At 42.5% G+C, this 144,179-nt stretch overlaps 1 protein-coding gene across 1 annotated transcript; it reads right to left on the bottom strand.

Moving 5' to 3' along the window:
- Positions 1 to 93,973: 93,973 nt before the first annotated feature.
- Positions 93,974 to 143,921, bottom strand: LOC121289400 (cystathionine gamma-lyase-like). The gene is made up of 12 exons (XM_041208828.1): positions 143,627 to 143,921; positions 136,045 to 136,126; positions 131,738 to 131,833; positions 126,503 to 126,612; positions 125,381 to 125,512; positions 121,836 to 121,893; positions 118,971 to 119,048; positions 116,372 to 116,524; positions 107,115 to 107,236; positions 106,142 to 106,194; positions 96,797 to 96,935; positions 93,974 to 95,963 (listed from the first exon to the last, which is right to left on the bottom strand). The coding sequence occupies exons 1-12, from the start codon at positions 143,792 to 143,794 to the stop codon at positions 95,910 to 95,912; spliced, it is 1,245 nt and encodes a 414-aa protein (XP_041064762.1). The 5' UTR covers positions 143,795 to 143,921; the 3' UTR covers positions 93,974 to 95,909.
- Between the last annotated feature and the right edge of the window lie 258 nt (positions 143,922 to 144,179).

Here is a 144,179-nt window from a genome sequence, read left to right as displayed (position 1 = left end):
GGCCTGCCCCGCACGCGGAACATAAAATGCTGGCCAATGAGTGTAAAAGTTTCTTAACTCTTGTGAAGGCTTCCTCTTGCTGTGCCTTCCAGGACCATCTGTGATTCTTCTTCGATAATAAATGTAAAGAGGCTAACACGTGACCATGCCATGCCTAAAAAAGACTTGGGGCAGGATTTTACATCCCATGGGCAGGCGCGCACTCGGTGACATTGGACAAGTGTCCCAACATCATCATGCAATCACGTGATATTTTGGTCAGCGGGTGCTGGAGTCACTCCCGCCATTAATTAAGAGGCCACTTAAGGCCATTAAAAAGCCAATTGACAGAAATTTTTCTTTGCCCACACAGGCAAAATGGGCAGGCGGCCAGCCAACAATTTCAAAAACATCATTCACAGGTGGGATAAAAAAGGTCAGAAGCATTGCTAGTGTCAGTATTGGGGAGTTGGGTACATAGTTTGGTGCTGATGAATTATTGGTACTTGGCAGCGTCATCTCTGTTTGGGGCTTCATTGTTAGCATTTCCAGGCTTCTTTCAGGACTCATTGGTGTCTCCAAAGGCCCCTAGAGGATTCAGACCATATGGACCTTGACAGGTATCAGAAAGCCTTCTGTTATCCTTGTAAAGGCGACTGTGGTCTCCACTGGTGGCACCTCGTCTGAGGAGGAAGAGAGCGGGAGAAGAGGGAGGAGGTCAGGTGTCCCAATGCAACTTCCAGGGGAGGAACATGTGAGAGGAGAGGTGCAGACACAAAGGGCGCAGGGCCAACAGGATGTCCAAGGTGGAAGGGTCCGCAGGAGACACCACTATCCTGCTGCCAAGGTTTAGAGGCAACGATGCAGCTACCTCAATATGTCCAGGGTGCAATGCCAAAGGAGGCTCTGCCTCTCAAGGGAGATATTGACCTCCATTTCTCAGATGATTGGGCCTGAGATCACTTCCAACTGTGTGGTGGACACCCCATGCCAGTGGCTCTGAATGTCACAGCAGCCTTCAACTTCTACGCCTCCGGCTCTTTTTCAGGGCTCAATGGGGGATCTTTGTGGAGTCTTCCAATCAACTGTCCATATTTGCGTCAAGCTGGTGACAGAAGCTCTGTTCAGGTGGGTACTGACCTTCATTCTTTACCGTACAGATGAGGCCAGCTAGGCTGAGCCAGCCAGAGGCTTAGCAGCAATTGCTGGATTCCCCCGCATCCAGGGTGCCATCAACTACACACGTCGCCATCAAGGCGCCAGCGGGTCAGCCTAGTGCCTTCATCAACAGGAAGGGATTCTGCTCCATGAACGTGCAGAAAGTGAGTGACCACAGGATGCAAGTCTGTGCAAGGTATCCTGGCAGCTCCCATGACGCATACATCCTGAGACACTCCCAGATGCTGAGGCTCTTCAGTGCTCCAGCCTGACTGGATAAATGGCTGCTGGATGACAAGGGCTATCCGTTGCAAAAGTGGCTCATGACACCTCTCTGCCACCCAAGAACAGAAGCAGAGAAGTGTTACAATTGGAGCCATGCCCCCACAAGGGCGATGGTAGAGAGGACCATAGGTCTTCTCAAGATGCGCTTCCGATGCCTGGACCATTCAGGGGGCGCACTGCAATACTCCCCAGAGTGGCTATCACTGATAGTGGTTTCATGCTGCGCTCTCCACAATCTGCCACTGGCAAGGGGGGACGCACTGGAGAAAGAGGATCTTGACGCAGCTCCACAGGCCACATAGAATGAGTCCAGTAGTGAGTCAGAAGAGGAGCACAGAGAAGAGAATGCTGAGGGCAAGGAGGCAGACCTCGGTAACTTCCAGGGAGGCAAGGACGCCTTGATCCAACGCTCCTTCAGTCAGGCTACCAAAGACCAGCTTCAACTACATGCCAGGGCTGCCGCCTCCATCCTGGATGTCTGAAATGACCTTTCGTTCGCACCCAAAGTCCACTCAGTGCCTGTGCAATAAAGTTTCGAGCCACCCACATCCAGCATTACACACTGACGTACCCTACACCACATAAAATAAAAAAGGCAAAACATACTCAGGCCATTACGGCAAAATAAATTTTTTCTCATGTTGACACCCATAACAAATTAACAGAACCTTCTCTGGTCTTCAACCTCAGACCAGTTAAAATCAACAAAACATTGCACAATGGAAGATCGCCCGTGATCAGTCCCTCTTGTGCTCATGGTGCCTTAAACTTAGGCTTGCAAGTGCTATGTCTAGGTGCTCCCCCTCACTGGCACCAGCATTGGAGACAGCCTGCTGATTCTACTGTCCTGTTGGCTTTGATGACCTTGGCAGTTGTCAACTGGCCATTGGAGCCTGTGCTGGCCCCGCCTGGAAGGGAGTGGCCAGTGCCATGGCTGGCATCTCCCCAGTCATCGCAGCCTCATCAGATGCTGTGGTCACTTGCGGAAGGGCAGAGGAGCTGCTGTCGTCATCCGGAGCGCCCTGAGAGGAGCCCACAGAGGTGACAGGCAGCTTGTGCACCAACATGAGGTCGCTCTGGATCTCCCTGCTCACCATTGATGGATGGGCACAGGTGGGTACTGGGTGCCTCATCCATCTCCCACACTGGCACTGACAACCTGAGGTCAGTGCCTCTGCGAGGGCTTGCAGGCCCAAGCGCAAACTCAGGAACCCCTGATTCTGTCCCTGGAGCTGCCTCTCCATGAGAGTCGCCACTCTCTCAATGGAGGAGGCAGACCACTCGGCCATGAGGATCAAGGCAATGCTCACGCTCCGCATTGACTACTTCACAACGGAGACGATGGCACATATACCTTCATGGATCTCCACCAGATCCTCCCGCTGGACATCCAACATCTGCCACCTAGTGGACAACTCCAGAGGCTCATCATCAGCCTTCGATTGAGCATCATCCTGGTCCCCAGCAGTCCTCTGACTGCCGGCACCCTGGGCACCTTCTGCTTGTACTTCATGCGAGTGTAAAGTGCCCTCACCACTGTGCATCGACATTCTAGCTGAAGATCTAATGCCCACCAAGGTGCTGACATCTGCGCTGGTACCTGGATCAGGTGCATCTGGAGCCTGGTGGGCCTCGGGTGTCATGGTTGGCTCTTCGGGGTCCTGTGATTGAGTGTGTGGTGGCAAACCTAAAGGAGAGTAACAACATGTCATTAGTTTAAGTCATCACACTGTCACTGTGCATGCTAGGCACCCTGGTGAGACCGTGGAGATCTGCATCATGGTGCCCTAGTCTTTCAATGATCAATGGGGAATGCAGCTTTGAGGATCCCATCAATGATGAGTCTACACAAGAATGTTTGCAGTATCTGAAACTCTCATCTCTGTGCACTGCACTCTCACCTTCGTCTGACACCCCAGCCTCTCCACAGTCAGTTGAACGAGATGCGTGGTGCCTCTCCAGGTGCAAGGGGTCCTGCTTGTATCTGGTAAGGGTTAGGAGGTTTTGGGGGCCTCCGCCTGTCTGCGACTTTCCAATATTGCTTCGGGTCATCTTCTCCTGAAAGAGGAGCATTGATTAGTCCACTCTCTACCTGCAGTGTCACTGCAGCCTGGCCAACCCCAGCTGAGGAACACCTTGCAGGGCACATCCGATACATGGCCCTCAAGCTGCAAGGCACTCAGTGCAAGCAGCCAGGGCTCACCCCCTTGGCCAGCTCCATTGACATCATTGACAATTGGCACTCAGTCTCTAACACCCCACTCGCTGCCTGCTGACCATTGGAAAGCCTTAATTAGCCCACCAGCGTGGAATTATGGTCAGGGGCCAATTGTGGGTGGTAGCCCATTTCCCAGCCACTCCCAGGCCCGCCAACTGTGCCCACCTGCTGATCTCAAACTTCTGCCCTTGAGCTCTGTGACATTAGTAGGAGGGCACTTATTTGATTGTCCTGACTTTCTCCTCTAATAGATGCAACTCTTGGGCATCCATTCGATGACCCAGATATGTTACTTCCTTTACTTGGAAGGAGCATTTTTCTTCTTTTAAATAAATGCCACCGCCTAAAAATCTCTCCAGAAGCTCTTCCAGGTTTGCCTCATGCTCTGCTTCTGTGGATCCTGTGATTAGGATGTCAGCCAGGTAAAATTGCATAGGCCGATGTCACACTGAAGGGTAGGCATGTGTATTGGTACAGGCCCTTGTGCAAGTTTATGGTGACATAAACTCTTGATGTGTTGGCCAGCTCAAGTTGCTGATACGCATGACCTAAGTCCAGTTTAGTGTAGAATCTTCCTCCTGTGAGTTTAACATACAGATCTTCAATCTTTGGTATTGCATATTTGTCTAATTTTGCAGCCTTGTTCACAGTTAATTGATAATCCCTGCAGATGCGAATGGTTTGGTCTGGTTTCAGGACAAGGCTATAGGTGCTGCCCATTCTGAAAATTGGGCTGTCTGTATTAATCCTAACTTCTCCAAATGACATAATTCCGCATCTACCTTTTCTTTTAGAGTGTACGGCACAGGCCTTGCCTTAAAAAAACAGGATGTTGCTTCAGGTCCACCTATATTTTATCTTGTAGATCTTTATTTTCCCCAACTCTCAGAATACTGTGCTGTACTTTTTCAGCAATTCTAGAATTCCTCTTGTCCTGACCTGAAAATTTTCTGACCAATTTAGTTTGATTTTCTTCAACCAATCAAGGTCCAGAAGGCTAAGTCCTTCCCCTGCTACAACAATTATTAGCAGCTGAGCTGTCTGTTGTCTGTATGATACAGGTACAGAGGTGGTACCTTTCATCTGCATTGCTTCTCTTGTACATGTTTTTAACTGAGCAGTGGTTTTCGCTAAAACTCAATGGCTGCGTATCTTCTCTGAATTATTTAAAGTTGTTTTCTCCCACCACTGTGGTCGATCCTCCTGCGTCAACCTCCATGAGCAGAGGTTTTCCACTTACTTGATGCATAACAGTGATTGGTTCAGTTTTCCTGGACTTCAGATTGTGTAGGGAATAAATGTCAGCTTCAGTGACTTCTAGCTCATCTATATTATGCACTTCATTTAACTTGACCTGCTGTCTGAATGGCTGCCTTGATCTAGTCCTGCAGTGTTTAACAACATGCCCTTTTTTGTGGCAGTAGTGGCATTCTGCCTCTTTAAATCTACAGACTTTGGGTGCATGATTTCCCCAACAACGGTAACACTTTAACTTCTGGGTTGCTGTTGAGCTGCTTCCAGCATTTCTTTTTGTTTTGCGAGCATTAAAGACCATGTCCAGCAACGTGGTAGCCTCCCTGATCTTCACGCCATGTCCGGCGGCAGGCTCCCGCCCTAGCTGCAGAACAGCATCATGTTGCACACTGTGCAAAGGCTGTGAATCCCTCCCAGCACTCTCCATTGCTAGCGCTATCTCCATAGCGCACTTCAGGTCTATCTCAACTTCTGCAAACAAACGGCGGTGAATGGCATTATCGTTTATGCTGCAAACCATACGATCTCGCAACATGTCATTTAAAATATCACCAAAGTCACAATGCTCCATTAACTGTTTTAACTTCACAATGTATGTTGTGATTGACTCACCGGGGGCCATTATACGAGAGTTAAACTTGAATCTTTGCATGATCACTGAGTGTTTAGGCTGAAAATGTCCTTTCACAAGGTCTACTAGCTCAGTGAATGAAGTAATTATGGTTTTATTTAGTGCGGGTTACCTCAACAGTCAGCGTAGAGATAGAGTTGGAAGCACATGTGTAGTTGCTGCTGAGTATATTGTAAATAAACTTAATGCTTCTACCCAAGGAGTGTCTGAAGATCAACTATATCATTAAAAGCACAAATTGGCCATCCAACAACAAACTGGTGATAACAGAATTAAACAGAATAAATCAAGTTAAAAAGAAATCAGCACTGTACATCACCCAGCGATTGTAATTAGCAAGCTCCATTCGAATTGAAGAAGTTATCCCTTCTCAAAATTTCACAGTTTGGGAGAATTCATCCTTTTGAACCTGCTACAGATGATTGGTCTCAATACATAGAACACCTCCATGTTCTTTTTTCAAGCAAACGCCATTAAGGGGGAAGAGAAGAAGTGAGCAATCCTCTTGAGTACTTGTGGGAGCAAAACATACAGTCTGATTCAAAGTTTGATGGCCCCAGATTCGAAGAATTTCTATGGATTGCTGGACCTCATGAAGGGTCACTTTCAACCAAAGGCCTCAGTCATGATGCAGAGGTTCAGGTTTAACTCATGAAATAGAGCCCCAAGTGAGACAAGTGCATGCTACATGGCAAAATTTGAAGCAGTTAATGGAGCATTGTGAGTTCGGTACGACTCTGAACGACATGCTCAGAGGTCATTTAGAGTGTGGTGTGGAAGAGGACACTATTCAGAATAGATGATTGTCCAAAGTGAATCTGGATTTCAAGAAGGCAGTAGAGATAGCAATGGAAAGCGCAGTAAGAGATTCAAAAGCAATACAGGGTGCACAAAATGGTGTCGTCCTCCACATCGGGTGGGAAACCCCAACCGAGTGAGGCGTGAAAAAGCGAGACTCTGCCAAGAAGCGGGAAACAGAAAGTGGGATAGTCAAAGAATAAAGAAAAATAACTTAGCAGTGAAATCGAATAATAATTTTAATAGAGATGGAAACAGTCAGTCTTTTAACAATTGGCAGTTTTTTAAAAAATTGAATGCTATTATTGTCATAGAAATGGACAATGCAAGGAAAGATCCAAACAGGCTTGTAAACAAAAGAAGAAGCCCAATGAAATCCACAATGTAAAAGAGCCTGAAACAACAAATTCAGACATTTACTGGTTTAATCTGAAAGTTGGAAAGACAGAACCAATATTTGTCACAGTGAAAGTAAATGGCAAATCTGTTAGAATGGAAGTGGATACAGGAGCTTCCACTACAGTAATTGGGCAACAAACCTTCAGGCATTTGAACAATGGCGAACATCAATTAAGTTTAGAAGAAACAGCCGCTAAGCTAAAAACATATATGGTTGAAGACATTCAAGTAAAAGGCATAAGCAGAGTAATTGTCCATTATGGAAGCCAATTGGCAAAGCTACCCTTGATGGTAGTAGCAGGTGAAGGGCCAAGCCTCCTGAGATGAAATTGTTTAAAGGAGATTAAGTTAGAATGGTCTGAAATTTTCCAGTTGTGGGCTACCAGAGCTACTTAGAAAATACGCCTTTAAGGATGAACTGGGGGAAATCCAGGGGCTGCAGGCCAAGATTCATGTGGATCCAGAAGCAACCCCTCGCTTCATGAAGGCGAGACTGGTGCCATACGCCCTGAGAGAAAAAGTCGACATTGAACTAAACAGACTAGAGAAACTCGGTGTTGTAGAGCCTGTTCTGTTCTCAGAATGGGCAGCACCCATAGTTCCCGTTCTTAAACCTGACCAAAGCGTCTAAAATTGCGGAGCTACAAACTGATGGTTAATAAAGTAGCTAAGCTAAACAGGCACCCCATTCCAAAAATCGAAGACATGTGTGCCAAGCTGGCAGGAGGGATAACGTACACAAAGCTTAACATGAGTCATGCTTATCAACAATTACTGTTGGATAATGCCACCCAGGAATTTGTCACAATTAATACCCACAAAGGGTTGTACCAATACACACAATTGCCTTTTGGTGTCCCCTCCGCTTGTGCCATCTTTCGGAGGACAGTGGAAAGCTTACTGCAGGGGTTGTCTCTGGTTGTAGTCGATTTAGACAATGTATTGGTGTCAGGATTCATTGAAAAAGAGCATTTCGCAAACTTAGAAAAAGTCTTAAAATGTTTCTTGCAAGCTGGAGTGTGTTTAAAAAAAGAAAAATAGAACATTCCAAGCGAGGGAAGTAATCTATTTGAGTCACTGGCTCGATTCACAGGTCCTCCACCCGGTTGAGGAGAAAGTGAGAGGCACCTGCGCCAAAGAACACCTCAGAGCTCAAATCAGTTCAAGGAATGATCAACTATTATGGGCGATTCTTACCCAATTTGTCTACAGTGCTGGCCCCCTGCATTCTCTACTCAAAAAGAACCAGTGTTGATCTTGGGAAGCACCCCAGAAAGAAGCTTTAAGAAAGGTGAAGCAATTGTTGCACTCCAATCTATTAGTGCATTATGACCAGATGAAAGAATTGGTGCTGACATGTGACACATCTCCCTGTGGAGTGGGAGCAGTGCTCTCTCATCAGATGGGCAACGGCATGAAATGGCCAATAGGTTACATTACAAGAACACTCACCACAGTGGAAAAGGGATACTCATAGATGGAAAAAGAAGGCCTGTCCATCATCTTTGGTGTCAAGAAATTTCACCAATACATACACAGCCTCCATTTTACAATTGCTTCAGGCCACAAATCATTGCTAGGATTGTTTAGTGAGGACAAGGCTATACCACCCATTGCCTCGGCAAGAATACAACAATGGCCTTTAATCTGGGCAGCATACCAACACACTTTCATACACAGGCCTGCAATCAAATCACAAATGTCGATGCCCTTAGTCATTTGTCTTTACAAGAAAATGATGAGCACGTCCCCGTTCCACAGGAACTTGTTTTATTGTTAAATCACTTAGATTCATCGTCAGTATGTGCTCAACAGATCAGAGACTGGACAAGTCGGGACCCAGTCCAATTTCAAGTACGAGAATGAGTGCTACATGGTTGGTCACAGGAGCCCGTATCTGTTGAAATGAAACTGTACTTCAACAGAAGACATGAAATAACCAATCAGGATGGCATCTTGTTGTGGGGAGCACAAGTGATGATTCCTCCAAAGGGAAGGTAACCACTTTTAGTTGAACTACACAGTGCCCATCTAGGAATTTCCTAAATGAAGACCACAGCATGCAGCTATCTATAGTTGCCTGGAATGGATGGCGAAGTAAAGCACTGTATGCAATGTCAGCAACCACAAAAGTTGCCATCAACAGCTCCGTTACACCCATGGGAGCGGCCAGATAGACCCCAGATGCAGTTACACATTGATTATGTTGGACCTTTCCTGGGAACAATGTTTCTGCTCATTATCAGTGCTTATTCAAAATGATTGGATGTATATGAGGTGAAGTCACCAACGTCGGCTGCTACAATTGAGAAACTATGTCAGAGTTTTGCCATTCATGGACTACCAGAAGTAATTGCTTCCGATAGTGGCAAGACATTTACGAGTGCTGAGTTTCAACTGTTTATCAGCCTCAATGGTATCACTCATGTGAAAAATGCACTGTACCACTCTTCTTCAAACGCACTGGCCAAAAGGGCGGCTCAAACATTCAAGACAGGCATGGAAAAGCTAACTGGTGATTCATTGGCAACCAAGCTAGCACACTTTCTTTTTCATTACAAGACTACCCCTCATACAACAACAGGTGACACACCTGCGGAGTTATTGTTGAAACACTGTCTCAGGAAGAGATTGAGCTTAATAATGCCTAATTTAGAGGGGAAGGTGGAAAGGAGTCAGGGAAGCCAGAAAACTAGACATGACTGGCATAATTGCAAGACAAAATTTACCATGGGAAAGCCAGTATACGTGAAAAATTTCAGGGAAGGACCAAAGTGGTACAGGGAGGAATAAGTGCTGTGAATGCACCTCTATCTTACCACATGGAGGTGGAAAGGCTGGATCATTCATAAGCATGTGGAGCATTTAAGAAAGAGAGAGACAAATCATCAGGATGTGGTCCCACCAGTGATCATGAATGGGTCTGCGTTTCCTGTTGAGGATGCTCAACCCAGGACTGACATGTCTGATGTTGCTGTACAAGTTGAGGATACAGAACTGCAAGTGCCCACCGAAGCACCTGCTGTTCCAGCAACTACAGAAAAGGAGGTTCCTGACAAAGAATCTGAATTTATGGAGCTGTGACGTTCCACATGTACCAGGAACCCACCTGAAGGACTGAACTTGTAAATGCCATACCCACTGTAAATATTATGTTGTCTTGAAAAATATGTACTTGTAAATATAGTATGCATAGCCGAGTTAAAGGGGGAGGAATGTAATAATTATGGTTTTATTTAGTGAAGAATAGTACTTGTTAAGGAAGATCACATGATCTGTAGTAACCAATAGGAGAATAGCGTGGGCTACCTCAGGGATCAGTGTAGAGATAGAGTTGGAGTTGCAAGCAGACATATAGTTGCTGCTGAGTATATTGTAAATAAACTTAATGTTTCCACCCAAGAAATGTCTACAGATCAACTCAATCATTAATATTACAACTCAGCCACCCTTGCAACATTGAAGAATCTGGAATTTGGAGCAATCAGAGCCATCAAGCTACCGATGATAGGTCTTACTCCCACAGTCACTCAAGAGAATTGCCTTCTGTTTCTCCTCCGCTGTTATTTCATTAGTTACAAAATAGAACCCAATCGTTCAATGTATTGACTCCAGTCCTTGAAGATTGAGTCGTATGGGTCAATTTTGCGAAAGAGGGACATTGCTGGTGAGTATACTTCTTTTCTTTCTTCCCTTAAAATATCAGAATACTCACAGTTGCGAGGCGAGGAGTTGTGCCAATACCAGTTGTAATAAACTTGGGGTACAGGATTGTTTTCTTGTAAGAAACAGTAAACTTCATTTGCAGACTCCAGATGAGACTACATGTTTGTTCCAAGATCAAGGCTAAAAAGTTCCCTAAGATTCCCCACACTTAGGGATGATTTGTCCACACAGTCACATGATCCCCATAACAGTAAGGAATAGTTTAACTTACAATCATTATAGCCACATGACAGGGTTGTCAGCAAAGCTAGAGCTCATGTAATAAAAGGAACAGTAGCAGAATGGAATCAAAAGTTGCTGAGTGAGAGGAAACAGAGAATAGGATAAATGGTTGTTTTTCAGACTGCAGGAAGGTTCATAGGTGTTAAGACCCCTGCTTTTCTTGATGTATAGTAATGACTTATAGAAAGATTTTCCAGTCCCGGTGTGAAATTCCTGCCAGAAGTCAACGAACCGTCAAATTTTCCGTCCCACCCATGACAATTCCCACAGTGGGTGGGACCTTAAAATCCCATTGTTAGACTTGGGTGTAGAGGGCACAATTCTACAATTTTTCTCTTCGGATAATTAATTAAAGCACTTTTCAGTTTCAATGCTAGTTCACATTTGAATCCTATGCAGCAGGACTCATCTGCAACCTCATCCACCAGGGAGCTAACATACATACCATCTTTTAGCCCAAGTCTGCTTGTAGCCCACTTTTGCCAGGGGACTCACCATGTGTTGAAATTGCCTCTATACTATCCCCTAAGCTGTGCATAGTGCCAGTATTTGAGCTAGTGGCTGTGAGCATCAGCTCAAGTGACAATGGGTGGAAACCTGCCAGATTTGCACTAAGTGTGGTAACAGGCGGGAAAAAGAACATTTTACCCGCCAACTGCAATGGCAGCTTTTTATGTTGTATTGTCCCAATCTCACCTCATTAATCATGCATTCCCAGAAAAATGCCAAGTTGCTGGTGGGCGGCCTTTCATTCGCCTGCCTCACAGTCACCTCGCCGCTTCCTCAAGTCGGGTGCCATATTTAAAGTGCAGCCGTGTGCACACCTCTCAGTGCTTCCAGCCTAGGACTGCTGCACAGAAGACTTGGCCCCAAAAGGGAAGAAGACTGCAGCCCCCCAATTCAGTGATGAATCCCTGGAAAGCCTTTTGGACGCCGTGGAGGCCCACCATGAGGTCCTCTACCCCCCGCTTTGGCCGCAGGTGGGGAGCAGCAAAATCAATAATCCAGCTTGGTGGACGATGGCAGCGGTGGTCAGTGCTAATGCCCAGCAACAGAGGACAGCCACCCAGTGCCAAAAAAGGATTAATGATCTCTTCCGTTCCACCAAGGTAAGTCACTCATCTCATCACTCTTAACTCACAAACTCACAAACCCTTCACACATCCATAGGGTTCTCACTCACTGCCAGTTCAAGGGACATCACAATTCACTCTCACACACACACACCTTCATTGTTCTCATCCCGTCCATGGGGCAAATCACCACCCACATATGCCAGGCATACTTATCACCTGGCCCAGCAGGCATCCTGCTTACACTCTCTCCATCTCTATTCTTGCAGGACAAGCTGGCACGCAATACGAGGGAAAGGTCCCAGACTAGTGGAGGAATGGCCGACATCAAGGTCCTCACAGACTTTGAAAATAGCTAGCTAGCTGACAATGACCTGGACTGTTCCTATGTTGACAGTGAGCTTGGCGGTGCTCTATCAAGTGAGGATCCAGCTGTTCAACATCCATCAGACAGCCATGCTGTGAGTGATTTGTCCTGTTTCACAGGCCACTGCCATGCGCTAATTATCTCTCCTTGCTTTTGCAGGCACATCTGGGAAATAGCCGACAGAGTCCACGATCCATGGCCTCCAATCAAGCCCGGAAGAAACCTCAGAAGAGGAATCTGCTGAAACCCTAATTGAAAACCCATCACAGCGCTCACCCACACTCTCCACCAGCACAGAGACACACACCTCGGTGGAACCTAGCTTTAGAGTAGCCTCAGGGTCACAATCTGGTGAGCACTTTCTGATCTACAGTAGGCAGCGGCAGAGACTTCCCAGGTCCCTGGCACTCGGAGGACTGCTGGAGGCCAGAAATCTGCCGAGTCCAAGTCAGATGACCAGCCTCTGGACTCGGTAATACCTCAGTTGCTGGAGCTGAAAAGGCAAGCTGGGGAACATCAGTAGTAACACATCATTCACAGCATGGTTGTCTGGTGGATGTTGCACTGCTGGATCCTCACTTGGTTGAGCACCACCAACCTCACCATCAGCACAGGAATGGTCCAGGTCTTCACTGGCCAGCTGGATGGCTCTATTTTTGAAGCCTATGAGGATCTTGATGTCGGGCATTTCTCCACCAGTTTGCAACCGCTTCTCCTTGGTGTGTGTCAGCTTGTCCTGCATGAATAGAGATGGAGAGAATGTAAGCAGGATGCCTGCCAGGCCAGATGATAAGTATGCCTGGCATGTGTGGATGGTGAGTGGTCCCATGGACAGGATGAGGACAATGAAGGTATGCACTCCTCAGACTGCAAAGCATAATGAAGGAGCCCGTCCGCCTTCAGTCAAAGGTGACATTTCTGACATGCCAACGCACCAAGGTTAACACTGGTAGGATGGCAGCCACCCTGGATATCTTGTTCCAGGACATCGGTCCTGTACTGCTGCACGTGCTGAAGTCCATCGCTGATACCATAGTTGGCCCCCAACAGTGTCAACGCGAGAGGGGTGTGGGGCAGCTCAATCTCACTCCAACTTCCCCTTCTCCTCAAGGAGTCAGCCAGGGGCCCTAGGACTCCCATATGGAGGAGAGTCACCAGGTGCACACCCTGGGGCCACCCATCCAAGTGACTCCAAGAGTAGCCTCTTCTTGACACCCCGGCAAATCCAGCTCCACAGGCCAAGGATAGTGCCACTGCCACACAGCAGGACCCCGAAAGTCGGCCAGGGCCCTCCAGGTCTCAGCCCTCAAGAGGATGCCTGTCAGGTCATCACAGACAGGGTGTAGCAGTCAGCAGGCTGCCTCCACCTCCGCTGTGGATGTTGGGGGAGCACCAAGACGTAACGGCAGGGTTAGGAAAGTTAAAAAAATGTATTTGCACAGCCTGGACACAGGTGTTAATCCCTTGTACATAATGTTCACTTTTTAAATAAACTACTAAGAATGTCTCCTTGCCTATGGCTCCTTGTTCTGATGAGCAGTGTTCATGTCTCTCAGATATGAAACCTTGGTCCCTGCACAGGTTAAAGGCAGCTGTCTCAGTCCAGGACCTCTTCCCTGTGCTTTGTGCAACATTCCCAGAACACTGATGACGTGCCATCACTGTCACTGACACACCAGTAATGCCTGATCTCAATGGAACTTATCACTGCTGCCAGAATGTCCTGGGCTGGCAGCACAGGGTTCTTTCATTCTCTCTGTGTGCTCCTGGCACCTTTGAGGGGTGGCTGGCCCTGTCATCTCATCAGTGTCTGTATCTTGTGACAGTGTGGTCCTGAAGGGTTCATCTCATGAAGGATGCCATAGGACCAGAAGAAGTTAAAGTTTCCCTGCTGCATCTCCATGATATGACCCTGTTCACAGAGCGCAAGCGAGCTGCCATCAGCCAGACAGGAGTCAGACATTCATATAAGCCATGTGAGGATCTATGGAATGTCCCCACTGCATGTCGTCAAAATCCTCCTGGAATGTAGGGACTATGGGCATCCGCTGGTCTCAATCCCGAAGCCTTATCACAGAGGGTATTCACGCTGCCATCAGCCAGACAGGAGTCAGACATTCACATAAGCTATGTGAGGATCTATGGGGTGTCCCCATTGCAAGTCATTATCATCCTCCTGGAATGTAGGCGCTATGGGCATCCACTGCGTCTCCATGACAGGAGCCATATCACAGAGGATGTGTGTACTGCCATCAGCCAGATAAGTCAAACGTTCACAGATGCAATGTGAAGAGGATCTATACTGCTTCCACACTGAATGTTGTCATTATCCTCCATGAATCTAGTAACTATGAGGGCCTCCCGAGTGTGCCTGCCTCATCTGGCCAGTGTGAGAGCCTCATCGCTGGCATCCGTTGTCTTCAAGGGCTTCCTCACGTTCACCCCCATTGACGTCCTCTCATCAGAGGAGACCTCCAGCTCCTCCTTCTCACCCTCAGCCAACTCACCTCCCCATTGCAGTGCCAGGTTGTGAATGGCACAGTAGGTGACAATGATACATGACACCCTCTGTGGACTGTATTGCAGGGCTCCACCAGACCGGTCAAGGCACCGGAACCTCATTTTCAATAGTCCAATGGTTTGCTCAACCAAGATGCAAGTCGCAGCACTTTGAGGTCACTTTGCTGTATCTAAGTCTGCCTCACGCATGTCACCAGCCACGTCCTCTGTGGGTAGCCCTTTTCCCTGAGAAGCCACCCCTGCAGCCTCTGTGGACCCTGGAAGACGTCAGGGATCTGAGACCTACTGAGAATGTAAGAGTGGTGGACTCTCCCTGGCAATCATGTGCAGACCTGAAGGATGCATTTGCGATGGTCACACACCAGCTGAACATTCAGCAAGTGTTGATGCAGCTGACCGTGTGTTGCGATGGAGATCTGAACACCACGTGAGTGCAGTCAATGGCATCTTGTACCTGTGGGAAAACTGAGATCTGGGAAAATCCCAGTAATCTTGCTTCCTGGCTTTCCTGACCCCAGCTGAAATGCACAAAGTTGTGTGCCTTCACGAAGATGGCGCCCGTGACCTTATAAATGCATTTGTGCTTGGAGGCTTGTGATATCCCACAGAGGTCACCTGTGGATCTCTGAAAGGAGCCACTGGCGTAAGAATTGAGCACTGCTGTCACTTTCAAGGCCACCGGCAGTGGATGCCCTCCATGTCTCCGTGGCACCAAATCCTGCAGCAGATGGCAGATGTGACCAACCAGTTCCCTGGACATGTGCAGTCTCTAGTGACAATGGTTCTCGGTCATCTGCAGGAATGACAAGCACTGTCTATCGACCCTGGGTCTAGCGAGGCGCCGACCAGTGATGGCTCGCTTTGGCTCTTCAGCAGCATGCACAGGAGCCTCAACTGCCCCATCTTCCTGAGGGTTCTGCTCCTCCTTCTGCCCAGCCAACCATCTTTGTCATTCTCCTCCCTTTCATCTTCGCTTTTTGTAAGCCAAGAGACATACAGCTAGGTCACCAGACTCCATGCTCCTGGTGTACTCAGAAACTCTCTTGGTTAAGTCTGAAGGCTTCTTAATGCATCCCAAAGAGTGCTGGTCACCACTTGGATCACCAGAGTTTAGTGTGCTGCATGGCTGCCCAAAACCGCACCCACCTGACTGATTGGCAGCAGCTTTGCCCACTGGACTGCATGCTGTGCTCTCAGCTCAGACACAGGCATTCTCCTAACCCACACTGCAAGGATGCACTGTTAGCTTGAACCATGGGGGAGATTGGTCCAAACCTGAATGATGACATTGTAAGGGGCTGTTAATGCCTCCACCAGTGACTGCTACACAGCCAGCTTTCGTGAGGAGATTATACAACATACCCAGTCCTCCAACTGTTCTGCAGTCCACTGAAATGCTCATTAGTTTGCAGTCTGTGCTGGCGGGGGGGGAGGGGGGGTGGTGAAAAGCTCTGGAGTATTTAGTGGCACTTTCAGGCCTCTGAGTAGCTTAAGTGGGCGGATAAGCTAGAGGCCCAACTCCAAGCATTTCAATGTGGCTGCACCTGAACTGTCTCTCATCTGCGGAGGAATAGTCACTTTTTACAAGGCTTCCCTAATGTTTCCCTCCCCGCAGCCACACCCCCCCTCCTCCGTACATGCTTGTGCACTACCATCAACCGCAGTGCAGCCCTTGTCCTGGCACCGCACTGTCAGCCATCCAGGAAAATGCAGCTTTCCTGTGCCCTCGCCTGAATGTCGGCATCTCAACCTTGAGGTTCAACAGGCGATCCTTGTGAGCACTACGCAAAGTTACTGAGCATTCACCTCCGAGTTTCCCTCAAAGTGCAGCTCACCAGGTGCATGCCTTATAAAAACTGTTATGAAACATTTCAGTGTGCAATCACATTGATGTGCCTGAATGATCCAGTGGGGAGGGCGAGCAGGGCTTATAATGATATGCAGTTGTATTACAATGAAGGTACCAATGTGCAGCAGCGGGAAACACGGCCCGCCATTGGCAGGCAGAGCAGATGATTGCAAACATATTTCACGATGTCATGAAAGCGATTTTTGGCACTCCTACTTTGTTGTCCTCTCACGCCCACCATGATGCCAGCGCCAGTGAGCACAGAAAATTCTACCCTATGTGTTTCTATCGGAAGTGTGCACAATCATTGGAAGGCCACACTGACTGGCCAGGCAGCAGTTCATGGTTTCAGAAATGAAGTGTTGGAGTGAGGAGGCAGGTGTTGGGGTGGAAAGCAGGAGGTCAATGGTCACATCATCTGCAGTTTGCACTTCATGCTCGCTAGCAGGATGAGGGTGAAGTGAGATTTGAGATGTATAAGAGAGGTATTTACTGTCATACTCAATGTTCTCAGTGTTGCCATTATCAATGATCTCAGAAACTGCTGGCCCAATAATTCACTGCCCTACTTCCTCTAAGGGACTCAAGAGATAGAATACTGCCTGTCACCACCCTTTTATTACCTCCTCTTAATTACCCCCCAATCTGCTGCAAGAGAGAGTGAAGAGCATAAACACAAGATGTTTGTGTGATGTGCCTGCCGTAGCTGAATAGCAGAAGTAGGTGGAAGCTGTAAGATTTGGGTGTGAGGCTTACATCAATGGTAAATGTGTGAGGGTGAGCTGGAACATCTGAATATTAGGCATGGCTCCTGATTGCTAGAGATTGTTAAGGGTGTTGTGGGTTGGTGGAGAGGTGAGGTGTTGAAGTGGATTGAGCAGTGTGTGAAATTATTAATGCAGTTGGGAGGAAATGGCACTCAAAGATGCATCAATGACCTTGACCAGTCAATGTGAGGTCATTGAGCTTTGTTAGGCACAGCAGCTAGGTCCTCAGAGGCCTCATTCTTGATTTGAGCTCCAGGGCTACCTGCTCCCATTCTCTTCATAGCATGAGCCTGGAGGGTCTCCCTAGTGCCTTGTTCTTCATTCCTTTGTGGGATGTGGGCATCACTGGCTGGGCCAGCATTTATTGCCCACCCCCAAGTGCCCTTGAGAAGGTGGTGGCGAACTGTCTTCTTGAACCGCTGCAGTCCATGTGGTGTAGGTACACCTACAGTGCTGTTAGGGAGGGAGTTCCAGGATTTTGACCCAGTGACAGTTAGGGAATGCTGATATATTTCCAAGTCAGGATGGTGAGTGACTTGGAGAGGAACTTGAAGGTGGTGGTGCTCCCATGCTTCTGCTGCCTTTGTCCTTGTAGTTCGTAGAGGCCACAGGTTTGGAAAGTGCTGTTGAAGGAGACTTGGTGAGTTGCAGCAGTGCATCTTGTAGATGGTGCACACTGCTGCCACTATGAATCAGTGGTGGAGAGAGTGGATGTTGAAAGTGGTGGAAATATAACGTCTCTCCTGCTCTCCATTCCCTGGACAAAGGCCTCCAGTGCTGCAACAGAGAACCTGGGAGCCTGTTGCTCCATTCAGAATCTTATTCCTTCTCTGAAACACTTATTGTTACTGTTCCACCAGTTTGCAGCCTGAAAGCATATTTTCTTTAAGAGATGCAGACTGTCTTTAAGAAGTGTAGTCAAGCTGTAACGCGTGCTAGCAACACACATACTTGGACCACTTGCTAAGCATGGAGCCAGTCAGCAGGGCATTTAGCATTGGGCTGCATGTTACAATCATGGTGATCAGCAGGAAACATAAAGCTTGCAAGTTGTCTGCATCATCTGATCGGTGCAGCGTAATTGCAATCCCAACACATGAAAACCAGTGCTGTGCAATTATTAGTCCTCTGATTAAAATAGGCATAATAGCATAGCATGGACTAAAGCTCTGGAGGCATGGCAGCTGTGAGGATTTAACTTCAATGATTTAATAAATCTGCACAGTGTAGAAGACTGTAAATCAAGAGTTTCTTACAATGGGCTGCCTTTAAAGAAGGGATAGTTGAAGTACAGTCAAGGTATATTCCTACAAAGGGAAAAGATAGGACAAACAAACCCAGAGCTCCCTGGATGACGAAAGAGATAGAGATTAAGAAGAGTCAGAAAAAATGCACTTAGGACAGATGTCACATAGATAATAAAATTGAGAACCTAACTGATTATTTACCTTTCAGAGGGGAATTAGAGAGAAATAAGAGAATTCAGAGGGAAATAAGAGAAGCAATGAAATAGTATGAGAAGAACCTGGCAGCTAACATAATAGGGAATCCAAAATCCTTCTACTGGCATATAAATAGTCGAAAGGTGGTAAGAGGAAGAATGGAGCTGATTAGAGACTAAAAGGGGGATTTGCGCATGGAGGCATGAGGTATTAAATGAATGCTTTGCATCTGTCTTTGCCAAGGAAGAAGATGCTACCGAGGTCATGATGAAAGAGAAAGTAGCTCAGAAACTTGAAGGGCTTTAAATTATTGGATTGGCTGTCTGTACTTGAAGTTGTTAAGTCACCAGGACCAGATGAGATGCATTCAAGGCTACTGAAGAGTGTGGAAATTACAAAGGCACTGGCCATAGTTTTCCAATCTTTCTCAGAGGACTGAAGAATTGCAAATGTTACACCCTTGTTCAAAAAAGGGTATAAAGATAAGTCCAGCTATAGGCCAATCAGTTGGTGGGGAAGCTTTTAGAAACAATAATTCAAGACAAAATTAATAGTCACTGGGCAAATGGGAAGTAATTAAGGAAAGCCAGCATGGATTCGTTAAGGGTAAATTGTGTTTAACTAACTTGCTTGAGTTTTTTGATGAGGTAACAGAGACAGTTGATGAGGTAATGTTGCTGATGTGATGTACATGAACTTCCAACAGGCATTTTCAAAGGATAAAATGCCACCCAACAGATTTGTGAGCAAAGTTAAAACTCATGGAATAAAAGGGACAGTAACAGGATGGATACAATATTAAGATAAAAGCAAAATAACTGTAAATCTGAAATAAAAAGAGACAGTACTGGAAATACTCAGCATGTCTGGCAACATCTGTGGATAGAGAAATAGAGTGAACCTCTTGAGTCCATATGACTCTTCTTCAGAGCTGGATACAAAATTGGCTGAGTGACAGGAAATAAAGAGAAGTGATGAACGGTTGTTTTTTGGACTAGAGGAAGCTATTGACTAGAATTCCCCAGGTATCAATGTTAGGACCCCTGCTCTTCCTGATATATATTAATGACCTAGACTTTAGTATAAAGGACATAATTTCAAAATTTGCACATGATATGTAAGCATTGTGAACCATGAGGAGGATAGTGTAGAACTTCAAAAGGACATAGACAGGTTAGTGGAATGAGCAGGAAAGTGGCAGATGAAATTTAAGACAGAGAAATGTGAAGTAATTCATTTTGGTAGGAAGAATGCAGAGAGACAATATAAAATAAATGGTACAATTCTAAAGGGCGTGCAGAAGCAGAGGACCTAGGTGCATACGTGCATTAATTATTGAAGGTGGCAGGACAGGTTGAGAGTGCGGTTAAGAAAGGATATGGCATCCTGGGCTTTATCAATAGTGGCATAGAGTGCAAAACCAAGGAAGTTATGTTACATCTGTATAAAACACTAGTTCTGCCTCAACTGGATTATTGCGTCCAGGTCTGGGCACCACACTTTAGGAAGCATATGAAGACATTAGTGAGGGTGTAGAGAAAATTCGTGAGAATGGTTCTAAAGATGAGGAACATTAGTTATGTAGAAAGATTGGACAAGTTGGGACTGTTTTCCATGGAGAAGGGAGGCTGAGAAGAAATTTGATAGAGTTATTCAAAATCTTGAGGGATCTAGATTTCCAACTGTATGGGTTTGTTTAAATACACTGATGTTGCATATGGGAGAATAACTACATGGGGCTACAAAAGCTTTGTCACAATCTACTCCAGTGCATTTTTACTCTAATGTATTTTTAATTCCTTGATCTGATATATTTAAAGCAGATTTTACATTAAGATTATATAACTAATCTGTACAGGAATGAGATTCTCCTGTACTGCTCAGCCTAAATTAATAATGGTGCTGATCAAATCATCTTGTGATTGCAGGCTTCTGAATTATTCTACCCAGAAACCTATTACTCTGAGACACAATGGTCTGGAAATCTTTTGAGCACACCCAAGCAACTGGGAGCAGAAACATGGAATATGCTGTATTTGGAAAAGTAAAACAATTTTTATTACTGCTTTATGATGTTTTACCAGTGGGCAGAATCATCAATGAAGTTCAATGTCCTCACAAGTGCGGTAGCAGGCATGAAAAAAGACCATTCACCTCCCAGCCACAATGGTGGGTTTTCGCACCGTATCATCCCCTTCCTACCTCATAAATTATGCAGTCACAGGAAACATGCCAGATCACTGGCGGCCGGCCTCCAATTGGCCTGCCGTGCCGTTACCTTGCCACTTCCTCATGCTGGGCACCATATTTAAAATGCAGCTAAGCACACACTTCTCAATGCTTGCAGCCCAGGACAGCTCCAGTAAAGACATAGCCCTGAAAATCAGGAAGAGTGCCCTGATTCAGTGACACATCCCTGGGGCACCTTCTGGGTGCCATGGAAGCCTGCCATGCGCCTTGCTCATACTCTCTCCATCCATCTTTAGAAACATAGAAAATAAGAGCAGGAGTAAGCCATTTGGCCCCTCTAGCCATTCAGTGTGATCATGGCTGATCCACTATCTCAACACCATACTCCTACTCTCTCCCCATACCCCTTGATGCCTTTAGTTTCTAGAAATCTATCTATTTCCATCTTAAATATATTCAGTGACTTGGCCTCCACAATCTTCTGTGGTAGAGAATGCCACAGGTTCACCACCCTCTGAGTGAAGAGATTTCACCCCATCTCAGTCCCGAACGGCCTACCCCATATCCTGAGACTGTGGCCGGGATTTTCCGTGCCCACCAACATTGGACATGCTCGGTGGCGTGAGCAGACAATATGGCGAGAAGGCCAACAATCAGTTTCACAACATCGTGAAACCAGCTTGCAATTGTCCTCTCCGTCTGCCGATGGTGGCACGTACCTCCCTATCGGACTTTGAGAGCCTCATTGTATTACATCAGCATATCATTTATAAGGCCAGCCCACCGGACTCATCCGCCCTCTGCTGGATCATCCTCTCATGTCATCAGGAAAACACACCGACATATTTCACAACAGCATAAATAAGGTGTGCACTTGGCGGGCTGCACTTCACTCAGGATTTCAAGGTTTGTTTGCCTACCTTGCTTCGGTCAACACTCACAGTCATCAGCGCCAGGCTTCACAGAAAGAACCACATCACTTTGAGGGGGGTTCACAGGCAGGTCTCTACCTATCAGATCAGCCACATGTGGGTGGCTTTTCAATGGCTGCACGGCTACAGTTGGCTTAGCAAAGGGGGAGAAGTGGCCTCAGGCAAGGAAAGAGGCTGCAGGACGAGAGCTGTACTGGGGAAGGAGGGTACTCCAGGGTGTATTTGGGGGGCATATGTTGATTTGTGCAAGTGATTTCAAGATGGTGAGGGCTGAGGAGGCAATCTCCAGAGGAGATGGGGCAAGATGGACATATGAGGGTATGTGTGTGAGAATGGGTGGTGATGTCCCTTGAGCTGGCAGTGAGTGAGATGCTAGTGAATCGGCTTGAGTGTGTGAGTTTAGAGTGATAACCTGGCTGCATGAATGAGATCATTCATCCTCTATCTGCATTGGATGGCCAACCTCTCCTGTGCAACATTGGCATCGATCACCACTGTCATCGAGCCTGAGTGGTAATGTAGCTGCCCCACCTGCAGCCAGAGCGAGGGTAGAGGACATCGCAGTGGGCCTCCATGGCGTCCAAAAGATTCTCGAGGGCTGCAGCCTTCTTCCCTTTCGGGGCCATGTCTTTTTTGTTGCAGTCTTGGGCTGGAAGCACTAAGCACAGCTGTACTTTAAATGTAATGGCGGTTATGATGAAGCGGCGAGGTCACGGCGTAGCAAGCGAATTGGAGCTCACCCACCATTGAAATGGTGTGTATCCCAGAAATGCACAATTAATGCGGCAGGTTTGGGACAATTCGGCGTGAAAAGCCACCATTGCGGCCAGTGGGTAAAACATCGTTTTACCTGCCCACTACCATACTTAGTGCAAATCTGGGACGATTCCGCCCTGTGACCCTTTGTTCTAGAACCTCCAGACAGGGGAAACATCATCCCTGCATCTAGTCTGTCCAGGCCCTGTCAGAATTTTATATTTTCAATGAGATCCCCTGCATTCTTCTAAACTCCAGTGAATACAGGCCTAATCGACCCAATCTCTCCTCATACGACAATCCTGTCATCCCAGGAATCAGTCTGGTGAAACTTCACTGCCCTCCCTCAAAGAAGTATATTCTTTGTTAGGTAAAGAGAACAAAACTGCACAATACTGCAGGTGTGGTCTCACCAAGGCCCTGTACAGCTGCAGTAAGACATCCTTGCTCCTGTACTCAAGTCCTCTCGCAATGAAGGCCAACATACCATTTGCCCTCCTAACTGTTTGCTGCACCTGCATGCTTGATTTCAGTGACTGGTGTACAAGGACACCCAGGTCCCTTTGTACATCAACATTTCTGAAACTATCACCATTTAAATAAAGCTCTGCCGCTCTGTTTTCCCTACAGGAGTGAATATCTTCACACTTATCCACGTTATACTGCATCTACCATGTATTTGCCCATTTACTCAACTTGTCTAAATGGCCTTGAAGCCTCTTAACACCCTCCTCACCACTCACATTCCCACCAAGCTTCTTGTCGTCAGCAAACTTGGAAATATTACATTTGGTTCCCTCATCCAAATCATTGATATATATTGTGAATAAAAACAAAAAACTGCGGATGCTGGAAATCCAAAACAAAAACAGAAATACCTGGAAAAACTCAGCAGATCTGGCAGCATCAGTGGAGAACCAGACCTGCTGAGTTTTTCCAGGTATTTCTGTTTTTATATTGTGAATAGCTAGGGCCCAAGCATTGATCCCTGTGGTACCCCACTAGTCACCATCTGCCACTCCGAAAAAAGATACATTTATTCCTACTTTGTGTTTCCTGTCTGCTAACCAATTCTCAATCCATGCCAATATGTTACCCCCAATCTGATGTGCTTTAATTTTGCACCCTAACCTCTTATGTGGGACTTTATCAAAAGCTATCTGAAAATCCAAATACACCACATCCACTGATTCTCCCTTATCTATTTGACTAGTTATGTCCTCAAAAAACACCAGTAGGTTTGTCAAACATGATTTCCCTTTCATAAATCCATGTTGGCTTTGTCTAATCCTATTGATATTTTCTAAGTGTCCTGTTATCACATCCTTTATAATAGACTCTAGCATTTTCTCTACTCTTGATATTAGGCTAATCAGTCTATAATTCCCTGTTTAGTCCCTCCCTCCTTTTTTAAATACATTTGCCACCCTCCAATCTACTGGGAATGTTCCAGAATCTACAGAATTTTGGAAGATGATAACTAACGCATCCACTATTTCCATGGCCACCTCCTTTAGTACCTTGGGATGTAGATTATCAGGCCCTGGGGATTTATTAGCTTTCAGTCCCATTAATTTCTGCAGCACTATTTTTTCACCAGTACTAATTTCTTTTAATTCCTCTTTTTCACTAGACCTTTGGTTCCCTAATATTTCTGGGAAGTTATTTGTGTCTTCCTCTGTGAAGACAGAACTAAAGTAGTTGTTTAATTGCTCTGCCATTTCCTTATTCTCTATTATAAAATCTCTTGTTTCAGACTGTAAGGGATCTACTTTTGTCTTCACTAATCTTTCTCTTTTTACATACTTATTGAAGTTTTTCCTGTCCGCTTTAATTTTCCTTGCAAGGTTACTCTCATACTCTAATTTTCCCCTCAATCAATCTCTTGGTCCTCCTTTGCTGAATTCTAAACTGTTCCCAATCCTCAGGCTTGCTACTTTTTCTAGCAACATTATATGACTCCTCTTTGGATCTAATGCTATCCTTAATTTCTTTCATTAGCCGTGGTTGGGCTAATTTTCCTTTTGTGTTTTTTGCGCCAGAAAGGAATGTATAACTGTTGCAGTGCATACATTTATTCCTTAAATATTAGCCATTGCCGATCCGCCATCATGCCTTTTATCTATTGTAGCCAATTAACCCTTCATACCTTTGTAGTTTCCTTTGTTTATGTTTAGGATCCGAGTTTTGGATTGGACTACTTCACTTTCCATCCTAATGAAGAATTCCATCATGTTATGGTCACTGCTCCCTAAAGGACCCCACACAACAAGATTATTAATTAACCCCTTCTCCAGCCAGACCATCGCTTTGGTCTGAAGGTTAAACACTGCACAGGGAAGAGGCCCTGGAATGGGGCACCTGCCTTTAACTTGTGCAGGAACCAAGGTTTCACATCTGAGTGAGATGAACACTGCTTATCATAACAAGGAGCCATAGGCAAGAAAACATTCTTGGGAGTTTAATTACAATAGTAAATATTATGTACAAGTGATTAACACCCGTGCCCGGGCTGTGTAACTACATCTTCTTATCCTTCCTAACCCTGCTGCTATGTCTTGGTGCTTCCTGATATCCACAGTGGAGGTGGAGGCAGCTTTCTGACTGTGATGTCCTGCTTGTGATGACTTCAGCTTGCATCCTCTGGAAAACTGAGACCTGAAGGGCCCCAGCCTGCTTTGGGTGTCCTGCTATAGGCCAGCTGCACCCTCCTTGGCCTGTGGAGCTGGAGCTGTGGGATCACAGGAAGGGAGGATTTGGATTGGTCGGACATTTCCGGAGTCACCTGGGTGGATCTAAGCACCATGTCAGTGCAGTCAATGGCACCCTGCACCTGTGGTAAACCAGGGATCTTCACAAATCCCAATGCTCTTGCTTCCTGGCTTTCCTGATCCTGGTGAAATGCACAAAGCTCTGTCCCTTCACGAAGATGGCGTCCGTGACCTGTTGGATACATTTGTGCATGGAGGCTTGCAAGATCCCACACATGTCACCTGTGGAGCCCTGGAAGGAGACACTGGCATAAAAATTGAGTGCCGCGTTGCAGTCACTTTCACGTCCACAGGTAGTGGATGCTTTCTATGCCCCGTTGGGCCAAATCTTGCACCTGTGACCGACCAGTTCCCTAGACATGCACAGTCTTCAGCAACAATGGTGATCTGCAGGAATGATAAGTGCCATCTATAGACCCTGGTTCTAGAGCAATGGCTCACTGTGGATCTTCAGCTGCAGGCACAGCAGGTCTGATGCCCCTTCACCTTGATGGAGGCGCTCCTCCCTATGCTGCGCCAGGAGCCTCTGCCACTCTCTTCTTCTCTTTTTCCTGTAAGTCATGAGGCACATCGCTAAGTCACCTGGCTCCATGATCCTGATGTTCTCCTCCTGCAGAATCAAAGAGAAAGATGCATGGGTTGGGATATTTGTCCTAAGAATCTCTCTTGGTTAAGCCTGAAGATCCCTTCACGCATCTCAGAGGATGCTGGCCATCAGTTGGATGGCCAAAGTTTAGTGCACTTCATGGCTGTCCGAAACCCACCCACCTCCGCTGCACTCCACATGACCGTTTGGTGGCAGCTTCAACCATTGGATTGCATATTGCGCTCTCAGCTCAGGTGCAGGCATTCTCATAACCTGCACTGCAAGGCTGCGCTGTTAGCTTGAATCATGAGGGATGCTGGTCCAAACCTTAATAAAGACATTGCAAGGGGCTGTGAGCGCCTCCACCAGTGACTGCTCCACCTATCGCCAGGCAATTGTACAACTTAAAAACAAAAAAACTGCGGATGCTGGAAATCCAAAACAAAAACAGAATTACCTGGAAAAACTCAGCAGGTCTGGCAGCATCGGCGGAGAAGAAAAGAGTTGACATTTCGAGACCTCATGACCCTTCGACAGAACTTGAGTTTGAGTCCAAGAAAAAGTTGAAATATAAGCTGGTTTAAGGTGTGTGTGTGGGGGGCAGAGAGATAGAGAGACAGAGAGGTGGAAGGGAGGGGTGTGGTTGTAGGGACAAACAAGCAGTGATAGAAGCAGATCATCAAAAGATGTCAATGACAATAGTACAATAGAACACATAGGTGTTAAAGTTAAAGTTGGTGATATTATCTAAACGAATGTGCTAATTAAGAATGGATGGTAGGGCACTCAAGGTATAGCTCTAGTGGGGTTTTTTATTTTTTTTTATAATGGAAATAGGTGGGAAAAGGAAAATCTTTATAATTTATTGGAAAAAAAAAGGAAGGGGGAAACAGAAAGGGGGTGGGGATGGGGGAGGGAGCTCACGACCCAAAGTTGTTGAATTGTACAACTTGCCCAATCGGTCAATTGTTCTGTTGCCCCCTAAAACCAACATCAATTTGCAGTCTGTGCCCGAGGAGTGAAAAACTCTGGAGTATTTGGTGGCAATTTCATGTTTTTGCATTGTTTAAGTGGGCAGAAAAGCATAAGCCCGACTCCAGGCGTGTCAATGGAGCTGCTACTGAAAGGTCTCAGTTGCAGAAGAATGCTCACTTTTGAAAAGCTTTTCCAAATGCGTGGCCACTTCCCTCACCACCCTCCCTTCCTTCAGTCTGTGCTGCCTTGTCCCTTCCTCTCCTGGCCTGACCTGCACTGGAGCCCTTGCCCCGGCACCGCACTGAAAGCCAGCCAGGAAAAAGCGACTTGCCAGTGCCCTCATGCGCATGCGTGGCCCCTCTTCCTTGGTGTCCTACTGGCAATGTTCGTGAGTGCTGTACAAGGTTGTGTGCACTCACCTCCGAGTTCTCTTCAAAGTTCAGGTCGCCAGGTGCACACTATTTAAAGGCACTTGACTAGCACACTGTTCTGAAGTTACGACGACGTGGGCGGTAAATTTGATGCAGGGGAGATAATTTTGGGGAGCAGGGCTTTTAATGAGGTGCTGATTTATTGAAATTAGTCTCCTGAGATGCAACAGCAGGAAACACGGTCCACCATTGACGGATGAAGCGGGGATCGCAAACTGGTTTCACGACGACGTAAAACCGATTTTTTGCCTTCTTGCCATATTGTCCCTCCCCGCCTGCCATGCTGCCCACCACTAATGGGACCGGACTATTCCACCCAGTGTTTTATGGTTCAGGTAAATATTTACATCCACGGTGTTTCCAGTTCACGCATTTGCAGTTTGGCATTGTAATGTCATTTTCTAATCCAGGAAATTCTGAAACTTAGAAATGACTTGTGTTACAAATATGAAGTTTGTAAGATTGTTGTGTTTTGGGACTATCTCTTTAAATTAGGGTAAAATGGAGGAATGAAGAGGAACATGTGACTTGTTCTGATCTGTCCGACAATAAGCTTGCGTGGCTTGGTTGTTCAAGGTTTAAGGGGGGCCCAGGTAATTTTACTGAGAAGAAGGTCCAAGAAGTTCACACCAGTGGACATTGACAAAGGCGTCCATGATGACTATAGCACAGAATGACAGAGTTGTTAAAGCACAGAAGGCGGCTATTCAGCCCATCGTGTCTGCGCAGCTCTTTGAATGAACAATGCACCTCATGTCATTTGCTGTCTTCTCCCCATAACCCTGCACATTCTTCCTTTTCAGATAATAATCCAACTCCTTGAATGCCTCAACTGAACCTGTCTCCACCATTACTCTTAGGCAGTGCATTCCAGATATTAACCACTCGCTGCATGAAAAAGTTTCTCCCCATGTTTGTATTGCTTCTTTTGCCAATTACTTTAAATTTGTGCCCTCTCGATCCTTCCAACAATGGGAACAGTTTCTCCCTTTCTCTCTGCCCAGGCCCCTCATGATTTTGAACACCTCTATCATATCTGCTCTCAACCTTTCCTTCATCAAGGAAGAGAGTCCCAACTTCTCCAATCTATCTATGTAACTGAAGTTCCTATTCCCTGAAGCAATTGTCATAAATCTTTTCCGCATCCTCTTTAATACCTTCACATTTTTCCCAAAAATGTGGTACCAGAATTGGACGCAATACTCCAGTTGAGGTCAATCCAGTGTTTTATACAAGTTTATCATAATCTCCTTGCTCATGTACTCTATGCCCCTATTAATAAAGACTCAGATACTGTACACTTTATCAACCACTCTCTCAACCTGTCCTCCCACCTTCAATGGCTTATTCATATATACACCCAGGTCCCTCTGCTCCTGCACCCTTTTAGCATTGGACCCTTTGTTTTATATTTTCTTTGTGTTCTTCCCATCAATCACTTCACAATTCTCTGCATTGAATCTCATCTGCCACTTGAACGTCCATCCCACCCTGTTTAATGGATGTGGTAGGTAGTGTATCTTATGAAGAGGGACTGTAGCCTGACTCAGGTAGTTACTCAAAACAGATTTGTTTACACTATGCACAATATATACAAGGTGGGTTACTGAGTAAGCACATCTCCCCCGAGTGCTGTCTGTCTGCTGTGCAGAATTTTTAGCATCTCCCCCTAAGTATACTGTCTGCTTTTTCAATAACAGTGTTAACTATGACCAAACTATTTACATTATATTTGCTTTAAACTAGTTACATTACATTGGGTCTGCCACCTCCACCGCCTCCCCACCACCCCCCAACTCCCAGAGTTCCCCAGTTATAGGTCAAGTCTCTGTGCAGTTTTCACTACTCTTCAAGACTGTGTTGTTGTGACTGCCATGTGGGGTCAGTTGTCTGGAAGTGGTTCAGCATCTCACAAGACGCTCAATGTATTCTTGGGGTCTTCATCCCACAACGTGTGGTAACCAAAGACTTGTGTTCTCATGGGTGCCAATGAAATCAGGGCTCTCCTGTTGGTGTCCAGACCAGGTATGATCGTGGGTGCTCCATTCTGTAAGGACTGCACCTTCTGCCTTATGATCACAGATCCAAACTCTCTGGCCTGGAGCTAAGGGTGGTAGCGTCTTGTCCCTATGCCTGTACCACTGTTGTTGTTTCTCAAGGAGGCTTGTTTTCCTATTAATATTAGGTTTGAGGTTCCTTGGCAGTAGAGGAATGTGAGTCTTTAGTCATGGCCCATGAGCAATTCAGCTGAAGAGAATCCATTAGCTAGAGGCTTGTTAATACAACAGGGCTGAATGCCACTCATAATTCTTAAACATCAGTGTGTTGTTGATCCTGACCACTTGCTCAGCCTCCTTGTTAGATTGAGGGTGAAGGCAGGGAGCTAGTGATATGGGTGATCCCATTGTTGGCAATGAATTTACAGAAGTGACTATTCGCAAATTATGGATCATTATCCGAGATGATTTCATTGGGGATGTCATGAGTATAGAAAATGGACTGTAGAACCCTAATCACTGACTCAGCTGTAGTGGCGTGGAGTCTGACAACTTCCACCCATCTAGAATAATAATCGACAGCCTGTCTTGCCTTGATGATATAAGAGGTCAAGCCCCAATTTCTGCTAAGATCGGTGTAGAAAACTGGATGGGACCAGGAGTTTTGTGGATGTTTGGCTGTTGATGCAGCAGGTATGACAGGATAGGATGAAATCTTAAACAGTCTGTGTGATGCCCGGCCAGCGCAGATTGCAGTCTATGTGCTCTGCACTTGGTGATGCCTAGATGGCATCTCTTCTCACATGAACTTAGAGATGAACAAGCAGTGATCATAAACTAAGAGGTCATTCACCACAGTTAAGTGTCTGCGCTGCTCGTGGTATTTACGAATGTGCTGGTCATGCAGAAACCTTATGCTTGAGCCCATAGAGTCCTCTTTTGTGCTCCTCAGACATCTAGGAACTTCATGGCAGAGATGGGCTATAAGTTTGTTACAGTCAAAGAAAGTGCTTCGACTTCTGAGCCAAGTGTGAAATCTAAGGCAATAGCCTCGTCTACTGTAGCTCTGGAGAGAGCATCAGCCATGGATTGTGAGTTTCCTGGAACCTCCTGTAGAGTTTTTGTGATGTTGGCTAAGTTTGGGATAAACTTGCCCACCTGGTTTACCACTCCTAAGAACCACTAAACATTCGTCATACATTTCAGGTGGGGAAATTTTGTAATGGCCTTTGTTTTGTGAGGGTCCAGCATGATCCCCTGATTCTGGATGATGTGTCCTAGAAATTTGATCATGGTCTTGGCGAATTCACACTTGTCATCCAACATGAGACCTGCTTCCTGGAGGGCTTTAAGAACTTCTTGGACCTTGTGGTCATGCTCTTCGCTTGTGGATCCGTAGATAAGGACTGCATCTGTGTAGTAGATGATTGCTTGTTTGCCTTCTAGGATCATGGACATGGTGCGCTGGAATATCTCCATGGCTGATGAGATACCGAAGAGAAGGTGGTTAAAACAAAAATGGCCAAACAGAATGATAAAGATTGTAAGCAGCCTGGACTCCTGTTCAAGGGGTATTTGCCAAAATACACCATTAGCGTCAAGTTTGGTGTTGGCAAGTTTTGCCATGCTGTCGTCCACTGATGCCATTGGGTGGACTTCCGTCTCGATTGCCTTCTTTAATTGCGTGAGATCTATGCACAGCCTGAGTTGGCTGTTTGGTTTGAGAACTGTCACTGGCGCGGAACACCACCGAGTTGGTTGTGTGACTGGTGAAATTACACCTATGTCCAGTATGAGGTCAAGTTCCTCTTTGACCTTCAATAGTCGAGGATGTGGTACCCTCCTGAGGTGAACAGGCACACCAGCATGGAATCTGGAAGCAGTCAAATGTGATACTCATTTTTTAGGTTACCCAGCCCCTGGAAGAATTGTGGGAATTCCTAGCGGAATTCAGTCCTGATGTCCAGTAGAAGAACCTCATCTATTTTTTGCAGGATGCCCAGTTGTATACACACATTCCTGCTGAGTAAAGAGATGCTTTGATTTCACAAAGTATACAGGGTCTCTGTGATCTGTCACCCCTTGTGGCATAAAGTGGCTGTGATCTGACCCCTAACCTGCAGATTAGTTCCCCCCGGACCTTGGTATCTGATGGCTGGACAGGGACTGTTGAGAGACACTAAATGATCAGCCAGCACGGATATGAGAGCACCCATATCAAAGCAGGTTTGATACCCTTTAAATTGTAGTGACAGGTCAGAAGTCCTGGCAATGGTCTTGTACTTCTCCCAGGAAGTCTGAGATGGTCTTTGTCTGTTTGTGGTCCATATTCTGGGTGAGTTGTGTGCCACAGTTATTCTGCTGTTTTTTCTGCTTATTGAAGGTTTTAAATGAACAGAACTGCTGGAAGTGCCAGTCCTCTCGCATCAAAAGTACTCTGCGCCCCCTGCTGGGCAGTCTTGCCATCTGTGTTGTCTCTTTGAGCAGCAGCGTAAACACTTCAAAATGGTGGCGGTACGGGTTCCCACCTTTTTGGCCAGTTTGGCAGGCTTCTGCCTGGGCGAGGCTACTGCGATTGGGCCTGAATGATGAGTGGACCTTGCCAATGCCTCGGTGTTTGAAGGGCAACAGGCTGAATTCACATACTTGGGCTGGCTTGACTTAACCATGAAATAGTTGAGCAAGAACATGAGCATCTGTCGGAGACTCCTGTTCACGAGAATTAGCTAACGTGCATGAAGTGTTAAGAAGTGATTCGACTAATGCCCTTGTTTTGTGGGACCTGTAGCTGAAGCGTATTTGCCCAGCAGTGGTCTCCCGTGTTGAAGTAAAAAACGCATCAAAGCTTTTTAAAATCAATTCGAAGTCTGCAGAGGTCCTGTCAAGCCCCTGGCTGAAAAGGATGTGGTCACCAACGGGCTCTACAGCATAAAGGACCAAACTGACCTGGAGTTGATTCTCTTCGGTAAGGAGGCCCTAGGCTGCTTGGACCTCAGAAGGTTATCAGACTATGTCTTCCAACTTTGGCCTCTGTGCAGATCTTTGAGACTTTCCAATGGGCAGAGAAGGGGCAGTGACTGCTTGTCTGGTACCACCATCACTACCCTTTTCAGTTAGCCTCTTGCTTAGGCATGCTTGTGAGATGTTAGACCAACCAGGGTTCATTATTGTCCTGGGCTGTGGGTGTTCCATCAATGGCACCGATTCTTGCTTAGATTGGTGTCTCCCCCTCTGCTATTATGTTTAATGGACATGCTCGGTAGTGTATCTTATGAAGTGGGACTGTAACTCTTTCGAGTACAAACCCGTTTCCATCTGTTTCAGATGAAGTTGCATTGTTTCATAGTTTGCCATTGTGAGATTTAAACTCTTGATCTTGGGGTTACAAACCCAGTACCATAACCACTTGGCTATTTAGGCCAAGCATGAAGTGGGACTGTATCCTTACTCAGGAAGTCACTCCAAACAGGTTTATTTACACTATGTACAATGTATGCGAGGTGGGTTACTGAGTAGGCGCATCTCCCTTCAAACACTTCCCCTGGTGTATGTCCTTTTGAAGTTCTACACTATTCTCCTCACAGTTCACAATGCTTCCAAACTTTGTATCATTTGTAAATTTTGAGATTGTGCCCTATACACCAGTAATCGGTCTCTACAGGGATCGTAACATTTGGTCCCAAGCATTCTGGACTGCAGAGCTTACAGTATATTTGTTTTTCTCTGCAAATACACCTCCCTTCTTAAATAAATCACAGGACCATTCCCTGTCCCCCTGCATCATCTTGGTAAATGCAGCAGCTGGTGAGTTCTGGGTTAGCTGACCTCGACCAGGTCAAGACTAAAAATGCTACAATTTGCCTCACTAGGAATCTGGCTTCCCCAACAGTCTCTCTCTCTTTCTGTCTCCCTATCTCAATAATAGAAACCAATTTGTTGCCCTGTAAGTTACGGCACCTCAGGTTCAAATCCAAGTGCTTTTTAAATGTTATGAGTATTTCTGCCTCTACCACCCTTTCAGGCAGTGAGTGCCAGATCCTCTTTGCCCTCTGGATACGGGAAATCTTCTTGAATTCCCTCTAAACTTCGTATCTCTATGGCCCTGGTTATGGACCCCTTAAGTAAAGGAAATAGGTACTTCCCATCCACTCTATCTAGACCATTCAGTTTTATACACTTCAATTAGGTCTCCCCTCAGCTTCCTCTGTTCCAACAGAAAAAGAACTCGAGTATACCCAATCTCTCCTTATGACTGAAAATGCTCCTGTCCTGGCAACATCCTATTAAGTCTCTCTGTATCCCTTTCTCTGGACTGAACTCCATTTTGCTATTGATGAAGGATTAGTGTCCTGAAATGTTAACACTGTTCCCCTCTCCCCAAATGCTGCCAAACCTGCTATGTATTTCTAGCATTTCCTGTTTTTATTTCATTTGCAAATGTTCCACTCACCTGTCCAGTCTGTTGATATCTTCCTGCAGTTTACAGATTTCTTCTTCATTATCACCCCACATGGTCAGTTGTTGTACCATCTGCTAATTTCTTAATCATACCCCCCTACATTCAAGTCCATATCATTGATACATAACACAAAAAACAAGGGCCCTAGTATTGAGTGCTGCAGAACCCCACTGGAAACAGTCTTCCTGTCACAAAAACATCCAACAATCATTACTCTTTACTTCCTGCTTCCGAGCCAATTTTAAATCCAACTGCCAATTTGCCTTGGGTCCCATGGATCTTTACTTTCATAACCTTTGTGCCATGTGGGACCTTACAAAAAGCCTTGCTAAAATCCATACAGACTACATCAAATGCATTACCCTCATCGACCCTCCTTTACATCTCTTTAAAAAATGCAATCATGTTAGTCAGACACAACTTTCCTTACCAGTCCGTGCTGACTGTCTTTGATTGATCCATGCCTTTCTAAATGAAAATTTATCCTGTCCCTCAGAACTTTTTCCAGTAATTTTCCCATCAACAAGACTATGATGACTAGCCTCTAATTACTGGTCCATTTCTTTCTCCTGTTTCAAACAATGATACATAATGATGCCAGCAACCATACAGAATTGAAAAATGATGGTCAGAGCCTCTGCTATTTCTTCTCTTGCTTCCCTTACCACCCTAGGGGAATGAATGGAGGCGTAGTGTATTGTCACTGGACTAGTAATCCAGAGACCCAGGGTAAAGCTCTGGGGACCTGGGTTCAAATCCTGTCACAGCAGATGGTGGAATTTGAATTCAATAAAAGACCATGAAACCATTGTGAATTGTCATAAAAACCTATGTGGTTTTCATAGGGAAGGAAATCTGTTGTATCACTGCTACAAAGCCTCAAAAAAGGGCCAGGAGAGCATGCTGGGAACAGCACCAGGCATACCTAAAAATGAGAAAATTGCCCAGGTATGTCCTGTACACAAAAAGCAGAACAAATCCAACCCATCAGTCTACTCTCTATCATCAGTAAAGTAATGGAAGGGGTCAGTAACAATACTATCAAGTGGCACTTGCTTAACATAACCTGCTCACTGATGCTCAGTTTGGGTTCCGTCAGGGCCACTCAGCGCCTGACCTCATTACAGCCTCAGTTCAAACATGGACAAAAGAGCTGAACTCCTGAGGTGAGTTGAGAGTGACTGCCCTTGACATCAAAAGCAACATTTGACAGAGTGTGGTGCCAAGGAGCCCTAGCAAAACTGGAGTCAATGGGAATCAGGGGAAAAACTCTCCACTATTTGGAGTCATATCTAGCACAAAGGAAGATGGTTGTTGATGTTTGAGGTCAGTCATCACTGAAGGAGGTCCTCCAGGTAGTATCCTCAGCCCAACCATCTTCAGCTGCTTCATCAATGACCTTCCTTTCATCATGAGGTCAGAAGTGGGGATGTTTGCTGATGATTGCACAATGTTCAGCACTATTTGCAACTCCTCAGATGCTGAAGCAGTTCATGTCCAAATGCAGCAAGGCCTGGACAATATCCAGGCTTGGGCTGACAAGTGGCAAGTAATATTCGTGCCAGGCAATGGCTATCTGCAACAAGAGAGAATCTAACTATTGCCCCTTGAAGTTCAATGGCATTACCATTACTGAATCCCCCACTGTTAACATACTGGGGGTTACCATTGACCAGAAACTGAACTGGACTGGCCATATAAATACTGTGGCTACAAGAACAGGTTAGAGGCTAGGAATCCTGAGATGAGTAACTTACCTCCTGACTCCCCAAAGCCTGTCCACCATCTTCAAGTCAGGAGTGTGATGGAATACTCCCCTCTGGCCTGGATGAGTGCAGCTTCATCAACACTCAAGGAGCTTGACACCATCCAGGACAAAGCAGCCCACTTGATTGGCATCACATTCACAAACATTCACTCCCTCCACCACAGACGCACAGTAGTAGCAGTTTGTACCATCTACAAGATACACTGCAGGAATTCACCAAGGCTCCTTAGGCAGCACCTTCTAAACCCACAACCACTACCATCTAGATGGACAAGAACAGAAGATAGATGAGAACATCACACCCTGGAAGTTCCTCTCCAAGCCACTCACTATTCCAACTTGGAAATATATCGCCATTCCTTCACTGTCGTTGGGTCAAAATCCTGGAACTCCCTTCCTAACAGCACTGTGGATGTATCTATTCCACTTGGACTGCAGTTGTTCAAGAAGGCAGCTCATCACCAGGGGCAACTAGGGATGGGCAATAAATGCTGGTCCAGCCAGCGAAGCCCACATCCCGTGGATGAATAAAAAAAATAAACCCCTTAATACTTCCTCTCTCATTATGTTAATTTCATCCAATATTTTACACTCCTCCTCCCTGATTGCAATATCTGTATTGTCTTCTCTTTTGTGAAAACAGGTGCAAGTAATCATTAAGAACCAAAGCAAAATACTGTGAATGCTGAAAATCTGAAATAAAAACAGAAGAAGGGTCATCATAACTCTGTTTCTCTCCACAGCTGCTGTCTGACCTGCTGAGTATTTCCAGCATTTTCTGTTTTTATGTAATTATGATTCATACCATCATTCTCTGTCACTACACACAGGCTACCCTAATTGCCCCTAATAGGCCCTTTTCTTTCTTTAATTATCCTTTTACTTTTTATGTATTTATAAAAAAATCTTTGGGTTTTCCTTGTTTTTACTTGCCAAAATTTTTGATGCCCTCTCTTTGATTTCATAATTTGCTTTTTTAATTTTGCCCCTACACTTCTTATAACTTCTCTAGGTTTTCTGCTGTATTGAGCCCTTGCTATCTTTCATAAGCTTCCCTTTTATGTTTAATCCTCTCTTTTAAGCTCTTTCACATCCAAAGAGTTCTGAATTTGTTGGTTACACCCTTTTTCTTTGAGGAAGTATACTTGTCCTGAACCCTGACTATTCCCTTAAATGTCTACCACTGATCTGGAATTGATTTACCCTCAAGTAGCTGTTTCCAGTCCACTTCAGCTAAATCACATCTCAGTTTAGTAGAATTATCTTTTCCCAAATTGAGAACTTTTATTCCCGGTTTTTCTTTTTCCTTTTCCTTTTCCATAATTACCCTAAATTAAACTAAACTATGATCAAAGTTCTCCCCAACTGAAATCCCTTCCACCAGTTTCATTCCGTAAAACAAGGTAACAAGGTCCAGAACAGCCCCTTTCTTATTGGGCTTGCTATACTGACTAAAAAAGTTCTCTTGTACGTATTTTAAGAATTCTGCTCCCTCTGTGGCTTGCAGAATCTGGCACTCAGCCAAGAGCAGTTAGAAATAGTAGCCTAGACATTTTCACCCCTAACTGGATGATCTGAAGTCATACTGATGCCTAATATTATGCAAGCGCAATATATTCTAGATAAATACTAACTTTGCAAAAGTATATTCCTAGCAGCAGCCAAAGGTACATATTGGAAAATCACAGCCACATTATCCTGATTTTCCTTTCAGTAAAATTATTAGATGAAAAATTATCAGGAATACACCCACCCCCAATTTCCCAGTTAGTGTTTCTAGTAAATGAGGCTTTTTACTGGGAGAACACTTTTTAAAAACCAGCCTATAGCTCCAGATGACTGAAATCAATGTGAGGTTTAGGAGTAGGGCTTAGGGTGGTGCAAGGAGGACAAAGGTGTGGCACCCTCCATTTAGCACTTTTAAACTAATTGGCTGATCAGACTTTCTAGGAGAGACAAAGCTTAGTAAGCATCATTTAAGTAAGGAAGAACAATCACCTTTTTTAAAAACTCAAACTAAAAATCTATTACTTGACTGGGATTTTACATTCCTGCCGTCTGGAGGGCATGACCGGGCTAGCAGGCAGGCAGTTGGGAAATTGGGCAGCAGGGTGGTGGCACCATGACCTTCACCTAACCGCTGTTGCTGGTATTTTGCCAGTATCAGGGTGGCATCAGGCAGCCCGCTCACATGTGGGCCCATTGAGGCCCTCAAGTAGCCAATTAATGCCCACTTAAAGGCTTCCTTCTGCCACCTTTGGTACTTTGGCAACGTTGGAAGGTGCCCAAGCCACATGGCAAAGCCTTGTTGTCAGCCTTGGGAGGAGGGGTGCCTCCTGTTCAGGTAATCTGTGCACAAGTTACTTCTACCACTCCCTGGCATAGCCCCAGACTTACCTCACAGTCCTCTTCAGTGGGAGCTGCCTATTGTCCGAACAGTGACCACAGCATCCAATCGTGCTACCTGGTCAAGAAAGCTGCTAGCTGATGGCTTTAAGGCTGAGGGCAGGGCCACTTCCTCCGCATAAAATCCCCCCCCACCCGGCCACTACCACTTATATGTGTATATAGCAATAACTTTCTACATATTACTTAACACAAAGCAAATGCAAAGAACAAAGTCAGTGCTGGCATTTGCATTATGTTAAGCCCTATGCATATTATTGAAAACATTGTATTACTTTATAGATGGAAACAAGAATTTTTAAAATTTACAGTGTGATCTTCCATGGAAGATATCTAAGCTTTCAGCAGAAGCTCCCTCATGGTTAAGCACCATTGTCATGTCCATTGAACCAACCACACACTCCCTGTTGGACAGGATGGTTTCCGTGCTTTCTGCAAAGCTCTGGAATATGTTGGAGTTGGCCTTCTCCATGCTGAGGCTGCCCAATTAATCTGATATTTATCCATCTGTCTTCTTCAAAGTTTGAGCCCCTGCAGAAAAGTAATGCTGCACTCCAGGGAGGCTAGTCTCCTCTTTCTGAGGTGCCAGAGGTGTCATCGCACTTTCAGCACCTGAAATGAAAGAGAAGAGCAAAGGTTAGGTTTTAGTGTGAAAGAGAAGCAGAAGGATTGGCGGTGAAAATAGTTGTAGTTTGTCATGGTGAAATGAAAGTAAGAAGGGCCATGGAGTACAAGAGTAGAAACAATTATAAATTTATATATGACAATGGTTTCTTTAACTACTCTCATTGTAATTCTGCAGAATAAACTCTCCTTATCACAGGCCATGCAAAGCAGTGGAGCAGCTTACAGGTAATGGAGGTCACAATTCCCCATGTCCCGTGGAGTATTCGAACATTTCTGTCTGCACTCATACCATATCAATCTCATTCCTGACAAGGTATTCATCTAGCCATTTTTGAAGGTGATAATTGATACAGTATTGATAAAGTGTTGAGTTGTACTGCTCTGGATGACATTAAAAGTGAGTTCAAAGTATTACTGTTCCAATGAACAATAATGGCAAAGAGGCTGATGGCAAACTTAAATTACACATCAAACATCAATGCATTAAGGAATTTTAATCAACTATAAACACTAAAAACCCAGCAAACATGGTCCCTTAACAACTATTGAGGTGATATAACCCAAAACTACCTTGATAGGTTGCAGATCCTCAAACAAATCAAATAAGGTGAATGCCGAGATATAAACTGTCTCATGAAAACATTTTAGTGCTTGATGGAACAATTAGTTAAGATGTGTTTGCTCAAGATGAAAGTATAGAATTGAAAGTGATTCTCCATAGCAGATAAATAGACCAGCTGCTGTATAGTTAGCTCTTTGAAAAGACAAAGTTAAAAAAATATGTCAGAGGCAGTTGATTTTTAGCCCTGCAAGTTACATCATTATTATGTCAACCAATGTTGTGAGGTTTGGCCACAAATGTGAAAGAACTCATTCAAATCTACACAGAAATCCAGTGAAGTAATTGCACACAATTATCTGTGGTCAAATCATTTGCTTAATTAATCATGTGTAGCTTTCGCATTTCTCAGGGAGATACCCAAATACCCATAGCCCTGAAAATTCCATTTAATGGTAAGTGACAATCCAAAGGTAAGTGGTTTCATTGGGAAGCAAAATTTCTTACTGCCTTTGGAAAGGCTCAAAAGACACCAACCCAATGCCAGCCTTCACCAAAACCTTTGGAGAAAGGAAAAGAAGTCCAAAGCAAACTGAAGTGAAAGAAAACCCAATGTGAGAGAACCAGAGTTGGCAGGCAAATGATGGAGCAGCCCAGAACATGACTTCCTACTTCATGGCTGGTAAAGTGGATACTATGATGCCTGTGGTGAGTGCGAGAAGAGTTGTCCTGTTGACACTCCATGCTACCCTATCCTTACTATTGACAGCAGTGTAGCAGGCCCATGGCATAAAAAGAACAGGAGCAGCAGGCCTATAAAGTTTGATTGCAATTTACATTAGAGTATAAATGACAACTTGTCATACCTCTCTTGTGGATCAAAGCCTATGCGGGAATGATGAGAGTGTAGGAAGACAGGGAAACTCACACAATTCAATTGTATAACACCTCTTCATCCTTCAAAAATTAGAAATAAAGCAAAATTGTCTTGACGAAGCTCTGTGCCTATATTGAGCTCATGAGAAAAAGATAGCAATGCTAAACAGAAGACACAAAGCTCCTGGCCACCGAAGCAGAAACACATAAGAAAAAACAATAAAGCTAAGGAATATCCTCAAATGCTCCTACTGTTATTACTATAGTGCTCTTCTATCAGCAACACAGTTCCTAGCAACCCTGGGCAGCTCAGCAATTAGCAAGAAGCCAGGTTTAACTCCAGGAGATTGACTTGAAGATCGAAAGACTGTTATTTAAATTCTATTTGCATACACCTGTTTGCAAACTGACAGACACCTCCTGCACAGTTTAAAACCCAACTGGAGGATTATACAGGATGTTAATGGACAGGTCCAGCAAAATATATCTCCGCTCTTTTTTCCAATCGCTATCTGGTTGTTGTCATTTAATATAACTACTAAAGCAGCCCAAAGATTCACTTAATCACAGGAGTTGGAAATAGCTTCTCCATTCATAGAAATTCTTCCCCCAGCACAGTTTGTGACCTACTGAAAGCATCCTTTCTAACAGGGTTCTCAACCTTTCATTTCAGAGGTCTGCCTCCTATATTATCAAAATTCCACTGATCCTCTGAAACATAACACGTGTTTTCTCTGTATAAAAAATAGTTACATAACCAAACATATATTTATCAATATTTTTGCTTTAATTACTTAATGTGAAATTTATTGCTGTTGCTAAGCAACAATTCTGTCAAGATGTGAAAATCGAACTGCTAGATATATAGCAGAAGTCTTCCTCTGCTCCATTTACCAGATCGATGATCAAGTCATGAGATAAATTTCAGGGGTAAAAAGGAACTCATTTCACTGAGTTAAGACTGAATAAAAACAAACTGTACTTGAATAACTGGGAGGGAAAATTGATCCCAAGGTGAGAATAACTCTATTGAAGCCCCTAACATGGGACAATGTATTTCCCATTTCACAGTTGGTGGTGAGTGAACCTGATAAATAGAGCTTGATTTAAAAATTGAGAATATCAAGGTGGCTGACACCCTGCCATTGGCCCTGTGTAAGCCCACCCACCACACTGAGGTAGTTGCCCAACATTAAGGCTAAAAGGGAAAATCTGAGGTTTAGGAGGATAGCCTGCTGAAGACATCACCTGGAAACTGAACCAGCAAGAACCATCCCAGGGATGTACTAGGAAAGTACCCTGTACCTTGGGACACTTGGTAACATTCGTGGGTCTGTAAACCTTGGTCCTGTCAGCATACGCCTAAACTCTCTGCAGTCATCTCAGCCTTGAACATATTTGAGGTAGAGAATTCCAAAGTTTTACAACCCTTTGAGTGAAGAAATTTCTTCTCATCTCAATCATAAATAATCAGCACTTTATCCTGGGACTGTGCTCCAGTGCTCTAGATTCCTCAGCCAAGGAAAATGACCTCTCAGTGGCTACCCTGTCAGGCCGCTTCAGAAACTTGGCTGTTTCAATGAGATCACCTCTCTTCTTTCTAAACTCCAGAGAATATAGCCCAATTTGGTAATTTGCTGCAGTGCATCTTGTAGTTGGTACATACTGCTGCCCCTAGAGCACCTTTGCTCTAACAGCTCCAACGCAAGTATTTCTTTCGTTTAATATTGAGACCAAATCTGCGCATAGTGTCAGATCACCAAAGCCCTAAGCAATTGTAGTAAGGCTTTTATTCCAAGTGGTGGCTGAACTGGCTTCTGCTCTCAAGCCTATCTACACTAAGGATGATATCAGAGGTCATATGATTATAGCAAGTCACATTGCCCAAAGGCACTTTTCCAAACATCCCCCTTTTCATAAAAACAAATAAAAACAACCTGCATACACTATCATCTGCACTTGCAAGTCAGGCACATACATGGTCTACAATGGAAATCATCATGCAAGTAACAGAAAACTAGTCATTTTAGTCTGACCCACTTTTGTCTGTCCCTCCTCATGCATTGCAAACATAAGCCCAGATTTTCACCATGAAGTAACAGCTATCCATCCTGACAAAATAGTGCCATAGGTTGTCATGCATGGGGCATAGGGAGTGTGGGGGAATGGTGAGAGGTGAGGACTGTTTTTTGTTTTAATCATTTTTTTAACTGAATTTCAACAAAGTGCTAGAGCACAGAGTCAGGCCTTCTGCCCAGCCCACCTCTGCATGCTGCAGCCTATGCACTCGTTCCAGGACCGACAGGCCCAACTTCTAATCCAGCCCACTCCCCCAACCCCCAGAATGAAAATTGGAACTACAGGTCGTCATTTTTAAAGATGGGGTTTGCAGAGTTGGGAATTCTCTCATCTCTGCGCACCTGACCAGAGGGCAAAAATCTAGGCCATAATCTTTAAAGCATTCAGGTCTTCTAATGGTATGGCTGTAGGCTGTTATTGACTGCTCGTCTGGGGACTGCTCATTCCTGGGCTGATGTTTATTCTCCGGAGAATGTCATTGCCATGGCAAATGTTGCTGTTGTGGTAATTGTTGTTACTGATCTGTTGTCTTTGTCGGGAAATGGTTAACTTCTGGGACTGATGCTTGTTTAGTTCCTTGTGGGGTTGGTAAAATCACATCTTCCTCATCAGCTGTTTACTGTGAAGGATTCTCCAGTTGCATGTATATGTCTGTGGTTACAATGATACATCTGGTTGTTCGCTTTCACTGTGTACAATCGAAGTGACAACTTCTCTATACAGTTCCCAAGTTGCCAAATTGGCTGACTTTTCTTGAGGATGTTGAATGTTTGAACTCCTGGTCTTGGCTCTGTTTTGAACTGGTTCTCCAATTTTCAGTTCTGGCAATGATTTGACAGCTTTATCAAATTTGACTTTGTCATTTCACTTTGATGTTGTCACTCACTCCTGTTACTACTTCTGGCTTCAGTAGTTTTTAGCTATTGGAGGAGTAATCCAGGTGTGGCATGACATTGGTCGCCAATCCGGGCTCTTTCCATACCTTCAGGAGGTATGTATTTCCACTCTAGGATAACCTTGTACATATCTGTACTGGATGGACTAGATTTTTTGATGATCCCTTTGGTGATTTTCACCACTGCCTCAGTCTTTCCATTTGACTGGGAGTTGTGTGAAGATGATGTGAATTTCCTAATCATTTATGGAATGCCTGAATTCTTCACTTGTGAACTAAGGGCTATTGTCACTCATCACTCATCACAATGGTGGGAATGTCATGATGACTGAAAAGTCCTTCAGGCATTCTACAATCTCAATGGTGGCCATTGACGTCAGCTTGTCTAACTCCCAGTAGTTTGATTAGTAGTCAACAATGATGGGATAGTCAGTTCCAGTTAGAGTGAAGAGATCCACTCCAAGCTTTATCCATGATCTGTTTGGGATGTCATGAGTCATAAGTGGCTCTTTGGCTTGCTTAGCTTGATTTTCATTATAAGCACTGCACTGGGTGAAGTGATCCTTAATTTCATTACTCATATTTGGCCAATAGAGCAATTCTCTTGCCTTCCTTAGACTAGACTCAATTTGAAGAAGAGTCATATTGGACTCGAAACATTAACTCTCTCCACTTCTCCCTCCACAGATGCTGCCAGACTTGTTAAGTTTCTATTTTATCCAGATCTCCAGCATCCATAGTATTTTGATTTTATATTAAACTCAATTCATTGATTGCTTGCATGGATGAGCTTCACATCTCTTTTCTCATCTCCTTAGGAATAATGACTATTTCCTTTGTACAAGGTACCATCTTGGGCAATCACTTCACCTCTGTATGCCCAATATTTTATTATAGCAACTGTTGTGTCCTTAATGGTTTCAAGGCATCCTTTCATCATTGCTTCCTGCAGCACTTGGAGAGTTGCATCTGGTCGCATAGTTTACTTGATCTGAGCAAGAAGCTTGTCTGTCAGATTCAATGTCTCTTCTGGGTTGATGGTTTCCAGAGCATGTTGTGCTGTTGCCTCTCATTGAATCTGGAAGGTTTCGCACTCTGTACTAGCATCATCAACTTCCTTTAAAGGTAGTGCAGCTCTTGACAGCATGCCAGCGATGTACATCTGCTTCCCTGCTTGTACTTCACATCCAAATGAAATCTTGGCAGTAACCAACTTTATAGGCTTGCTTTTCTTCTTCCAGCAAAACACTTGTGCACAAAGTGATTCAGCTTCTTGCATTTAGAGCACTGCTTTCCCCACCTGTTCCCTTTTCATCTGCATGGCTTCCTCTGCAATATTAACATTCAGTGCCCTTGGTCTTTCCGCTGGCCCTTCTATAAAATTTCTTCCTTTTCTCCACTGTCTTGTGCTTATAAGGCCTGAACTACCTCTTGGCATAGTGCAAAGCCCCTTCAGTTCCCCCATTCTCCAGCTGATGGTTAACAACCTCAGAGCTTCTGCACATCTCAATTACTTTCTTGAGAGTAAGGTTCTCTTCTCTCAGCAGATGTGCTCTCATGGCAGGATCTCTTATTCCTAAGGCAATCCTATCCCTGATCAGATCATGCTTCAGTTGCTCAAACTCACAAGATTCAGCTAGACATCTCGGTGCAGTCACATACAGAACATTGCTCTGCCCCTCTTCCTCTGCCCTCGCGTTGAGCGTTCATAAAAAATATGAATAGAGCGTTCAAAGTGGATTTTCAAGGCCTCCAAAGTTTCACAAAACTAGCTTTTCTGTCCCTCAGTGAGGTCCAGTGCAATACAGCTTGTGGCACTGTTTCCCCAGCACTGATAACAGGCTTGCTGCTCTTATTTGGTCAGGTTTCCTGTTTAATTCTGTGGTAATTTTATAGTTTTGACATTGAGACTGGAAGAATTTCCAATTTGTTTTTAAATCTGCCTTTATCTCCATCGAAGATACTGACAGTATCTGGAATATTCAAAGCCATACTGACTCTTCCAGTGACCAACGTTCTGTACAAATTTGCAGACTGAAGTTTTAATTATTCTCTGCTGTTTCTTACAGCTGCTGGCTGTCTTGCAGGAAGGATGTAATAGCTCTGGAAAGAGTGCAGAGGAGGTTTACAAGAATGTTGCCAGGGTTAGAAAAGTGTAGCTACGAGGAGAGATTGGATAGGTTGGGTTTATTTTCCTTAGAACAAAGAAGGCTGAGAGGTGACTTGATTGAGGTGTACAAAATTATGAGGGGAATAGATAGAGTCGTAAGGATAAAATTGTTTCCCTTGATGGAGAATTCTAGAACCAGGGGACATAGATTCAAGAAAAGTGGCAGAGGGTGTAGGGGGGACATGAGGAAGAACTTTTTCACGCAGAGGGTAATGGGTGTCTGGAATTCACTGCCCAAGTTGGTGGTAGAGGCAGAAACTTTAAACTCTTTTAAAAAGTACCTGGATCTGCACCTTAAGTGCTGTAAGCTGCAGGGCTATGGGCCAGGTGCAGGAAGGTGGGATTAGAAAGGGCACCTGGGTGTCCTCAGGCTAGCATGGACAAGATGGGCTGAATGGCCTCCTTCTGTGCTGTAACTTTTCTATGGTCTATGGTCTATGGTCTTACAGCTATGGAAATCCACTCTATTTCAGCTTCATACTCCTGACACCATGGCCTGAATTTTCAGCTCAGCAGTCGGGCGCAATCGGCGGACCCGGGAGCAGTCGGGCCTCCAACCGCGATTTCACACTGACTGACCAATTAACAGCCAGCCAGCGTGAAACACGCACTGATACAATCAGTGCTGCCTGGGTTGGGGGCGAGAGGAGGGTAAGCGCTGAAGTCAGCATGGGTGCAGGGGAGCGTGGAATGAAAGCTCCCTGAAGACAGAGAGCTGAGGAATTTTAAATACAAAAAAAAAAATTTAAAAACCGGGAAAAAATGCCCGTGCATCAGAAACAGTCACCTCAACATATAGAACATGAAAATTCTATCTAAACATTTTTTTAAATTTAATGATGGAAACCTCATCCCACAATTGGATGACATTTCCTAAAAAATGAAAAAGCCACCTGGCTGATTCACCCGCCCGCCAACCGTAAGGCTGGACGGGCAGTGAAAAATCCCAGTTAATTGCGCCATTAAAGAGCTTAATAACCCTCTTAATTGTCAGCGAGTGCGCTTCCAACTTTAGCGCTTGCCTGCCGATCAAAGTATCATGCGAGTGTGCAATGACGTTTCACCCAATGTCATCACAATCTATTTCATGCTCGAGCGTGTCAGGCACACACCCGCATGCCAAGCGCAAAAATCTGCCCCAAGTGGTAGCTGAAATGGCTTCTCCTCGTCATTAAGGATGACATCAGAGGTCACATGACGTTGTCAAGCATATGGCAAGCTACATTGCACAAAGGCACTTCTCCAAAAAACTTTCTTATTCTTGTACTCCAATCCCCTTGTAATAAAGGCCAACAGAAAGCAATTTGCTTTCCTAGTTGCTTGCTGTATCAACATACTAACTTTCTGTGTTCCTTGTACACATCTGTCTGTTAAAGATAGATTTTGGAAGCCACATCTGGGCCCTGTTTTTGTTTCTTGTCATTGATTTAGTAGAACCATTGACCTCTCGGTTGTCCCTCCCCTACTCTGCTCCACTCACAATGAGTCAATTGCTGTCGTTAATTGTAACAATTCCGAGAAGAATCCGCAGAGCTGAATTCTTGGCTGTACTCTCTCTCACAGTATGTTTTCTTTCACTTATTAATTCCACTGGGGCAGGAGTCTTTTGTTCAACTTTGCTTTATATTCTTGAGATTGAACAGTTATATGAAAGAGATTTTCATCACCCCATGACTGTAATTCCTGATTCAGTTGCAAACATTTTGCCATAGGGGTGGAACATATCAGGTGTGACATTGAGAAATACAATACAAACAGATGAACGTGAGCAGCAATTTAATCTGCTTCCCCTTGTTCACCAGGCCCAATCATAGAGGTTATCAACTGAAGGAGAATTGTCCGTGGATCAGTTCTCTATCTCTGTGTAGTTCAGGGCGAGGAACAGTTCCTTCACTGTCACTGGGTCAAAATCCTGGAGCTCCCTAACAGCAATGTGGATATACCTACACCACATGGACTGCAGCAGTTTTTTTTTGCAAAAATATACTTTATTCATAAATCTTCAAAAACATTTCGAACCATTTCAAAACACCATTACAAAAATACAAAAAGGTTCAACTTTTACAACATGAAACACAAGGTGTATCAGAAAAATCAATGAATATTTCAATCATTGGCAGACATACATTTTAATCTGTACAGCCTGAGGGGCTCTTTACAGTTCCCAGCCCCCCAGTGCACTGTGGCAGAAAGGTCTTAGGCAGCGACCCTTCCCCATTGCGCCTTTGCGGCGGCTGCCCCAAGCTTAACTGTGTCCCTCAGCACGTAGTCCTGGGCCTTGGAAAGTGCCAGTCTGCAACACTTGGTCGGGGACAACTCTTTGCGCTGGAAAACCAACAAGTTTCGGGCAGACCAAAGAGAGTCTTTCACCGAGTTGATGATCCTCCAGCTGCAGTTGATGTTTGTCTCGGTGTGTGTCCCTGGGAACAGCCCGTAGAGAACAGAGTCCTCTGTCACAGAACTGCTCGGGATGAACCTCGACAGCAACCACTGCATCTCTCTCCAGACCTTCTTTGCAAAGACACAATCTACAAGGAGGTGAACAATGGTCTCTTCCCCACCACAGCCACCTCGAGGGCAACGTGCAGAGGGGGTGAGACTCCTGGTGTGTAGGAAGGATCTAACAGGGAGGGCCTTTCTCACCACCAGCCAAGCTACATCTTGGTGTTTGTTGAAAAGTTCTGGTGATGAGGCATTCTGCGAAATGACTTTGTCAGTCTGCTCAGGGAACCATCCCACAGGATCCACCCTCTCCTTTTCCATCAGGGCCTTTAAGACGTTACATGCCAACCACTGCCTGATGGACTTGTGGTCAAAGGTGTTTCTCTGCATAAATTTTCCCACGATGGACAGGTGGTACAGCACAGTCCAACTACTTGGAGCGTTCCGCAGCCTACACCACATGGACTGCAGCGGTTCAAGAAGACAGCTCACCACCACCTTCTCAAGGGCAATTGGGGATGGGCAATAAATGCTGACCTAGCCAGTGACATCCACATCCTGAAAATGAATTTTTTAAAATCCATCTACAAGGCTACGGACCAGGTGCTGGAAGGTGGAATTAAAATGGACAGCTAGTTTTTTTCATTTTTCTTTTTCAGTCGGCACAGAAATGATGAATGGCATTTTTCTGTGCTGTATGTAAAACCTTTAACACTGAAGTTCCCAACAGGGCCACCAGATGGCAGCATTATTTGGGATCTGATTACTGACTTTAAACACGAGCTTTTTATTTTGTGTGAGCCTTCTTTGGCAGACCCCTTGAAACCTTCTCATGGACCCCTGGTTGAGAAATTCTGCTTTATAATGTTTACTTCATTAATTGAGTAAACAGCCTGCTAGAAAAATAGCAACAACAGCAAACTGTTTTTGCCATTTGTCCTTCAGGCTTTCAAGCGCAGTTTGAGAAAAATATATTAAATATTAGGCAACTTTTTCACATGGACATACAAACCTACTGCATAAACTTTAGTTATTCGAAAACTAGGTAAAGGGCTACAGTTCATAATACAGGACATCACAAATGTAGAAAAAGTGGAAGAGAAGGTAGAACAAAACACTGAGGATAATTGACACCCGACTTGTGTTTTAAAATCCTGTAAATTGTTTGAGGCAGGAATATTTGTCTGTATCTTCCCATCTAATGTAGCTTTATGATGCATAGACTATACAGAACCGAAACAGACTATTTGATCCAATCAGTTCATTAATATATCATAACCCTCTGCATGAGGACATGGCTGTCATTAAAGTTCTCCTGCTTTGATGAAGGGGGAGAAATGACTGGATCAAAGGTATGTATGTGAATTGCTTCAGTTAATGAAGCATAGTAAAAGGAATGTCCAGAAGCAGGGGAATGTCAGGAGCTGTCATGGACATAAGGCATACTTTTCAAATCAGCACATATCCAGAACACAAAGCAGCCCACTCACTTGTTGGTGGATGTGTCACGCAGCATACAGATCTAAGGAACATGATATCAATACTAGGGGCACCTTAGTTTCACGGTCATTGGCCCAAAACAAGGACGTACTAATCCTCCTCCATCCCTAAAAGCAGACACCAACAACCAGCAGCAATCCACCTCACTTTTTGTTCCTACTGAAGCACCATTAAGAAGGTTGCAGAGCTGGGAAATAGAAGCTGTGTAGTTTACGTTGTCAAAGGGGAAATCCCAGAGTAAAACATACTGAACATTTCCGTGCCACTACTGTTAGGATGTGCCAAATTTGGCTTAAGGTGTCATGACACTTCATTTAGGATCACACTGAGATAGCTGGGGTAAACACTGTTGTATGCATGGGTCCTAAAGTAAGACTCTGGGCGATGGCTCTGGGAATGTTTGATGTGGCCAGAGTACAAGGAAAATATGCCTGGATGTTCCAGACACTTGCAGATTACAGCATGCCACTGTAATGTTTAAGTCAGACCTATGCCATGTAGAGGAACACTGAGAACGCATTACACCTGATGACCAGCTTCTTAACCACAATGGCGACGGGGGCGTCGTTCTCATATGCCTATTTTCTGTTCCACTGTGGCTACATGCTCCTTACAGTTTTTGGCGCACTCCCTGGCCCCTCCAAAACATATTCCCTGCACCTTCAGGTAGTCTAATCTGATGATGAAAGAGACAAAGGATCAGTCAGCCCAGTTCCCAAAGAATGCTGTACGACAGGAGCACTAAATAATGAAATTTACCCAAATGTGTTTCAATATAATTTACATCACAATACTGTGCAGTTTCAAACATAAAAATATGCCCATCAATATTTCATGAAGACCATTCGATGAACATAGGAACAGTAAGAGAAGTCGGCCATTCAGCCCTTCAAATCTGTTCTGCCATTCAATTAGATCATGGCTGGCCTGCACCTCAACTCCATCTACCTGCCTTGGTTCCATAATCCTTCAAACAATTGCCTAAGGAAAATCCATCACCCTCAGAATTTACAATTGACTGAGCTTTCTGGGGAAAAGAGTTCCCGATTTCTGTCACCTTTATGTGAAGACGTGTTCCCTGACATCACCCCTAAATGGCCCAGCTCTAATTTTAAGGTTATACTTCCTTCTCCTGAACTCCCTCACCAGAGGAAATAGTTTGGGGAAGAACGTTATTTGTATAACTGTGCATAGACTTACCTTAATTCCATGGGGACAGGCAGTGCTGCAGATCACTATTTGCTCAGCCCCACAAATTTTGCCCCCTTTGTCTCTTATCTAACTTGTCAAATATTTTAATTATTTTAAACTTATGAAATAGATCACCCCTCAATCTTCTATTCTCAAGGGAATACAAACCTAATGTTGACTATCTATCTTCAAAATTTAACTCTTTTAGCCCCAATATGACTTTAATGAATCTGTGCTACAACCTTTCGAAGGCCAATATGGCCTTCCTAAGGTGCAATGCCCAGAACTGAATGAAGTAATCAAAATGAGGTCGAGCTAGAACTTTTTAGGACTGTAACATAACGTCCACCCATGTGTAAGCCAGCCTCCTTAAGATACAGGTTAAAATTCCATTAGCCATTTTGATTATATTTTGGTAGTTAATGATTTCTGTACATTGAAATCTAAATCTGGACATCTGATGCTCTTTAACAGTTCCCAGATTCTCACCTTTTAGAAAATGCTCTGATTTGTCTTTCTTGGCTCTAAAATGGATTATGTCACACTTCCTCACACTGAACTCCATCAGTACAGTTTTGCCCACTTATTTAATCTATTATGAACATGTACAAACTTTTTCTCTATTTATGTGATGTACTGAAACACTTAACTTGATGTCATCAGTAAACTTGGATATCTGGCTCTCCATTCCTTCATGTATAAGTATAATAAAACGCTGAGGTCCTTGTGCAGATCCCTGAAGAACACCACTAGTCAGATCCTGTCAATTTGAGTACATTTCATTTATCCGTACTTCTTGCCTTCTACCTCCTAATTCCCTACCCATGTCAATAAGTTGCCTCCAATTCTATGTTCTTTCATTTTTGTTAACACTTTCTTATATGGAAATTTACTGAATGCTTTCTGAAAGTGCAAATGAATAACACCCAGATACACTTCTTTTTTACCATGTTCGTGAAGAAAACTGAATAAGTTTGTTAAATATGGAGTAGATGTTACAAACCAATGCTGGCTCGCTCCTCAATTTATATCTGATCAAGTGCTCAGTGACTGTGTCGCCAGTGGACAATTCTGCAGTTGCAGAATTAGATCATATTGAGATCATGACAATCAAATATATTTCACAGATTAATAGTCTGAGTGTGCCATAGTTCTTAGAATGGATGTCTGTAGTATAATAGCCCTATATGTCTCAGCCACTGAGTACATTCAGCCTCCCCCTACTCATATTGATTGGATGGCCCAGCTGCAGGTGCAACATATTTATGGTTTCTTACATGTGCAGACTGTAATGGTTATTACTTTCATCTTGCAGCTATTATTTAATTTGTGCCAAGAAGAATCAGCAGGAATACAAAATATTTAGGAACAAAAATGGCCTAACAATTACATCCTCTTTAAAATTTCTCACCATATCCCCTGATCATTCCTCCTTTTTGGAGAAACAACACTAATAGAAACATAGAAACAAAGAAACTAGGACCAGGAGTAAGCCATTCAGCCCTTCAAGCCTGCTGCGCCATTCATTATGATCATAACTGATCCTTTATCTCAACGTCATATTCCCACTTTCTCTCCATACCCCTTGATGCCCCTAATATCCAAAAAATTATCAGTTTCTTTCTTGAATAAACTCAGTGACCCGGCCACCACAGCTTTCTGTGATAGAGAATTCCACAGGTTGACCAGCCTCTGAATGAAGAAAATTTTCCTCATCTCAGTCCTAAATGGCCTGCCTCGTATCCTGAGACTGTGGTCCCTGGCTCTAGACTCCCCAGCCAGGGGAAACATCCTCCCTGCATCTAGTCTGTCTAGTCCTGTTAGAATTATATACGTTTCAATCAGATATCCTCTGATTCTTCTAAACTCTAGTGAATACAGGCCCAGTCAAACCAATCTCTCCTCATACGACAGTCCTGCCATACCTGATCGGCCTAGTGAACCTTCGTTGCATTCCCTCTATGGCAAGACCATAAGACATAGGAGCAGAAATTAGGCCATTCGGCCCATCGAGTCTGCTCCACCATTCAATCATGGCTGATAATTTTCTCAACCCCATTCTCCCGCCTTCTCCCCGTAACCTTTGATCCCCTTACCAATCAAGAACCTATCTATCTCAGTCTTAAATACACACAATGACCTGGCCTCCACAGCCTTCTGTGGCAATGAATTCCATAGATTCACCACTCTCTGGCTAAAGAAGTTTCTCCTCATCTCTGTTCTAAAAGGTCTTCCCTTTACTCTGAGGCTGTGCCCTCGGGTCCTAGTCTCTCCTACAAATGGAAACATCTTCCCCACGTCCACTCTATCCAGGCCTTTCAGTATTCTGTAAGTTTCAATCAGATCCCCCCTCATCATTCTACACTCCATCGAGTAGAGACCCAGAGTCCTCAAACATTCCTCATTTGGTAAGCCTTTCATTCCTGGGATCATTCTCATGAACCTCCTCTGGACCCTCTCCATGGCCAGAACATCCTTCCTGGGGCCCAAAATTGCTCACAATATTCTAAATGTGGTCTGACCAGAGCCTTATAAAGCCTCAGCAGCACATCCCTGCTTTTATATTCTAGTCCTCTCGAAATAAATGCCAACATTGCATTTGCCTTCCTAACTACCGACTCAACGTGCAAGTTAACCTTAAAAGAATCCTGGACTAGGACTCCCAAGTCCCTTTGCACTCCAGATTTCTGAATTCTCTCCCCATTTAGAAAATAGTCTATGCCTCTATTCTTCCTACTAAAATGCATGACCTCACACTTCCCCACATTGTATTCCATCTGCCACTTCTTTGCCCATTCTCCTAACCTGTCCAAATCCTTCTGCAGCCTCCCCGCCTCCTCAATACTACCTGTCCCTCCACCTATCTTTGTATCATCTGCAAACTTAGCCAGGATGCCCTCAGTTCCTTCATCTAGATCATTAATGTATAATGTGAAAAGTTGTGGTCCCAACACTGACCCCTGCGGAACTCCACTAGTCACCAGCCGCCATCCTGAGAAGGACTCCCTTATCCCCACTCTCTGCCTCCTGCCAGACAGCCAATCTTCTATCCATGCTAGTACCTTGCCTCTAACACCATGGGCTCTTATCTTACTGAGCAGCCACCCGTGAGGCACCTTGTCAAAGGCCTTCTGGAAGTCCAAGCAGATAAAATCCATTGGTTCTCCTTTGTCTAACCTACTCGTTACCTCCTCAAAGAATTCTAACAGATTTGTCAGGCATGACCTCCCCTTGATGAAACCATGCTGACTTTGCCCTATTTTACCATGCACTTCCAAGTATTCTGAAACCTCATCCTTAATAATGGACTCTAAAATCTTACCAACAACCAAGGTCAGGCTAATCGGCCTGTAATTTCCCGTTATTTGCCTCACACCCTTCTTAAACAGGGGGGTTACATTAGCGATTTTCCAGTCCTCTGGGACCCTCCCTGACTCCAGTGATTCCTCAAAGATCACCACTAATGCCTCCACTATCTCTTCAGCTATCTCCTTCAGAACTCTGGGGTGTAATCCATCTGGTCCAGGTGATTTATCCACCTTCAGATCTTTCAGTTTTCCTAGCACCTTCTCCTTGATAATGGCCACCATATTCACCTCTGCCCTCTGACTCTCTTGAACTTTGGGGATGTTACTCATGTCTTCCATCGTGAAGAATGATGCAAAGTACCTATTCAGTTCCTCCGCCATTTCTTTGTTCCCCACTAAGTGTATCCTTTCTTAGGTAGGGAGACAAAAGCTGCATGCAATACTCCAGGTGTGGTCTCCCTACTTCTGAACTCAAGTCCTCTTGCAGTGAAGGCCAACATACCATTTGTCTTCCTAATTGCTAGCTGCACCTGCCTGTTTACTTTCATTGACTGGTGTACAAGGACACCCAGGTCCCTTTGTACATCCACATTTCCCAATATATCTCCATTTAAGTAATGCTCTGCCTTTCTGTTTTTCACATTGAAGTGTATAACTTCACATTTATCCATGTTATACTGCATCTGCCATGCCCACACACACAACTTGTCTAAATCAACCTGAAGCCTCCTTGAATCCTTCTCACATAGAAGAGCATAAGATTGTTTAGGTACAGTTAAACTATAAAGCTTAACAGTTATGTTTTGTTTGGCAGCTGGAAGCTACTGAATACACCATGCGTTTACTTAGGTATGGGGCTGAAATGGATATGACAGTAGCACAAAATAAGCTGATAGCGAATCAGCAAACTGTTTTGCATCACGCCTAATTATATCCTAAATCCTGTACTACTTTCATCCTTTATGACAAAAGATTGCCTTTAAAGTAATCTTTAGAAAGTGCATTTAAGCATTGCTAATGGTGTAATATACATCTGTGTGTATCATTATAACCCACATTCCTTGCTCATATTTTTTGTTATGAAAGTTTTAACTTTGTCGTTTAAGGTTGTGAATTAATAACGCCACAGTGCTCAGCAAATTATTTTCCTGTAAATTGTCACCTGACAGTAGTTTCAGTCAACAAACTTTATCTTGTCGAACTGCTTCAAAATGAAAATAGATCAACTTCATTTATTGCAATCAAATCAGTTTTAATTGTACTATCGAGTTCTTACTATAGATTAAACCTGTCAGATGTTGAAAGCACTGTGGCATCGACTATCACACTCTTCTCAAAACTACACAAGAAATGGCATTGGGAAAAAATAAATCATAGACCATGTTGTGATAATCAGCTTTTAATATTTCCTGTTTTAATGTTTTCATTTATCATAATGCAAGAATCTGGCAGTTCTAACAATGTCTGTTTTATGTATTCGATGAGAAATTTACTGAACAAAGTAAAATCAGTCAGTATTTAATATATCAATCTGTTTGGCTTTCATTATTTGTTTCTCACATGTGTGTTACTAGTTTTCTTTTTGCTTTGATAAGCAGTATTTATTCTGTTGCTGTGTAGGTACAGAATTCAATACAGAAAATTTATGATCAGTAGGAAAAAAGGTGAAATTTTGTAGGATTACCACTTTCTTATCCTTATTTTAAAATGATGAGTTAAAATACTTGTGTTATTTATACATGATGCGTGTCTAACACAAGAAATTGGACCAAGTTCTCCTATTGGTAAACGCGCAGCCCATCCTATAGCTAGGTCTCATCTTGCAGAGGTGGCCAGTTCAGCCTGGGCTAACCGCTTGGTGGTGGTAGGAGGGGCAGTTCCATGGCTGTAGTGCTCTGGGCTCATTGGGGAGGAAATAAATTGACCAGAGTTCTCACTTCTGTCATGCTGGAAAGTCATGTGTATGGATCTTAGATTTGGACAGTATCAGGCTGTGCCATAATTGAATAGTAACCAATCATTCTCCTTCAAACTAATACCCCTGAACCTATGGAGGAGCAGGTTAGAAAAGCATTTTGGTAATGCTTGTTCCCAGTGAGGAATCAGACAATTGCATTGTATGACTGTAGTGAAACAAAAAAGACAAATTAACTCACTTGGAAGAGCAAATTTAAACTGTGAGAAACAAACGGAAGACAGCAAGCCTAATGAAAACTGGAAACAGCACAAGTCATTGTCGGGAACTGGAGCCTAATAATAAAAATTAAGAATCATTATAAGCATTAAGAGTACCAAGACTGAGTCCTGAAAAGAAAGTAGACAAGAGTCGCAAAGAACGGATCAGAACTGGAAGTTCAGAATCTAAATTTATGTTCACTGGGAAAATAATCAAGCAATACAAGAGAGAAATCAAAGTATAAGCTATTTATGTACAATCTAGATAAAAACTAAGTAAAAGAAGCCATGAAAATTTAAGGAATAACATCTGCACACTTTGGGGTATATTTTAAGTTTAAAAAGAACAATGTATTTTCAAGGCTGCAATAATCACAGTTTAGGAAAAAATAATTTAACTTTGCTTACAGGGGAAATTATAGCCCCTAGTGTTCTCAAATTACTTAAGGCATATGTTAAGTCAGTTGAAGTATTCAAAGGGAATCAATTGCTCATTTTATGAACAGTAGTGGGAGGTAGATTATGGATAGAAAAAAAATGCAGATTACATCATGAAACAAGACTTCAATTCAGAATGGGCGAAATTCCCATTTACCATTTTTAAATCCAATGCGCTATAAAAGGAACAAAAGTGCTTTTGCTATTCATTGCTAAAACTAAGATTTCATTGTGGTGATCCACTGAATGCAAACAAGAAATCACTGGTGGCCATGCCTTCAGCTGCCAAGTTTAATTCTAAGCTTCAGAATTTCCTCTCTAAGCCTTCCTTCTCCTTTAAGACACTTTTTGAAACCTTCCTCTTTGACAAAGCTTTTTGTCCCCGTCCTAATGTCTCCTTATGAGGTTCTCTATCAAATTTTGTTTGATAACGCTCCTGTGACGCACCTTGGGATGTCAAAGGTGCTCTATAAATGCAATGTGTTGTTGTAAAACACAAGCATTATAGGGACTGCACTAACAAGAAGCGGATCACTTAACACCCCACCAGCCTCCGCATTCAAAGGACCATCCTCCGCCATTTCCGCCAACTCCAGCATGATGCCACTACCAAACACATCTTCCCTTCACCCCCCCTGTCGGCATTCCGTAGGGTTCATTCCCTCCGGGACACCCTGGTCCACTCCTCCATCACCCCCTACTCCTCAACCCCCACCTATGGCACCTCCTCATGCCCACGCAAAAGATGTAACACCTGCCCCTTCACTTCCTCTCTCCTCACCGTCCAAGGACCCAAACACTCCTTTCAAGTGAAGCAGCATTTCACTTGCATTTCCCCCAACTTAGTCTACTGCATTCGTTGCTCCCAATGCGGTCTCCTCTACATTGGAGAGACCAAACGTAAACTGGGCGACCGCTTTGCAGAACACCTTCGGTCTGTCCGCAAGAATGACCCAAACCTCCCTGTCGCTTGCCATTTCAACACTCCACCCTGCTCTCTTGTCCACATGTCTGTCCTTGGCTTGCTGCATTGTTCCAGTGAAGCCCAACACAAATTGGAGGAACAACACCTCATATTCCGATTAGGCATTTTACAGCCTTCCGGACTAAATATTGAATTCAACAACTTTAGGTCTTGAACTCCCTCCTCCATCCCCACCCCCTTTCTGTTTCTTCCCCCTTCCTTTTGTTTTTTCCAATAAATTATATAGTTTTTTTCTTTTCCCACCTATTTCCAATATTTTTAAATATTGTTAAATCTTTTATGCTCCCCCCACCCCCACTAGAGCTATACCGTTCTTAATTAGCACATTTGTTTAGATAATATCACCAACTTAACCACCTATGTATTCTTTTGTTCTGTTATCTGTGACATCTTTTGATGATCTGCTTCTATCACTGCTTGCTTGTCCCTACAACCACACCACCCCCCTCCACTTCTCTCCACAACCCCCCTCCCCCACCAACCCCACCCCACACACCTTAAACCAGCTTATATTTCACCCTTTCCTTGGATTCACCTAGTTCTGTTGAAGGGTCATGAGGACTCGAAACGTCAACTCTTTTCTTCTCCACCGATGCTGCCAGACCTGCTGAGTTTTTCCAGGTAATTCTGTTTTTGTTTTTGATTTCCAGCATCCGCGTTTTTTGTTTTTAAAGAAGTTCATAGATTGGCTGCACCTTCTAATCTGCCAAACATGCATCAACCAGGCAAACAATGCAAACAATTTTATAACTTTCTCCATAGAATGCAGTGTGAAAGTGAAAGTATCCAAAGGCACTCGACACAGAGTCAGCTGTAAGCGAATCAAGCAACAGTTTAGCGGTTTATTCAATACAAGTATGCGTGCAGGGGAATGCTTTCTCAAGGCGCTCTTAGAGGCAATTCAAAGATACACAGTTTCCACCATGTATTTATACCATCTTTTTGTTACCTCACCAATAACTCACATTGTTCTTATCTTGTATGTCTAATTCAATGAGTCCACAATTACAGATGAGTTTACAAAATAGTCACAGAACGACCTGACCCTTAACATAAACGATGTGCACAGTTTAGTGAATCATGAACTTTACCTTATCTATTCTGACAATTTACTACGTTGTCCAGTCATTTGCATATCTTAGCCTGGCCCTTAAGGTCACATTCTTTATCTTTTCATAGCCTGACCCATAGTTTAGTGAACAACTTCCTGGCCTGACCCAAAGATCACATTCATCACTACATCCACTATACCATTTTTTTTTACTTCAAACGCTTTTAAATCTTAAACCAGCATTTGGTCAAGCCTGGATAATCCCATGATACACCATTTCAGCCCCCCTCTTTTGGCTCTTGGCTACTAACCTCCAAGATGGCCAACTAACGCTAAACTATCCCGTGCTCCTCACTCCATCACTGCTGGCTGGTAGGCAGTTGGATTCACACAGTTGAATTTTCCGAAACTACATCTAGCATGCTCTGTTTCTCCCCAGGCTCGGCGATTTGGTTACTACTCTAGCAATGGCTCAGATCCAGCGTTACCAGCACCAGGTACAACATTCAATCATAAGTCCGATAGCAATTAGCAGTTGCACTACCGTCGGTACATGGGAAGCAATTCTGATCCAAGGGTGAATGTCTACGCTGATACCCCAGTCCTAGATCGCCTGCCACCACAGTGCATCCTCCAGTTCGGTTTTCATATCCTCTCCTAGTTGCTTGACTTCCTGTTGGGTTTGGAGATACTGCTTCATTGCTGCCTTGGCCTCTTTCCTCTATGGCAGTGGATGTTCCGGCAGCTTTGGGATTCGCTTCCCCTTGGGAAGCAGGTATCTAGGTAAATCTTCCTTTGGATTATCGGTTACATTCATCCATTCCCTATGAGGAAACCCGGATATGGGTTATTAGAGGTTGTCCAATTGTCGTTGGGACCTCGGGATGGAAGCAGAAACTTGAGTCACTGGGCAGTGGATGTTACTGATATCGAGGTTCATTGGTGGTCATGCAGTATTCTCCTTCTCCACTGTTGTCTTATGAGGAAAGGTTGGACAGGCTAGGCTTGTGTCTGCTGGAGCTTAGAAGAGTAAGAGGTGACTTGATTGAAACATAGAAGATCCTGAGGAGACTTGACAGGGTGGATGTGGAGAGGATGTTTCCTCTTGTGGGAGAATCTAGAACCCGGAGTCACTGTTTAAAAATAAGGGGTAGTCCATTTAACATGGATGCGAGGCAAACTTTTTTCTCTCAGAGGGTCATGAGTCTTTGGAACTCGCTTCCTGAAAAGGTGATGGAAGCAAAGTCTTTGAATATTTTTAAGGCAGAGGTGGATAGATTCTTGGTAAGCAAGGGGGTGATAGGTGATCAGGGATAGGCGGGAGGCAGATTCGAGGTTACTTTTAGATCAGCCAGATTCAATTAAATGGAGAAGCAGACCTGAGGGGCCAAATGGCCTGCTCCTGCTCCTTGTTTGTATGCTCATATAATGTGCTACCTGTGTCAGTTCATGGCGGGTGTTGGAAATTCAAGGATACAGTTCAGGGTGCTATTGAAACTGCATACAGTTCTCACCCCTATCGCCATGCTTATGTGAGCAGACAGCATTTGATTATGGCGTAGTGCCTTAGCCAATTGCTGTTTCTTCTGATCCCAATATTTTCTAGCTCACAGAGGGGTTTGGATGCCCCTTCCTGCAAACTTGGTATGGCCAGAACCATTCCTATTAATCTCAGGTGGATGGTGACACAGTGCTTAACTGTCGAGTAGGCTTGTATCAGTCCTCTCAGTGTTCATGAGGAGCAATATCCACCTTTGGGGGCCCAGGTCTGCAACATGTCATCTGTGATCCAGTCCAGCACATCTCCATTGTGGAACTAAACTAGATTGTGCTGGACTTCGCCAGCCAACCATGTGCCATACGCTGTGCATACACAGTACCTACCCAAGCATTTGGAGGCCGGATGTAGGGATGCTGAGACCTGATTAATGGTATGGACATGGTCTTCCAAAACCTGCCTGGATCCTAATAAGGTTTCGGCCAGCCTTTCTCCTGTCCGTCCTTGCTGCCTTTCCAGCTCATTGGCTCTTAAGATAAGTACCTGCAATGTGGAGGTCAAGTGATTAACCTTGCCATTTATCCCCACTATGTCCAGGGAGTGAATGGTGGACATCCTGTGCTATAGAGGGCGGCTACATCATTAACTAGACCTCATTTACGATGGGACATATTCGACCATGCACGCGCCCTGGAGATGCAATTTTTCCACATGGTAGGACTCTACAATGTCCAGGATATCATTGACAATACAGGGTGTCCTCATTTAACATTGTCTTACAGAACATTGTTTCACATTAATATCAAAGTCCAACTAATACCCTGCACTTGGATTGTGTTGCTGCTGATTTGTGTTAATGTCACCATATGCCAGGCGTTCTGGCATTCCAAGGCTGCAAGAGCCATGTCTTTGGTGACATGGGGTGCAAGAAATCTTGGGAGCCTTAGTGAGGTGAGAGTGACTGCTCTCAAGATCAGGGCAGCATTTGACCAAGTGTGGCATCAAGGAGCCCTAGCAAAACTGGAGTCAATGGGAATCAGGGGAAAAATCTCCACTGGTTGGAGTCATACTTAGCAGAAAGAAGATGGTTGTGGTTGTTGGAGGTCAATCATCTCAGCTCCAGGACATCACCTCAGGAGTTCCGCAGTGTAGTGCCCTTGGCCCAACTATCTTCAGCTGCTTCATCAATGGCCTTCCTTCCATCATAAGGTCAGAAGTGAGGATGTTCGCTAATGATTACACAATGTTCAGCACCATTTGCGACTCCTCAGATACTGAAGCAGTCCATGTCCAAATGCAGCAGGATCTGGACAATATCCAGGCTTGGGCTGACAAGTAGCAAGTAATAGTCATGCCACAAAAATGCCAGGCATTGACCATCTCCAACAAGAGAGGATATAACCATTGCTCTTTGACATTCAATGGCATTACCATCACTGAATCTCCCACTATCAACATAATGGGGGTTACCATTCACCAGAAACTGAACTGGGCTAGCCACAAAAATAGTGTGGCTACAGGTGCTGGTCAGAGGCTAGAAATCCTGTAGTGAATAATTCAGCTCCTGACTCCCCAAAGCTGTCCACCATCTTCAAGGTACAAGTCAGGTGTGTGATGGAATACTCTCCACTTGTCTGGATGAGTGCATCAACACTCAAGATGCTTGACATCATCTAGGACAAAGCAACCCGCTTGAATGACACCCCATCGACAAAAGACATTCACTCTCTCCACCGCCGATGCACAGTGGCAGCATCTGCATTGCAGGAACTCACCAAGATTCCTTACACAGCGCCTTCCAAAACCACAACCACTACGGATTAGAAGGACAAGGACAGCAGACACATGGGAACACCACCACCTGCAAGTTGCCCTCCAAGTTACTCGCCATCCTGACTTGGGATTATATCACTGATCCATCACTGCTGCTGGATCAAAACCCTGGAATTCCCAATTAAAGCACTGTGGGTGTACCTATACCACATGGACTGCAGCGCTTCAAGAAGACAGCTCACCATCACCTTCTCAAGGGCAATTAAGGATGGACAATAAATGCTGGCCTAGTTAATGATGCCTACATCCCATGAATGAATAAAAAAAAGAATCAGATACTGGAAGCAACCCAGATTTGTATTTGTGCTGGGCCCTAGTTGCACTAAAGTGGTTGCCAGTAGCCCTTTTAGAGACCACTGGTTAAACACTCACCATCTTGTACAGTATAGACGGATGGAGTATGCACTGCGCCATTTTGTGAACCATATAAACAGCAGTTCCCTCCCGTCACCATCCTGGTTTTCTTGAATTGTTGTGGTATTATTGTGGTATTTTACCTATAAAATTCATTCATAATGAGGCTCAAACAGAGACAGTTATTATGAAGTGCTGAGAGCAGACAGCAAAAACAAGTTACAGTTCAAGTGAAATTATCATCCATTCCCCTTTGGGGGGAATCTTCAGCTTGGTGAGTGGAGGCAGGGCCCACTCGCCAAGGCGTAAAATGACGTGGTGTGACATCGGGCGTGCGTCCTGACATCACCCTGCGTCATTTAGATTTTCAGTTCGGTGGACGCGCAGCTGACTTGGCTGCACACCTGCTGAACTGTCAAAGCCCTATTAAGGCCATTTAAATAACAATTAAAATAATTAATGGAGCTGCCTGTCCAACCTTAAGGTCGGCAGGGAGGTGAAAAGCCCAGGCAGCCTTCGCATTTTTCACAGGCGGGATGAGGTTTCAGGAATGATTTTAAATTGTCTCAAACATTTTTATTGAAATTAATGCACAGTTTGACATGAGGGGACATGTCATAAAAAAATTTTCAACACCTTATTGAACTGTTAAAACTTAAAACTAATCTCCCTGAGGCACCTCCATGCTCCCAACTCAGGGAACTGCCCAGCCTCTCACCCCCAGCCCCCAGCCTGCACAGGGAGCACACAGTGCTTCTGGGTGCGCATCACGCTGGGTGGGCCTTAATTGGCCCCCACACGTAAAGTGGTGACGCAGACCCGATCGGGGGCGCCGATCAGGTCCATGCTTACCCCTACATAAACCCCCTGACGGGGGGAGAATTGTACCCTAAGTGAGACAATGTTTCACAGCTTGAAGAGAACCCAAACTTTAAGTTCTGTTAGCTTTCTCAAGTTACGATAAATTTGTTGCTGATTTTTAAAATGTTTTCTTAACTTTAAAATGTTAACGTGCATGTTGGTATGGAAATGGAAATTCCTATAGCCTTCCCCATCATAACCCCATTTATAACACTATGTCTATGTTTTGCATAACATTGTTCCCCAGGAACCAATAAGCAATGTTCTGGGAGGGAAGTATCATTTGTGCCAGCCTTCTTCTGAAAGATCTTAATGTCAGCTTCAATGCAATTTTTCAAACTTTGAAGACACACAGATTGGAGTGAATTTTCAGTTTTAATAAGAAAATACAAGCAAGGAGCTGCAATCGGCTATTCGGCCCCTCGAGCCTGTTCCACCACTCATTAAGATCATGGCTGATCTGATAGTAACCTTAAATCTGCATCCCGCCTACCACCGATAATCTATCATCCCCTTGCTTACCAAAGAATCAATCCACCTCTGCCTTAAAAATATTCAAAGGCTCTGCTTCCACCACCTTTTCAGGAAAAGAGTTCCAAAGACTCATGACCATCATGAGCGAAAAAATTTCACCTCATCTCTGCTTTAAATGGGGGACCCCTTATTTTTAAACAGTGACCCCTAGTTCTTGATTCTCCCACAAGAGGAAACATCCTCTCCACATCCACCCTGTCAAGACTCCCTCAGGATCTTATATGTTTCAATCAAGTCACTCTTACTCTTCTAAACTCTAGTGATACAAGCTTAGCCTGTCCAACCTTTCCTCATAAGACAACGCACCCATTCCAGGTATTAGTCTGGTAAACTTTCTCTAAACTGCTTCCAAAGCATTTACATCCTTCCTTAAATAAAGTGACCAATATTGTTCACAATACTCCAGATGTGGTCTCACTAGTGCTCTGTTAACTAAAGCATAACTTCTCTACTTTTGTGTTCAACTCCCTTTGCAATAAATGATAACATTCTATTAGCTTTCCTAATTACTTGCTGTATCTGCGTACCAGCCTTTTACGATTCATGCACTAAGACACCCAGATCCCTCTGTACCTCAGAGCTCTGCGGTCTTTCACCATTTAGATAATATGCTTCTCTTTTATTCTTCCTGCCAAAATGGACAATTTCACACTTTCCCACATTAAACTCCATTTGCCAGATCTTTGCCCACTCACTTAACCTATCTATATCTTTTTTGTAGCCTCCATTTGTCCTCTTCAGAACTTACTTTCCTATCTGTCTTTGTGTCATCAGCAAATTTGGCAACTACCCCATTCATTCCTTTATCTCTTCATGTTGAATTGAAAACAGGTAGTAGTGGATCAGCTATCTGTTTTATATCCAACCATCTCTTCCTTTCCACTAAAATCAATGGACATGAAAATAAGATGGCGTGTAGGATTGAAGGCTGATTCACTACAACTTTGCACCCTGCGGTAAAAGTGAAAATTCACCCTATTGTGTCTGCAACATTTCAGATTGTATGCAATATTAATTTTGTGAAATCTGATTTTCATTTGGACTGATAATATTTCTTTATTATTCTCTTGGATGTAACCGTTAGTTTGACTCATCTCTTTCCAAATTAATCATAATGCTATATTTGAAAAGATGTAATTCCAATATCTCTTACAACATAGAGTTTTATGTTGTTAATGACTAAATTACAAATTGTACATAGCATGAATCGCTCTCTAGCATCTACAATGTATTTTACTAGCATACACCTGCTGATACAAGCTAAGTTATCGGTACCCTGAGCATCAGTGATTCATCCTTGGAGCTAATCCTTGGCTTCCAATGATCTAACCATATTCTTTAATCTCTCAATTTTTTGTGAACATTTATGTGACTGTTGTTGTTCCTGGCTTTGGCCATTTTCACAAATGGGGGGGGGGGGAGAATGGCCCCACAATCTTCCCACTCCATAATTAGGGCCAATTAAGCTAGTTGAATAGCTCATTAAGAGCTTGTAAATGGGGGGCATTTTAATTTTCACTGGGGCGTGGAGGCTGCATGCGCTGCCTGAGGGATACCAGTTGAATGGGAGCAGGTGCACAGCGGGGAACTAATCCATTGCTTAATTTCCATTTTCATGCTTCCATCTTCTGCCACCAATGACCCAGGTACTTGAAACTATTCACTTTCTCCAAGTCTTCACCCATAATCTTTATACCTTCACACTGATCCTCTTCCCTAGGCTAAAACTGACAGTCCATAATTTGGTTCATAAGCACTCCAGGAAATTAGCATGGGCCCCATAAAAGGGTGAACTGGACAGAGGGGGGCCTTGTCCGTTGGGCAACAGGTGACAACGGGTCAGTCCAGGTGGTGGAGAAAGTGGGAGGGAGTTATCCTCCTGGCATCTGTCACATCATTATAATGATACAATACCTAATCACTCATAAGGGATTGGGTAAATACATTGTGGGTTCATTTATTAAGACTAGGCATATGAGAACAGTTCTACATAGGAATAAAGCTTGGAGAAATCAGAGCCATGCGTCTGTGCTCTGCTCAAATTAAAAGTGAAACTAAGACTGGACCACATGGCACATTTACCTTCCAGTGATGTCATGCCAATATCCCTAAAAGGCATATTACATTAAACATCATTAGGGTATTAGAACAGGGGGCATGGCTGCCAAGTACAAATAGGAGGCATCTGAGCACAAGTAAAACTACAGCTGCCAAAGGGGGCATGACTGTCAGATTTTGAGCCCAGTGCAATAAAGGGCAACACACACTGCAGGAAAGGCAGAGCCTCAAGCATCAGGTGGGCAGAGGAGAGGGATGAGGGACAGGAAGGACATGGAGGCCATGCCCTCAGTACAGGATCTACCAGCAAAATTGGAGTTACCTGGATATGACTGATAAGCAGTACTGCAGGAGACTATGATTCTCCAAGCAGGTGGTCACAGACATTGATGTTCTCGATGCTGAAGGCTTCACACCTGTTCACCATGTCCTGCCAGTAATCGTCAAAGTTATTGTGGCCTTAAACTTTCACTTCTGGCTCCTTCCAAGGGTCAGCTGCAGTCTATTTGCCAGAGTAAGACAGCCCATTAAATTCCAAAAAAATGGGACCTTGCAGGCACAGAGGACACTGGGTCTTGCCTCCATTGCTGGGTCCCCCACGTGTAGGATATCAATGATTGCTCCCAAATGGCCATCATGGTATCCAACGATCGGCCAGTGAGATCCATCAACAGGATGGGGTTGACTCCCTCAATGTTCAGCCAATCTGTGATCACAACAAAAGCTTCTTCCATGTGTCTGCTCACTTTCCTGACTATTGCAATTTTAAGGTCCTAGGGGAGATGGTATAATCAGTCTTGTTTTCAACATAGTGAGGATGCTGGAAGGAGGAAAACTAATTCTGTAATAATATTAGTAATAAATAATAGCAAATCATGATGTTGACTCATTATTAATTGAGGTAGGTAAAACAAGCACTTGCGTTACTTTGACCTTGATGTCAAGACCAAGTTTTCAGGTGATGTTGCTGCTGAAGAACCTCCACTGATAGCTGTGGAGACTTATTGGGAAATGGCTGCACTGTTAAGAAGTGAATAGTTTGTGAGGGAAACTGTTTTTAAAGTTTCTCTGTTTTGAGGCAAGTCTTCCCTAAAATAGAACCTGAACTGAAAATGTAAGCTGCAAGGAAAACAGAAAAGGTAAACACAGAAACGAAGCTGAATTTCCCAGTCTCTAAGCAAATAAGGAGCAAGCTGAGGTTGGGAAAGTAAAACTAAACCTTGGTGAAAGGTGTAAAAGGACACAGATAATCAAAACCAGACAACTGCAGTTGAGTCCACTGGAGCAGAACAGGAACGCTGGAGAAGACTGAAGAAGAAGGAGCTAGATCAAGAAGCTGAGAATAAGCAAAGAGAATATGTTGCTGCAGCTGTTTCTGTTACTTGAAGATAAAATTGGTGGTTCTAAGCCATCCAGACCGAGATGGGCAGGTTCTGCAGATGTGTGCTATTTCTGGTGAAGAATATACCATGTGCACTCAAACTTCCATCCACGCACTCTCTCTCTGATTCAATCATGCCAACAAAAAACACTGCTTCACATGCTCATAGTAAAGAGTTGCAGACCTTCGGTTGTCTCATTGGATCTTCTCTCTTCTCACAAGCCTATTTTGCTTCAAGTCTGCATCCTGCAGCTTTCACCCTTTCAGCTTAGAGCCTTTCTCTGCTCCTCACTCTTAACTTCACAGGACTTTTTCCAGATTCCTGTCCTTGCCCTTTGATTTAACTTAAAGGGCTTCTTGGGCCTTTCTCTTTTTTGCCCTTTAGGATCTGCTCCCAGCAGTTCCCTCTCCCGGTAGACTGCTGACAAGTTGGTATCTCCCTTGAGGTCCAGATTGACATTCACTATTACTTTAACTTTAGAGTAACTCTTCTAAGATGTTTAGATTTATTCTCCTCAGCAGTCTGCTAATATGTCAGCTAAAGAGACTTAAACTGCTCCCTTCACCTTAGAGCAGAATGACCAAGTGAACTCAAACTGCTTTTGGTTTCTTTGTATCTGAGTGGGGCCTCTCCCTCTGTACCCCTTGTACCTTGTTTGTTTTAACTCCCCTTCAAGAGTCATAAACCTCATTAAAATTCAGACACCTTTTGAAATGAAACTAAAACTCAAGCTTTCCCTTAACACACAAATACAGAAATACAAATTAAACTTAAACTTAAAGCTAAAACTCATTCCTAACACCCCTCTAATTCCTCATAATAGTGCAAATTATTAGAACACTTTCATGGATGTCACAGGAGTCCTAATTTTACAAGAACAGCAGGTAGGAGGGCTGACCTCACCAAATTCTGTTTGCCCCTCCTCCCTATTGAACTAGGCTGCCTGCATAGGAAGCATGAGTGCAGAAACCTAGGACAGTAGCGCCATTGAAACTGGGGCAAAAGAAGAAACAACAGATGTCTGAATGGTAAGTTGTTACATCCTTAGAGACACAGCATGCAAAGCACCCAGAGACAAATTTTACCCCTTTGTCAGCGATGTTTAATTGCACAAAAAGTATAAATCACACATTTAATGGAGAACAATAATAAATTACACTGCAGTGTACAAGTGCTCAAAGTCATGTTCTGAACAAATACTACCAATAAAAACAGTGCATGCTAAACTGCAATGCTCTCACACAAGGAGGGATGTGGATACGGTCATGTTAATGCTATCAATTAAGCACCGAGTTCAGGAAATCTACCAGATGAATAAAGATCTGAATCCTCCTCAGTTGCTGACTCCTGACTACAGGGAAAATTGAAGTCGTTTTCCCAACAGACATGGCACCTATCAGTTGGTTTATACATCTGCAGATAACAGGTTGGCTGATTCAGCAGATGGTTCTGCTTTAACCGGGAAGGATCCTGTAGTATGGATGTTGAATGGAATGGTGACCTCCTTAATAGAAGATTCAACTCAGTTTTTAAAGTTTTCTGCTGGTCAGCCTGGTGCAGATAGCACAGCTCTGCTACAGTGAGGCTGATAATGCAATGGCAGGTGCCAGACGCACTGAAGCGCATCGGTTGCCTGTTTCTCATATTAGTAACCCTGGGGCTTAAGGTTTGCAATGTGTGCAAGGTGCCTGTAACAACCAGTATGACCATTTTAAAGAGTACTGAAAGTCTGTGTATAACCTGTGCGAAGGTTCAGTGAGAGTGCAAAAAAAGGTCTGCTTTCGCATAAAGAAATTATAACATCTGAGCAGTACTCCAGCACCCATGTAGAAAAGGTGCTGAAGAGGACGCTCAATACAAAATACTTCTTTAATTCATTCACGGGTTATGGGGTGCACTGCAAAAGCCAGCATTTATTGCCTACTGTAATTGCCCTTGAAAAGCTGGGGGTGTTGAGCTACCTTCTTGAATCTTTGACGTCAACTGTACTATTGTTCCTCGCTGACACACACTGTAAAATTTATAAATTCATTGCCTGATGATCCCCCTATCACTCAGCCATTCTTGACCCCTTGGCTCTTCCATTCTACTTCCCATCTGACTCTTCCCAAACTAGAAATTCTTGCTTTGACAGCCTCACCCATTATTAGCATGGAAATATATGGGCCGTGACCTTTCTTCCAATCCGGAGTCAATATACTTGTTTAGATCTTTTAAAGGTGCCCTCCTGCCTCCCAGATTTACCCATTCTCATCTAAAGTTGTTGATTTGCTTTGTTGTACAGTTTCACAGACAGTAGTTATGCTTGAGTGATTATTGCTCACGTATGAGAATAGACAGTCAACTGCACAGCAATGAAAATTGTAAACCTGCATTTGATCTCAAAAGCACAGTGCTGCTATCTGCTGTTGGAATTTTACTTTGCAGCTTTACATGGTCATACACCTGCACCCAGCCGCCTAAAGTCAAGGAAGAGCTTCATGAACAGTGTTGCTCCATTACAATCAACCTCATCTGAAGCCCGCATCGCCTTGTGGAAAGACCGGCTCGCCAGTCTCAAACAACCCCCAGCGATGGAAATTCTACCGGATGAAAGCCTTCCCCCAGGAGCTAATTGCAACTGGGCACCTGAAAGTGCCTGAACAGACTTAGGACTGGTGTATGCTGTTCAAAGGTGTCACTAAGCAAATGGGGATATACAACCAGCCCGTCAACTTGTGAATGTGGAACTGAGCCACAGACTATGCAACATCTCCTGCAATGCCTATCGCTAGAGGAACCCTGCACTGTTGCAGATCTTGCCAAATTCAACAACAAGGCGCAAAAATGTGTCCAGTTCTGGCTGTGCCATGTATAGACTGTCCATGGACACGATAAGAAGAATTTTGCTGACTAACACTACGGACTGTTGATAAGTGGAAAACTAATACACTTCTAAGAGTTATTTTAATTAGCAGCTTCTTGAACAACCTTTTAAATTCAGTAGCTAAAAGCAGATTTTGGTTTACATTTGATGCCTGATATAACCCAAAGAGCGACATTTAACTATTATGTGTTCACAAGGCATAGGAAAGCGTCTTCAAAGATGTCACAATAGCAAATTATCTATTGCACTTACCATTCCATATGGTTCAAATAAATTCATTTTAAAAAATCACTGGTGACTGAACAAATGCTAATTACCTCCCAGGGTTCACCCTAAATTCCTATAGCTTTGAACTTGATTAATTCCCTTCTGTGTGGAACTCGCTACACCTGACTCCGAACTTAGACAACTGTTTGTCAATGCTCCACCCTAATTATATCATCATTATCCCACCACAGGATTCTGCACTCCTTTTTATTATCTCCAATCTATTTCCTATGTTCCATTTGTTATTATGTTTTAATGTATCTAAATGTTTGTGTAGTCAGACCTATATATTTGGATTTCCAGCATCCGCAGTTTTTTGTTTTTATCTCTATATATAATTTGACCTGTGCCAGTGTCCATTTGCATGCATATTTTCTTTATTGCTGAAGAAAAGAGACATGTCTAAGCTTTTCGTCTTGCACTCATCAGGACTCGAGCCCATTACTTTTATTTTCATTTTTACTCTGCTTTTTACTTCTTTTCTCTTTAGCCATCTTGCACCCCCTTTCTTCTATCATCATCCCTCCTTTCACTTCTCAACACTCAGGTGCTCTGCCCTCCCAATTCCCTACCACAACCCTTCAGCACTTCTCAACCTTTAGCCATCCCAGATTTGACTCCCTCCTAGATAAACCTACAGCTTCCATCTGTGCCTTTCTCCCATGCACTCACCAAAGCACTCGGTGCTGGCTCATTACAAGCTGTAAACCTCCACCCCTCTCTCTCTTCAAACTTCCTGTCCAATGTGTCTACTGGCATTGACTTTGTCAATCCCTTCCTTGCTCAACTCACTCCTACTCTTGATACTGTGGACTCTGCTCGCACTATACCTCCTCAAAGCTCCCTTCATCCAAGAACATATTGTGGATGATTGCATCAATATCATGGCCTTAATGGAAACCTGGCTGAGAGATGATGATCCTTCCCCTTAACGAAGCCTCCTTACCTGGTTATATTTTGTACTATTTGCCCTGCCAAGAATGTCATGGTGGCAATATGGCACTTATCATCAACTCACACTTTTACCTGACCTCCTATTCCTCTGGCACTTTCTCCTCCTTTGAATATCTCATCTCTCTTCCAAACTTTCATGTACTGGATATCATCATTACTTTCCTCCCTCAGCCTCTGTATTGAAAAACATCTTACCCTGGGTCATTTTAACATTTATCTCAATACATTATGGCCTCTCTCCTTGGAATTCACTGCTTCCTTTTCCACCTTAATCACACCCTCCATGTAAACTCTTGCTGCATCATTGGCTATACTTCTGTAAAATGTTCAGCAGCAAGTGTGTTTGTGGATCAATTTTTTTCAACATTTTTGTGGATTTTAAGTTTACAGGATCAACTTGGGAGGTACCTTGGATGTCTTTGACGGCACATCAGAAGAGGAAGTCCGTAGTCAGCAATGATAGTAATACTGTGCTATGGTGAATCAGTAAGTGCACGGGAGAGGAGTCAAGGTTCCAGGAAGCAATACCGCATTACAGGTGTTGTGATTATCAAGTTCATAATTCTTTTTTTTAAATTCATCCACAGGATGTGGGCTTCGCTGGCTGGGCCAGCATATATTGCCCACCCCTAGTTGCCCTTGGGAAGGTGGTGGTGAGTTGCCATCTTGAAGCACTGCAGTATATGGATGGTGAGTGGCTTGGAGGGGAACTTCCAGATGGTGGTGTTCCCATCAATCTGCTGCCCTTATCCTTCTGGATGGTAGCAGCCGTGGGTTTGGAAGGCGCTGTCAAAGGAGCCTTATTGAATTCCTACAATTCATCTTGTAGATGGTACACACTGCTGCTATTGTGCATCAGTGGTGGAGGGAATGAATGTTTGCAGATGGGTGCCAATCAAGTGGGCTGCTTTGTCCTGGACAGTGTCAAGCTTCTTGAGTGTTGTTGGAGCTGCACTCATCCAGGCAAGTTGGGAGTATTCCATCACACTCCTGACTTGTGCCTTGTAGATGGTGGACAGGCTTTGGTTAGTCAGGAGCTGAGTTACTTGTTTCACGATTCCTAGCCTCTTACCTGCCCTTGTAGCCAGAGTATTTATATGGCTAAAACAAAAACAGAATTACCTGGAAAAACTCAGCAGGTCTGGCAGCATCGGCGGAGAAGAAAAGAGTTGACGTTTCGAGTCCTCATGACCCTTCAACAGAACTTCTGTTCTGTTGAAGGGTCATGAGGACTCGAAACGTCAACTCATTTCTTCTCCGCCGATGCTGCCAAACCTGCTGAGTTTTTCCAGGTAATTCTGTTTTTGTTTTGGATTTCCAGCATCCGCAGTTTTTTATTTTTATTTTTGTTTTTAACTCTGTATTTATATGGCTAGTCCAGTTCAGTTTCCCTGGTCAGTTGTAACCATCAGGATGTTGATAGTGGGGGATTCAGTGATGGTAATGTCATTGAACATCAAGGGGCGATGGTTGGATTCTCTCCTGTTGGAGATGGTCATTGCCTGGTACTTGTGTGGCACGAATGTTACTTGCCACTTTCAGCTGAAGCCTGGATGTTGTCCAGGTCTTGCTGCATTTGGACATGGACTGCTTCCGTATCTGAGCAGTCTCAAATGATGCTGAACATTGTGCAATCATCAGCGAACATCCCCACTTCTGACCTTATGATGGAAGGAAGGTCATTGATGAAGCAGCTGAAGTTGGTTGGGCTGAGGACACTACGCTGCAGAACTCCTACAGTGATGTCCTGGAGCTGAGATGATTGACCTCCAACAACCACAACCATCTTCCTTTGTGCTAGGTATGAATCCAACCATAGGAGAGTTTTCCCCCTGATTCCCATCGACTCCAATTTTTCTAGGGCTCCTTGATGCAACATTCTGTCAAATGCTGCCTTGATGTCAAGGGCAGTCACTTTCAACTCATCTTGGGGAGTTCAGCTCTTTTGTCCATGTTTGAACCAAGGCTGTAATGAGGTCAGGAGCTGCGTGGCATTGGCAGAACCCAAACTGGGCATCAGTGATCAGGTTATTGCTAAGCAAGTGCCGCTTGATAGCACTGTTGATGACCCCTTCCATTACTTTACTGATGATGGAGAGTGGACTGATGGGGCGGTAATTGGTCAGGTTGGATTTGTCCTGCTTTTTGTGTACAGGATATACCTGGGCAATTTTCCATATAGCCTGGCAGATGCCAATGTTATACTGGAACAGTTGGGTTAGAGGACCGGCAAGTTCTGGAATACAAGTCTTCAGTACTATTGTTGGAATGTTGTCAGGGCCCATAGCCTTTGCAGTATCCAGTGCCTTCAGCCATTTCTTAATATCACATGGAGTGAATCAAATTGACTGAAGACTAGCATCTGATGCTGGGGACCTCCAGAAGAGCCCAACATGGATTATCCACTTGGCACTTCTGGCTGAAGATTGTAGCAAATGGTTCAGCCTTATTTTTTACACTGATGTGCTTACTCCTCCATCATTAAAGGATGGGGATATTTGTGGAGCCTCCTCCTCCAGTGAGTTGTTTAATTGTCTACCACCATTCACGACTGGATGTGGCAGGACTGCAGATCTTAGATCTGATCCATTGGTTGTGGGATCACTTAGCCTTGTCTATCACTTGCTGTTTATACTGTTTCGTATGCAAGTAATCCTGTGTTATGGCTTCACCAGGTTGTCACCTCATTTTTAGGTATGCCTGGTGTTGATCCTGGCATGCCCTCCTGCACTCTTCATTGAACCAGGGTTGATCCCTGGCTTGATGGTAATGGTAGAGTCGGGGATATGCCAGGTTACAATCTGTGTTTGAGTACAATTCTGCTGCTGCTGATGGCCTCAAAGTGCCTCATTGATGCCCAGTCTTGAGTTGCTAGATCTGCTCGAAATCTAACCCATTTAGCACTGTAGTAGCTCATACAACACAATGGAGGGTATCCTCAATGTGAAGGCAGGGCTTTATCTCCACAACGACTGTGCAATGGTCACTCCTACTGATACTGTCATGGACAGTTGCATCTGCGGCAGGCAGGTTGGTGAGGATGAGATCAAGTATGTTTTGTCCTCTTGTTGGTTCCCTCACCACCTGCTGCAGACCCAGTCTAGCAGCTTTTAGGACTCAGCCAACTCGGTGCTACCAAGCCACTCCTGGTGATGGACATTGAAGTCCCCTACCCAGAGTACATTCTGCACTCTTGCCACTCTCAGTGCTTCCTTCAAGTGGTGTTCAATGTGGAGGTGCACCGATTCATCAGCTGAGGGAGGGTGGTATGTGGTAATAAGCAGGAGATTTCCTTGCCCAAGTTTGATCTGATACCATGGGACTTCATGGGGTCAGGAGTTGATGTTGAGGCCTCCCAGGACAACTCCCTCCCGACTGTATACTACTGTGCTGCTACCTCTGCTGGGCCTGTCCTGCTGGTGGGACAGGGCATACCGAAGGGTGGTGATGTCTGGGACATTATCTGTAAGTTATGATTCCGTAAAGACGACTATGTCAGGCTGTTTCAAAGGGCATTTAAGAATCAACCACATTGCTGTGGGTCTGGAGTCACATGAAGGCCAGACCAGGTAAGGATGGCAGATTAGTGAACCAGATGGGTTTTTACAACAATGGCCAATAGTTCCATGGTCATCATTCAACTTTTAATTACAGATTTTTATTGAATTCAAATTCCACCATCAGCCATGACAGGATTTGAACCCAGAGTATTACCCTGGGTCTCTGGATTACTAGTCCAGGGACAATACCACTACGCAATCACCTCCCGGATATATATTTTAGAATATAACTTAAAGTTTTAGGAATTAAAGTCTTAACTGTAGAAAAAAAGAGCATCTGACTGGCATCTATGAGGCATATTTGAGCGAGACTATGCTCCTGCTTCACAAGAACATAAGAATTAGGAGCCATTTGGCCCCTTACATCAGCTCCAGCATTGGATAACATCAATGCCTATCTGCCCCCCATACCTCTAGACTTCCTTGTCGACCAAAAATCTATCTAACTCAGCCTTGAATATATTCAATGATCCAACCTCCACTGCTCTCTGGGGTACAGAATTCCACAGACTAACAACCCTCTGAAAGGAAAAATTTCTCCTCATCCCAGTCTTAAACAGGACACCCCTAATTGTTAAGCTGTGTCCCCTAGTTCTAGGCTCCCCCACAAGGGGAAATATCCTCTCAGCATCCACCCTGTCAAGTACCTCGCATTCTTCTAAACTCCAATGGATATAGGCCAAGAGATAAAAACAAAAAACTGCGGATGCTGGAAATCCAAAACAAAAACAGAATTACCTGGAAAAACTCAGCAGGTCTGGCAGCATCGGCGGAGAAGAAAAGAGTTGACGCTTCGAGTCCTCATGACCCTTCAGCAGAACTGGTTGAATCCAAGGAGAGGGTGAAATATATATTTCACTCAGTTCTGCTGAAGGGTCATGAGGACTCGAAGCGTCAACTCTTTTCTTTTCCGCCGATGCTGCCAGACCTGCTGAGTTTTTCCAGGTAATTCTGTTTTTGATATAGGCCAAACCTGCTCAACCTTTCCTCATAAACTAACCCCTTCATCCCAGGAATTAATCGATTGAACCTTCTCTGAACTGCTTCAAATTCAATTATCTGTTCTTAAGGAGACCAAAACTGTACACAGTACTGCAGATGCAGTCTGACTAACGTAACCCCCTGTAGAGCTGTGGCAACAATTCCCTAATTTTATATTCAATCCCCCTTACAATAAATGTCAACATTCCAGTTCATGGGTTTCCAATAGAATTTTATAAAAAATTCTTATCACAGTTTTCTCCCTTATTATCATTTCTGTTTTCGGAATGCTTTCTCTCTAAAATGCTCCCACCTATGCTGCGTGAGGTATCCTTGTCTACTCTTTTAAATAGGGATAAGGATCCTCTGCATCGCAGTTCATACTGGGTCATGAAGCTATTAATGTATATAATATTTTGGAAAATAGTATATAATATTTTGGAAAATATTTTTCTTTTAAAACAGAGGTTTAGTCTGCGGGTCTCCTTAATTGGATTAAAGCCAACTAGTTTGGGTGCTTTGATATGTACTAGTTTTGATATGGAAGAGAGATAGCGTGCATTTGCAGTTTTTGAATAGAGCATTCAAGAAGTAGGGTTAAAACTTGATGCCTTTCTAACAGCTGCCAAGCAATATATTTATATTACGAATAATATTGGTACAATGAATGGGGTTTCATTGTTAAAAGGTAAAGTTCAAAGAGACTGGTGAAACAATGGGGAGAATTTTCCCCAATTCGGGGGGGTTGTGTGGTGGCGGGCGCGGGCAGGCATGGACCCGATCGGCGCCCCAAATCGGGTCCGTGCCACCACTTTGCATGGGTGGACCAATTAAGGCCCGCCCAGCGTGACGTGCACCCAGAAGCACTGAGCACTCCCTGTGTGGGTTGGGGGGGGGTGAATCCCTGAGTCGGAGCATATGCTCTTTCGCGCATGCACACAAAAGAGCGCAGAAATTTCCCTGAGGCAGCTCTTAGTTTAAGTTCCCAAAATTTTAATAAAGAAAAGGAAAAATTTTAAGTCATGTCCCCTCATGTGACAATGTCACATGAGCAAATGCAAAGGCCACCTGGACTCTTCGCCCGCCCACCAACATTAAGGTTGGACGAGCAGCTCAGTTTATTTGTTTAATTGATATTTAAATTGCCTTAATAGGCCTTTGACAGTTCGGCAGGCGCGCAGCCCAGTCGGCTGCGTGCCCACTGAACTGAAAATCTAAATGACACACGGTGACATTGGGGTGCCTGCCTGACATCACCATGCGTCATTTTACACCTCATCGAGAGGGCCCCACCCCTGCTCGCCGAGCCAAAGGTTCAGGCCAATGAGAATTTAAATTCAATCAGTGTTGGTAGGTATAACTTCAGTAGTTTTCAGGTGTGCAGGCAGAGGCAGTGTAAGATCAAAAGGGAGCTGCAAGCCTCCAACTAGCTCCACAGTGAAAAGAACTTCATTTTGAATTAGTAAGGTGAAAATGCTTTGCCTGGTGTTTGGTTAAGTCTATGGGTTGTTGTTGCCTTAATGGAGGTTAGTTTGGGAATTTGTTAAAAGTTATGATAGTAGTAATTTGTAGCCATGTGTATATATATTTTAACCTGTGCAAATTAATAAAATGTTTCATTTAGTTTAATGTAAAACCTCAAGAACTAGTAGTCTGATTCCTGAGTTTTGAGTTGCATCTCAAACATAACACTTAAAATTATTGGTTATGACAGTTGTTTAAATTTTCCCTCTGGGATTTTTTAAACAACCCCGCTTTACCAACTGCATCAGTCATAACAATTGGGGACTGTGCTAGGAATAAATTATATTTCTAATTCTTGATTGGTTAGGAATTGGTGAATCATAAAGCTTACGATTACAAGGCTCTTTGAATTCAGGAGTTGGTGAGGTATTTTAGAAGTAGTGAGATTGCAAGATGGCTTTGGCAATTGCTAAGACTTGTCTGGGAGTAAAAGATAACTCTAAGTGGGTTGGAGAGAGTAACCAAAAGTAAGTTAACAAAGTTGGCGTATAAGTTACAATTGGCGTTACCTACAGAAGCTAGGAAATCTGATATAGTTAAAAGTATAGCACAGCATCTACAGTTGGAAGTGAAACCTGACACTAGTGAGTCACAGCTGGAGGTAGTGAGACTTCAGTTACAAAGCTTGAATTAGAAGCGATGGACAGAGAAATGGCTTTTAAAATGGAATTAGAAATTGCGAAGATGGAGGAGGAAAGAGAACGAGAGAGAGAAAAATAATTCTAATTGAAAATGTTGATAGCTAGAAAAGAGATGTCAGTGGGTGAGGAAGGATTTATCTCCAGAGTAGAACCTAGTGGGGATATGTTTAAATTTATGCAAGCTCTTCCGAAGTTTGAGGAAACAGATATTGAAGCATTCTTTATTTCATTTGAGAAGCTAGCTAAATAGATGAAATGGCCACAGAAAAACTGGACATTATTATTACAATCTAAGTTAGAGAGTCATAGAGTCATAGAGGTCCACAGCACAGAAAAGGCCTTTTGGCTCATCAAGTCCGCGCCAGGCAAACAAATACCTAACTATTCTAATCCCATTTTCCAACACTAGGTCCATAGCCTTGTATGCCATGGCATTGCAAGTGCACATCCAAATACTTCTTAAATATTATTAGGGTATTTGCCTCTACCACCCTTTCAGGCAGTGAGTTCCAGATTCCCACCACCCTCTGGGTGAAAAAATTCTTCCACACATCCCCTCTAAGCCTCCAGCCCCTTACCTTAAATCTATGCCCCCTGGTTATTGCTCCCTCCACCAAGAGGAAAAGTTCCTTCCTGTCTACCCTATTTATGCCCCTCATAATTTTACACACCTCAGTCATGTCCCCACCAACTCTCCCCCACCGCCCCCCCCCCCCTCAATCTCCTCTGCTCCAGGGAAAATAAGCCCAGTCTGTCCAATCTCTCCTCATAACTAAAACTTTCCAGCCCAGGCAAGATCCTGGTAAATCTCCTCTGCACTCTCTCTAGTGCAATCACATCCTTCCTATAATGCAGATTCCAGAACTGCACGCAGTACTCTAGCTGTGTCCTAACCAGCTTTTTATACAGTTCCAGCATAACCTCCCTGCTCTTATATTCTATGACTTGGCAAATAAAGGCAAGTATCCCATATGCCTCTTAACCATTTTATCTACCTGTCCTGCTACCTTAAGGGACTGGTGGACATGCACACCAAGGTCCTTCTGATCCTTAGTGCTTCCCAGGGTCCTACCATTCATCATGTATTCCCGTGTCTTGTTTGTCCTGCCCAAGCACATCACCTTACACTTATCCAGATTAAATTCCATTTGCCACTGATCAGTCCATCCAGCCAGCCCATCTATATTCTCCTGCAATCTAAGGCTATCCTCTTCACTATTTACCACCCCATCAATTTTTGTGTCATCTGCGAACTTACTGATCAACCCTCCTACATTTAAGTCTAAATCATTCATATGTACCATAAACAGCAAGGGACCCAACACCGATCCCTGTGGGACGCCATTGGACACAGGCACCCAGTCACAAAAATACCCCTCGACCATCACCCTCTGCTTCCTGCCACTCAGACAATTCTGGGTCCAATTTGCCAAAGTGCCTTGGATCCCACGGGCTCTTACCTTCGTTATCAGTCTCCCATGTGGACCTTATCAAAAGCCTTGCTGAAGTCCAAGTAAACTACTCAAATGCATTACACTCATCTGCACACCTGGTCACCTCTTCGAAAAATTCAATCAAATTGGTCAGACATGACCTCCCCTTAACAAAACCATGCTGACTGTCCTTGATTAATCCCTGCCTCTCCAAGTGTAGATTAGTTCTGTCCCTCAGAATTGCTTCCAATATTTTCCCCACCACTGAGGTTAGAACTGACTGGCCTTTAGTTCCCTGGTTTATCCCTCCCTCCCTTCTTGAATAACAGTACCACATTGGCTGTCCTCCAGTCCTCTGGCACCTCTCCTGTGGCCAGAGAGGTATTGAAAATTATTGCCAGTGCCCCTGCTATCTCCTCCCTTGCCTCACTCAACAGCCTGGGATATATTTCATCCGGGCCTGGAGATTTATCTACTTTTAAGCCTGCCAGACCACTTAGAACCTCCTCTCTTTCTATGTTAATTTCTTTAAATATAACACAGTCCTTCTGCCTGATTTCCATACCCATGTTGTCCCTCACTTGTAAACACCGACACAAAGTATTCATTTAGAACCCTACCTACATCTCCTGGCTCCACACACAAATTACCACAATGGTCCTTAATGGGCCCTACCCTTTCCCTAGTTATCCACTTTGGAATTTCCTTTATTTTACCTGCCAGTGTTTTCTCATGCCCCCTTTTTGCTCTCCTGATTTCCTTGTTACACATTCTATACTCCTCCAGGGCTTCTGCTGTTTTGAGCCCTCGGTATCTGCCATAAGCCTTTCTTTTTCTCTTTATCCAATCCTGTATATCCCCCGACATCCTGGATTTGTTGGTCCCACCCCTTGTCTTTACTGGAATATGTTGGCCCTGTACTCTCCCTATTTCCTTCTTGAATGCTGTGATGCAGATCTACCTAAAAATAGTTGCTCCCAGTCCACTCTGGCCAAATCATATCTGATCATATTAAAATTGGCCTTCCTCCAATTTAGAACTGATTTCTGGCCCATCCCTGTCCTTTTCCATAACAACCTTGAATCTAATGGAGTTATGATCACTATCTGAAAAATGATCCCCCACTGACACCTCTGCCACTTGCCCAGCTTCATTCCCTAAAATTAAGTCCACGACCGAAGGTGAAAGGAAGGCAGGTAGTCAAGAAAGTGAAGGGAGTAGCTGGAAGTTCCCAGGAAGTTTTTTCTTAGAATAAAAATGAAGGTGCTGAAGGTAGAAGTGACATTCGAAAATTGAGGTGTTTTCATTGTTATAAAGTGGGGCACACGAAGTCAGTGTGTTGGGGGTTGCAGGAAAAATCTGTAGGAATTATTGGGGTACAGAAAAGTTCTGGAAGTAAAAGTACTGTGGGTTCTGAAGTTCAGGCACAGGAGAAACCAGTGGTTTGTGTGCAGGTGAAACAGGGAGAATCAGTGAAATGTAAAGAAGTGGGGATGTGTTCACAGTTTACTCAAGAACATTCTGAGGAGCAGGCTGCAGAAATGTTTAAAGACTTTGTATGTGAAGGCAAAGTCTTTCCATGCATATAGGGTGGAGTAGGTAAAGATGTTAAAATATTAAGAGATTTAGGAGCCAGTCAATCCTTATTGTTGTGGGATATTGATATTTGTTGTTCAGAGAGAATGTTGCAGGAGAAGGAAATAATAAGTGGGGCTCATGGAGATGCTAAATCTATTCCATTGTGGAAGATAAATTTAAAGAGCAGATGGAAGACGGGTGAAGTTATAGTCAAAGTGGTGGAAAAATTGCCCGTTGCAGGGGTTCAATTTATTCTGGGTAATGATATAGCTGGATTGCAAATGAGGGTGATGCCTATGGTAGTTGAGCAGCCTGGAGAAGTGTTTTCAATAGAGGTGCTACAGAAGGAACATCCTGGGTTGTTTCCTGATTGTGTTATAATGAGATCAAAGCACATCGGGAAGAACAATATAAACAAGATAAGCAGGCAGTTTAAAGGCAAGAAGATGGTGTTGAAATCCAATTAGCTGACACTGTAAACTGGAGGAACAGCACCTTATCTTCCGACTAGGCACTTTATAGCCTTCCAGACTGAATATTGAGTTCAACAACTTTAGATCATGAATTCTCTCCTCCATCGCCACCCCCTTTCCGACCCCCCTTTTTTCCAATAATTTATATAGATTTTTCTTTTCCCACCTATTTCCATTATTTTTAAATGTATTTCCATCCATTGTTTTATCTCTACCTTTTAGCCTATTTTGATCCCTTCTCCCCACCCCATCCCCACTAGGGCTATCTGTACCTTGCTTGCCCTGCTTTCTATCCTTAATGTCACTTATTAGCACATTTCTTAGCTAATATCACCACCGTCAACACCTCTTTGTCCTTTTGTCTATGACATCTTTTGGCAATCTCCACCTATCACTGGCCCTCTATCCAGCTCTACCTGTCCCACCCACCCCACCCCCCCCACCCCCCGCCACCCCCACCCCCAACCCCCAAACCAGCTTATATTTCACCTCTCTTCTATGTTTCCTTAGTTCTGTGGAAGAGTCATACGGACTTGAAACGTTAACTGTATTCCTCTCCTCAGATGCTGTCAGACCTGCTGAGTTTTTCCAGGTATTTTGATTTTTTTGTACTGTATTTGATAACATTGGTTAGGAGGAAGTTTATTCAGAAACCAAAACAAAGTGTATTCCAGTATGTTACTATCTTCAAGGGAATATGTTAATGAGAAAATGTCGGTCGGAATAAGTCTCAGCAAATGAAAGCTGGAAGGAGATGCATCAGATTGTTATCCCATTAGGTTATAGAAACAAGATTCTAAGGATTGCTCATGAAATTCCAATGGGGAATATTTAGGAATTAGGAGCAGAACCTGTTCACCAACGCATAAAATGACATGCGGTGATGTCGAGCGTGTGTCCCAACGTCACCACACGTCATTCAGGTATTCAGTTCAGCGGGCACGCACTGGAGTCGGCTACGCACCTGCCAAACTGTCAAAGGCCTATTAAGGCCATTTAAAAACAATGAAAATACTAAACTGAGCTGCCTGTCCAATCTTAAGGTTGGCTGGCAAGCAAAGAGCCCAGGCGGCCTTTGCATTTATCATGAAGTGGGATGAGGTTTCATGAAGGTATTTAAAGTTTAATAAAATTTTTCAATAAAATTCATTGACATGTCCCAGCTCATGTGACACTGTCACATTAGGGAACATGTCTTAAAAATTTTTTTTTTGTCTTTATTAACATTTTTTGAGATCAAACTAATCGCCCTGAGGCAACTCTTTGCCTTTTTGCATGCGTGAATGAGTACAGGCCCCAACAGCCTACTCCCCCCACCCGCACAGAGAGCACACAGCGCTTCCAGGTACGCATCATGGATGGCAATCGGCTCTGTGCCCGCCCGCATCCGCTCCTGTCCAACCCCCCTGACTGGTAGAAAATTCTCTCCTAGGAAAACACAGGAAAAGATACAGAGGTTTTTTTTTGGCCAGGATTACATAGGGATGTAGTCAAATTCTATAGAACCTGTCATATATGTCAAAAAACAGGAAAGCACAAGCAGTGATAAGCCTGCGCCTTTAATTGCAATACCAATTTTTGAAGAATCTTTTACCAGGGTCATGATTGATTGTGTAGGACTCCTCCCTAAGACTAAAAGTGGAAATCAGTATTTACTGACAATAATAGATGTGTCTACTAGGTTTCCTGAAGCAACACCTTTAAGAAATATTACAACTAAGAAGATTGTGGAGGAGTTAATTACATTTTTCACAAGATACGGTTTACCTAAAGAAATACAATCGGGTCAGGGGTCAAATTTCATCTCACAGCTGTTTAAGGAAGTAATGAATAGTTTGGGGATAAAACAGTTTAAATCAACAGCTTATCATCTAGAGTCACAAGGAGCCTTGGAAAGATGGCATCAAACTTTTAAAACTATGATGAGAGCATACTGTCAGAATTATCCACAGGATTGGAGCACGGGAATTCCATTTTTGTTATTTGCTATTAGAGGTGCTCCTAATGCATTGACTGGTTTTAGCCCTTTTCAACTAGTTTAGGGTCATGAGGTAAGATGACCACTGAAATTAATTCATAAGAAATTGGTGGGGCAAAATTCAGAAAATACTCTCCTGGGTTAAGTATTAAATTTCAGGGAAAGATTGCAAAATTTGCAAAAGAGTGAAATTTTTCCCATTAACTCTATTGCAAAGAGTTACCTTCTTTCTTTCCTCCCCTTCAAGATCTCAGTAAACAGTTTTAAATATTTAGGCATTTTAGTTAATCGATCCCGTGGAGACTTTTTTAAACTCAACTTTGACCCTTTGTTGGAATGTATGAAGCAGAACATAGTACGTTGGTCTAGCTTACCCCTTTCTTTAGTTGGTCACATAAATTCTGTAAAGATGAATATTTTACTAAAATTTCTATACTTATTTCAGTGCATTCCATTGTTTGTTCCCAAGCATTTTTTGGTGCAGTAGACCAATTAATTTCTTCCTTTATTTGGAATAAGAAAACACCCAGAATTCGTAAAGTTTTTCTGCAAAGTCCCAAGCATTTAGGTAGTTTGGCACTGCCAAATTTTCAGTTTTAATATTATTCTGCTAATATCTGTAATATTTATTTTGAGCTTTGTTTGGACTCGGCTAGTTTAGCGTGGGTGCAATTGGAGGCAGCCTCCTGTCAATCCACATCTCTGCCTACTCCTCTTCCATTCCTTTCTCAACTTTTCTTAAAACCACAGTCACTTAAGATTTGGACCCAGTTCAGTACACACTTTGGGCTGCAATCTCTCTCTTTGTACAGCCCTATTAATGCAAACCATTCATTTCTGCCTTCATCAGGAGACTCTGCCTTTCAAGTCTAGCACACGAGAAGCGTCAAAACCCTCGCTAACTTATACATTGATAATAATTTTGCTTCTTTTGAGTATCTCAGAAATATGATCTGCCCTACACACACTTCTTTCGCTATTTACAAATCAGAGATTTTGCACACAAAATAATCACCACGTTTCCTTTATTGTCCCCTAAATCACTAATAGATATTATGTTAGAATTAAATCATTTTGTTAGGTGGTTCATTTCTAAATTGTATTCTCTAATTTTTTTTCACCACACTGCCCTTCACTTCCCATCTTAAAAACTCTTTAGGAGCAAGATTTTGTCTCAGATTTATCAGAATATAACTGGAAGTTTATTCTCTCTCCTGTACATTCCTCATCCGTATGTGTAAGACATGGGTTGCTACAATTTAAAATCTTACATCACATCCATCTATCAAAGGTGAAATTATCTAAGATTTATCCAAATTTTAATCCAACCTGTGATAAATGTCATACTGCCCCAGCCTTTCTAATTCCTATGTACTGGTCATGTCCTAAATTGGCTTTGTTTTGGACAAATATATTTAGGTCACTTTCATATATTTTCAGTAGCAACATTGAACCCCCTCCTATTACAGCACTCTTTGGAGTGGAACCAAATGGTTTCCCTCTTACAAAAACTTAGACTGATGCATTTGCCTTTTCAACATTATTGGCTAGACGTATTATTCTATTAAATTAGAAACAGTCTTGCCCGCCTTCTTTTACTAATTGGATACATGATCTTATGCAGAATCTTAAACTTCAAAAAATAAAGTACCCTATAAGAGGCTCCACTGTTGGATTTTATGTAGCTTGGGAACTTTTCTTAGATTACTTTGATGATCTACAGCTCTCTACTTTCATACAACTGACCCTAATGATGTTGTATATATTATATCAGGTGAAACTATATCTTACTTATGATTGTTGTTGATTTTCTTACTATTTATTCTTTGGGGGAGGTTAGAGGGGTTTTTTTCTCTTTCATTTTTATTCTTCTCCTCCTATTTCTCTTTTCCTTTCTTTTGCTTTCTCTTCCAAATCTAAGTGTATTGAAGTATTGCTGTACTGTAAGCTTTTTTTTGTATGGTTACTTATTATAAAACATTTTTAAAACATTCCATTTGCCCTCCTAACCACTTGCTGTACCTGCATGCTAACATTTTGTGATTCATGTACCAGGACTTCCAGATTCCTCAGTACCACAGCAAGCTGCAGTCTTTCTCCATTTAAATAATATGCTGCTTTTCCATTCTTCCTGGCAAAGTAGACAAGTTCACATTTTCCCACATTACCCTCCATCTGCCATATATTTGCCCATTCATTTAACCTATCTAAATCCCTCATAGACTCCATGTCCTCTTGGCAACTTATTTTCCAACTAGCTTTGTGTCATCAGTAAATTTAGCAACCATACATTTGGTCTTTTCATCCAAGTCATTGATATGGATTGTAAATAGCTGAGGCCTCAACACTGATCCCTGTGGCACTCCACTCGTTATACTTTGCCAACTCAAAAATGACCCATTTAAGCCTACTCTGTTTCCTCTTAGCTAACCAATCCTCTACGCAAGCAAAGATGTTCAGCGCTTCTGCCAGTTACTTGTTTCCCCCATTATTACTTCCCCAGTCTCCCCCTCCTGAGGGACCAGTGTTCATTTTAGTTATTTTTTCCTTCTTACTTATAGAAATTCCATATGTTTTTATATTTCTAGCTAGCTTTCTCTCATACTTCAATTTCTCCCTTTTCTTAAAGTAATTCTTTGCTGATTTCTAAAATCTGTCCAATCTTCTGACCTACCACTAATCTTTGCAATATCAAATGAAAGAAAAAGCAAAAATACTATCCTTAGTTAGCCATAGTTGGTGCGTCCTTCTCAGAGTTTTTCTTTCTTAAACAAATATTTATTTGCTGAGTGATATGAAATTCTCCTTAAATATCTGCCACTGCTCCTCCACTGTACTACCTTCTAATCCATTTCCCGGTTTATTTTAGCCAATTCTTTCTTCATAAACTTAAATAAAGGCAATTACAAGGGTAAGACACTACTCTTAGACCTTCTTGCCCTCAAACTGAATGTGAAATTCTATCATATTATATCACTGTTGCCTAGAGGCTCCTTTACACTGAGGTCATTAATTAATCCTGTCTCATTGCACACTACCAGGTCTAAAATAGCCTTCTTGCTGGTTGGCACTAGAACATACTGCTCTAAGAAATTGTCCCAAATGCGCTATGAACTATTTTCCAGGCTACCTTTGCCAATCTGATTCGTCCAATCTATATGAATATTAAAATTATCCATGCTTAATGCAGTACCTTTCTCTCAAGCTTCCATTATTTCTTTCTGTATACCCTAGTTTATAGCCCCTACAATATAGTTACTATTAGGGGCTATAAACTACTCCCATAAGTGATTTCTTACCTTTGCTATTTCTTATCTCTAGCCAAACTGCTTCTACATCTTGAACTTTCTGAACTAAGGCCTTCTTGCACAACTGTGCTAATGTCTTTCTTCATTAACTGTAGAAACTTGCTCTGGGAGGCTTCTTAGTCAAACAAAATGAACTTTATTTACATGAGAGCTTCTGTGGCTTCTTGTACATAGCCAGCCCCGCATAAAGCCATTTCCTAGGAAAACTCCTCCACTAGAATTTATTGCCCCACATTAGGTACACATTGGTTGAACAAACCACATGACCCCTATTCAGTCAAACTGATCTTAAAGTAACAGTCATCACATACTCCCCCCTTAACTTTTGTACATCTTTTCAGTCAACAATTGCTTTACACAATTGAACCAAGGATTTTCTGAATTCTAGTGGGTGAGACTCCTGGCGTGTAGGAAGGATCTGACGGGGAGAGCCTTTCTCACCACCAGCCAAGCTACTTCTTGGTGCTTGTTGGAAAGTTCTGGCGATGAGGCATTCTGCCAAATGACTTTGACAGTCTGCTCGGGGAATCAGCCCACCGGATCCACCCACTCCTTTTCCCTCAGGGCCTCTAAGACATTACATGCCAACCACTGCCTGATGGACTTGTGGTCAAAGGTGTTTCTCTGCATAAATTTTTCCACGAGGGACAGGTGGTACGGCCAATCCAACTACTTGGAGCGTTCTGCAGCAGCGTGGCCAGACCCATCCTTCGCAACACCAGGGACAGGTAAGCCCTCGAAGTGACTGTGGTTGGGAAGAGACCGTTGTTCACCTCCTTGTGGATTGTGCCTTTGCAAAGAAGGTCTGGAGAGAGATGCAGTGGTTTCTGTCAAGGTTCATCCCAAGCAGTTCTGTGACACAGGACTCTGTGCTCTACAGGCTGTTCCCAGGGGGACATACCGAGACAAACATCAACCGCAGCTGGAGGATCATTAACTCGGTGAAAGACGCTCTTTGGTCTGCCCGAAACTTGTTGGTCTTCCAGCGCAAAGAGTTGTCCCCAACCGAGTGTTGCAGACTGGCACATTCCAAAGTCCAGGACTACGTGCTGAGTGACGCACTAAAGCTTGGGGCAGCTGCTGCAAAGGTGCAATGGGGAAGGGTCGCTGTCTAAGACCTTTCTGCCATATTGCACCCAGGGACTGGGAACTGTTTAAATCCCCTCAGGCTGTACAGCTCAAAATGAATGTCTGCAAATGATTGTAATATTCATTTATTGTATTGATGCATTTCGTGATACATGTTGTAAAAGTTGAACCTGATTGTATTTTTGTGATGGTGATTTTGAAATGGTTTGAAATGTTGTTGAAGATATTTTATGAATAAAGTATATTTTTGCAAAAAAAAAAAAAATTTCTGAATTCTAGAAATAATTACATAAGTTATTAGCCCGGACATCATTTACACAATACATACAATTGACCCCATAGTTATAAGTGAAGTCTTTGGGGTGGTTTTCGAATTCACGATGAGCAGCATAGATTGTTCAACAGGTTGTGACGCTTCTGCTGTATCGACGTTTTCCAGAACTTTACTAAATGGATACCTCCTTTGGTACAGACAATTCATTATTAACTTCACAGGGATGTCCTTGACATTTATTACAGGTCATCCAGAATCTTCAGTGCACACAAATTGACTAACACTCAGTGGTAACACTAACTGCAGGAGTGCCTCTCTATCCCTCAAGTGGTCAACATGCTTCCAAATGATCCATCCTTCTATCCTTACTTGATATGAAAGAAGTCCAGTATCAGAGGCTACCCTTTCAGGAGTCCGCCAGGGCTGCTACTGAAGCTTTTTTTATCAGACGAGAACTTCCTAGCTCAGTGAGAATCATGACTTGCTTTCAGGTTGCACTGACTTGACTCTACCCTCCCCTGCAAATTTGGAAACACAAGACTTAACCTCATCCTGAGACAATGTTTCATTAACAGTTCAGCAGGAGGAACACCTGTTGCTGGCAGTGCCTTACCAGGTTTTCAATATCAGTGTCGATTCTGGGCCATCATACATAACTCCTGGCTAACATTTTCATTTTAGAGATACCAAGGTGGTCACTGTGTAGTTCCATCAGGAATAGCTCCCTACCCGACACAGGACCTCTCGCACTCCCCATAGCACAATACCATCTTGACAACTAAGTTCATGTTTACGGATGGACTAGGGTTTCATATCCTCTGAAACTGCCTCATTTCCCCATTCCGTAAGGATTTTATCTCTCACACTGGACAACAGTGGACCCTGACTGGTCCAGACTTTGATTTGTTTCACACAGGCTGTTAGCATTTCCAAAAGGTTTAAGGCCAAGACAATTTCTTGAGTAATAGGTGTACATGTAATACTTTCTCTCAAGGGCAATTGACTCAGACTGTCCGCATTCACAATACATACCCCTGGTCAGTGTTTGAAGGTGTATTCGTATGCAGCCAGGATCAATGCCCACCTCTGAAACCTCGCAGAGGCTATTGATGGAATAGCCTTGTCCTCCTGAAAAAGGCCTAATAACGTCTTGTGATCTGAAACAATAGTGAAACGTCTCCCATATAGAATGATGGAACTTTTTGATGCCCAAAACTATTGATAAGCCCTCTTTTTCGATTTGTGAAAAGCCTCTTTCAGCTACTGATAGTGCTCTTGATACATATCCTATCAGCCTTTCCGAGCCGTCAGCCATCTCATGGGACAACACTACCCCAACACTCCATGCCATATGGAGAGGCATCACACGTCAGTATTAGTTCCTTCAAAGGGTCACAGTGTACAGGTAGGCTTGAAGACTGCAGCAATTGCCTCTCCTTGTTGAAAGCTGTTTCCTGAGGAGTTACCCAGCGGTGGTGCTTCTTTAGTAGGGCGTGTAAGGGGGTCAGTACAGTGCAGTACAGGGAATCTTGAACTAGGGGAAATAGTTGCAGAATAAGGGGACACTCATTTAAAACTGAGATGCAAAGTAATTTCTTCTCTCAGAAGAATGTCTGGAATTCTCTACCTCAAGGAGTTGTGGAGGCTGGATCACAGAGTATTTAAAAAGGAGGTAGGTATGCCTTTGAAATATAGGGGAGTTGAGGGCTATGAGGATCTGGCATGAAAGAGTCAAGGCCTGAGGCAGATCAGCCATGATCTTATTGAACGGTGGGGTAGGCTTGAGGAGCCAAATGGCCTAATCCTGCTCCTTGTTCTTATGTTTTTAAAATGACAACCTGACCTTGACCATTTTTAGAGACTTAAAATATACAAGTTAAGCAACCTAAATCCTACTAAAATAAAATCTAAAACCATGTCTGCTTACAACACTGGTTATCATTACCCCTATCGCTACCCTGCTCTACTGCTTTGTCTATTCTCTTTAACTTACCACATCTTCCCTCATGTGAACCCTTCCCTCTATCTAGTTAGTTTAAAGCCCTCTCTTCCACCCTAGCTATGCAACTCACTAGAACACCAGTCCCAGCACAATTCAGGTGAAGACTGTCCCAGTGGTACAGCTCCCACTTTCCTCAGTACTGGCACCAGTGTGCTATGAACCAAAACCCATTTCACCCACACCAATCTTTGAACTACACAACCAACTCTCTAATCTTATTTACCCTATGCCAATTTGTTCATGGCTCAGGTAGTAATCCAAAGATTATTAACATTGTGGTTTAATTCTGTTTAATAATTTAACTTCTAGCTGCTCATAATCACTAAACAGAACCTCTTTCCTAGTCGTATGTCATTCGTATCCAGGCGACCAACAAATGGATCGTCCCCCTCCCACTGCAAGTTCCTCTTCAGCCCAGAGCAGATGTCCCAAACCCTGGCACTAGGCAGGCAACAAAGCTTTCTGGACACACACTCCTGACTGCAGAGAACTGTGCCTATCTCCCCTGACTATATTGTCTCCTACAACTACATCCTTATTTACTTTGCCCAAGTAAATGGCTCCCAGCACCACAGTGGCATGGTCAGCTTGCTCATCTAACCTACCAGTCCCCTCTCTTGTCCATACAAGGTGCAAGAACCTTGAACCTGTTGGACAATGGAAAGTGCCGAGGCTCCTCCACTGCTTCCTTTTTGGCTCCCACGTCTGCTTCACTTGCAGTTACATCTTCCAATCCCTGATCACAGATCAAATCCAAAGGCGTGGGACTGCCTTCTGAAACAAATTGTCCAAGTAATTTCCCACCTCCATGATGCAACAATGTATGTAGCTCAGCCTTCAGCTCATCAACTTGGAACTGAAGTGCCTCAAGCCACATACACTTACTGCAAGTGTGATTGTTGTGGATCACACAGGTGTCCACTAACTCCCACTTGCTACAACAGCAACACATCACCTGCCCTGCCATCTATGTTTAATTTAACTAATTAAAATTTAGAAATAACACCATGATTATGTCAAGCAGTTTAACTAGTTAAGCTGTACATTTAGTGCAATACTTGTGCCTCCACAATACCACTTAAAACTACTGTCCCCCTTCTAGAGAAAAAAACTCACTAATTACTCAATTAATGCTTCTGGGTTTCAGCTCTCACAGCCCACTCTCTTAGGCCAGTCCTTTTATGTAAAAGATCAGAACAGCACCTCTTCCCTGACTCATCAAATTCCCAAGGCCACACCGTCTAGCTGCAGACTTTGTGCTTGCTTACTTCATGTGTTAGCAAGAGCACCTATATTTACACCAGTTGAAATTCTAGAGATGAGTCAGCACTGGCTAGGGAAGCCAGCTACCTAATTAACTAACTGAAGCTGGTTTATCCCCAAGACTGAAAGAAACTAAACTTTAACAGTAAAATTATTAAATGAAAACTAAACTAGATTTTGTATAATGATTAGCCCTTAAAATTCCCTCACTCACCAAATTCATGCCTAGCTAGTGGTGAGCTGCTCTCTTTGTGCTTGCTAATTTTTTTTTAACTCTACCCTCAACCCACAAGTACGTTGAGTGTTAACATTTCTCCCATTTTTCTTTGGGTTTTAGGCAATTTACAGGGCCATTAAAGGGTCACCAATAAATCTACCTCCCTGATTCCACAAATAGTTCAAAAGATACAAACTTTCATATTCAAGACAAGACCATCCTAGTGGCAGCCTGTCCTTGAGCTGAAACACAGCACCGGCTGTTGAAAAAGAAGTTGGTCTCTTGCTAGATGATTGTAGTCCTTTGATAAGCAAATCCTAAACAATGAGGATGTATATCAACCTAACTCAAATTTTTCAGCCAAGTGCATCTATCCTCTTGGTACCTTAGAGTTTGTATTCCTAGGGAGTGGATTTTCTATGCTGCAAGAGACACTGAAACCACCACTAAGTTAGTGAGTACGATGACTCCGTTTACCCTCAATTCTTAGGGTTAGACATGGATAAATTGTGATTTAAGTTCAGATCTTGGTGACTGTGGTTTTAAGTATGTGGCAAAAATCTACTCAAAATCCAGAACGGTTCTTTCGGTGATTGCGAACCCAAGGTTTGAGTGGCTCTTGCTCTATTGATAGACAGCGACATTATTTGCTGACAACTCATCACCATCCTTCCTCATCTCTCTTATCAGAGTCCTGTTCTCAGTAACCTGAAAATAGAAGCTAAAGTGAACTTTTAAATCCCATAAGCCTATGAATTCTGTCATGTCACTGGCTATTTTGTTCAGGGAGGCAAAGTCATGTTCTGTGGCTCCATGATGTAGCGCTCAAAGAGGAGAGAGCCTGGCTCTTCAGTTCAAATCCTCCTTTTCAAAAGGAGTATGCAGAAGTATTCTGTAAAGGAACACCCTGTGGAAATGGTGCAGGGATGGAAGAACAGCCAAACCCAAGTAGAGATAAGCTCATTTGTTTCTTGATATTTGGCTTTCTTACCCATGCAACTTAAGTAGGAAATATAATCTTAAGAGAACTGCACCAACTGGCAGAGTTGCTCCAACAATACCATGTCAAACTCAGTTCTTCCAAGCAAACAGTGTCCTTTTATGAAAGGAGTACAATATTTATAAACCGATAATTATCACCTTGAAGGAATTATATATAAATTGCCCTCGATTTACATAGAATTTGGTGCCAAGATTCTTGGTGTGTTAATCAGTGTTGACAAACTTTTGGTACCAAGGGATATAAAGAGGTCTTCAGCATTAGTCAGTGCTAATGTTGTCTGTGTTGTTCAACACCTGGGACTTTAGTAGCAACTAATGTTGGCAAGTTCCCATCTCAAGGTGTCAGTGTTTCCTCAACAGCACTAAATGCATTGTTATGTTCAACCAACTGGATGCAGTGAGATTTTTTAGCCTCACCATGATCAACTATCATGTTCAGAACAATTACCAGTACTTTTGAGTATAAATCAGTATCACGTATAGGTGATGAACATTTATATAATAATTGTGAGCAGTATGAATTACTGCATTCAGAAATATTTAAAGCCTTTGCCAGCAATTGTGATAAACCCAATTATGGACCAACCTCATTTGTTTTGATTCACCCAATATATTAAACATAGAAATATTGAAGGATGTACTACACAGCACATAACCAGTGTCAAACTCCAACATGTACTTTACCCTCTTACATGACTAACAGGAAATACAAGGTCACATACCACAGTTATAATTTTAATGGTTAAACAGCAGCTTAGAAATCATGATTACAAAAGCAAAATACAGTGGATGCTTTAAAAACCTCAGCAGGGTCAAACAGCATCTATGGAGAGAGAACCAGAGTAATGTTTCAGATTGATAACCTTTCATCAAAGCTGAAAATATTATAAGGAGTTGTAACAGGTTTTAAAGTACAGAAAACAAAGGAGATAGAATAAAAAAGATTTTAGGGTGGAAATGAAGGAAATAAACGTCAAAACATGAATAATAGGGTGCTAAAGTGTTTCATGAGTGCTGGGGAAGAGCACGTGTTACATCTTGTGTTTGTATGGAAAGATGCTATGGGAAAGGGAGGGGTCTTCAGGGTGATTGAGGTATGAACCACGATGCCATGGAGGGAAAAGTCCCTTTGGAATGCTGAATGAGGATGGGCAGATGTACTGGTAGAAGATGATCTGTTGAACATGGAGGCTGGTAGGATGGAAGACAAGGACAAAGGAATCCTATCATGGTTCTGGAAGGGAGGGGAAGGGATGAGAGCAGAAGCATAGGAAACAGTAGAGAGTGTCAGGGGCTCTGAACAACATTGGACAGGGAACCTCGGTTGAAGGAAAAGAACACTAGAAGCACTGACATGGGATGTGGATTCTTGAGAACAGACGCGATGGAGACGGAAAAATTTGGAGCAGGGAACAGAGTCCTTATGGGAAGCAATATGTAAGGAAGCTTAGCCAAGGTAGCTGTGGGTTTACAGCAGATACTGGTCAATAGCGTATCCTGAGAAATGAAGACAGAAGTTGAGGAAGGGAATAATCTGAGATGGACATGTGAAGACAAGGGAATAAAAACAAAAAAAAAACTGCGGATGCTGGAAATCCAAAACAAAAACAGAATTACCTGGAAAAACTCAGCAGGTCTGGCAGCATCGGCGGAGAAGAAAAAAGAGTTGACGTTTCGAGTCCTCATGACCCTTCGACAGAACCAGTTCTGTCGAAGGGTCATGAGGACTCGAAACGTCATCTCTTTTCTTCTCCGCCAATGCTGCCAGACCTGTTGAGTTTTTCCAGGAAATTCTGTTTTTGCGTTGAAGACAAGGGAAAGTGGAAAGTAGAAGCAAAACTGATGAAATTTTCCAGTTCAAGGTGAAAGCAAGAAATAGTACCAATGAAATACTGGGAAAAAAGCCAGAGGAGAAGTTGTTCAATGAGAAAATGTTCAGCCTGATAGAAGGTGGCAGTTTTGGACGGATACAGATTGGGCCACTGTTCAAGGAAGAACTGAACAGACCTCAGACCATCCTGGAGGAGGAAGGTGGTGTGGGAAGATTAGAAGTGCATTAGCTCAAGGAAACTGTTAGTGATGGAGGGCACCAGAAACAGTGATGTAGATGGATGAGACTGGACACAAAGAGGGAAAAAGTCAAGATAGGAAGAAATCACTTCTATCGGACAAGAGCAGACTGAAATAATGGGTCTACCAGGGCAATCCTCTTGGTAGATCTTGGGAAAGAGAAGCAGGCTGTGCAGGGTTGGGGGATGATGATACTGTAGGTTACGAATGTAAAATCTCCAGGAGAGATGAGGGCAGTGAGCTTGGAAAATTATGGCTTGTTGTTTAGTCGTGGGTTCATTGTCCAGGGGTTAGGCTCAGAGTTGGCATTCAGCCTCAGCAAGGCAGAGATCAGTTCACCAAACAAAAGCATCAATTGTCAGCAGGTTTACTGAATGTTCTCAGATCCATTCCTAACAGAGTGCTGCAAGTTCAGAGGGAGGGAAGGAGGAAGGTGAGATCAACTTACACAAGCAATGAGCAGAGAAATTGAGATGACCGAGGTCACACCAACAGTTCCCAATTAAAAGATCTGGATAGAGTAAAAGGTTACAGAGCATGGTTCAGATAGAAGAATTCTGGAGATGAGAAAGATTCCATTGTGCAAGGGGATAACTTCTGGCCAAACAAATGGATGCGAAGCAAAGGAACTTGTAATATGGAAGGTGTGCAAGAAGTGCAACACTGCCTGTTTACCTCTTCCCTGTCCAGGGCCCCAAACACTCCTAGATGAAGCAGAGATTTGCTTATACTTATTTCAATTTAGTATGATATTTGTTGCTCACAATGCAGTCTCCTCTATTTTAGGAGACTAAGACAGACTGATTTACCAGGCCACCTTTGTTCAGTTCACAAATGTGACTGAGCTTCTGCTCATCTGTCATTTAAATTCTCGGTTCCACTCTCACCTTGGCCTCCAACATTGTTCCAAAGCACAAGGAATAGCACTTAATCTTCCAATTAGGCACTTGACAAACTCAACATTGAATTCAACAATTTCAAGACCATAACCATTATCTTTAATTATATACAGCACCTGTTGGTAATAATTGAGATTCCTATTTACATCTCTTCTAGATCCATCTTTTGTACATTACCATCATTTTCCCTACACCATCATCCCTTTTAATCGCTTCATCTCTCCTGCCTTCCACTATCACAGACCTTCCCTTTATTCTTCCCTCCCCACCTTTCCCTGCCTCTGCACTTGCTTAAAACCTGTTACATTTCTAAACTATTCCAATTCTGATGAAAGGTTATGGTCCTGAAATATTAACTAGTTTCACTCTCCAAACACCATCTGACCTGCTGAGTATTGTTTTGTTTTAATTTTGTGATTATAGTTCTTTCATCTCATTAGTACATAAAAAAAATCTTTTCCTCATTAGCCCATCATTCCAGAGAAGTACAATATAGTAAAAAAACTACATTTCAGGAAATGAATGCAAGTCAACCCTTCACAAAGCTATACTAAAAATAAAATTACAAAAGGCATAAATCCACAACTTATCCAATTTCATGCATCCCAAGTGATCATTCATTACAAAGCAAAGCATCTTAAGATGCCGCAGTTAAACAGAGCTTCATCAAACTTCATAACTGAAACAAAATGCGTTGGCGTTCTTCTGAGGCCTTTCCCCACAAGTTGCATTTCTTCCAAGGGAATGTGCAGAGGTTAATTGCAAAGTAATTTGTTGTTTTGCTCAGCAGGTATAAGCACATCCGGATGCTGGAGAAACAAGTTAACAAAAAAAAAAAGTGTAACGTTCTTTTTTCCAATTCAGTCCCATTATTTAAAATCTTCCTCTCCTAGTTCTTCACCCAAATGCTCAGTAAATTGAGGAACAACAAAACTGGGGCAGCACAGGAGATCCTAGTGACTTGTCAGCAAATGTTGAAAAGCTGATTGGGCTAAAGTATAGATCATTAGCAATTGTATGAACGCCTTACATGAAAAGGAAACATTCCTTCAGAAAACAGGCTCTCCTGCTTGTGATAGAATGTCACAGGTGACAGAAACTCTTGTACTTCAAGTGCCATTCTTCAGAAAGTCAGAACATTCCCTCCAAAGGTTCAAAAGCTGCCCTCATCTGACATCTCCACACACTTTCCAGAACAAGTCACTTGTCAATCTCGGAAATACATAGAAGTTGGCATCATCTGCAAATTTTGACACCACTCTGTTTAAATCCAAATAATGGAGACACAGTGAACAGAAATAGCCACAGAATTGCATCCTGTGGGGACACCATTATCCAATTCAAACTAGAAACAGTAGCTTTGGCCAATTTCCTTCCCCAACTTAAATCAGGAAAGCCAAGGCCACGAATAGGGTCCCCAACTCTATCTCCAATAACAGCCAGTGATCAAAGCTGGACATCAGCACTGAACAGCAAAGAACAGATGTTTCAGAGAAGGCAAAAGGAGAATAGAGACATCCCAAGTTACACTAAAGGGGTGAAAAAAGATTGCATTTCATACTTCTACTCAAGGTGTATTATAGAGATCATAAGTAATATTCAGGAATCAATTTTAATTTCCTCTTTAAATTAGATTTCTTACTGCAGCTTTTAGTGCTTGATGTAGGTCCTCAATAATGTCTGCTATATCCTCTAAGCCAATAGATAATCGGATTAGAGTGTCACTTATCCCCAGTGCATCGCGATCCTCCTTCAGGATAGAAGCATGCGTCATAATAGCCCTAAAAAAAAAACAACAGTTCATTGGTGTTGTGGTGTTTTATTCAAGATATTTTATATCATACACAACTGCATTTTCACTATCATTCGTCCTCACCTTTATTTATATAAAAAGGAGATTCTATTTCTGTATTTGCTAGCGAAGTAGAGAGGGTGGGGGGGGCTGTTGTTGACAGTGAGTAGGTGGAGGAGGATTGTACCTTTAATTCTTATCCCATTGGCTTAGCTAATACATGGAACCTGAAATTACTTCAGGAATGACAGAACATTTTTGGGTGATACCTAAATAAATGTATCTATGGGACTTGGATCCCAACTCAGCCCAAATTGATAGGCAAGATAAAGTTTTATAAAATAGTTTGAAAAAGGGAAGGGATCTAATATATTATATATAAAGGGCAGTTTCAGCATAGCCTCTAGTTGGCACAGGTGTACCATTTTAAAACCGCCTCTAACTTGGTACTAAACTAACAACCTCACTTAAGAGGATGAATAGCTTCTGTGGAAAATTAGAGAGTGTCACTCTGGTGCACTGTGTGCTTTAATGTAATACAGGCAGAAACATATTACCAGGCCAGAATAAAATAACTATCCTGAAAGTAACCATGCTGCACTTGGCCCACAAGTGCTAGGTGACAAAAAATGGAAAAAATCCTCTCATCTTTCCTCAAAAGAATATAAAATTCAAAGATTTGTCATGATCATGCTTAGAAGTGAGAAAATTTGTAAAGAATGATTTACAAACAAGAATTTAAATAGAACAATAACTTTTTTCAGGAAGGATGGCTTGCAGTAATTCTTTTCACAGTGTGGAGTTATAGGTTGGCCTGTCTAGACTTTATAAACTATATTTACATATTGATTGTAGTCATTGCTCTGCAGCAAAGCATATGTGAACAACCAAGACAACCCGAGGATATAATAATGCACGTTCCTTATGTTTGTAAATAAAGGGCTTCACTGTAGTAAAATATCAACAATCAGCAACATAGTTTTCATAAATTTCAATTTAAACTTCATAAGATGCCTAGAAGAGAAAAATTGACAAATATTTTGAGGACCGTCACCGCCAAGCTGAAATACTAACTTTTGAATGATTAAATTGTTAGCTGCAAATATTTTGTTTATACTATATCCCTCACTAACAACATCCTGGGGGTAACCACCGACCAGAAACTGAACTGGACTAGCCATATAAATACAGTGGCGACAAGGGTAGGTCAGAAGCTGGGAATTCTACTGCGAATAACTCACCCCCTGACTCACCAAAGCCATCATCTACAAGGCACAAGTCAGAAATGTGCTGGAATACTCTGTCTGGATGAGTGCTGCTCCAACAAAACTCAAGAAGCTCAACACCATCCAGGACAAAGCAGCCCACTTGATTGGCACCCCATCCAAACATTCACTCCCTCTACCACTGGTGCACAGTTGCAACAATGTGTACTATCTACAAGATGCACTGCAGGAACTCACCAAGGCTCCTTAGGCAGCACCTTCCAAACCCATGACTGCTACCATCTAGAAGGACAAGGGCAGCACACACACATGGGAACACCACCAACTGGAGTTCCCCTCCAAGCCACTCACCATCTCAACTAGAAAATATATTGCTGTTGCTGGGCCAAAATCCTGGAACTCCCTACCTAATGGCATTGTGGGTGTACCTACACCACATGGATTGCAGCAGTTCAAGGCGGCAGACAAAATAGGAGGTGACGGCCATACGGCCCCTCAAGCCTGCTCCACCAATCAATAATATAATGGTTGATCTGCTTGTATTTTGAATTCCACATTTCCATCTAACCCCAATAACCTTTTGATTCCCTTGCCTAACAAGAAAATCTACCTACCTCTGTCTTAAAAATATTCAATGACCCCACGTTCTGAGGCAGAGAATTCCAAAGTCACATAACACTCAGAAAAAAAAATCTCTTCACCTGTCCTAAAAGGGAGAATCCTAACTATGGGAGTTCTGGACTCACTCAAGAGGAAACACCCTTTCCACATCCACCGTGTCAAGACCATTTAGGATCTTATATACTTCACTCAGTCTAAACTCCAGTGGAAACAAGCCTAATCTGTCCAACCTTTCCACAAAACAACCCTCATTCCAGGTATGAAATCTAGTAAACCTCCTCTGAATGGTCTCCAAGGAAGCTCATCACCACCTGAGGGTAATTAGGGATGGGCAATAAATGCTGGCCTCGCCAGCAGTGCCCATATCCCATGAAATGAAAGAAAAATCTGTGCCTCAAGACAGAAAACAGACATAGCAAGAATAAATTATATACTGGAAATAGCAAAGTTAATTCCAGTGGTGTTGGAAAATAAAATAATGTAAAATCTTATTGATAAATGAGTTGTAGTACAATGAACATACATACAAATTAGGAGCAGGGGCAAGCCTGCTTTACCATTCAATAAGACCATGGCGAATTTAAATGCAACCTCAACCCCACATTCCTGCCAACCCTCGATAACCTTTCACCCCCTGTTAATCAGGAATCTATCTAGCTCTGCCTTAGAAATATTCAAAGACTCTGCTTCCACCACCTTTTGAGGAAGAGTTTTCCAAAGACTCTGAACCCTCAGAGTAAAAATTTCTCATGTGTCTTAAATGACTGACCCCTTATTTTTAAACAGTGACCTCTAGTTCTAGATTCTCCTAGGAGGAAACGTCCTCTCAACATCCACCCTGTCAAGACCCTTCAGGATCTTTAAGTTTTAAATTAAGTCATCTTCTACTCAAATTCCAGTGGATACAAGCCTAACCTGTCCAGCCTTTCCTCGTAGGATAACCAACCGATTCCTGGTATTAGTCTAGTAAACCTTCTCTGAACTGCTTCTAAGGCATCTTTCTTTAAATAAGGAGACCAGTAATGTACACAATACTCCAGATGTAGTCTCACCAATGCCCTGTACAAATGAAGCATAACCTTCCTACTTTTGTAATCAATTCCCCTCACAATAAATGATAACATTCTATTAGCTTTCCTAATTACCTGCTGTACCTGCATACGAACCTTTTGAGATTCATGCACTAGGACACTCAGATCTCTCTGCACCTTACCATTAAGATAACATGTTTTATTCTTCCTGCCAAAATGAACAATTTCACATTTGCCTACATTATACTCCATTTGCCAGATCTTAACCTATCTAAGTCACTTTGTAGCCTCCTTACATCCTTTTCACCATTTACTTTCCTATCTTTGTGTTGTTAGCAAATTTGGAAACCATTCCTTTGGTCCCTTCATCCAAGTCATTTATATAAAATTATAAAAAGTTGAGGCCCCAGGACAGATCCCTGTGGCACACCACTTGTCAAATCCTGCCAACCAGAAAAACATCCATTTATGCCAACTCTCTACTTTCTGTTAGCTAGCCAATCTTCTATCCATGCCAATACATTACCCCATACACCATGAGCTTTTATTTTCTGCAATATCACTTGATGTGGCATTTTTAGCAAATGCCTTCTGGAAATCTAACTACGTCTACCGGTTCCCCTTTATCCATTGCACATGTGATTCTTTCAAAGGACTCCAATAACTCCAAATAATTGGTTAAACACAATTTCCCTTTCACAAAACCATGTTCACTCTGCCTGGTTGCCTTGAATTTTTCTAAGTGCCCTGCTAATAACATCTTGAATAATAGCTAACATTTTTCCTATGACAGATGTTAGGCTAACTGACCTGTAGCTTTTTGTTCTCCATCTCCCACCCTTTTTGAATAAAGTTATATTTGCTATTTTCCAATCTAATGGAACCTTCCCCAAATCTAGGGAATTTTGGAAAATTAAAACCAATGCATCAACTCTCACTAGTCACTTCTTTCAAGACTTTAGGGTGAAGTGCATCTGGACCTGGAGATTTGTCAGCCCGCAGCCCCAACAATTTGCTCAATACCACTTCACTGAGGATTATAATTTTCCAAGTTCCTCCCTCCCTTCCATTTCCTGGTTTACAGCTAGTTCTGGGATGTTACTCATGTCCTCTAGTGAAGACCGAAGCAAACCGTTTAATTCATCCGACATCACCTTACTTTCCATTATCAATTCCCCAGACACACATACTATAAGACCAATGCTCGCTTTTTGTTAACTCTTTTCTTAAGTATCTGTAGAAACTCTTACTGTCTTTGTTACTAGCTAGCTTTCTCTCATACTAATTTTTCCCTCCTTATAATCATTTGAGATTCTTTGCTGTTCTTTACACATTCTTTCCAATCTTCTGACCTGCCATCCATCTTTGCATAATTATGTGCCTTTTCTTCAAGTTTCATACTGCCTTTAACTTTTTAGTTAACCACAGGTGGTGGGCCCTCCGCTTGGAACTCATTGGAATGTATATATTCCCCGTATTCTGAAATATCCCTTTAAATATCTGCCACTGAACTTCTATTGACATATCCTTTAACCTCATTTCCCAGTTCACTTTCACGCCCTCATGATTGCCCTTAAAGTTTAGAATACTAGTCTTGGACCCACACTTCTCTCCCTCAAAATAACTGTAAAATTCAATCATTATGATTGCTGCTACCTAGGGATGCCTTCACTAGCAGGTTAAAGGTTATCAATTAATCACATCTCATTGCACAATACCAGGTCTAGAACAGACTCTGGTTGGCTCCAGAATATGCCAAGAAACTATCCTGATAACATTCTATGAACTCATCTAGGCTACCTTTGCCCATCTGATTTTTCCAGTCCATATGTAGCTCAAAATCCACCCCCATAATGATTGCTGTACTTTTCTGGCAAGCTCCCACTATCTCTTCTTTTATACCCTGTCCTACTGTGTAGTTACAATTAGGGGGGGCCTGTACACCACTCCCACAAGTGACTTCCTACCTTTATCATTCTTCATCTCAACCCAAACCACTTCTACATCCTGATTTCCTGAACTTCGGTCACCCCTCCACATGCTAATACCTTTAATTATACTAATTAAAATCTTTAATTATCAGAGTCACACCTCCACCTTTTCCTAACTTCCTGTTCTTCCTAAATGTCACATACCCTTCAATATTCAGGTCCCAATCTATGACATCCTGTAGCCATGTCTCTGTAAAGGCTATCAGATTGTACTTATTTCTATTTGCACTATTAGTTTATTTGGTTAGAATGCTACATGCGTTTAGATACAGAGCCCTTAGTTTTGTCCTTTTATTACTTTTGTAGCGTCTAGCCTCATCTGATTTACTCAAACTTGTACTCTGTCCCTTCCGGTCACAGTCTGTTTATCATTTCCTATATTAGTACCTGTCTCTCCTCTTTGGTTTACCACATCTTCCCAAATTTGATCCTTTGCCCCTACTATTCAGTTAAAACCCTCTCTACTTCCCTAGTTAGGCAGCTCATGAAGACACCAGTCCCAGCATGGTTCAGGTGTAGACCATCCTAACAGTACAGATCCCACTTTCCAATACTGGTGCCAATGCCCCACAAACCAGAACCCACATCACACCAGAGCCACACACTCACTTCTCTAATCTTATTTGTCCTATGCAATTTTGCATGCGGTTTAGGTAATAATCCAGAAATTACTACTTTGAGGTTCTGTTTCTTGCCTTGATGCCTAGATCCTCATACTGACTATGCAGAGCCTCCTTCCTTATCCCGCTTACGTCATTGGTACCTACATGGACCACAACCACTGGATGCTCACCCTCCCACTGCAAGTTCCTCTCTAACCTTGCGCATTTGTCCTGAACCCTGGCACCAAGCAGGCAACACAGCCATCTGGACTCTCACTCTTTGCTACAGAGAACAGTGTCAACCGTCAACCCCCCTCACTATATATACTGTCCCCTGCTACCATGACATTCCTTTTTGCTCCCCCCCCGATCCCCACTTGGATAGCTTCCTGTACCATGGTCAGTTTGCTCATCCATTCCGCAGTCTCCACACTCATCCAAACAAGCTGAGAACCTCAAACCTTACGGACAATTGCAGAGGCTCACACTCCTACCCTCTGGGTCCCCTTATCTGCCTCATTCACAGTCATACCCTCCTGTCCCTGGCCACTGACCAAATAAGACGACCCTATCCTAAGTGGTTCGACTGCCTCCTGGTTTAAAGCATCCAGTTAACTTTCCCCCCTCCCTGATGTGTCGCAGCTCAGCCTCCAGCTCAATGACTCTGAGGCAAAGTTCCTCAAGCCGTAAACACTTACTGCAGACGTGTTTGCCCTGGATCACAATGTTATTCAAGAGCCCCCGCATGTTGCAGCCTGACACATCACATGTCCTGCCATCCTGTGTTTTAAATTATTACATTAATCACTTACGTTGTTTTCTTTTATTTTTTTTTTAAACTTTACTACTAAATTGTTTACAATTGTAAACCTTAGGGATAGAATAGAACTTGCCCACTTACCAGATACACCTAGCTCTTTTCCCTGCAGTAGTGGAAGAACCAATTTCCATGGGGCGAGAAAGATTGAAAGGGGAAACTAACAACTCCCCTCTCACCAAACTCCAAGTCTTTACTCAGTCAGCTGCACTCCGTTTACCAAGGCTGCACTAAAGAGCACTGAATTTATAGTAAACTGAACTGGGGCTACAGTAATGGAGTGGACTACTAAGCAGTCATTCAATTTTTTGTATTTTATGCCTACTTTGTAAACTGTTACTTGGTAGTGCAGAACTTGAATATTGCTAAAAGAGTAGTTTTATCTTCCACTCATCAGGACAAACACGAATGCCAAATTCCAACTGAACAATTTACACCACAGGAGAAAATGGTACTGATTGGTTAGCAAGTCAACTCTGATTGGCCGAGGCATTGCCATACAGAAAGCAAAAGGGAATTATAGGCTCCCCAAGCTCCCAGGTAATTTAAAAAAAGGCACAACACTTGAACTTTTTTTTCTGCTGAGAACAGGTCCCTGCACATGAATGCAAGTCACTTCTAGCAAGTGTAAACGAGCCACGTTACGAACCAACTGATTATCTTAAATTGTTTGCTAATGTATTAGTGCAGTCAGGAAGGTTCAGCTGCCCAATCACTGAATTAGATCCAACAGTAAATGTTGTGTTTTGGATGTTGCAAGCGTGGGCTGATTGAGTATATACCAACACAAATTCATACATGACATTGCTCAATTGTGTAGCGGGATGCCAGATACCTAAACCATGCATCCCAGCAATGGGTTGATCGAATCAAAGAGCGTGTGTTACTTGGGTTGTTTGTAGTAAGCAGAGTACAAGCCATACTCAACTATAGGTTTGGGGAGCATGTTCCCTGCAGCTTTCTCCATGGCAACACCTCAGCCAGAGTCAGCTTACTAACCAATCTGCACTCTTTCCTCCTGCACCAATTTCCATGGGGCGAGAAAGATAGAAAGGGGAAACTAACAACTCCCCTCTCACCAAATTCCAAGTCTTTACTCAGTCAGCTGCACTCAGTTTACCAAGACTGCACTAAAGAGCACTGAATTTATAGTAAACTGAACTGGGGCTACAGTAATGGAGTTGTTTTGATCACTTCAAATTTGGCATTCATGCTCTTGTCCTGATGAGTAAAGATGAAAAACTTCAGCAACATGTCCCTCTTATCAGCAATAACCTAGTTTGTAGTTTTTCATCAGCAGTGTTGTCTTTCTAATGTATGAGAAAGACAAACAATATTGTTTTTGCTATAAAGAATTAAAAAATGGTTTAATCTTTCGAAGGAATCGAAAAAAAAAGGTTCCAAAATGAGTGGTCAAAAGTTTGGTGGGCTTAATAAAAAAAAAATCAGGATGCAGATGGCTAAAGAAAACATAAGGATGTCAAATTGCTCGCAGGGTGATGAAACGTAGTAAATATTTTAGCCCCTACAAAAAAGTGGACAGAATGTAAAATCGTTTTAAGCCAGAAGCAAAGAACAAAATTTAAATATTTATGGTGATTCATTAAAGTTGCCTGAAACTCAAAAATGATTAAAGTGGTTAAATGTAAATGTCTAATAAAATGATTTAGTCAGAAGTGCAGTAACAATATTAAGGTGTGTGACATGGATAATGCACTTTAATAAAATTTATATCTGGCAATATTGAAAATTAGTTCAATGTAGTCACTATACAATTCAATGGATAATAACGATGAAAATCCACTCAAAGTTTGAAGTATAAATGGAGCAAGGAATCAAATAGAATGTTTTTGATTATTCTGATTGCTGAGGCAATTTCAGAATACCAGTGGTTAAGAAATAAACAGTTTTCCAACTAAGTGGCTTTGCTAAAGCAATTTTTCCAACAATGCAATCTCAATGACTACGCAATCTACTGCTGCTAACTTAATAATTTTATTGCTTCAATATTTTGAATTATCCATAAATGAGAATTGAGCAATTTAAACAGTACAGTATTCAAGCAGCCACTAATTAAGATTAAGTCACTTTGAATTAAGTACAGGTGTAGTATTTCAATGCAAATGTTGAGGCGGAATTAAAGTAAAAAAACTTATAAAAATGTCCAACTTCCTCAAAAACCACCAACTGATTATTTTTTCTGCATTAATGCACCATCTGTGCAAAAAGAGCACAAATCTGTTTGAATATTTAAAGGATTTTTCAAAAGGTAGTTATTAAAAGGTTTCACTGTAAAATGAAAATTTTAATCTTTGTAATTAGTAAGTAAAAAGTAAAAGGTTTTTTCTAAATTGCTCCCTGTTGGTCAAAAATAATGACTAAGTGAATGGCTTAAAAAGTTACGTGTCTTTCACTGCCTTGGGTAATTGGGTAGGGAGATCACATGATTACCAAATAAACAGGTCCAACAACATATTTGGTACCACGTGTTCTCATGGATCAGTTAGTGCTAAATAGGTAAAATACTAGAATATATTTTGAAATACATGTGTATGCACAGAATAGCATTTCCCTTCGATCAAATGGAATATACCCGACAACACTTCAACAACAGGGCTTTAATCTCACCACCAGCATTAAAGCTTTTTAAATAACATGGACAATGAATATTACTGCAGGATATTTCTATTAGTGTTCAGCAACTTTTTTGTAATTGACATTTGATATTTTTCTATAAATATATTTTTTCAATGTACGTAATAAAATGTTTTGTTTTCTTGCATCACATTTATATGATTTTTTATAGCCACTTTCAAATAGCCCGTCCTTAAATCCCTTTATCTCAAGTTTAGCCCCATCTCTAAGTGTGATTGATATATAGATAAATATAATTTTAAAATTCCTTACGGATGCTCTGCTAGACTTTCATATCCTCCCAAACTTTCGGCAAGGGTGAACAGCTGAAAGAAAGGGTAAAGGACAAGAAGAAAATAAAGAGTTTATTCTACTCCTGACACAGGTCATGTACAATCTCTCCTATTGGGAAAAAGATCACGATTTATATAAATGGAATTAGATGATAAGCAATGAAGTACAATAAGCTTTTTCTCCATCATAGAAATAGATAGGTTATTAAAATCCTGAATTGTCACCATATTATTCAGAGCTTCAAGCAGCTCTGCCCGAATGTTGCACTGAACCATGTAAATTCATTGTCCCCACTTTTTTTGGGCAGCAGCTGTTTGTAATGATTCTGCTATTCCTATTTACACTGCTTCTAGCCCATCTTTACTCATCCCATTACGACTCCTATGCCATTCACGATATTCCTTTAGTCATTTAACATCTCTTGCCTTCCACATTATCACAGGCCCTCCCTTTTGTTCTCCCCCCACCCCACCACCCCTTTTCTCTGCCTTCTACCATATTCCCAGTTTTGACAAAAAGTCATCAACCAGAATTATTAACTCCGTCTCCCTCCATAGATGATGCCCAAGTCTGCTAAGTACATACAGCATTTTTTGTTCTTATTGAACACTAGATGTCTGAGGATGTAAGGTGAGGGCAATTTTGGGGCTGCCTGTGATGCCCACCATAATCCAGCAGCCTGTTGGAAGCATAGTCACCTGGATAAGGTACTGAAATACAATAGCAAATTTCTCTTATTCCTCCTCCCCAGAAGAAAATATTCCATCTCTTAAAAAGACAACTGAAGAGCTCCCCATTTAATTTTAGTGTTCTAAAAAGGCTCAGCTATATTGTGGACAGAAACAGAAGTGAAAATAAAAGTCTACTTATTTTAGAAGTGGCCTCACCAAACATAGTAACCCAGTAAACTTTAGTAAGGAAGAAGCGTGGAAGGAATTTCAAAAGTACTCACTTTTAAGTTTTTAAGGAATGTTTTGGCATTTTCCAACCCTCCTTTAATTAAGAAGGTCATCATGCCCGAACTCCCAGTGCACTGCTGCTTCATCAGATTATATTGTGGATGAGAAGGGAGACCTGAAAAGAATATGTTGTGAAAACAAAAGGCATTTTTTAAAATATAGAAGTTTAAAGGAATACAAACCACTACTACTCAAGTAGGGACTCTTTCCCACTTCAATCTGCTTTGAAACCATTTTGAAACCATAACTCAAGTGTAGCATTGAGAACTCATCACCTGTTTGGGTTACCATGTACAGCTCCACATTCAAAGATATTTACCTCCCAGTTTCAGATCCACACCAACCACAATGCACAAACAAATAAGGCTGCATTAAGTCTGGTGGTTTCCCTGTTACAGCCTTCATCTCCACTTAAGTCCACTGATTTGAAAGGATATGACAGACAAGTAGCTTGGCCATTTTCTGTCAGGTTTGGCTGGTCCACATAAATCACTGTTGTATGGGTACTGTTTGTGTATTGCTGTTGCAAGATCATCTTGGAAAGATGACCCCTGCATCTTTCTTCAACTGCAATGTCATCTGAAAGCCTTCCCCCAGGTTCTCTACCCTCACATCCAACAATAAGTGCAAAGAGCTAATGGGCTCTTGGCCACTACTATAAAGTCCTCCCAATTAGCTGTTTCTGCCACTTGCCACCGTTTCACTAGCCCACTGGACAAAACTTCCTCTTACCCTAGCCCTGAACTCAACATTCCCTAGGTTCTCTCCTATCTCCCCTCATGCCCTCTCCAATCTGACTGCACAACATCCCCTCCTGGACAAAAACAGAATTACCTGGAAAAATTCAGCAGGTCTGGCAGCAGAGAAGAAAAGAGTTGACGTTTCAAGTCCTCATGATCCTTCGATAGAACTAAGTAGAAATAGGAAAGGGGTGAAATATAAGCTGGTTTAAGGTGTGTGTGTGTGTGTGTGTGTGTGTGTGTGTGTGTGTGTGTGTGTGTGTGTGTGGGGCGGGGGTGGGGGTAGAGAAGTGGAGGGGTGGGTGTGGTTGTAGGGACAAGCAAGCAGTGATAGAAGCAGATCATCAAAAGATGTCACAGACAACAGAAAAAAGAACACATAGGTATTGAAGTTGGTGATATATATCTAAACGAATGTGTTAATTAAGAATGGATGGTAGGGCACTCAAGGTATAGCTCTAGTGGGGTTGGGGGGCAGCATAAAAGATTTAAAAATATTTAAAAATAATGGAAATAGGTGGGAAAAAGAAAAATCTATATAATTTATTGGAAAAAAAACAAAAGGAAGGGGGAAGAAACAGAAAGGGGGTGGGGATGGAGGAGGGAGTTCAGGACCTAAAGTTGTTTAATTCAATATTCAGTCCGGAAGGCTGTAAAGTGCCTAGTCGGAAGATGAGGTGTTGTTCCTCCAGTTTGCATTGGGCTTCACTGGAACAATGCAGCAAGCCAAGGACAGACATGTGGGCAAGAGAGCAGGGTGGAGTGTTGAAATGGCAAGCGACAGGGAGGTTTGGGTCATTCTTGCGGACAGACCGCAGGTGTTCTGTCACCCAGTTTACGTTTGGTCTCTCCGATGTAGAGGAGACCGCATTGGGAGCAACAAATGCAGTAGACTAAGTTGGGGGAAATGCAAGTGAAATGTTGCCTCACTTGAAAGGAGTGTTTGGGCCCTTGGACGGTGAGGAGAGAGGAAGTGAAGGGGCAGGTGTTACATCTTTTGCGTGGGCGTGGGGTGGTGCCATAGGTGGGGATGATGGAGGAGTGGACCAGGGTGTCCCAGAAGGAACGATCCCTACGGAATGCCGACGGGGGGGTGAAGGGAAGATGTGTTTGGTGGTGGCATCATGCTGGAGTTGGCGGAGGATGATCCTTTGAATGCAGAGGCTGGTGGGGTGATAAGTGAGGACAAGGGGGACCCTATCATGTTTCTGGGAGGGAGGAGAAGGCGTGAGGGCGGATGCACGGGAGATGGGCCGGACACGGTTGAGGGCCCTGTCAACGACCGTGGGTGGAAAACCTCGGTTAAGGAAGAAGGAGGACATGTCAGAGGAACTGTTTTTGAAGGTAGCATCATCGGAACAGATGCGACGGAGGCGAAGGAACTGAGAGAATGGGATAGAGTCATTACAGGAAGCGGGGTGTGAGGAGCTGTAGTCGAGGTAGCTGTGGGAGTCGGTAGGCTTGTAATGGATATTGGTGGACAGTCTATCACCAGAGATTGAGACAGAGAGGTCAAGGAAGGGAAGGGAAGTGTCAGAGATGGACGTGAAAATGATGGAGGAGTGGAGATTGGAAGCAAAATTAATAAATTTTTCCAAGTCCCGACGAGAGCATGAAGCAGCACCGAAGTAATCATCGATGTACTGGAGAAAGAGTTGTGGGAGGGGGCCAGAGTAGGACTGGAACAAGCAATGTTCCACATACCCCATAAAGAGACAGGCATAGCTGGGGCCCATGCGGGTACCCGTAGCCACATTTTTTATTTGGAGGAAGTGAGAGGAGTTGAAGGAAAAATTGCTCAGTGTGAGAACAAGTTCAGCCAGACGGAGGAAAGTAGTGGTGGATGGGGATTGTTTGGGCCTCTGTTCGAGGAAGAAGCTAAGGGCCCTCAGACCATCCTGGTGGGGGATGGAGGTGTAGAGGGATTGGACGTCCATGGTGAAGAGGAAGCGGTTGGGGCCAGGGAACTGGAAATTGTTGATGTGACGTAAGGTGTCAGAGGAATCACGGATGTAGGTGGGAAGGGACTGGACAAGGGGAGAGAGAAGGGAGTCAAGATAACGAGAAATGAGTTCTGTGGGGCAGGAGCAAGCTGACACGATCGGTCTACCGGGCAGTTCTGTTTGTGGATTTTGGGTGGGAGGTAGAAGCGGGCTGTCCGAGGTTGGGCGACTATCAGGTCGGAAGCTGTGGGAGGAAGATCCCCAGAGGAGATGAGGTCAGTGACAGTCCTGGAAACAATGGCTTGATGTTCAGTGGTGGGGTCATGGTCCAGGGAGAGGTAGGAGGAAGTGTCTGCGAGTTGACGCTCAGCCTCCGCGAGGTAGAGGTCAGTGCGCCAGACAACAACAGCACCACCCTTGTCAGCGGGTTTGATGACGATGTCAGGGTTGGACCTGAGAGAATGGAGTGCAGTAAGTTCAGAGAGAGAGAGATTAGAATGGGTGAGAGGAGCAGAGAAATTGAGACGACTAATGTCGCGCCGACAGTTCTCAATGAAAAGATCAAGAGAAGGTAAGAATCCAGAGGGAGGGGTCCAGGTGGAGGGAGAATATTGGAGGTGGGTGAAAGGATCCGTTGAACGGGGAGAGGACTCCTGCCCAAAGAAGTGAGCCCGGAGACGAAGACGGCGGAAGAAGAGTTCAGCATCGTGCCAAGCCCGAAATTCATTAAGGTGAGGGCGTAGGGGTATGAAACTAAGTCCTTTGCTGAGCACTGAACGTTCAGCATCGGAGAGGGGAAGGTCAGGGGGTATAGTGAATACACGGCTGGGGTTGGGATTGGAAGAAAGGGTGGGGATGGAGGGACAGGCAGTGGTGGAGGGTCCTAGATGGGTGTTGGTGTTGATGAGTTGTTGGAGCTTGCGTTCCTTAGCACTTGAGAGAAATAGAAAAAGTTTCTTGTTGAGGCGTCGGATGAGCCGAAGAATGAAATGAAACTGGGGGCACGCGCAGCTTTGAAAAAGGGTACGGCGGTGCTGCTGGAGGGAGAGGTCGAGTGTGTTCATATAGCGGCGCATGGCACTGAGTGTGGATCTCAGGATGTGACGGGAACAGCAGTCTGAGAAACGTTTTATGTCCTGGAAATACCTCTAATCCTGGGTGGGTTCGAAACATGAGGGGTGGAATTTCAGTTGAAATCCACATGGGGTAATTCGGAGACAGAGACAGTCACTGAGAAAGGAGATATGGCTGTGAAAGCAGGTTTTAGTAAACACCTTGTCAAACACCAGGAGAGAAATGGAAAGCAATGAAGGTGAACAAGGCAAAAGAGAGATATGGAAATCTTGTCGCAGAGACGAACAGAACTTCTTCAAGGAGGTAGTCATTTCTTGAAGAGCAGTGGCAGTCAATTAAACACAGAGATAAAAACAAAAAACTGCGGATGCTGGAAATCCAAAACAAAAACAGAATTACCTGGGAAAACTCAGCAGGTCTGGCAGCATCGGCGGAGAAAAGAGTTGACGTTTCGAGTGCTCATGACCCTTCGACAGAACTAAGTAGAAATAGGAAAGGGGTGAAATATAAGCTGGTTTAAGGTGTGTGTGTGTGTGTGTGTGGCGGGGGGGGGGGTAGAGAAGTGGATGGGGGGGGTGTGGTTGTAGGGACAAGCAAGCAGTGATAGAAGCAGATCATCAAAAGATGTCACAGACAACAGAAAAAAGAACACATAGGTATTGAAGTTGGTGATATATATCTAAACGAATGTGTTAATTAAGAATGGATGGTAGGGCACTCAAGGTATAGCTCTAGTGGGGTTGGGGGGCAGCATAAAAGATTTAAAAATATTTAAAAATAATGGAAATAGGTGGGAAAAAGAAAAATCTATATAATTTATTGGAAAAAAAACAAAAGGAAGGGGGAAGAAACAGAAAGGGGGTGGGGATGGAGGAGGGAGTTCAGGACCTAAAGTTGTTGAATTCAATATTCAGTCCGGAAGGCTGTAAAGATGAGGTGTTGTTCCTCCAGTTTGCGTTGGGTTTCATTGGAACAATGCAGCAAGCCAAGGACAGACATGTGGGCAAGAGAGCAGGGTGGAGTGTTGAAATGGCAAGCGACAGGGAGGTTTGGGTCATTCTTGCGGACAGACTGCAGGTGTTCTGCAAAGCGGTCACCCAGTTTACGTTTGGTCTCTCCAATGTAGAGGAGACCACATTGGGAGCAACGAATGCAGTAGACTAAGTTGGGGGAAATGCAAGTGAAATGTTGCTTCACTTGAAAGGAGTGTTTGGGTCCTTGGACGCTGAGGAGAGAGGAAGTGAAGGGGCAGGTGTTACATCTTTTGCGTGGGCATGGGGTGGTGCCATAGGTGGGGGTTGAGGAGTAGGGGGTGATGGAGGAGTGGACCAGGGTGTCCCAGAGGGAATGATCCCTACGGAATGCCGACAGGGAGGTGAAGGGAAGATGTGTTTGATAGTGGCATCATGCTGGAGTTGGCGGAAATGGCGGAGGATGATCCTTTGAATGCGGAGGCTGGTGGGGTGATAAGTGAGAACAAGGGGGACCCTATCATGTTTCTGGGAGGGAGGAGAAGGCGTGAGGGCGGATGCACGGGAGATGGGCCGGACACGTCCCCTCCTGGTTCCCACATAAGCTAATGTTAACAGTTCTTTGTCCTTCAAATCTGCTGTCATTACACTTCTCCTCAAAAAAAACCTACCTTTACCAGATCCTTCCTGCAATCTACCACCATGTCCAATCTCCTTGAACTTGTTGCCTTCCAAACCTATGGTTATTGTCCCTGGATCTCCATGTTTAAATTCCTCCTGAGTTTCCACATCTCAAAGTACCAAAACCAGTCTTAAAGTCACAGAAGACATCCTTTATGTATGTGACAAATGTAAACTATCCCTCCTTGTCCTTCACAACCTGTCTGCAGCCTTTGATCTGGTTGGCCACACCACTGTTCTCTAACACCTCCCCACCATTGTCCAACTGGGTGGAGTGCCCTTGCCTGGTTCAATTCTCACCCAATTGTAGCCAGACTGTCACTTGCAACGTGTCTTCTTGCTCCCACAATTACCAATGGCATCCATGGATCTATCCATTTCTCATCTACATGCTGCCTTACAGCAACATCACCCAAAAGCACAGCATTAAATTTATAAATACGCTGGTGACAGGGCTTTGACAAGAGCACACCTAAAATGCTGCGTGCAGTTTTGGTCTCCATAGTTAAGGATGGATGTACTTGTATTAGAGGCAGTACAGTGAAGGTACATAATGAGATGTTGAGTAAATTGTGTTCATATTCCTTGGGAGTTAAGAATGAGGAGGTGATCTCATTGAAACATACAAGATTATGAAGGGGCTCAACAGGGTACTGTAGACATAAAGGTAGTTTATCCTCATTGGGCAATCTAGAACATGAGGGGGCAGCCATTTAGGACTGAGAAGAGGAGAGATTTCTTCATTCAGAAGGTTTTGAATCTTTGGAATTCTCTACCCCAGAGGGTTGCGCAAGTTCCATCATTGACTATATTTAAGGCCGAGTTAAACAGAATTTTGGTCTCAGGAACCAAGAGATATGGGTGTTGTGGTATGTTAGCAGTCCAAACAAGGTACCTGTACAGTAAAGACCTGAGTGTACATGCAGAACCATCCTTGAATAAAGAATCCACGTTATTGCATTACTGAACCTGTCTTGAGCAGTCAGCACCTTGTGCATAGCAGTAGCTATCACAGAGGTTACAGGGGGCAGATGATCAGTCATGATGATATTGAATGGCAGAAGAGACTCAACAGGCCAAATGATCTACTCCTACTTAAGACATCCAGATCTACCTCAACACTACCTCCGACTCCTCTACTGCCACTAAGTTTTCACACTGCTTACCCAACATTCAGTACTGGATGAGGAGAAATTTCCTCAAATTAAATTCCCTTGCCATTAGTAGCCATGTCTTCAGCTGCTTTGGCCCCAAGCCTCTTCCTAAACCTCTGACACTTTCTTTCTGTAAGACACTTAAAATGCAAATGTTTAGGTAAGCTTTTGACAATCCGCCCTAACTTGAGGCTCTATCAAATTTTTCTAATGATGCTCCTTTGAAGCACATTTTATTACATTAAAAGTTGCTATATAAATGTTGTTGCTGAGTTGAACATTAAGGATTTCCCTGCCTTCCTGTAGTAGGGCTTCACATTCTACATCTGTCTAACAATAACAAGATAACTAAAAGCTCAAGCTTGGGAAGCTGGAGAGGAAGGGGCAAATTGGATTTGACCGTTCCTTAGCATGCACAGTTGTTTTGAAGGGATAAGGGGGTCAGCAAACAAATGCTCTCCTAGACCTTATAAATGAACTTTAAAATGAAATATCAATCTAATCTCAAATTTAAAAAGTAGCAAATGTCGGTAAACTTAAAACGTAAAAATTCTGGAATGCTTCAATTTCATCAAAAACAGATTACAGTAAATTCTCAGACAGACATCACCTGCACAATCTCTTGCCACTACTGTTTAATAACACTATGCATCACCATAACTCTTGGAACATACCAAGTTCAAATATTTACTTCAACTTGCTAGAGAAAAGTTGAAACTTATTTATTAAAATCAATCTCAGGTTTAAATTTTTTCTAAAAGAATTGTCAACAATATAATGAGCTCTTCATGCAGATCAAAAAATGTATTCTGCACTCTCTCCATACATTGATGCATGAAACAGTCAAATGATTTATTTTCTGTTTCAACTCCATCCGCATCCACCCATCTCTTTCAAGTGGGGTTCTTTTCAATTGCTGAAGTGCCAAATTCAATAGTTAACTCAATTGGTCAATCTAATATTTTAAATCAATGATATGCAAGAAAGAGAACTTAATTGTGTGAAAAAGTTCAATTTTCTTTCCAGACAGTGGGAATGTTAAATGACCCCCTGTTTGCAGCACAATAATTTAAAGTTAGAAAATAAAGCCAGTTCTAAGAACTGGTGGAGAGGGGGCAAACAAGTCATTTTTGTATAAATATGCTTTAATAATCGCTAGTATATAGAATAGATCCAACAACATTCATTTGAAAGCAGAACCAGATTGTACAAACTTGTTACGGAAAGAAACCACAGTTGTGGGCAGGTTACCAAAATACTGGAATTACAAATTTAATCCCAGATACAATAGCACTTTGCAAATATATTTGAATACACAAACTGCAAATCAAGTTGTAAGGCTTGAAAAGCTTGTTTAATTATGTCAAATTGTGTAAATGTGGCAAACAAAGCAAATATATTAAATCAAACACTAACATAAAAAAGTGATTCAACTTCCTGCCAAGGTAGGGCAGAAAGTTGCATTTGTCTCCTAGTAAGAGTGGGTAAACACATTGTCCAATTTGGTACTGAGTCCTACAGACTAGGAAAGTTTGAGGTATGAATCCCAGTCTTTGGAGTTAGCCAGTTTCAGCTGGTGCATTAGTAAATGCTACAGTTGGCCTTGAGCCTGAATTGCAGTAGGAAGGAGCTAGGCTTCATGAACACAACCAGATCTCAAGTCCTATTTTAAAAAGGACCTAAATGGATGTTGCTTCAACAATAATAGATCCCCAAAAAGGCCCAGTTAACTGCATTGTCAGCACTGAACCGAACTACACAGATGAGCAAGTTACCAGCTTCAACCTCTGATCTATGTCTAGTTAGCCATGCTAGCAATAGAGACATGACAAATTGCCTCACCCTCACTTAAGTCACGTCCTATGGCTACCTAGCAATTTCTGCTGGTATTGACGTGCAAATAGATGTCAGCCAAAGATTGCAAGCAAGCTCAAGCCAATGTCTTCTTACTGAAAAATAGCATACCAACATGCAATGGTTAAGCGTTACTAAAGGATAGGTGCTGTAGGGGCATGTAGAGCTCACAGAACCATGCCCTGCATGACTCAGCCTGTCAGAGAGAAGGGAGGACAGAGGGGGAACAAAAGTTACTTATTTGTCTGAAAAAATGTGATCAAGAGTAAAAGGTTTACAGTTGCAAGAAAACATGGTTTTTAAATAAAACTGAAACTTATTTTGTACCAATTATTAACAAATCAAGAAATAGCTCCTCTTAATCAAACTCTGGAACTTGTACCACATTCTTGGCTTCCAATATTAAAAAGTTTTTTTTTTAATTAACACATTGAAATTGATTTATCAATTTCATCATTAAATTTCCTCAAATCTGAAGAAATGTGATACATTTGGAAACCAGTACACAGCACACTGCAATTCACAGCAATAGTAATGAACTCAATGGTTATAAAATGATGCCCATACTACACCAAAGTGCAGTTTAAGACTGCGTTAATTATTGGATTAGACATGCATACAGTTATCAGTGCTATAGATACTCTGTTCCTTTTCATAAAATTAAATGAATTAAGTCACATATGACCAGGTTATAAATTGATCCAATTATGGACAGCAGACAACCAACAAAATACAAAAACAGTGTAAGATCATCAACTCTACTACCTCCAAGTCAGCTTACTCCAGAAACAAACCTCCACATTTGTAATAGAAATCACATCTAAACCACTGACCTGGAAAAATAACCTTCTCTACCCGGGGGTCTGCCTCCAAAAACTGTGCTACAATCAATGCATTCTTGAAGTGTTGTTTCATTCGAAGGGCCAAAGTCTTCAAGCCACGATTACACATGTAGCAGTCAAATGGTGATGGAACTGCACCAATAGCTACAACACAATTAATATTTCAATAAAAAAAGGTCTTAAAACATTAGGTTCTATAATCCATATTTTGGAATAAGTTATTCATTTGAACAGTAATTATACAAAACATGGCCCAAGATGTGAAGTATAGTAAAGCATACCAAATGCACCATATTTTCTAAACCCCTCCTATCCTAGAGAGATTAGAGCTGCACAGAGTGCTTCAAGTGAATTTGAACTAAGATTCTATGTTTTTGTATTCTACCTCTTCAAAATGAGCCCCTGTTATTTGCTGCCTTCTTTACAGCCTTATGAGCTATTGTGACTAAGCATTTTGCTACTTTTAATGATGTGTGCATTGATATTCCCAAATCTCTGTTCCCCCACCATATTTAGTTTCTTACCTTCCAAGGAATAAATAGCCTCCTTATTCCCTTTACCAAAATGAAGTTAGACTGAATTTCATTTGCCATTCTGCTGCCCACTCTGCAATGTTTAAGTGTCTGCCTGTATTTTGCTAGTCATTGTCAGTTCTACCACCAACACCCCAGCACTCCATTTGATATGACCTTCAAATTTTAACACCATAGTTTGAATTAAGTATGTTTGCATATGGTGAATAGAAGTCCCAGCACATGACTTTTAACATTTGCCATTTCCTGTCAGTCTTTTAAATGAAAATGGAGGCACAATATCTATTCAATATCTCCAGCATTTCTGAATAATTCCTGCATATTTATTTTGTTCAACTTCGAGGCCCATCTTTCGTCTTAATTCTACTTTAGCTTATAGAATATGACTTTTTATAGTCTTTGATATTTTCATTTGATTACCTGTCCTAATTGTGTTTTTAACTTTTATCATCATACTCCCATTTGCTATCCTCTCCTGCATTATGTACTTGGCATAAGCCTTTTTCTTTGGATTCTCTTTATTCTCACCTCATTATGGTATCTCATTCTTGGCTAGTTCAGTTTCTAAATCATGGAATATATTTCATTTGAAATATATATATATATATATATATTTCACACTCCTGACTTCTGCCTTGTAGATGAACAGGCTTTGGGGAGTCAGGAGATGAGTTACTTGGTGCAGAATTCCCAGCCTCTGACCTACTCTTGTATCCACAATTTATATGGCTGGTCCAGTTCAGTTTCTGATCAATAACATTGATAGTGAGGAATGGCAATGCCATTGAATGTCAAGGGGAAATGATTAGATTCTCTTGTTAGAAACGGTTGTTGCCTGACACTTACAACTACAAAAATCCCGGTGTTTACATCTTCTGTACCAATCCAAATTCCACATAGCAGTCCTGCAGAACCACTTTAACACTTGCATGGTCCCAAGGTGGGATCAATCCCTGTTTGATCAATTAGGTATGACATAGAGCTAACTGATGTCCAAGGATATTTGGGGATATACAAAAAAGGGACAAGTTTAGTTTTGGTAGATCCATTATCAAATTCCAAAAAGAAAAAAAAAAACACCTCAAGTAGCACCACAGTTACTGAAAATATGAACAGATTACTAGAAAAAAATCACAGAAAGGAGGCATCCCACCCCTAATGTAGTATAAATGGTCCATTATATTTTAAACATTGGTAAGAGTTTTGCATTATTTTGTTATTTCCATGATATTGGGCACAGGCTGGAAAAGATGGTGTTTGGCTGTGTAGAAATCCTTACTCCTCAGATTTCTAAAAACAGAGGTTGTTGGACTCCTTGCACAGTAAGCATCATCGCTGGCTGTCTTACTGGTTATTAAAAGTGATTTAATTGAGGAGAGATGGGGAGCCAGTTCCACACCTCAGGAGAAGACTTGAGGTAGTTTTAGTTTCTAGTTTCAGTTCCATCAAATTACATCATCTCCCCTGCATTTAATTTGGCTGAGAGCAAAATGTATAGATGTTGGTTTCTTCAGACTTAGAATCCTAAGCAATTCCCAAAAAGGAATAAGCCTCACAACCATGAACAGAGATAAGGAATAAAGAACATATATCCTTAGGCTCAATTGGTAGACTGTATATAACCTGGTTCTTGCCCATTTCATCCTACAGCCATTAATTCAAGATTATGGCTGGATTTCTTAATATAACATTAACTGGGTAAATCCAAGGGCTTTCTGTTAAATGACAGGTACTTGCACAGTGAAGCTGAAAAACTACATACCTACGCCTAAAGGCATCATGTTCTTATACTGATGCTAAGTAATCTTAAAATGTTAAGGGCTACGAAGCTCAAGTATAAAACTGACAAGCATATCAATTCATAAAATACCCTAAAAAAAGCCAAGTCAATCTCTAAATAACCTGTGGTTTTAACTCCACCTTGTCAGAATGAGATTGTATTTCACAATAGAACAATTCTGCCCTATGAAAAGAGCAGCAGTTACCATAAGCAAAGACATAGAACTGTGAACACAATTATTATACAATGTGGTGCTCAGAGAGCTGTAAATGATCACCATTTTGCAAGAATTTCAGTTTTTCATAGAGGTCATCTCGATTCATAGAAGCCAAGCCCATGACTACATCACTGTGACCTGAAAATATTAAAAAAGTTATTTTTTCTGGTAGTGTGCACACAGTGATACATAACTATTCATTCGAGTTTCACAGAAAGATTTTTTAAAAACTTTGTGCAAACTGCTTTGGCCTCAAATCCCAGCAAGGTAATGGTTGCTTGTCACACGACATGGGAACACCACCACCTGCAAGTTCACCTCCAGGCCACATACCGTCCTGACTTGGAACTATATCACTATTCCTCCACTGCCACTGGGTCAAAATCCTGGAACTCCCTCCCTAAAAGCACTGTGGTGTGTCTACACCACATGGACAGCAGGGGCTCAAGGCGGCAGTGCACCACCACATTCCCAAGGGCAATTGAGAATGGGCAACAAATGCTGCCCTAGTCAGTGATGTCCACATCTTATGAAAGAATAAGAAGACGACAAAAAAAAAGTCAATCACAAAATTCTAATTTCAAAAAACAATTACTGAGAAGAACAAGTCTGATTAACATTTTACAAGCAATTATCTTGTGTTTTCTATAATCAGCTCGAAGGACTACGGGAGAGCAGTGGTTATGTTACTGGACCATTAATTCAGGAGCACTGGAGAATTAATCCAGAAGTTTTAAATCCCACCTTGGCAATTTGAGAATTTGAATTCAGTTTCATATAAAAAAAATCTGGAAACAAAAGCTGTTGGAGTGCCATAAGAGCTCCAAATGGTTCACTAAATGTCCTTTAGGGAAGGAAACTGCTGGCCTTACCCAGCTTGCCCAATATGCAATTCCAGTAGGTGATTGATTAATTGCCCTCAAACGGTCTAGCAAGCCAAATCAGTTCTACCAACGTTGGACCACATCAGCTTTGGCCCAGACACTGAATCAGGAAATGACTGGTTCGCAACTGCAGCCCCATTCGCCCTATAAAAAGTCTTCCTCACTACCATCTGGGGTGTGATGCCAAAGTTGGGAAGTCTGTCCGACAGACAGGCAACAGCCTTGTAGTCATACTCCAGACCTCTTCATTCACCGATCCTAACAGAGCTGCACATCTAAATTACAGTGACAAGGCAGAACCAAATAGGTGAAAACTCCTGGACAATTCAGGTGAATTGGCAAGTTTTCTTGTATAAAGGAGTAAATCTGGTGAAGCATATGTGATGGTGGGTGAGACAATAAGGTTTCAGAAAATGTGTTACTTGCTTCCTATGGATTTAGGAGAGATGCTGGAATAGTCAAGTGGGTTGGGGAAAGTCACAAGCATTGAAAAAGGAAATTAAGGATTTTTGCAAGTGCTATATACAAGTAGAGAGAAAGGAGCAATGCATAATTGGAAAGTGGAAGAAGAAATGGAATACAGAGTACTTCAGGGGATTATTAAAGAAGTGGGGTGTATGGATGTGTGGACTAGAATGCTTAAGATTTTAGGTTGCGGGGAGGATAAAAATTATAAATTAAAATTTAAAAGGAGAATGAAATTGGGAACAGGTACTCAGAAACAAGAAAGAAAATTGGGGAAATTGGGTAGTGTGGCGAAAAGACTTAGAGCTGGATCTTACTGTCGGCAAGCGGGAGCAGAGCCCGCTTACTGACATGTAAAATGACACACAGTGACATCGGGCGGAACTCCTGATGTCACCGCGTCTCATTTAAATTTTCAGGAAAGCAGGAGCACAGCAAAATCAGCTGAGGCCATTGACAGATCAATTGAAGTAATTACAGGACCTGCCCATCCAGCCTTAAGGTTGGCAGGCAGGCCAGAGCCCCGGTGGGAAGTAGAAAAAACATGAAACCTCATCTACAGGCGGGTTGAGGTTTCATGCAGGGTTTTAAAAACCTTAATAAAGTTTTTTTGGAAATTATGAACATGTGACATTTTCTATTTTTAATATTTCTGAAAGTAGAAGTGATCCCCGAGGCAGCACTTAGCGCGAAAGAGTGCACTCTCAATTTTAGGCATAGCGCTTCCCTGCAGACATCATGCCTGGGAGGGTCTTAATTGGCCTGCCCACGTAAAACGGCACCTCGCCTCCGATCGGGGGCACCGATCAGAAGCGCGCCCACCCATTAACTCACCCCCCGGTAAGTTCAGCCCTTAGGAGGGATTTTTAAAAAGCTAAGGCTTTTTTTTTTTAAAAATGCGGGTACATGATGAAAAGTGACTTCACAAACAAGACGGGGTGGAAGGAGGAGAAAAGGGAACTATTGAGGGTTGGGAGGGTTAGGTCAGCAATTGGGGAAAAACAAGATATGCATGGAAGAGAAAGGTTTAGGAGCAGGGCCCTAAAGTGAGCCGATGGGACACAACAGGGATTTTAAGAGCAGAGCTGTGAAAGGAATTTAAAGAAAAAAATCAAAACAAGCAATACAACTAGGAAGGATGGTTGGAAAGAACTGTACAGCAGGGAATAAAAATAGTGCAGCCAAGGTTGCAGTAGACATCTAACAGTCACAAAACAGAGCTAGCAGCCATTAAATTTAAAAAATAGCACTGGATCACAAACATTAAATAAAATAGAAAATAAATTCAAAAACTCAACTTTATTGAAAGATGAAAAGAAAGTTGAAGATGCTTTGAGCTGAGTGGTATTTTTTGAAATTACGCTACCTATTCATGTGAATGCAACCATTGACAACAAACTTGGGAGGTGTGGCGGGGAGAAAAGGAACTCCTTATGGAGATCAAGCAATTCAAATGGTTATAAACACATCAAGCAGATCAATACATCAGAATTTCATAACTTGGATTTTTCAGTTGTTAGACATTAAACATTAAGCTGCAAATATAATGCTTTACTTAAATCCCAAATGTTCTCACCATTCATGTATTTTGTTGCAGAATACATACAGATGTCAGCACCAAGGGCCAAAGGGCGCTACCAAAAAAGAGAAAAGTTATTCATATGGCAACATAAATACTACATCCTGCAAGTCCGTTTTATGATCAACTTAAATATAATAATTTAAAGTGGGATTATTCAACTAATTCCCTAGTCAAAGCATAGTATTCCCATTGTTAAATAGAAAACTGGTGAAACAGTCATTACACTGGAGTATATAAGCTGCATTCACCTAAACAATTATAAATAACTTCTGGCACAAACCTCCCAAATTTCAACAAGTTGGTGATTCTGCACAAAATTCATGGTCAGCTCCTGTTTAATTAGAGCAGTTGACAAAGAAAATACTACAACTAAAGCATTAAAAATGCCTCTTTCGCTTTCCTTTCTCTTCACTGCCCAAATTTCTCACTTCACATCAGAAAGAATTTGCCCTCTTCCCAGAATAAAAGCATCCTCTGGGAATTCACATAATGGGTACTTTATATCTGCAAGTGAAACAGAAAATGTTGGCAGGCCACTTGGCTCCAGCAGCAAACATGAGTAAGTACATCCACACATGCACTTCCAGCTAACGACTGAAAAGCTAGAAACATGGCCACTTTCTGCACCTTAACCCATGGGCACCAACTCTATTATTGCACTCCTATTGTCAGCTTTACCGCAACTAAGAGCAAAAATCATAGCTCTTTCTGACCCCACTACCCCATCAATTTAATTATCAGGTGCACCACACACTCCCCTGCCACAGCCTCCCACCCCCAACTTCCAAAAACAAATGACCAGTGTTGGTTTAGCCCTTCAGGTCAGAGTCTCAGTTCACTTTACAAATGAATGATAATTATTTGCAGGCAGATACACAACATGTACACATACAACTGATCACGTGCCCTCATTAACGGAAGCTGAAACATCCAGAATCTATCGATATATAGCTGACCGCAAAGATACAGAATTAAATGAGGGCAGGACTTGTGCTGTAATATTTATTAAAAAGGGCTGAAGTAAGTCAGAGTTCAAGTATCGGGTTGTAACTAATGTTATTAAAAATAGATTCTACTTTTAACAGTTTGCTATTTTGCATCTGACTTCAAAATGTGAAGATGATCAACCACTCGTTTTGGGCTTGGATCAGGAAAAATACCTTAGAGGCAAAGTCCCGACAGTTAAATGTAAATGAGAAATTTTAACATTGCATCTGATATTGGAAAAATCAGACAGGACAAACAAAAATTAACAAGAAGCCCAGCTGTTACTCAGCTATGTTGATTCTTCAGAGGAGGAATTGCTTTGAAAGCATTGGGCCAGAACTTCCATGGAATGGCACTTACCCAAGTTGGGAGCTGCACATTTCAGGCAGTCAGGATGAGTGTTGGTCAGTAGATCAGTTCTATATTTACCCAGGAGTTACAAGTGTTTTTAGTTCTAATTTTTCCTGGGTAACTACTTTGCTAAGAAAGTCAGAACCATCCAAAATCTCCCATTTAAATAGGAGTATCAAATGGTCCCAGTGCAGGGTAATTGTCCAGATTTTTAAACTTCCTGGGCAATTCCCATGCAGTCCAAGTGGAGACTTCTTGGGTAGGAGGAGGAGGAGGGGGGTGGGGTGGGGTGTGTGTCATCTGGGGTACAACCCCCAGGGAATTGAAGTTCCGAGCCATTATGAAGTATTTCATTACTCCAACTATTACCAGATTTCTCCCAGAGTTGGAGAAAATACTAGTAACAATAGAGATTAAAACAAAAAAAAGTGATATATATATTGAAGGCACTATAAAAAGGGCAGTGTTCCAAAGTCAGTTGGCCTGAATGCAAAGATTCTTAAGGAAACAATGGACAAATTGGTTTTGAGAGCTATTAAGACAAGAGTGCTACCAAAAGCTTGGTGAGAAAAAGTAAAAAGATAGCTCATCTTATTGAAATGGAGACAGAGGCTGGCCATACATGGAAATGTGTTGTAGTAACAAAGTAATTAGCAGGGCACCAAAAAAAAATCACATTTCACACTATGAACATTTCAACAATAGCAACAACTATTTATATATGTCCCAAAGCACTTCAGAGGCATTGTAAAACAAAACATGACAAGTTTACGTCTCTCAATGCATATTATCTTTTAATTGGGAAACTCACTTCAGGAATGGTATAAAGTTCAATGTTGACAAATGCCAAGTGATTAGGTTAGGGAAAGAAAACAATGTGTTATCTATACGATACTTCACAGGAAAAGGATTTGGGATATTAGGGGAAAGATCATCAAAATCAACTCATAGCAATAAATAAATAAAAAAACAATTTCAAGCACCTCTTCATTGGTCTTATTGTCTGTAAATGGAATTTTAAGCTTATGTCTTAGCATGCACATTTCAAAGCCCTCTATTTTCTTCCATAGATCTTTACTTATTGTCCAGGTTTCTGAGGCATACAGGAAAGTTGATAGAATGGAGCAACTGGAGTTTTTCCCCTCATTACAAACCTGAGTTTTCTTGTTGTTAACACAGCCAGAAATAATTTGGTTAAGATGAAGAATATCTCCATCCTTCTGACTTTGGCATGACATCTACCATCTTCTGTTATCATGTGTCCTAAATAGACAAACTTATCTACGTGCTCCAGTGTAACCCCATCCACTTCAACCTTCAATTTCTTCTAATATATTCTCTTGTAATTACCTGAGTATGAACACCAAAAACAATCCACCTTCTAAACTTTTAGATTTTACTTGGTCTGCAATATTTTGTAAGGCATTTTCAGATTCTGAAAGTAGTATCGTCTCATCACAAGCTTGTTATGTTCTTGTCTCCAATGTTTACCCCTGAAATATATTTAATCCCCAGAATATTTGTTCTGAGTACAGATCGAATAATTTTGGTGACAGTACATAGCCTTGCCGTACTCTTCTCTTCACTTGAAACATCTGATTATCCATCTTCTAGCCTAATACTCACTAATTTTACTACAATTAGAAAAATACACAAATTAATTGCTGGGATACTATTATATTTCTTTTAAAAACAAAAAATCAGGGACTATGAAAAGCAAGCAGGAAAGTGAATTTGAGACAGGAGATCAGCTATGGTCAAACTGAATGGTGGAGCACGCTTGGAGTCATGTAGTCTACTCCTGCTCTTCTATCTCAAGGAGGGTTGGATCTGGATTTATAGAAACCATTGCATTCCAAATGAATAATGAAGCTGTAAAGTCTGAAATGTGTAAAACCTTATAGTTATACAATGCTTTGTGGAATGGACAGCATAATGGTACAACAATTACTGAACCAACAGTAGAATGATGCAACTTTATTGTTCCAGTTCAGAAAGCATAAATTATACATCCTTCACTTTGAATAGAGAACATATCACTGTACCGGCAGTGGCAATTTTACTGAGCTTAGTACAATTAGACCTATTAAGAAGTATGCACAAAGAAAGCACTACTTCAATGAAAAGAAACGTCAGATATTTGAAAATACATTCAGAAATGTTTATTTAATTTAGCAGTCTGGATATTTGTGGACCATTACCTGGAAATAAGCTGACATGAAGGTGTTATCCACGACAAGAATGATGTCCCCATGCTTGTGTACAGTTTCTGCACAAGCTTTGATGTCAGCAACATTCATCATAGGGTTAGTAGGAGTCTCAATCCAGACAAGCTGTAAAGGAACCATAAACATATTAGACAGAGAGGTTTCCCCTAAGGGAAATTATGATGGAAGTGATAATACAGTAGTGAAGGCTGTTGGCTTCTCAAAGGCCATGAAAAAGTTCAAAATGGACTTTGATAGGAAGATCCACTAAACAGTGCAGAGATTTTTTTTTAAATTAATTCATGGGATGTGGGCATCACTGGCTAGGTCAGCATTTATTGCCTTTGCTCATAGGGCATTTAAGAGCCAACCACATTGCTGTGGGTTGGAGTCACATGTAGGCCAGACCACGTAAGAATGGCAGATTTATTTCCCTAAAGGACATTGCCATAAAATCCCATCTGGTTCAATCAGCAATGGTTTCATGGTCATCAGAATTTTAATTCCAAATTTTTATTGAATTTAAATATCATCTGCCGTGGCGGAATTTGAACCTGAGTTGCTAGAGCATTACCTTGGGTCTCTGGAATACTAGTCCAGTGGCAATACTGCTATGTCACCACCTCCCCCTAACCTTGAGCCTGGGATGTCGAGGAAGGGGTGGGGGTTGTTGCCTAATTGATTAGCTGCTGTGATTATCTACCATATCCAGCTCAGTCCTGCCTTACAGATCTCTGCCTCCTAACTACTACCCCTCAAGTGTCCCATCTCAGTGTTTTTATATGTTCTCTGTTCTTAAACAAAATAGTGCCCATCACCTGTTTCTTTAACATAGTCAACCAACCACTAACACCTCGTACTTCTAACTTATGCCTTGTAGTGGTGAACAGGTCTTCCATATTTGAGTAGATGCCAGTATTCTAGCTGTAATTAAGTTAACCCAAAATCCCTCCTACACCTTAATTAATATCCACTTTTTAAACAAAAATTGCATGCAATTTTTTTAAACTTTGTGCATTTTCTTAAATTGCATCAAATGAGGGTAGTGATTTCTGCTGCAACATTTAAATACTGCATACAGAGCTGATGGAGGAAGCACAGCTTACACATTCTTACCTTAGTGTTTGATTTAATAGCTGCATCTAGACACTTCACTGATGAGCAGTCAATAAAAGAGGTTTCCAAACCCATTTCAGATGCAACTCTGCGGAAATATCGGTTCGTACCTGAAATACAGAATGTTTCCGAGAATACTGTACTTTGTACATACTGAAAAGGTCTTATCCTTATTTCCATTAAGGTGATGAGGAAACAAGCCAAAGTTTCCAAGGTACCTCAACAATAAAAGAAAAAGAGCACAGCTACCATTTTCCCTCTCTCTCATGCCAGGTATCATTCGCAAGTTTCAAGTAACTACTCGAGTCAGCTAATAGGTAAATACAAACAGCTTATATCAATGCTATATTAGATTTCCCTTCTTTCGTTGCATTCAGTTCTGATGAAGAGTCATACGGACTCGAAACGTTAACTGTATTCATCTCCGCAGATGCTGTCAGACCTGAGTTTTTCCAGCTATTTTTAGTTTTGTTTCAGATTTCCAGCATCTGCAGTATTTTGCTTTTATCTTAATGCACTGGGGACCTGGGTTCAAATCCCACCACAGCATATGGTGAAATTTGAATTCAATAAAAAAAAAACTGGAATTAAAAGTCTAACCATGAATTCATTGTCGATTGCCATAAAAAAACCCATCTGGTTCACTACTGTCCTTTAGGGAAGGAAATCTGCTGTCCTTACCAGTCTGGCCTACATGTGACTCCCAAACCCACAGCAATGTGGGTCTTCTCTTAAATGCCCTCTGATATGGCCACCCAGTTCTTAAGGGATAGGCAACAAATGGCCCAGCTAGCAACACCCACATGCCACGAATGAATTAAAAAAAGATAGGAATAACAAAGTTTTAGATCAACTGAGGTTTAGAGGATGAGAGATGGAATGGTCACATTTGGCAGTTGTTGGGAAACCATATCTTCAATAACTATTTTCTTTTAAAATTTGCAAGGACATTGTATTATTTGTACACTTGGATTTCTTTTTAAAAAAGGTTCACCTTGGACTTTGAGCAAGCATACTGTTTCCAAGAAGTCACCTGACCTGCATTGCACTTGAGGAAAGCTATTTGAACAGTAATTACTTTAATGGCCAGGGCAGGGTGGTGGGGTGGGAGGGGGACTGTTTTAATGGCCAGGGCGGGGCGGGAGGGGGACTGTTTTAATGGCAAAAGCCAGTAAATCACCTGATGAAGATGAGCTTTATGTTTTGAACCTTTATTAAAAAAACTCAGTTAGGGATGAACTGAAGTGGGAAAGTTGCCAGCTCTTTCACTCCTTGCCTAAAAGAATGTGGTCTTCAGTATCCAGCAAGGAATCCTCATCTCTGTGGAACTTGTCTGTATTTGGAAACCCAGGAGGGTGGTCCCAAGGATTGATCTGGTTCTATTCTCCTGCATGCTGAAGCTCCGTTAGCGAAAACCTCCAGACAGCTACTGGGACCAGTGTTCCATCTTCACATGAGGGAGCACCAGATCGACAGCATCAGAACCCTGCAAACTTCATTCTTTTTATTAAGTCTTTGCTTCAACTGCCCATCTCCATAGAGACCCTAATTGTTTGCATGTGCATGCACGTGCTGGGGTATTTTTAAAAAGGATAGATAGTTACAATCCCAGATTACAAATTGTGTTATCCAGTTCTTGCAACTAAGTTTCATTTTAAAATAAATATAACATCGAGTTTATTGAAAGTAGTCTTTTTTACTCTGAGTTTAACAATAGCAAAAGTAAATACTTGGCCATTTCGGTGAGTGAATTAAACCTTTATGCCAATGTTGCGAACTGTGGAGTAGTGGGGCTAGATCACACTCCTCCCATCCCATTTGTAACATGGTGACAAAAGCAGGGGTACAGGCAGACAACGATAAGTAAGCCGTCTTTGTGATGAAGCAAACGTGGTGTTGGATACTCAGGTCAAAACTGTTTCAGTTGCACAAGTAGTCAGCAAAGGGGTGGAATCAGTGAGAAGAGTGGGAATTTTGTGACAGAGGCCAAAGTCAATGGCACTGGTCGTACTGATGTGGGCACAGAGTGCTAAAGTAAGTTCGGGAAAGGGGTGGAGGGAATGTAGTGAAGCAGAGGAGGCCTACATTTTTCTTGTGGGGTGCACCTCATCCCAGTTCCTCCAGAAACCTCCAACCCCAAAAAAAGACAAGGTTACTTCAGCCTGGCAGGAAACCTACTGCTGCTCTCCTGCTCAGGTTGAAGTTAAAATGGCAACTGAGACCAAATATTGTCATCAGGATCCACACTGTATATTTCAAAAAGAACCCAACTAGTTTCCAGTTGGTGCCCTTGATGTCTTGGTTGGCAGGATTAAAGTAAGAGGCAACTTGATTGAAACATGTAAGATCCTGAGGAGTCTTGACAGGGTGGATGTGGAAAAGATGTTTCCTCTTGTGGGAGAATCTAGAACTAGGGGTCACTGTTTAAAAATAAGGGATCGCTGGATTACATTTCCTATTGTCTGCCAACTAAGTTTCTGCCAGGTAAAGGGATTAAAATTTTCCAAATTCTCTGCATATGACTCAGGAGGAGTAGGCTACTTGGCCCTTCAAGCCTGCTCCGCCATTCAATAAGGTCATGGCTGATCTGACCCCAAATTCCTGACTACCCCTGACAACCTTTCACCTCCTTGTTAATCAAGAATCTATCCAGCTCTGCCTTAAAAATATTCAAAGATTCTGCTTCCACTGCCTTTTGAGGGTGAAAGTTCCGAAGACTCACAACCCTTAAAAAATTTCTCCTCTTAAATCAGCAACCCCTTATTTTTAAACAGTGACCCCTAGTTCTAGATTCTCCCACGAGAGGAAACATCTTTTCCACATCCACCCTGTCAAGACTCCTCAGGATCTTACATGTTTCAATCAAGTTGCCTCTTACTCTAAATTCCAGCAGATACAAGCCTAACCCTGTCCAGCCTTTCCTTATAAGATAACCCATTATTATTAGTCTAATAAACCTTCTCTGAATTGCTTCTAATGCATTTAGATCTTTCTTTAAATAAGAGGACCAGTACTGCACACAATACTCCAGATGTGGTCTCACCCTGAAGCATAAACTCCCTACTTTTGTCGTCAATTCCCCTTGCAATAAATGATAACATTCTATTAGCTTTCCTAATTGCTAGGTATATCTGTAAACTAACCTTCTGTGATTCATGCACTAGGACACTCAGATCCCTCTGCACCTCAGGAGTTCCGCAATCTCTCACCATTTAGATAATAAGCTTCTTTTTTATTCTTCCTGCCAAAATAAACGATCCCACATTTGCCAAATCTTTGCCCACTCACTTAACCAATGTCATTTTGTAGCCTCATGTCCTCTTCACAATTTACTTTCTACCTATCTTTGTGTCATCAGCAAATTTAACAACCATTCCTTCATCCAAGTCATTCATATAAATTGTAAAAAGTTGAGGTCCCAGCACTAATCCATGTGGCACACCATTTGTCACATTCAGCCAACCAAAAAAAGACCCATTTATGCCAGCTCTGTTTGTTAGCTAGCCAATCCTCTATACATGCCAATATATAACCTCCTACACCATGAGCTTTTATTTTCTGCAATAACCTTTGATGTAGGACTTTATCAAATGCCTTCTGGAAATCTAAGTACCACCCCTTTATTCGCAGCACATGTGACTCCTTCAAAGAACACCAATAAGTTGGCTAAACAGAATTTCCCTTTTACAAAACCATGTTGACTCTGCATGGTTGCCATGAATTTTTTTTTAAGTGCCCTGCTGTAACATCTTTAATAATAGCTTTTAAACAATTTTCCCAATGATACGTTAGGCTAACTGACCTGTAGATTCTGGCTGTCTGCCTCCCTTTTTTGAGTAATGGAGTTATATTTGCTATTTTCCAATCAAATGGAACCTTATCCTGAATCTAGGGAATTTTGGAAAATGAAAACCAATACATCAACTATCTCATTAGTCACTTATTTCAAGACCTTAGGGTGAAGTCCAGCCAGACCTGGAGATTTGTCAGCCTATAGCCCCAACAATTTGCTTAATATCACTTTCCTGGTGATTGTAATTTTCCAAGTTCCTCCCTCCCTTCCATTTCCTGATTTACAGCTATTTCCGGGATGTTACTCAAGTACTCAATGGTGAAGACAGAACAAAACACCCGTTTAATTCATCCACCATCTCCTTACTTTCCATTATCAGTTCCTCAGACACTTTCTTGGACCAATGCTCACTTTGTTAACTCTTTTCTTATTTCAAGATCTATAGAAACTCTTACTATCCATCTTCATATTACTAGCTAGCTTTCTCTCACACTAATTTTTTCCCTCCTTATTAATCTTATCATTCTTTGCTGCTCATTACATTCTTTCCAATCTTCTGACCTGTCACCCATCTATCTGCAATGATATGTTTTTCTTGAAGTTTGATACTGTCTTTAACTTTTTTAATTAACCACAGATGCTGTGCCCTCCCGTTGGAATTTTTCTCTCATTGGAATGTGTATATTCTGGAATATCCTGTTAAATGTCTGCCACTGAACCTCAGCCTTAGCCTAACTTGCCAGTTCACTTTAGCTAGCTGCTTTCATGCCCTCATAATTGCCCTTAAAGTTTAAAATACTAGTTTTGGACGCAATCGTTTCTCCCTCAATGACTGTAAAATTCAATTATTTTATGAGCGCAGCTACTTATGGGTGCCCTCACTATGAGATTATCAATTAATCCTAACTCATTGCTCAATACCAGGTCAAGTATAGCCTGCTCTCTGGTCGGCTCCATAACATGCTGTTTTAAGAACCTCTCCCGATAACATTCTATGAACCTCACATCTATGCCACCTTTGCCCATCTGGTTTTTCCAGTCTGTGTGTAGGTTAAAATCCCCTATGATTATTGCTGTGCCTTTCTGGCAAGGTCCCATTATCAAAGACAATGCAAAGCATGGTCCAGGTCTTCCAGTCTCTGGATGGTCAGCTGGCACCCTACCAACTCTTCAAACTAACCAGCTGGCACCCGAACCATTTACCTTATTCACACTCATTCACCAACACACTGTTAGTGAATGAAGATTTAACAAAATTTAGTAACTAGTGCTGTAAAAAAAAGGGGGCTTGGTTTGACTTCTCTGACAATCCTGTACTACGAAGGACGCCAGGTACACTCCACATTTCCGAAGAGGCCCAGTTCAAAAGTCCAGGACAGAAATACAGAGCTCCATGTTATTGCAAAAAAAGTGATCACACCTTGAAAGTTTCAGACCCATACCTCCATAGACATCATTCATGCAAATTATGTTATCACCAGACTTGAGTAGGTGTGCTATTGTCATCGTAGTTGCCAAACCAGATGCAAATGCTAAACCTGCAGAAAGGGGAAAAAAGAAAAATCAATGAGCTACCAAATTAAATGCAAAGATAGGGCACAATTTAATCTCAAACAGAACATGCAGCACAGAAACATACCAGTTAGCCCAACCAGTCCATGCCAGATTATATGCTCCACTCCAGGTTCCTCCAATCTTTCCTCATTTAAAATCAATCAACGTAACCATCTATTCCCTTCTCCCTCAAACACTTGTCTACCTTTTCTTTAAATGCATCATACTTAATTACTCCCTATGGTAGCAAGTTCCACATTTGCACCACTCTTTAGTTAAAGAGGTTTCTTCTAAATTCACTACTGGATTTTTTGGTCACTTATATTGATGGCCTCTAGATATGCTCTTCCTCACAGAAGGAAATATTGTCTCTCTATCAAAGCCTTGTATAATTTTAAAGACCTCTATTTAGATCACCACTCAGCCTTCTTTTTGAGAGAAGAGACCCAGCCAGTCAATCCTTTCCTGCCACATAAATCTATGCATTTCTGACATATTTATAAATCTCCTCTGCACATTGTCTAGTGCTTCTTTTTTCTAATATGGTGGCCAGAACTGCACGTTATTCTTAGTGTGGTCTAACCAAGGTTCCTTATAAGTTTAGCATGATGTCCTTACTTTTCAATTCTGTCCCCCTAGAAATAAAAACCTAGTGCTTGGTTTGCTTTTTTTTTTTAAATGGTCTTACTAAACTGTGGCACAACGTTTAGCGCTTGGTGTACTCCAAGGTCCCTTGTTTCTCTCTTCTACCCTGACTTGCACCATCCAAATAATGTGGCCTCCCTACTCTTCCAACCAAAATGCTCACAGATAAGTGTCAGAAATACATTGTTCAATTATTTGTCTGTTTTGCGAGTTTATTAAATGTAATTTGTTTCAGTCCAACAGTATCGACTATCTCTACCAACACTCGATGGCACCCGTGCACCCTCCCACAACCTCTGCCAAATCTGGTAGCACTCAAATTTGGAAATTGTGTTTTTGAATACAAAGTCCAAATGGTAAATTGAGAGTAGCAGTGGCTCCAACACTGATCCTCTGGAACACCTTTTTCCACCTTCTGTCACTCTGAATGACCAACCTTCACTCCCACTCTCTGCTTCCTGTTTTGAAGCCAGCTAGCAATCCATACTGGCACCTGTCCCCAGGCTCCATATTCTCTGACCTCATTCAATAGTCTATATGGACATCCAGATAAAGGTAATGCTATAGATATAACTTATCACATTCTCAAAAAAACTCAAAAAGGTTGGTTAAACAAGATTTTTCCCTTCGAAATCAATGCTAACTATTGACCGTTATACTTTTTGTTTCTAGATGCTCTTCTATTCTCTCCTTCAGTAGGGATTCCATCATTATTCCTACCACCGATGTTAAGTTGTATGAATTCCTTGGTCATGTTCTATGCCCCTTCTTGAATATAGAAATTACATTAGCTATCCATCAGTCTAATGGCACTACACCTTTTTTTTAATATATAGTATGTCTCTGCTATCTTTTCCCCAGATTCTTTAAAAATATTTGAATGCAATCCATCTGAACCAGGGTTTTTATCCAGAGTTGGTTAGCTTATTCAATACATCCTTCTTTTATTCCAAATTGCATTTTTCTCATTGCTACCTTTCCTATCTACCTGGTAAATACCAAAACAAAATAATTTAATATTTTTTGACATCACTTTATTGTCACCTGTAGTATCATCTTGTTTATCCCTTAATGGTCATTTTCCTATCAATATTTGTTTAATTTTCCTTGATAATTTTATGCTTCATCTTGGTATTGTTTTTTTAATTCGCTCCTTATCTCTTTGTATTCTCTGATCATGCATTCTAATCTCTGCTGTATAGGTACTTAAATTTATACTACAGGGGAGAAGATTACAGCTCCTAAAAAAAACAGCAATGATGAGGTCACCATCTTTTACTCTGTCCAAAAGTATTTCAGAATTCTATCCATAAAACCAAAAATATTTCCTGCATGGTTTTGTGAGCAATGAGCCACACAGACTAGGAAGGTCCCAGGTTTAGGCCTAGGACTGGATGTAGTTAGCTCCCAACCAGGCTAACAATTGCAGCACTACAATTGGCATCATCTGTAGATAAAGATGAGAAGAACAGGAACAGGAACTAATTAGTTGTGATTCTGTCATTAGATTGCATCCAGTAACACCCTGCTAGAAAGATATTGTCTGTCTGACATCGCTACACACTAACACAATTAGACACATATTTACTCAAAGCTCAATAACCCAACATTCATCATTTGGGATCACATGAAAGAAAGTTACTGCCTTGAGGATATCTAATGTGATGTATTTAGTCAAGTTTTTTTTAAAAAACTTGAATGACTAACTGGAATAATAAACTCAAACAGGGTTGCTCTTAACCCACAGACTCAAAAAAAAAAATTCAGTAGTAATCTATGGGCAAAATATTTTACAGCTTTGACAGTTGCTTCGATTTGGGGGAAAATCAATTGCCATTTTAAATCAATCCTTGAAAACATCCAAAGTGTGTGCTTGGAAATATTCATTTTTGACAAATTTTAGCTAAAGCAAGAGGAGCCCACAGCTCTTTAAAAAGGTGATTCTTTTACCCAATCCAAAAGTAGATAAAGACTTTGAAAGAGTGGAACATGAATGCAAATCTGACACTTGATCAATAGCCACTGAAAACCTCAGATGACCCCACATTAACACCTAATATAATGGTATCAGGACCATATAGGGTCCTTAAGACAAAACCAAAAACACAAATACCTGGAAAAACTCAGCAGGTCTGGCAGCATCGGTGGAGAAGAGCATTCGAGAGCACTCGAAACGTCAACTGTGCTCTTCTCCACCGATGCTGCCAGACCTGCTGAGTTTTTCCAGGTATTTCTGTTTTTGTTTTGGATTTCCAGCATCCGCAGTTCTTTGCTTTTATCTCTAGGGTCCTTAAGTATTCTTTAGCAACTGAAATTACAATAGCAAAAACATTCACAAAAGGAATCATCTAATTCAGTCTGTTCTTTGGAACTGTTTATATGGTCATAGGGTTCCATGGTAAGCAATTAAGTGTCGCATTAAGAAACAATTTGTACATTCTACGCTATTATTCATTCACACTCCATCGGTGGGACTCAAATTAGTTTTCACTTCAGATGCTAAACATATGAAATAAGGGTAAAACTCAGCAGGTCTGACAGCATCTGTGGAGAGGAACACAGTTAACGTTTCGAATCCATATGACTCTTCAACAACTATTGAAGAGTCATACGGACTCGAAACATTAACTGTGGTCCTCTCCACAGATGCTGTCAGACCTGCTGAGTTTTTCCAGGTATTTTTATTTTTGTTTTGGATTTCCAGCATCTGCAGTTTTTTGCTTTTATATGAAGTAATGGTATGGGTAGACCATTTGGCCCCTCAAGCCTGCTCCTTGGTTCAATATCATCCTGAACTTTAACAACTTTCCTGATTATTCCAATTTCCTGAGCATCCAAAAAAAAACTATTGATCTCAGTCTACAAGACTGAGCATCCACAGCCCTTCAGGATACAGACTTCTAAAGATTCCCAACCTTCCAAGTGAAGAAATTTCTCATCATTTGAGAATGGCCAATCTCTTATCCTGAGATGACTATATTTGGTTTCAGACTTTCCAGTCAGGAGAAAACAGCCTCTCAACATTTATCCTTGCCAGCCATAAATAAACCAGCAGCTAATCTGTAAATAGATCATGATCCTTTTAAACAGCACTGGTGAGGTTGTGACCTTCATGCTGCTGAATGCATGTTCAACTGTGAGAGATTAAGAGATGGTACTAAATGGAGTGTGGAACTCCAAAATGGCAGCACTAGTGGTAATGTCATGATCTGCCTGCTCTGCATGCTTCAAGTGGACATGAAGTGCATACACCCTAACCCATTTACCAAGATAATAGCTGGTGCTCTTCACGTTGGAACTGTGCATGCTTATTGTGGATGCAATTTTGAAACCCAACGGGACTTAACCATTCAGAATAAAAATAGGTGCTACCATGCCCAATTTCAGCACCCCCCCCACCCCGGTATGCAATGCTGACAAAGTCAAATTTCTACAATTCATCAAAACCCGGGGCATTTTTCTGTCTTGAGACAAAAGAACCCCTTATCAATAAAAGTCTTCCTCTACCCCACAGAACAAAAATCTAAAAATACCAGGTTCTGTGACCTACTGTATTTTGCTCCATCAACAGCTGCAACAGCTTTCTCCAAACAATTCCGTGTAGGATTTCCACTACGGCTGTATTCAAAGCCCTGTAGAAAAACCCAGAAACAGACACTTTAGCAGTATAATAGATTCACAAAAAGCCTTTACAGATGAAATAACAATCCTCTGGCATGTGCAGCTGAAAAGGAACGAAAACAACACTACAAATTTCTCAATAGCTTACAGTTTCAATCTAAATGCAGCATACACCACCTTTGTTAATTATCCCTGGACAGCTGGAAAATCATTTTTTTTTTTGGGAAGCAACTGATTCCTATCCTTTCTCACTCCTACTTGCATCAAACAACCCTGGACACGACAAGGTGACTTACCACAAGCTGTTCGGACCACCTTCCATACAAACATACAAAATAGAAGTAAGGCATTCGACCCCTTGAGTCTGCTCTGCCATACGATAAGACATGACTGATCAAGTTGTGATTTGAATTCCACATTCCCATCCACCCCCAATAACCTTTGATCCCCCTGTCCAAACCAACTCTGTCTTAAAAATATTCAATGACCCCACCTCCACCGCCTTCTGATGCAATGAGTTCCAAAGTCACATGACCCTCATTTCTCTTCATCTGTCCTAAAAGGGTGATCCTTACTTTTAAAAACTGTGCCTCCTAGTTCTGGACAAACCCACGAGTGGAAACAACCTTTCCGTGTCTACCTTGTAAATACCATTCAGGATCTTATATACTTCAATCAAGTCACCATGCATTCTTCTAAACTCCTGTGGAAACAAGCCCAATCTGTTCAACCTTTCCTCATAAGGCAACCCAATAATTCCAGGTATTAATCTAGTAAATCTCCTCTGAACCACCTCCAACTGAAGCATAACATCCTTACTTTTATGTTCACTTCCTCTTGTAATAAAAGGATAGCATTCATTAGCCTTCTTGGTTACTCGCTGTACCTGCATACTAACTTTGTGACTCATGCACTAGAACACCTGGATCCCTCTGCAGTCGTTCTCCATTTAAGTAATACTCTGCTTTTTTATTCTTCCTGCCAAAATGAACAACTTCACATTTTCCCACATTACACTCCAACTGCCAGATTTGTGCCCACTTAACCTATTTATAACTGTCTGCAACCTCATGTCCTCTTCACAACATTCTTTCCTACCTATCTTTGTGTCATCTGAAAATTTTGCTACTGTCCCCTCATTTAAGTAATTGATATAAATTGTAAAAAGTTGAAGCCTCATCACCTCTGCAGGACTCTACTCATCGCATCTTGCCAATCAGAAAAAGAACCATCTATGCATACTGTTGTTTACCAGCCAGCCAATCTTCTATCAGGCTAATATGTTACCCCTACACCATGAGATTTTATTTATCGCAATAACCTTTGTGGCACCTTATCAAGTGCTTTCTGGAAACCAAGAACAGTACATCTACAGGTGCCCCTCTATCCACCACACATTACTTCTTCAAAGAACTTAATAAATTGGTTTTATGAAAGGGAAATCCTGTTTAACCATTCTGACTCTTCCTGATTACCTCGAGTTTTAAGTGCCCAGCTATAACCACCTTAAATGAAGAATTCTAACACCTGCCCCACGATAGACATCAAGCTAACCGGCTTATAGTTTCCTGTTTTCTTTCTCCCTCCCTTCTTGAAGAGGGATTATATTTGCTACTTTCTAGTCTGATGGAACCTCTCCAGAATTTAGCAAATTTTGGAAAACTCACACGAACGCATCTACTACCTCATTAGCCACTTCTTTTCAGACCATAGGATGAAGTCCATCAGAACCCAGAGACTTGTCAGTCAGCAGCTCTATCAGCTTGCTCAGGACTACTTTCCTAGTGATTGTAATTTCACCAAGTCCCCCCTCCCGATTTACAGCTATAACTGGAATGTGGCTTGTATCCTCTATAATGAAGCCAGAAGCAAAATTTGTTATTTTATCCACTATTTCCTTATTATCTATTAACTCCCCATTCTCACTCTCTAGACGACTAACACTCACTTTACTTTCTTCCTTTTTAAATACCTGTAGAAACTCTTGCTATTTATTTTTACATTTCTAGCTACCTTCCTCTCTAATTCCTTTCTCTTGATTAACCTTTTAGTCATTCCCTGCCATTCCTTATATTATGACCAATCATCTGGCCTGCCATTCAATTTTGTGCAATTATATGCATTCCTTAATTTCTTTAGTTAACTATGAGTGGTGGGTCCTCCCCTTAGAATTTTTCTTTGCAGTAGAATATACTTGTTCTGAGTATTTTGAAATATCCCCTTAATATCTGCCACTGTTTCTCTGTTGATCTATCCTCTAGCCTAGTAAACCAGTTCACTTCAGCTAGCTCAGCTTTCATGCTCACATAATTGCCCTTATTTAAGTTTAAAGTACTGTTCTTCTCCATTTCAAACCGGATGTAAAATTCAATTATATCATGGTTGCTGTTACCAGGGTGCCTTTACTCAGGTCAGTAATGAAGCTTATCAGATTACACAATACCAAGTCTAATATAACCCACCCTGGTTGGTGCCGGAACGTCCTACTCTTAACAAAAACTCAAAAGCATTCTATGAACTCCTCATCCAGGCAATTAATGCCACTCTGATTTTTCTAGTTCATATATAGATTAAAGTCACCCATGATTATTACTATCCCTTTATCACAAGCACCCAATATTTCTTCTAGTATGCTTTGTCCTACATTGTGGTTACTGTTCTGGGGCCTGTAGACCACTCCCACTAGTGACTTTTCCCCTATTATTCCTCATCTCCACCCAAACCAATTTTACATCCTGATCTCCTGAACCAAGGTCATCTCTAACTATTGCATCAATACCATCCTTGATCAACAGTGCTAGCCCTCCACTTTTACCTAGCTTCCTATTTTTCTTGAAGGTTATATACCCCTCAATATTAAAGACCCAATCCTGGTCATCCTGCAGCTACATCTCCATAATGGCAATCAGATCATATTTATTTCCTTCAATGTGCACTATCAATGTGTTTACTTTGTTAAGAATGCAACACGCATTCAGATACAGAGCCTTTAATTTTGTCTTTGTAACATCCAGTTTTGACTGTTGGTGTATTCTTAGATTTTTTTCTCTGTCCCTTCCTGCCATTCTCTGATCCTCATTTCCCATATCACTGTTTTGCTCTCCTGCCTTGACCTCTTGATTTGCTACATCTACCCAATTTTGAACCCTTGCTCCCAATGTTTACCTTAAAGCTCTTTCTACTTCTAGTACTGCAACTGGTCCCAGCATAGTTCAAGTGTAGACCATTCCAACAGTGCAGCCCCCACTTTCCACAGTGTTGATGCCAGTGCCCTATGAATCAGAACCCACTTCTCCCACGCCAGTCTTTGAGTCACGATTTATTTCTCTAATCTTATTTGCTCCATGCCAATTTGCATGTGGCTCAGGTAATAATCCATAAATGATCATCTTTGAGGTTCTGCTTCTTAATTTGGTACCTAGCACCTCATTCTGACTATGCAGAACTGGAGTCACAATTGCATAGAAGTTGGGATTGGGGCGGAATTGGCAGTAGGTTCTGTAGGTGTTAATATTTGTATCCCTAAATTAATTAAGTAATTAAGTTAACCAAACAACATAAGTAACAATGGCAGTATAGGTGTTATGTTGCAGCTCTGGAATGTGGGAACTTTTGCCAAGGCGACCCATGAAAAGCATATTTGCAGAAAGTGCAAGCAGGTAGAGGAATTCAGGATCAGGATTATTCATCTGGAAGCCTAATAAAGACACTGCTCAACATAAGGGAGGGGGAGAAATACCTGCAGACCTTTCCAGAAGACAGTCACACCCTTTAGAATACATTCATCTGTTTTGGTCAGCCCTCATCATTTCTTTCCTACTCTTCCCAATGCAACAACCACACCTCCAGAAATGGCTTCTCTTCACTCATATCTTTGAGTATCTCCAGGAACTAATGGCTCTATCCATCACCTACATGTCTCTCTTGGTGACACAGCCTGCAAGCATCAGGTTAGCTTCCCCAGGGAGGCTCTGACAAGTTCTAACTCTCTAACTCCCTCAAACAGACCTATGCTGTCTGAAAACCTGATTTGAGAGAGGCAGTCTTTGACTCAATTTCCTCCAACTGAAGTTAGGAAAACTGAAGCCATCATTTTCAGCCCCACATACAAAACTGTGGTACATTTATGGGTCACCAAACTTTGGATAGTCCTTTCAGGCACCAATGATTTGAATCAACTTTGTTGAAGTTAAAAAGATGTGTAACTCCTGCACTTGCTTTCACAAATCAGGCCCAGCTTGGTGTACATGTCCTGTTAACACTAGAGTAAAGAATAATACATTTGCTGCTAAAGAAAGGTGCTTACATGAATCTTATGGGAACCAATGTAATAAACAGGCACAGATTTAAATAAAATTAGTCCTTTAAGTTCAGTCCATTGCTATATACAGCCTGAGCTACAAAATCATTTACAGCAGTGCAGCTGAACTTCCAGTACATGTAAGGCAGAATCTTACAGGCCCCTGGCAACAGGTTTGTAGGCTTGTGCAGGGGCTCAAAATTCCCCAGCTGGCCTCCCAGCTCTCAACTTGTGTTCAGAGTTACAGGGGAACAGGCAAGGCCAAGGATGATCCACCCTCACTCCAACTGAGGCCCTTAATTAATTTATGGCCACTTACTGCCCTGGCCCTTTCCAAATTGGCTGCCCACCTCTCCCATCCCCACCAAGAGACCCTCACACTTACCTCCATCCTGGCTCTGGGAGTAATCCTCTCACTCTTGGTGGCAGAGCCAAGACTACAGAGTTACCAGTCAATCAGATTGGCCGGCAGCTGTCTTAGGTGGATCTTCCTCCCAAGCGAGGGGAGAAGGTCTCGCCTCCAGCCAATTAATGTTCTATTGGGTATTAACTGGTTTCGGGGCAGATAACACCAGCAGGGATTTGCTCTCCATTGACTCTTCAGGTAGTGGGGCAGGATAAATTCTGCACATAATGAAGATAGAACCATAAAAGTTTACAGCATGAGGAGGCTACCTGGTCTTAGTGATTGGCTTGGATTAATCAAATTAATCCCACTGCCCAAATAGCCCTGTGTCTTTCTCAGATTTAAAATATTCATAGTCTTCCAGTAAAAGACGATAATATCTCAACCTCAACCACTTCCTACAACAAAGCATTCCATGCTCCAACAAGCTTCTAAAGAAATTTCTCCTAACCCATCTTCTTGCTTAATATTAAATATTTTCCTGGTCACCAACTCCCCTACCAGAGGCAATTTTCTTTCCCCAAATTAAAAGCCTCAAGTTTCCCCTTGACCTTCTGTCTTGTGAAAATAGCATCCAAGTTTCTCCCCCACTTATTCCAATCTGCATCAAATCATAATAAGTCAAAGCAACCATATATTCCCCCATTCAAAAGTTAAATTATAGACATGTTTCAAGATTACCATTGAAGGTAATAAATTGTGCAATTTGTGAATGTTATATGGGTACATCAAGTTTTTGCTAACCTTGTACATTTATTTTAATCATTGAACAAAAAACTAATTGTTTACAGAAGTAAATCTGAAATGGTTCCAAATGTTGGTTAGTTTAGAATCAACATCGTGCAACTTTGAACTTAAGTTGGGCAAAAATATTCAACTTGTTATTTGGAAAAATGATTAATTTTAACTTCTGGTCAGAATTATCAAATACCCATTCTTGGTAATTATGAAATATGAACAGATGGTAGGATGGACAACTTTCCAATTTAGATGAATTGGTTTGTTTTCATGACTTTGGTTGAGGAAGAAATGCTTATCTAGGTTAACAGCACTCTCTAATCTTGAAAGGCCCTGTTTATCTAGCTGAAATAGAGGTTAATATCTTATCCAAGGACACTGCATTGAACAAAACAACACTTTCCTCAGTAAGTCCTGCTGCAACGCTTCAACTCTCAACTTTCAGGTCCAGAGGTAATGCTGCTACAAGCTGAGCCAAAATATCCCCGCAAATAAAAAGGATGTTGCGGTGTTAGAAAGTAAGCACTGTAGATAAAATGTCCACTGTTGTTAGTGTATGCCAAAATACTTGTTCAGCAATTGGTCTATGTTGTTAAAAAAAAAAGCAATATACCTGAGAGGGGTTCAGCAGGGGAGATACACAACCAAAATTAGAAGAGAGTAAGTGAGTCTGGAAGGCAAAGGATTTATAGGCCAGTTAAGGCACAAGGGGGCTTGGCAAGGTTGGATGTTATTTATTTTAATGCAAGGAGTCTGACAAATAAGGCAGGTGAGTTGAGAGCACAAATTAACACATGGAAGTATGATGTAATTGCTGTCAGAGATATGATTGAGAGGAGAGCAGGATTGGCAGTTCAATATTCCAGGAAAAAGGATCTTCAGGCAAGACAGGGAAGGAGGTAAGAGAGGAGGGGGTATTGCAATATTGATCATGGGATCAATTACAGCAGTAAGGAGGGATGACATCTTAGAAGGCTCCTCAAATGCAGCCATGTGGGTAGAACTGAAAAACAAAAAAGGAGCAATCACATTGCTGGGAGTGTACTATAGACCCCCAAAGAGAAATAGAAGAGCAGATATGTAGGCAAATTTCAGAGAAGTGTAAAAATAATAGGGTAGTAATAGTAGGGTACTTCAACTTCCCTAATATTAACTCGTTTAGTCATAGTGTGATAGCTGTAGAAGGAGCAGAATTCTTAAAATGCATCCAGGAGAGCTTTCTAAACCAGTACGTAGAAGGTCCTACAGGAGAGGTGGCGGTCCTGGACTTAATTTTAGGGAATGAAGGTGGGCAAGTGGCAGAGGTGTCAGTGGGGGATCATTTTTCAGATAGTGATCATAACTCCATTAGATTCAAGGTTGTTATGGAAAAGGACAGGGATGGGACAGAAATCAGCTCTAAATTGGAGGAAGGCCAATTTTAATATGATCAGATATGATTTGGCCACAGTGGACTGGGAGCAACTACTTTTAGGTAAATCTGCATCACAGCAGTGGGACTCATTCAAGAAGGAAATGGGGAGAGTACAGGGCCAACATATTCCAGTAAAGACAAAGGGCGGGACCAACAAATCCAGGATGTCGGGAGATATACAGGATTGGATAAAGAGAAAAAGGAAGGCTTATGGCAGAGGGCTCAAAACAGCAGAAGCCCTGGAGGAGTATAGAATGTGTAGGGGGGAAATTTAACAAGGAAATTAGGAGAGCAAAAATATTTTTACACTTGGTAAAGAGAGATGTTCAAAGAAAATTTAATTAGAAAAAACCCTTTTAATGTCCCTATGATTTTTCTCCAGGATTGCACACAGCGGTTCGAAACCCCAAGCCAATCGTGGCGGGTTGGCAACCCTAATAAAATACGAACATCCGTTTTTAAACACACGTTCAATTCCTTTTGCCGGTAAATGTAAATGATGCACAACACAAATTACTAGCATATTAATAACACACCCCCGCCCGCCAAATAACACTTTGCTGTAATCAAAGGTGCACGCCAGGCTTTTGCCTCTTCACTCTAGTCAAAAGTAACACTGGAAACCGAAGGCTGTCTTACCATTAAACACTTACCGCATGCTGCCCCGGAGCACTCTGTTTAAACGTGGTTGACAGAGATATAGGAGGCACCACTGCCTTTGACTTCCACTGCTCAGCATCCTGTCCCACATGAAGTGCCTGGGTAGAAAAATGTTCAAAAGGCGGCTGAAATCCGCTCGATAGCTTGTCTCCAACAGGCATTACTTTTTTTTCCAGTACAATAACCTTGACTGGAAATAAACAGACAACCAACTTTCACCAGGGCCCAGCTCAAAAGACGCTAAACAAGACTTCCACCCCCCACCAATCCCAGCAAAAAGACTCAGCGAATTGCTAAGAACTGGAGGCGCGGCTTCTCCCTCGTGACAGGACATATCAAACAGCCGCTCTTAACCTTTTAAATGCCGCAAATTTTTGCGGCTACCACAAATATAATGCCTTTTCCACTTTTCTTATTGACCAAATTAAACAACACGCAGAGTCAACAACAGAAATAAAAACGATCTCACAAAAGTCCCCATTTTTAAAGGGGAACAAACAATAAACGCCCAAATTATACAAAATAAGATTAATGAATCAAATCATA

Source organism: Carcharodon carcharias, chromosome 16 (assembly GCF_017639515.1).
Source record: "Carcharodon carcharias isolate sCarCar2 chromosome 16, sCarCar2.pri, whole genome shotgun sequence".
NCBI lineage: Eukaryota > Metazoa > Chordata > Chondrichthyes > Lamniformes > Lamnidae > Carcharodon > Carcharodon carcharias.
The sequence above is the reverse complement of the archived record's forward strand: the minus strand, read 5'-3'. Positions and strand labels throughout refer to the sequence as shown.

Bases quoted from the DNA above. Each gene is read 5' to 3' on its own strand.
- LOC121289400 (XM_041208828.1), bottom strand. From the start codon at position 143,794: ATGCCTGTTGGAGACAAGCTATCGAGCGGATTTCAGCCGCCTTTTGAA. The intron at 126,613-131,737 runs GTATGGGTCTGA...TCTGTATTTCAG, and splicing joins CATGAATGATGTCTATGGAG to GTACGAACCGATATTTCCGC. The intron at 106,195-107,114 runs GTGAGTACTTTT...CCTTTCTTTCAG, and splicing joins CATTCCTTAAAAACTTAAAA to CTGTTCACCCTTGCCGAAAG.